Source organism: Rhinopithecus roxellana, chromosome 1, assembly GCF_007565055.1.
Source record: "Rhinopithecus roxellana isolate Shanxi Qingling chromosome 1, ASM756505v1, whole genome shotgun sequence".
Taxonomy (NCBI): domain Eukaryota; kingdom Metazoa; phylum Chordata; class Mammalia; order Primates; family Cercopithecidae; genus Rhinopithecus; species Rhinopithecus roxellana.
This window is the reverse complement of record NC_044549.1, coordinates 46,720,323-46,850,512: the sequence shown is the minus strand read 5'-3', so window position 1 is coordinate 46,850,512 and position 130,190 is coordinate 46,720,323. Positions and strand designations below refer to the sequence as shown.

Genomic DNA, 130,190 nt, shown 5'->3' with positions numbered 1-130,190 from the left:
TGACCTTCTCCCTTTAACCTTCACCTGCTTGCTTGGGTCTCTTCCAAGCATACCTTCCTTTCATTCCTGTTCTAAGACTTTTTAAATAAACTTCCATTCCTGCTCTGGAACTTGCCTCAGTCTCTTTTTCTGCTCTATGCCCCTCAGTTGAATTCTTTCTTGCAAAGAGGCAAGGACTGAAGTTGCTGTGGACCGGCAAAATTTGCTGCCAGTAACTCAGGGTAACTCAGATCTCTTTCACGGGTCACAAATGGACCCCTCCTCTTGACCAAGGACCTGAAATGAACCTGAAAAAGTAGTTCAGGCCATGATGGGAAGGAGGAGAGTTGGATGGATAATGAAGGAGGAGAGTTGTATAATGAAGGAGCCTCATTATACACCCCTCTGTTTGGATTCAGGCACAGCTGACCAACATTAACATCAACACAGAGACCTTCAGACTGACAGAGCAGACTCTTTGTAGCAATAAGATACCAACATGACAGATAGCAGGCTGTAAAATAAATCAAAGTATTTTACCCCCAAATGTATTTCTTTGACATATTTTGAAGTGGCCCTGCAAAGCTGTCTCTTGTGGGGAAAATCTACATTCTGTAGAGAATCCTCTTCCCTTTCCAGGTCTTTTTCCTGATCCAGGAGAAAATTAACTAAGAGTCTGACACCTTTTTAAGTCTGGTAAGAAACATTTACAATCTATTCTCTCTGAAGCCTGCTACCTGGAGGCTTCATCTGCATAAGAAAAACCTAGGCCTCCATAACCCCTATCTTCTTAACCTACACATTCCCTTCTGTTGATTCTAGGTCTTCAGATAAACTTTTTCAACCAATTGCCAGTCAGGACATCTTTGAATTCACCTGTGATCTGGAAGCCTCTCCACCCCAACCCCTCCTGACCACTTCAAGTTGTCCCTCCTTTCTGGACCTGACCAATGTAAATCTTACATGTGTTATCTTCTGTTTCCCTAAAATGTCTAAAACCAAGCTGTAGCCAGACCACCTTAGGCACACATTCTCAGGACCTCCTGAGGCTGTGTCATGAGCATGTCTTTAACCTTGGCAAAATAAGCTTCTGATTGAGACCTGTCTCAGATACTTTTTGGTCTACATTATAAACAGACAAAACCAGACAACTGTAAAATGGAATCTATCTTCTGGCCTTGACAAATGTATAGAGATCTGTGAGGCCAAGTTCAAATGTAGACTTCTTGGACTCCTTGGAGTTCCATGTGGCCCTGTGAGAAGAGACAGCAATGCCCCAACCTGCTTTTGTGGGCGTGTGCTGATCTGGGCACACATCCTAGAAGGGGGATTGGAGCCACTGGAGCTCTCAGGTCCTAGGCAGCTGGAGTACCATGCAAAGGCTCCCAGTGGACATGGCCCTTCACTCCATGACAAGCAGGGGATAAGGGCCGGAAGAGGGCATCTTTGTACCCGTTATTGAGTTGGAGAGTTTGACCTTGACCTAATTTTATCCCTCAAAATTGGCCCTTACAATCTCACATGCCCAACTTTTCCTCAATAGCCACTAGGCCTAGTGGGAGGGTGCTTCTATAGTTTTAGCAGCAGAGCATTTGCAGTGAAACAGGTCTGGGCCCAGTGGGATGCTAAACGAGGGACTCATCTCTGGTCTACAGAATACCATGATTTTGGTTTCCTTGGAAGTAAAACAAGAAGAGAGAAGTAACATTTATAGTTTGACAATTATAAGAGTAATTTGTGTGTCAGAACCGAAAAAGGAGCCTATTCAATTAGGGCACCAACTAAAAACATAAAGAAAAATTATAACCTGGTACTCTCAATAGGATTATTGTAGCCAAGAAATAATTCATGATTTAATCTACACTTTAAAAAACAAAAGTTAGGGTCAAAATCTACTACCAAGTGTTACATTTTTCCTTTAAAACCATTTTTTAGCTCCCTTCTTTTCTACTAAAGAGAAATTATAGTAAGACCAATTTCTGTGTAAAATAAGTTCTAGGCTTATTATACTTGTCCTGATTATTTGCATAAAATCCAGCAAAAATGGATTAGCCATATAGGCTCCTTTTAAGTTGGCTTTGCTGGAACTTTACCTAAAAATATACTATTTTAGTTAAATTCTTGGTAAATTAACCAGTGTCTCCAATTGTTCTGTTTTAAAAGACTTTTTATTGAACTTACACAAATAACTATATTGTCATAAAACCACAATCCGGATTTTGGAGAACCCAGAGAGAAAGGTACATTTGTTTAAAAACATACTTCACTCAAATAAAAAAAAGAGAAAAGATTTTCTTGACCTTCTTTAACTAGAGCAGCATCTTTCAAATGAGACATCTGTTTACCTTGGAAATACCATTCACAAGCCAAGCAGCTCATGAGAGCTGTCTATCAGGCACTGTGGAATCCAGCAACTCCCCCCAGAGTTAGAATTAGTCCTAGGAAAGGGCTCCCTGTTTATCAGTATCTCCTCCTTATATTTCCAGGTAGCAAGATTCTATGTAAACCATTTTTATTTTATTATGGAACTCTTTGGGGCATCACATTGTTTCCATTAACATAGGGATAGCTTCAATTAACATTCCAGATTAAGGCAATTCTCTAGTCATTGTCATTGGGAAGTACTCAGTCTTTTGCCATCAGCCCCAGTAAATGTTCCACAAAGGATATGAAGTGGAGAATTTGTCCTGACTAGTATTCCAGCTTCTACCCTATAGCATGTGGGTTTAGGCAACCTTACCAGTTCCCATTTAGTGTGTCCAATTTCTCAAAAGAGCAGATTTACATGCCCTTAGTTTTATAGTACTAGAAAGGGGAAACATCCCCCAGTCAAATGCAGTACCCATTTTCATAAGACATTTAGGTAAAAGGTGTTACAACTACCTTACATAAGGTTTGTTTAAACATTTTACATTTCATTATTTTATTAACCTATACGTTTATTTTATTAACCTGTATATTTAACCTGTCCTGGTCCCAGGAACCTTTTTCTATCCCCAGACCATAAGGTCTGGGTTCCTAGCGGCAAGTTGCATCTGCAAAACCCATGAGGGATAGCAAATTTGATAAGCCTTCTCAAGCAGTCGTTATGATTCTGTGGGAGGGGCATCCATGTAAAAGGGAGCCCCTCAACTCCTAAATTTACCATGACTTGGGTAATAGGCATATTTGGTGGGAGGATATACCAGTTATCCTAAATCCAGTTATATGGCTTGCATATGAAGCATATTAACTGCTTCATCTGAGGTGCTTGTTTCACTTGGTATCTTATACAGAGAGTTGGGCAGTCCCCTTCTCAGGGCAAACAGACATTATGGTGGCATTTATCTGGTCCACTAGACTAACTGTTCTCTCAGAAATGACCTCTTGTGCATTTGGATCATATATATTCATTAGTGATTGTTCAACAGTGAGCTGTGGGGTGCTGCATCAACCCAAACAAGCTCTTAATTTCTGTAGCATTTAAAATTAAGGATTTTTTCCTTAAAGTGGTTATTTTTACAATCCACTATAGTACAGTTTTTTTAACAAGCTGATGATACAAATCTACAAAATAAAACAATTTCTTTATATTATACCCTCTGGTTTTAAATAGTTTTGTCCTTCCCCCACATTGACTATCTTTTTGGTACCCACAGGTCTGAGTTAACTTTTGTTGCTCTGGCTTAATTGTTCTATTTAGCTTTATCTATATATATATTTTTCTTCATTCTAAAGCAACTCTTAAGTAGTTTTTTTTAATTAGAGAAGAAAAACCTACTTTCCTTTTTTAGCAAAATCAACATCATTGTGTTTTACAAACTTCACCAAAAACGTATTTTATACTTCTATTTTAACTTTTAGTAACTCAAATTTTCCAGTGATAAAAACTGAGGTTTTAACATGACTTTAAGATTTTAAATTACTAGAGAGAGTTTTGAGATTAAATTTGCTAAATTAATTTTACCAAAGATTACCAAGATCATGTGAATTAACAGTCATCTGAGCTAGCATCTACCAATCTGATAAGCACTTACATTTTTAAAGTTACTAGGTTAGAGCTCTTTCATGTAGTTTGATAGTGAAGTATCACTTCCACATGACACATATAAAGATAAAGATATAACAGGCATGCAGAATTAAAAGGTCTACAAGATCTAATTTTATTGGCCTGTTTTCAAGAAAAGTTATCTCCCTTCAGATAATTTTGTTAATTATCCTATAACTATTATGAAGTTACAGGAACCAACAAAAGGTGAAGGAGAGATCTATTATCCAAGGTCTTTTCAAAAGAGAAAGAGCTGAACTTGTGAGATATCAATCTGCAGAATGTCAAAGAGACAGAGTTTATAAATTAAAAACATTACCTTAAAAAGAAGTCAATAGGCCGGGCGCGGTGGCTCAAGCCTGTAATCCCAGCACTTTGGGAGGCCGAGATGGGCGGATCACGAGGTCAGGAGATCGAGACCATCCTGGCTAATACGGTGAAACCCCGTCTCTACTAAAAAATACAAAAAACTAGCCGGGCGACGAGGCGGGCGCCTATAGTCCCAGCTACTGGGGAGGCTGAGACAGGAGAATGGCGTGAACCCGGGAGGCAGAGCTTGCAGTGAGCTGAGAGCCGGCCACTGCACTCCAGCCTGGGCGGCAGAGCAAGACTCTGTCTCAAAAAAAAAAAAAAAAAAAAAAAAAAAAGTCAATATTTGTAATAAAATATTGTTTTAGCCAATTATTTAGTTTTGTATTACTGTATTTTTTAAATATCAAAGACCCATCTCTAGAAGGACCACTATAATTTCTTCTTAATCATAGCCAACTGAATTATACAATTTTTTAAACAAATCCCTTTTTACTAACCTTCTTACAACTTATATAAACCATTCACAACATGCTTAAATTTTCTGTTCTGTCCTAAATATCTCTCTTTCTTGAACAACTTAGTCATTTTATTTTAGGACACAAATGCACTACACAAGATTCTTTCTTACATAAGATCACTTTCCTTTTTGCCTTCTTTACCAAAAATTACCTCTTTATGTCTTATCTTTCTCTACATCTCTTATTTCCTAGTTCCTTTTACCTTGTTTTATACATAACCTTTAAATAAACTAAATTAGAAAAAGATATCTACTGTTTAAAAAAAAGTTTTCCTGTAATTTTTAAATTGGAAATTGCCCAGATACTTAACATTTATTAATAACCTGAGGTCCTAAATTATATGACAAGTTTGTTTACAAACACTTATTCCATTACCATTACCTGATTAATTTATTTGTTTACCTGGATTATTAACAAAAACTGTGACAGTCATTATTTATTTCCCTGTTAACCATTTTTATAGCTGTGAATTTCAGGTGTTTACTTCAATAATGAACTTATGATTAAATATAACAGTATTTTTACCAATAACTCAAGATTTAGCTGTTTCCGTTAAACCAACAATATTCCATGCCTTATTTATCAAAAATTATACAAGCAAAGATCATTCTGTCTTGGGCTGGGTTTTACAGTTTCATAACCCTATGGCTAATCTTATACTATTCTGAAGGAATAAGCATGAAGCCACTTGATCAATAAATGCAAACAAAAATACTAACAATTCTTAGAACATTTCTGATTTTTTTACCAATGATTTTAAAGACAGCTTATTTATTAAGTATTTTACTTGTCATGTGAACTTAAAAGCATTTGATTAGCATTTTTTGATAAAGTGTTTAAGTGCTTTTGTTTTTACTTAAACTAATTAGAGCTCTTTTCCATATTTTTAGTAGTGAAACATTGTGTACACAACACATAAACACATAGCATATTAGGCATGGCAATAGAAGTACATCTTATACATTTGTAAGACCTCTTTTTTCCTTAGACTTTTTTTTTTGTTTTTAATTTTTTTTTTTTTTTTTAAAGACAGAGTCTCAGTCTGTCGCCCAGGCTGGAGTGCAGTGGCATAATCTCGGCTCACTGCAAGCTCCGTCTCCTGGGTTCATGCCATTCTCTTGGCTCAGCCTCCCAAGTAGCTGGGACTACTGGTGCCCGCCACCTCACCCGGCTAATTTTTTGTATCTTTAGTAGAGATGGGGTTTCACCGTGTTAGCCAGGATGATCTCCATCTCCTAAGCTTGTGATCCGCCCGCCTTGGCCTCCCAAAGTGTTGGGATTACAGGTGTGAGCTACCGCACCCAGCTTTCCTGAGACTTTTAAATTCGTGATAGCCTGTTTCATCACCCTATGCAGTTGTCAGCTAAATAGTCCTACATTTGCATATTAAAGGAAAGAACTGTTAGGTGAAAAACAGATAGCAAAATTTGCATCTCAAAGTACCAAGAGACAGTCTGGTGTGCTGGAGGGAAATTAAAATGGATTTAATCTGCCAATTAAACAAAATTATAGAAGTCTATTATAAAATCCTTTTAAATACACACACACACACACACACACACACACACACACACACCCTATAGCTTTTACTTCAGAACTTTAGCCATGAGATAAATACAAATTCACCAGCTTGCAAAAAAAAAAAGAAAAAAAGAAAAAAACGTTAGCTCCAAACAGTGGTTTTTATCTCAGTAGAAAAGTAAAAGCAGATTTAAAGCAGGCAGAAAATATAGAGAAGAGTACTTAGGAACTCTATGGTGTACAGGTCAACCTTAGGGCTCTTTTCCTTAACGTAAATGTGCACAAGGATCATTTTATTTCCATTTTACATAATCTCTGGCAAGTAGAGGCACCATAAAACCAACAGAGTGCCCAAAATGGGGTCATTCTCCTTGTTTTCTCCTCATTCTTAGATTACTTGTTTCCCACTTTTTTTTTTTTTTCTTAAAAGTAGGAACTGAGCTGTGGCCTAAGGTTTTTGTGTAGTGGATCAATGTGTGCTGCTTGTTGGTAGGACTCCACTGTGTGTCACCACTGAGTCGTTTCCACCCTTTTACATGTCTCAGTTTCTCTCTCCAGAGGTGTATTACCTTTGAGAGGGCTCAAAATGACGAGTGATCAGTCCTTATATGCATTCCTGGACAAACTATTTTTAAAATTAATTTTTGTTGGGGATTTCCCCGTAGGGCTGCTGCATGTCACAGGATGTCAACCCCCCAGACACTCCCACAAGGTTCCCAGTCACCCAGGAGCACCTTTTGACTGGGTGAAGCAAATGCCTTTTCTCTTCCGAGCTTAGAAAACTCAGTCTCTCATTTACCTATGAAAACAACAGTTCAATTTGTCACACAAATGGGCAGACAAGCCGAATCAAGATTAATTTTGGGAGAAAAAGCAATAAAGAAAACCCTTTAGAATGCGTCTCTGAACTAGAATTAGAATCTGTAAACAACTTCCTAGGAGAAAAACCAGCTCACACTAAATCAAGGACTGTCAAACAAAGAGAGATCTGGGGCTCAGGAGGACTTACCAGTTCCAGTGGGGGAGAAGCTAGAAGTCTGGGAGGCTTCAATGGGCCCCACTGGTATCTTAGCTCCGAGTTCAGACAACTCCTTTGGGGTCCTGAGTCTTCTCTGAGGCCCCACGTTGGGTGCCAAATTATTGTTGATGAAAAGAGTCAAACTCTGTAAAATATTGAAGAGATTTATTGTAAGCCAAATATGAGTGACCATAGCCAGTGACACAGCCCTCAGGAGGTCCTGAGAACATGTGCTCAAGGACGTCGGGGTGCAGCTTGGTTTAATACATTTTAAGGAGGCACGAGACTTCAAGTAAAGTTCATTTAAGAAATAAATTTGTTTGATCCAGAAAGGCAGAAAAACTCAAAGAGAGGGAGGGTGGTTCTAGGCTATAGGTCAATTTAAACATTTTCTGGTTGACAATTGGTTGAGTTTGTCCAAAGACCTGGAATTAAAGAATGTCTTGGTTAAGAGGTTGTGGAGACCAATGTTTTATAATGCAGATGAACCATCTGGATATGGTAGCAGGCTTCAGAGATAAGACTGTAAAATGTTTCTTATCAGACGTAAAGTCTGTGTTGATGTTAATGCAGGAGAAGGATAATGAGGCATGTTTGGCCTCTACTTCCCCTTATGGCCTGAACCAGTCTTTCAGGTTAAAAGCCCTGGCTGAGGAGGAAGTCCATTTGGATGATTTGGTCACTGGGGGCGGGGGGTGCCTTAGAATTATTTTTTGGTTTACCAAGTCTTGTGAACTATCAAGCCTCCCTCAGGCCTGGACTGGGAATTGCCAATTTTGTTAGGTGTGGTGGTAATACTATGGGAACATTTAAAAAATAGGCCTTATTGTTAAACATACTCGAGTATTTAAAGGAGAATTTATCTACTGGGATGCTTTAAAATTACTCTGGAAAAAAGAAAAACGAAAGGCACAGGTGGGACGAAGCACAGACTTTTTGTTGTTGTGTGTCCAGAATTGGTGGGTTCTTGGTCTCCCTGACTTCAAGAATGACGCTGCGGACCCTCGCAGCGAGTGTTACAGTTCTTAAAGATGGTGTTGCCAGAGTTTGTTCCTTCTTCCCGGTGGGTTCGTGGTCTCGCTGGCTTCAGGAGTGAAGCTGCAGACCTTCACAGTGCGTGTTACAACTCATAAACGCAGCATGGACTCAGAGCATAAGCAGCAGCAAAACTTATTGCAAAGAGCTAAAGAATAAACCTTCCACAGTGTGGAAGGTAACCAGAGTAAGTTGGTGCTGGCTGGGGCAGCCTGCTTTTATTCCCTTATCTGACCCCACCCACATTCTGCTGATTGGTCCATTTTACAGAGAGCTGATTGGTCCCTTTTGACAGAGTGCTGATTGGTGCATTTGCAATCCTTGAGCTAGACACAGAGTGCTAGACAGAAAAGTTTTCCAAGTCCTCACTAGATTAGCTAGACACAGAGTTGGCTAGATACAGAGTACCGATTGGTGTATTTACAAACCTTGAGCTAGACAGAGTACTGATTGGTGTATTTACAAACTCTGAGCTAGACACAGAGTGCTGATTGGTGTATTTAGGATCCTCTAGGTAGACATAAAAGTTCTCCAAGTACCCACCAGATTAGCTAAATACAGAGTGCTAATTGGTGCACATACAATCCTCCAGCTAGATTTAAAAGTTCTCCAAGTCCCCACCAGACTCAGAAGCCCAGCCGGCTTCACCCAGTGGATCCCACACCAGGGCTGCAGGGGGAGCTGCCCATCAGTACCTAGCTGTCCACCCGCACTCCTCAACTCCTGAGCAGTAGACCGGACCGGGCGGCGCCCCCGGGGGCGGCTCGGGCAGCGGTGGAGCCCACTGCGCGGGGGGCAGTTTCGGGCATGGCGGGCCGCAGGTCCCGAGCCATGCCCCGCGGGGAGGCAGCTAAACCAGGCGAGAATTTGAGTGCAGCGCCGAGGGGCCGGCACTGCTGGGGGAGCCGGCGCAACCTCCGGAGCTGCTGGCCCGGGTGCAAAGCCCCTCACTGCCCTGGGCCAGAGGCGCCGGCCAGCCACTCCGTGTGCTGAGCCTGCCGAGCCCGCAAGCGCCGCGCGCAACCCTGGTTCCAGCCTGCGCCTCTTCCTCCACACCTCCCCGTAAGCAGAGGGAGGCAGCTCCGGCCTCAGCCAGCCCAGAGAGGGGCTCCTACGGTGCCGTGGCGGGCTGAAGGGCTCCTCAAGCGCCGCCAGAGTGGACGCCGAGGCCGAGGAGGTGCTGAGAGGGCTGTTAGCACACTGTCACCTCTCAGCTGTTGTTTTAAAGCAAAAGGCGGGTCCCAAGGGTGGGTTCCCGTTCTCTGTACCCTTTCTACCTTGACAGCTCCATAATAAAACCTGCAGCCGCATAGGCGCCTCTCCCGTAGCGCTCCCGCGGGGGCGGCCGGTGGGGCCCCAACTGCGAGGAGGGCCCGGGCTCGCGAGCCTCGGTCCCCTACTTCCAGCCCCCCCAGGCCCCCGGCGGGGCTCTGCGCTGCCGGGGCTGGGGCGTCTGGTGCAGTCCCCGAGCACCAGGTCATCCAAGGTCCTGCCGCCCGGCCGGGGCGGAGCCAGGGACGCCCGGCCTTCCTGCTTCCTGCGTCCTCGGCCCGCCTCTTTCCCGCCGCCGCCTGGATGGGACGCGGTAAGCGCGGCCCCGTTCCGGGCGGAGTTGGGGCGGAAGGTGGGGTCAGCTGGGGCTCAAGGGGGGTCGGGGAGGCGCGCGGGAAAAGGCGCCCGGGAGGGGGTGCGCGGGAGGCGGGTGAGCCGGGCGCCGGGCCCTGGGGGCCCGGGCGGGAGGAGGAGCCAGGGGGGTCGGGGTTCGGGGGACGCGGGGAGGGAAAGGAGCGCGGGAGATGAGGTAAACCCAAGGGGTCGGAGGGGCGGCCTGGGACGGGGTGAGGCCACGCCTGGGGTAGGCCACGCCTGGGGGAGGCCGGGAAAGGACCCAGGCGCTGGGGGTCGCGGGGGAGCGGGACGGTCCTACCCTTAGGTGTCTGAGGCCGTTCCCCTCACCGCCGCGGTGTGCTTTCAGCGGCCCCGTCTCCTTCCTGGCCTGCTCAGGGCGCTGCTCCTGGTTGGATGTCACACGCGTGACTCCTGCAGCGTCCGTGCGCAGGCAAACCCACCCTGCCTCAACCAGACCTCCCGCCAGCCTCCGCCACAGGCTCAGCGCACTGCCCTGGGTGGGCTTGGTGCAAAACTCTGGTGAAGAAAACCTCCTGGGGTGCCCAGCCGGGAGTCTCTCTCAGAGTCCCACACTCTCTCCATCCAGGAGAGCCGGTGGGATAGGTCTCTTTGAAATTCCTTCCTTCCTTCCTTTCCTTCCTTTCCCTTCCTTCCCTTCCCTTCCCTTCCCTTCCCTTCCTTCCCTTCCTTCCCTTCCTTTTCTTTTCTTTCTTTTCTTTTTTCTTCTTTTTTCCAGTTTTTTTCCATGTAACTAGTGATCAAATCCCACTTTTTTTAGAAGGCTTTTACACCAGTAGTTTTCAAACTGTGGTCCCAGGACCAGCAGCATTGCCTTCCCTGAGATCTGCTAGAAATGCGGGTTCCCCAGCCCCACCCTGACCTTCTAAATCCTAAACCTTGCGGGTGGGTCCCCATACTTGTCTTTAGCAGGTCCTCCTGGTGGTTCTGACCATTGATCTGAAACCTTAGGGCTTTGAGGAGTATGAACTGAGGGTGAAGATGGGCCAGGTGCCCTGTGATGATAATGCATGACTCCATTTAATCTTCATAGCTCTACACAGTAGGTAATATTACCCCATTTCGCAGATTAGGCAACAGAGGTACAGAAAGTTTAATTTTTCCAAGGTCACAGACCTAGAAAGGGGAGGAGCTGGGATTCCAACCTTGGGTTATGGCTCCAGAACATTCCCACTGAGGCGAGGTCCCCTGTGAAGGTGGGGAGGGGTGAAGCCCAGAGGCCGTGGCGGCCTCCCTGCCAGGCAGAAACCATTAGTTCCAGAATCATGACCAGCCAGGTGTGCAGAAACCATTAGTTCCAGAATCATGACCAGCCAGTAGCCCTGCCTGCCTGCCTTTGGGTGAGCCCTGGTCTGTGTAAGCTGCTGGGACCAGGCCCCAGGGCAGGATGTGTTCACACTGGGGTGCTGACCGGGCGCCCAGAGTCCTGGGTCCAAGGCCAGCCTCACAGGGTGACGCAGGGATGCTTCTGAGTAATAGAGTATCCTTTTCCTCTTCAGTCTGATGGGGGCGGACACCTCCCAACCCCATGCTGGCAGCTGGGAGGGTGGGCAGCCTCAGACTCAGGTGTGGCTCTGAACTGTGGCCCCAGGTGGGCCACTATCTGCCCTGCCCAGCCCCTTTCAAGGCACAAGGGTCTCTGACCACTGCCCCATAGCAGGGTTTCTTGGCCTCCACACTACTGACATTTGGGGTGGGGCAGTTCTTTGTTGTGGGGGGCTGTCCTGTATCACCCTCTCTGTCGGGACAACCAAAACCATGTGCAGACATTGCCCGATGTCCTCTGTGGGGACCTTGGAGGCGATGCCTCCACTGGCATCTTGGCTTCTCCCTGGGGCTCTGGGATGAGAGGTTTCCTGGTCCACAGCCTACTTTCCCACAGAAGCCTACTCCAGCCTGTGCTGGGTTGTTCATCCGCACAAGCTGGCAGTGACACAGGGACATTGGAGCATGTTCTCCTTGCAAACACTCCAACGTTCAGGTGGAGCTGAGGGGCCTTTGGCCATGTCCACAGCTGTGAGATATCCCACCCTGCAAGGGGCACAGAGCAGACGGGAATGACTGGTGCTGACACCAGCTGGGCCGTGCTCCTGGGTCACCCTGGCCAGGCCCTCCTCTGGCACCATGTGCAGGTGCAGTAAGGGTGGACCCAGGGCTGGGGCTCTCTAGGTCCCGCTGCATGCATGTTCCCAGCACAAATCACAGATCAGGGCTGCGCCAGCACCTGCCACTCTGGTGTTTGCTGTCACCAGGCACAGTGGCTATGCACTCTTGGGTTAACCTGCTCAGGCATGCGTGAGTGACTCCCCAGGACTGGGGCTGAGTGAGGATGTGTGGCCTGGTCACTGCCCAGTTGCCTCTGGTAGAGGCAGACCCAGAGCCCTGTGGCTGTGTTCCAGGCCCTTCTGCCCACCCCTTGCCCTAGTGGTAGCGAGGTGAGGTGCCTCACACCATTCATTTATTTATATTTAAAAATTTTTATTGACACCTAATAGATGTACATATTTTTGAGGTGTCTGTGATAATTTAACACATTCACGTAACTTGTAAAGATCAAATCAGTGCAATGTAGACATCCATCATTTTAGAGATTGGTCTTCCAGAAACATTTGAATTATAGCTATTTTGAAATATAAAATAGATTATTGTAAACTGTAGTCACCCTATTGATTCATCAAACACTATTTCTTATTTCTTCCATCAAACCGTGTATTTCTAGCCATTAACCACCCTCCCTTCTTCCCCCTCTCCCCCGACAGGCTTTGGTAAGCAGTGAACCCTCTACCTCCTTGAGATCCCCTCCTTCAGCTCCTGCATATGAGTGAGGCCATGTGAAGTTTGTCTTTCTGTCCACAGCTTATTTCACTGAATGTAATGACCTCCAGTTCCATCCATGTTGTTGCAAATGACAGGATCTCATTCTTTATGGCTGAATAGTACTCCATTGTGTATATGTACCACATCTTCTTTATCCTTTCATCTGGTATGGAAACTTAGGTTGATCCATATCTTAGCTATTGTGAATAGTGCTGCAAGAAACATGGGATACAGATATCTCTTCAATATCCTGGTTTCCTTTCTTTTGGATATGTACCCATTAGTGGGATTGCTGGATCATATGGTAGTTCTGTTGTTAGGTTTTGTTTTTTGTTTTGTTTTTTTTCAGAGATGGAGTCTCGCTCTGTTGCCCAGGCTGGAGTGCAGTGGCACAATCTCAGCTCACTACAACCTCCACCTCCTGGGTTCAAGTGATTCTCATGCCTCAGCCTCCCAAGGTAGCTGGAACTACAGGCATGTGTCACCACACCCAGCTAATTGTATTTTAGTAGAGATGGGATTTCAGCATGTTGGCCAGACTGGTCTCAAACTCCTGGCTTCAAGTGATCCTCCCACCTCGGCCTCCCAAAGTGCTGGGATTACAGGTGTGAGCCACTGCATCTGGCTTGCTTTTAGTTTTTAAAGGAACGTCCATACTGTTCTCCATAGTGGCTGAACTAGTTTACATTCCCACTAACAGTGTACAAGGAACACTTTCTCCACATCCTTGCCAGTGTCCATTATTCCCTGTCTTTTTTACAAAAGCCATTTAAAATGGGGTGGGATGATATCTCATTGTGGTTTTGACTTGCATTTCTTTCATGATTAATGATGTTGAGTACTTTTTGCATATATGTGAGCCATTTTTGTCATCTTTTGAGAAATGTCTATTCAGATCTTTTGGCCATATTTTAATAGGATTTTTTTTTCTTTTTTCCTTTTTGCTATTGAGTTGTTTGAATTCCTGGTACTATATATTCTGGTTATTAATCCCTTGTCAGATGAGTGGTTTCAGATATTTTCTCCCATTCTGTGTGTTGTTTTTTCGCTTTGTTGATTGTTTCCTTTGCTGTGCAGAAACTTTTTTAGCTTGATGTAATCCCATTTGTCTATTTTTGCTTTGGTTGCCTGTGCTTTTGAGGTCTTACACAAAAAGTCTTTGCCCAGACCAATGTCCTGCAAAATTTCCCCAATATTTTCTACTAGTAGTTTAATGGTTTTAAATCATATAAGCGTTTAATCCATTTTGATGCGATTTTTTAATATAGTGAGAAAGTCCAGTTTCGTTCTTCCGCGTATGGATATCCAGTTTTCCCAGTCCATCTGTTGAAGAGACTGTCCTTTCCCCAGAGTATGTTTCTTGTGCATTTGTCAAAAATGAGTTGGCTGTGTGTGGATTTATATCTAGGTTCTCTCTTCTGTCCATTGGCTTATGTGTCTGCCAGTACCATGCTGATTTGGTTACTATAGCTTTGTAGTCTATTTTGAAGTTGCTATGATGCCTCCAGCTTTATTCTTTTTGCTCAGGATTGCTTTGGCTATTTGGGGTCTATTGTAGTTACATGTAAATTTTAGAATTGTTTTTTTCTATTTCTGTGAAGAATGACATTGGTATTTTGGTAGTGATTGTGCGATTCTGTAAATTGCTTTGGGTGAAATTGTCACTTTCATTGAAATTCTTCCATTCCTCAGGCATAATGTATCTTTCCATCGGCTTTCATTTTTATTTCCCTAACACCTTCTCAGGTGGCTGTCTAGGCTTCCTTTGTGTTTCTCCAGCTGAGCTCTTGTTTCCATCCTGTGTCAGTTTCTCCATGATTTCATCTGTAGGAGTTCTTCATTCTTTTTTGTGCACTTATCCTTTGTCTCTTGTATTGGGTCCAACAATTTTCTCCTAGGCTTTTGCTTGCTTTAAAATTTTATTTAGAAGTTTTGTCCTACAGAATATTTAAACTTTGATGTAGCTAAAGTAATCATTTTTTCCCTCTGGTTTTTGCTTTCAGTTGTGTGTGTGTGTGTGTCCCTTACCCTTAAGGAATTTAAATCCCTGATTGTGTGTGTGTGTGTGTGTTTCCCTTACCTTAAGGAGTTTAAATCCCTGATTTAGGTTCAAAATTTTTTCCGACTGTCCACCTCCCTGGTTCCTCAGGACATCCAAGCCCTGCCTTTCTGGCAGAGGGAGCCGGGAAAAGTTAACCTCCCTTTGTTCCTGTCCGTAAGCCTTGGGTGTCTGGGTGCCCGTAGCATTGCTCAGGTGACCGCTGGCCTTGGCAAGAACAGTTTGCATCAGAAGAGGAGGGGAGGTGAGCACACACTGTGGGCATGATTCTTTGTATAATTTTTTTTGCCATGAAGAGAAGGAGGGGAATGAAGTGATAGCTAGTTTGAGGTCAAGGCTGGGTTTATAGAGGCAGATCCTAGAGCAAGTTTCTGTTCTCATCAGATGATCCCACAGAGGTAGAGGGGAGAAACTGAGGAGGTGGGAGAGAGGGGTTCCTTGTAGGTGCGACCCCTTGAGAGGACTCCAGTAGGGGTCTCTTTTAATCCTCTGTTTCCTCTTCTGTGTAAAGTGGTCAATAATAAGCTAACCTTCCCACGGTCCCGTGAGTATTAAAGGAGGTAAAGCCATACTGCACAGGTCATCGGTAGCTGTGTCTGTTATTTTTGGAAAAGATTAGGGATCTGGCACTGCAGGGACCCCATGATTCCTACCCTGTTCTGCCAAGCATGCGTCCTTCTCATGGTTCTGGGGCTGCCACCCTGAGAAGCAGAGTGGGGCCTGGAGAGCCAGCCGATAGCTCAGCTCTGTGTGGTACGGGTTCCTCCCAGTGTGGGCAGGGTCCAAGTCCTCCTCCTCTCCTTTCCTTTCCACTAGCTGTCTCTCCATGATGGCCAGGCTTCCAGTGTGGGCCTGGCTCAGTTTTACCAGCATTGCTACAGAGATGTGATGGGAGTTTAAAGAAAATGGCTGGTCTGGCCTGAGGGGTCAGGCTGGAAGGTTGACGACGAGAATGTCATGAGGAAGGTAGAATGGGTTCTGCTGTTAGGACCTAAGGGATGCAGCAGTGGCCTTGCCTAGCCAGGAGGGTGGCCATTCTTGCCTGTGGGAGTGGGGCGGAGAGTTGGAGGGGCCTGATGTGGTGAGAGGGAGGCATTTTCTGTCTCTGGCATTGGGCCCCTGCAGGTCCTTCAGGGAGGTGGGAGGCAGGTGGGAGTAGGCAGTTCCCATCTCTGTTTATTGCCTCTTGGAGCCACACTGGTGCTGCCTGGGCCCAGGTTCTCTGGGCTGGATGAGAGGCACCATTCCTACCGCCGAGAGTGCCACTGACTCGAGAGGCCTCCCTGTGCCCTGTCCCCACTGCATGTCATGATCGCCCAGGCTGGCTGCTCCTTTGCTAACTCACCACCTGCTCCATTCAGGCCCCTGAGAAGGAAGCACTGAGGATGCAGGAGGTGCCATGACCCTCCGCTTCTCCCTGCTGCAAGGCACAGCGCAGGGCACACATCCCTGTTCAGTTCTTCCATCAGCTCCTCCTGAATCCATAAATTACGTGGGAAAATGTTTTACCAGCAGTTGGGTGGCGTAAGCCTCCCACCTCATTCCTTGCCTGAAACTGTGATTGACAAGCAAGGATGACAATCAGGCAGGCAGACATCTTACTGAACAGGGGCCAGAGATGTATACGTTCTATCAAATTTAAAAAATCCAGGATCTAGAACATGGATTAAAAAAAAAACACAGTGAGTGTGTGGACCTGTGTCTGTGTGTAAACATTGGAAAGATATACACTAGACTTGCACTGATTATTTTAGAATAGTGAAATTGTCAGTGATTTTTAAACTGCATTATATTATTATTTATTTATTTTTGAGACAGAGTCTCACTCTGTCCCCTAGGCTGGAGTGCAGTGGTGTGACCTCGGCTCACTGCAGCTTCCGCCTCCCCGGTTCAAGTGATTCTCCTGCCTCAGCCTCCCGAGTAACTGGGACTACAGGTGTGCATCACCACACCTGGCTAATTTTTTGTATTTTTTGATAGAGATGGGGTCTCACCATGTTGGCCAAGCTGGTCTCAAACTCCTAGCCTCAAGTGATCCACGGGCCTCGGCCTCCCAAAGTGCTGGGATTACAGGCGTGAGCCACCATGCCCAGCCTCATTATATTATTTTGTATTGTCTAAATTATATTTTTTATTAACGCATGTCACTTTTGTAATTAGAAAAAAAATCCCGTTATTTTCATTTTGGAAAGGAAAGGTGGCTGAGGTGGTTTATTGATTGTAGAATAGATGAAGAGATTGTGGGGCAGTCATACAGTTCAGTTTTCTACAGCAATAAAATAGATTCAGCAGCATGGCTGAATCTCAGAAACCTAATATCAAGTGAAAGAAACTGGACATGAAAAGAATCTGTGGAGTGTTACTTTGTTGATCGAAATTGCAAAGTAGGCAAAACTCAGCTGTAACACTTAGGGCTGCACACATTGTAAAACTAGAGGAAAAATAAAACAGACCGAGGAATGGTCATCCCCAGAGTGAGGCTAGTGTCACCTCTGGTAGGGAGGGATGAGTTGTTATCAGAGAGGGGCTCAGAGTGGAGAGGCTGGTCATGCTTTGCTTCTTAAACTTAGTGGGAGTGTAAGGGTTCTTGCTCTAATAATATCTCATAAATGATTCATAATTTTTTATTGTGATATAAATTTCATACCATAAAATTCACCCCTTTTAAATGTACAGTTCAGTCGAACAGAAAACTCGTATTCACACAAAGACTTGCACATGAATAATGGGAGTATTATTTGTAGTAGCCCCAAAGTGGAAATAACCCAAGTGTCTGTCACTCATTAGTGGGTAAGCAAAATAGGATATGTCCATACAATGGAATATTACCCATCTGTAAAAAGGAATGAAGTACTGATTCATGCAACAACATGGATGAACCTTGACAACATTATGTTAGGTGGTATCTTAGTGTAGTTTTGATTTGCATTTTTTTAACGATGAAGCTGAGCACTTTTAATGTTAAGTGACACCATCATTTCATGTGCTTATTGGCTGTTGTACATCTTTGGAGAAATGTCTGTTCAATTCCTTTGTCATTTAAATTGGTGTGTCTTTTTGTTGTTGAATTGTAAGTATTCTTTATGTATTTGGGATACTAAACCCTCATTAATATAATGGCAAATACTTGCACATTTTGTGGATTGTCTTTACTTTCTTGAGAGTGTTCTTTGAAATGCAGCTTTCAAATTTTTATGAAACCCAATTTGTCAATTTTTTCTTTGGTTGCTTGTACTTCAGATATCACATCAAAGAAACTGTTGCCTAATCCAAAGTCCCTGAGATTTACACCTGTATTTCATTCTAAGTGTTTTAGGTAGTTTTAGCTCTTATGTTTAATTCTTTAATCCATTTTGAGTTAGTTTTTGTAGGCGGTTTGAGGTAGGGGTTCAAATTCATTCTTTTGCATGTGAATATTCAGTTGTCCAGCACCATTCGTTGAAGAGACTACTCTTTCCCCAGTGAATGGTTTTTATACCTTTGTCAGAAATCCATTGGCCATAGATGCATGAATTTATTTATAGACTCTCAGTTCTGTTCTATTAATCTATATTTCTATTCTTTGCTAATACCGTTTTACAATAAGTTTTGAAATTAGGAAGTCTGTGTTCTCCAACTTCATTCTTCTTTTTCAGAATTGTTTAGGATTTTCTGTTCCCTTGCACTTCCATTTGCATTTTAGAATCACCTTGTCATTTTCTCCAAAAAAGAAGAAAGAAAAAGAAAAAACAAAAACAGACTATTGGAATTTGAATAGGGATTGTATTAAACCTGGAGATCAATGTTTTGTAGTTTTCAGGGTACAAGTTTTGCACTTCTTTTGTTAAATTTGTTCTGAAGTTTTCTTCATTTCTTGCATTTCTATTGCAAATGCAATTGTTTATTTACTTTTAGATTATTCATTATTAGAGTATAAAAATAAAACTGGATGTGTACAGTGGCTCACAGCTATAATCCCAGCACTTTGGGAGGCTGAGGCAGGAGGATCACTTGAGCCTAGGAATTTGAGACCAGCCTGAGCAGCATAGCAAGACCTCGTTTCTTTTTTTTAAAAAAAAAAAAGCTGAGCATGATAGCATATACCTGTAGTCCCAGCTGCTCAGGAGGCTGAGGTGGGAGGATCACTTGAGCTCAGGAATTTGAGACCAGCCTGGGCAATGTAGCAAGACCCTGTCTACAAAAAATTTAAAAAATTAGCCAAGCATGGTGGCACATGCCTGTAGTCCCAGCTACTCAGGAGGCTGAGGTGGGAGGATTACTTGAGCCTAGGAAGTTGAAGGTGCAGTGAGCTGTGATCGTGCCACTCCACTCCAGCCTGGGTGACAGAGTGAGAACCTGTCTCAAAACAACAACAAAAACAACCAAACAACCCAAAAACCCAAACAACAACAAAACAAACAAACTGACTTTCGTGTGTTGACCTGTGTCCTCCAGTCCTACACTTTGCTGAACTTGTTTACTGGCTGTAATAGTTTGTGTGTATGTGGATTCCTTATGATTTTTTATGTATAAGATTATGTCATCTGTAAACAGGGGTAGTTTTACTTCTTCCTTTTCAAGCTGGATACCTCTTATTTCTTTTTCTTGCTGAACTCTGCTGGCTAGAACCTCAAGTACAGTGTTTAATAGATTGGCAAAAACAGGGATTCTTGTCTTGTTCCTAATCTTATTGGGAAAGCTTTCAGACTCTCGCTAAGTATAGTTAGCTTTGGATTTCTCACAGATGCCTTTAATCAGGATGAGGACATTCCCTTCTATTCCTCTTATCATTATCAAATATCTTTCTTTGTCTGTGGTAAGAATTCTCATCTTAATGTCTAGGAATAGAAGGGAGTGTCCTCATCCTGACTAAGGGCATCTATGAGAAACCCAAAGCTAACTTTTTAAAGTGTTTTTATCATGAAAGAGTGTTGGATGTTGCCAAATGCTTTTTCTGTGTCTGTTGAACTGTTTTCTCTCCATTATTATATTAATTTGGTGTATTACATTGATTTTCATATGTTGAACCAACTTTGCATTCCTGAAATAAATCCCACTTGGTTATATTGTAAGTCTTTGTATGTACTAGTGGCTTGAGTTTATTAGCATTTTGCTGAGGATTTTGTGTCTGTATTCATAACACTCATTGGTCTGTAGCTTTCTTGGGTTGTCTTTATACTGGTCTCTTATAAGCAGTTGGGAAGTGTTCCCTTCTCCAATTTGTTGTTGAGAGTTTATGAAGGATTGCTGTTAATTTTTTTTTTTAAATGCTTTGTAGACTTCTCTAGTGAAGCCATCCAGTCTTAAGCTTCTCTTTGTGGGAAATTTTTTGATTACTAATTCGATCTCTTTTAACTGTAGATCTATTAATATTTTGTATTCATGAGTCAGTCTTACTAGTTTGTGTGTTTCTAGGAATTTGTACATTTCATCTAGGTTTTCTACTTTTTTTAGCTTTATTTATTTTTTAACTTTTATTTTAGGTTCAGGGGTATATGTCCATGTTTGTTATAAATTAGGTGTCATGGGGGTTTGGTGTACAGATTATCTTGTCACCCAGGTAATAACATAGTACCTAATAAGTAGTTTTTTGGGTTTTTTTTTTTGAGACAGGGTCTTGCTCTGCTACCCAGGCCGGAGTGCAGTGGTGCAATCTCGGCTCACTGCAACCTCTGCCTCCCATGCTCAAGCGATCCTCCTGCCTCAGCCTTCCAAGTAGCTGGGACTACAGTTATACTCCACCATGATTGACTGATTTTTGTATTTTTTATAGTGGTGGGGTTTCACCATCTTGCCTAAGCTGGTCTTCAACTCCTAAGCTCAAGCAATCTGCTTGCTTCAGCCTCCCAAAGTGCTGGGATTATAGGCATGAGCCACGGCAACTGGCCAGATAGGTAGTTTTTTGATCCTCTTTCTCCTCTCACCCTCCATTCTCAAGTAGGCCATGGTGTCTCTTGTTCCCTTCTTTATATGCATGTGTACCCAATGTGTGGCTCTCACTTATAAGTGGAACATGTGGTATTTGGTTTCTGTTTCTGCATTAGGTTGCTTAGGATTATGGCCTCCAGTTCCATCCATGTTGCTGCAGAGGACATGATCTCGTTTTTTCATGGCTGCATAGCATTCCCTGGACATATGTACTACGTATTCTTTATTCAGTCTTCTGTTGATAGGCATTAGGCTGATTTTATGTCTCTGCTATTATGAATAGCGCTGTGATGAACATATCTGTGCATGTGTCTTTATGGTAGTATGATTTATATTTCTTTGGGTATATACCCAATAATGGGATTGCTGGGTTGAGTGGTACTTCTGTTTTAAGCTCTTTGAGGAATCACCCCCACTGCTTTCCACAATGGCTGACCTAATTTACATTCCCACAAGCAGTGTATAAGCATTCCCTTTTGTCCACAACCTCACCGGCATCTGCTATTTTTTGACTTTTTAATAATAGCCACTCTGACTGGTGGCTTTTCCAATTTGTTGGCTTATAATTAATCATATATTCTCTTATAGTTATGTTTAGTTTTGGTCATGATGTTTCCTCTTTCATTCCTAATTTAACTATTTGAGCCTTCTCTCTTTTTTTCTTCATCAGTCTCTCTAAAGGATTGTCACTTTTGTCGATCTCTTCAAGGACCCAACTTTGGGTTTTGCTGGGTTTTTTTTGTTTTGTTTTACAATTCTCTTTCATTTATTACCAATTTAATCTGTATAATTCTTGCCTTCTCCTTTTTTTGGGTTTAGTTTGCTCCTCTTTTTCATCTGAAGGTGGAAGATTGATTTATTAATTTGTTCATTTCTTTTTAAAGAAATGGATATTTATAGCTATAAACTTCCCTCTAAGCACTGCATTAACACATGCCATAATTTTTTGGTATGTTGTATTTTCATTTTCATTCATCTCAAAGAAATCTCTAATTTCTTTTGTGATTTTTGTCATTGACCCATTAGTTATTTAAGAGTATGGGCTGGGCTTGGTGGCTTATGCCTATAATCCTAGCACTTTGGAAGACCGAGGTGAGCAGATCACTTGAGATCAGGAGTTCGAGACCAGCTTGAGCACCACAGTGATATCCCATCTCTACAAAAATTTTAAAAATTAGCTGGTTGTGGTGGCGCACACCTGTAGTCCCAGCTACTTGGAGGGCTGAGATGGGAGGATTGCATGAGCCCCAGAGGTCTAAGCTGCAGTGAGCTGTGATCACGCCACTGCACTCCAGCCTGGGTGCCAGAATGAGACTCTGTCTCCAAAAAAAAAAAAAAAAGAGAGAGAGAGAGTATGTTGTTTAATTTCCACATATTTATGAATTTCCCAAATTTCCTTCTGTTACTGATTTCTAATTTTATTTTGTTGTGGTTGGAAAACATATTTTGTATGATTTCAGTCTTAAATTATTGAAGTTATTGTTCCTAAGATACATCAAGCCTGCAAAATGTTCCATATGCACTTGATAAGATTAAGTATTCTGCTATTGTTGCACGGAGTGTTTGTATAGGTGTGTTTGATCTAATTGGTCTATAATGTTGTTGAAGCCCTCTTTCTGTTGTTGGTACTCTATCAAATTGCTTTATCAATTATTGGAAGTGAGGTACGTCCAACTATTACTATTGAATTGTCTTTTTCTTCCTTCAATTCTGCCACTTTTACTTTGTGTATTTTGGGGCTTTGTTGTTAGGCATATGTGTGTTTGTAATTGTTATAGCTTCTTGATAGATTGACCCTTTTATCATTATCAAATATCCTTCTTTGTCTGTAGTAAGAATTCTTGTCTTTATGTCTGTTTTGCCTGGTACTATTAATAGTATTAAAGCCACTCCAGTTATCTTTTGATTACTGTTTGCATGGTATATTTATTTAAATCCTTTTACTTCCAACCTATCCATATATACTTAATGTAATAATTGATAAGATGGGATTTGTGTCTGCCATTTTGCCATTTGTTTTCTATATGTCTAATGTCTTTTTTCCCTGTTTCCCCATTACTGCATTGTTTTGTATGAAGTAGATCTTCCCTAGTGTATCACTTTTATTCACTTGTTATTTCTTTTACATTTTTTTTTTCTTAGTGGTTGCCCTGAGGATTACAATCAGCACCTTGGTTTATAATAATCTTGTTTGGATCAACAACAACTGAATTCCAACTTGATTTACATAGTTGTCTTTAAATTGGATAAGAGTAAAAAGAGTTACTAACAAAAATGTGTTTATACTTTAAAAAAAATCTGTCTAGGTGGTTACCTTTACCGATGCTCTTCCTTTCTCTGTGTGGATTCAAGCCTAGGTCTTGGATTCAAGCTTTAGTCTAGGATGCTAATTTGGCCTGAAAGACTCCCTTTAGTGTTTCCTTTAGGGCAGGTATGCTGGGGACGAATGCTCTATGTCTGTTTATCCGAAAATCTCTTAATTTCTTCTTTACTTTGAAAAGATAATTTTGCTAGTTAAGAATTCTTAGGTGACAGCTTTTGTTCTTTGAGCACTTTGATGCCATCCTGTTGCCTTCTGGCTTCTATTTCTGATCAAAAATGAGCTGTTGATCTTATAGAGCAGTGGTCCCCAACCTTTTTGCCACCAGAGACTGGTTTTGTGGAAGACAATTTTTCGATGGACTGGGGCGGAGGGGAGGCGCTGCTTTGGGGATGAAACTGTTCCACCTCTTCATCAGGCATTAGATCCTCATAAGGAGCACACAACCTACATTCCCTGCTTGCGCAGTTCACAGTACAGTTTGAGCTCCTATGAGGATCTGATGCTGCCGCTGATCTCACAGGAGAGGGAAGCTGATCAGGCAGTGCTGCTCGCCAGGAGCCGCTCACCTTCTGCTGTGTGGCCCAGTTCCCAACAGGGGTTGGGGACCCCTGCTCTAGAGGATCCCTTGTACATGATGAGTTGCTGCTCTCTTCCTGCTTCTAAGATTCTTGGCAGGTCTTGGTGTGCTCTCTTGGAGTTCATTCTACTTGGAATTTGTGGAGCTCTTTGGATGTGGAAATTAATGTTTTATGAAGTCAGGAAAGTTTTTGCCCTTTGTTTTTCAAATATTCTTTCTGCCTTCCCCCTTTTCAACATTTATATTGTTATGCTTGATATTATTCCATAGTTCTCGGAGGTCCTGTTTCTTTTTCTTTATTCCTTTTCATTTCCGTTCTTCATACTGAATAATCTCTCTTAATTTATCTTTCAGTTCAGCGATTCTTTATATTCCCCCTGCTCAGATCAGCCATTAGCTCTTCTTGGGAATTTTACATTCCAGCTCTTGTACTTTAAAACTAGTGCATTTCTATTTGGTTATTTTTAAAAATAATTTTTATCTCTGTATTGGCATTCTGTATTTGAGTAGATATCATTCTGAAGCTTTCCTTTGCTTCTTCCAGTATGGTTTCTTAAGTTCTTGGAACATATTTAAAACAGCCAATTCAAAGTTTTGGCCTCCTTCAGGGACAGTTACTATTAATTTTTTTTAATGGGCCATACTTTGTTATTTCTTGGCACGTCTCATTTTTGTTTTTGAAAGCTAGACCTTTAACAGTATATAACATGACAGGTGTGGAAATGAGATTCCCCCCTCCCCTGGATTTGCTGTTGCTGCTTGTTGTTTGTTGTTTGCATAGTGATTTTTCTGGACCAATCCTGTAAACATCCTCCATTCTCTGTTGTATGTGGCCATGGAAATCTCTGCTCAGTGCCAGCTGTTGACCAGTTACAGATTTCCTTGAACTCCGTGCCTGGAACTGTGTGCCAGGAATGAGTGTGCCTCCCAGTCTTTACTCAGGGGCTCTGTGTGCACACTGGGCACATCCAGTCCAGTGCTCACCAGAGCCTCCCCAGCCTTTACCTGCTGCTTGTGCAAAGTGTCCAGGAGGTGCAAACTTGGGGTCCTTCCTAGGAATTTCCTGAGTGTGTTCCTAGCCACCAGTGTGGCACTGTGTATTGGTGGCCTGCTGTCAGGTTGGTGTGAAAGTAATTGCAGTTTTTGCCGTCAGAAGTAATAACAAAACTTGCAATTACTTTTGCACCCACCTAATAGATTCCCAGAGTGTGCAGGAATTTTTCAAAACCCCTGTTGACATCCCCTTCCTCAGCTTTTCCTTTAAATGTTTTCATTATTCTGTTGTTCACCCCAGCTAGTAGCCACTGTGCTTGTAATTGTTTTCTACTATTTTCTCCCAGGGTAAAAGGTTTTGCACCAGGTGAACTCCAAGTGGGGTTAAATACAGACAGTCCTCTAAATGGGGTCTTCTAGGCATCTCCAGATAGGTCAAAAAATAATTCTTTGGGCATGGGGACTTGAAAGAACTCCAGCCTTGTCATACCCTCCAGGCTGCTGGCTCTCATTGCAATTGTGGGCTGTCCATTTTCAAGGCTAGGGCAGAGCTGGGGAGGGTAGTGGGACCAGGCAAGTTAGAATGTCACCAGCATCTTGAATGTTACAAAGTGATCTTTCTTGCTGAGAGTCAGCAGTTTTTCTTGAATAGGTACTCCTGGATGCCTTGAGCCTTTGGTATCAGTAAGAGTTCTGAAAAAAATGATTTTGACAGTTTTTGCTGTTTTTTAAAATTGCTTTTACGGAAGAGAGAATTTTCAGAGGCCCTTTTTTGCTGACTTCAGCCCATATACGTTTGTGCTCTTCTGTATGTTTTGTGCTCACACATGTGCATATTAAACAACAAACTATTGTAAATTGGGGTGCAGGAATATGGTGGAGCAGGTGCTGAGTGAGGGCTGCGGGTTGGATGGGACCGTACCAGCCTGGGGCTGGACAGGTGCCTGAGGCTCCTTGGGTGTTAGCGCCATGGGAGTCAGGAACTCGGCCCTGCAACTTTGTGTCTCCCACTGTAGGGCTGCCAGGCACCCAGCTGTGCCCAGATGGATGGGACAGAGACCCGGCAGCGGAGGCTGGACAGTTGTGGCAAGCCAGGGGAGCTGGGGCTTCCTCACTCCCTCAGCACAGGAGGACTCCCTGGAGCCTCAGAAGATGGAGCTCTCAGGACCCCTGAGAGCCAAAGTGTGACCCACAAGCCACTGGAGGCTGAGCCTAGCAGGGAGACCGCTTGGTCCATAGGCCTTCAGGTGACCGTGCCCTTCATGTTTGCGGGCCTGGGACTGTCCTGGGCCGGCATGCTTCTGGACTATTTCCAGGTAAGAGGGAACTAAATAGGGACAGGGAGGGGGACACTGCCAAACATCACCTATAGAGTAGGCAGCTGCATGTCAGGTTGAGCTTAAAGGTTGTTGGGCAATCCTCTCAAAAAGCCATTTTTTTTCCCTGTATATTGGGCAAGATTCTTTTAGTCTCTGGTGACAGAGACTAAATTTAACCCAAGTTAATCTTCAGTAGACAATTTATTAGCCCATATGATTGATGTAGAACAAAACGTACTTAATCATTTCCCTTCTGATGTACTTTGAAGTTTAACACAGTTGACTGACTGTGTCAGTCAACTACTGCTGCCATAACAAAGTCCCACACACTGGGGGGGCTTAACAACAGACATTTATTTTTGCACAGTTCTAGAGGCTGGAAGTCCAAGATCAAGGCGTTGGCAGCACTGGTTTCTCCTGCGGCCTCTCTCTTTGGCTTGCAGATGGCTGCCTCCTCTCCGTGTCTTCACGTGATCTTTCCCCTGTGCATGTCTCTGTCCTAATCCCTTTTCCTAAGAGGACACCCATCAGATTGGGTTAGGGACCCCCGTAATGACCTCATTTTAATTTAATTACCTCTTAAAGGCCGTGTCTCTAATTACAGTCTCATTCTGAGGTACTGGGTGCTAGGACTTCAACATTTGAATTTTTGCAGGGACATAATTTAGCCTATAACCACTTTAAAAAATGCTGCAGTGAATCATCTTGACATAAATCATTTTATACATCTCTGAATAAATTGATAGGATAACTTGTTGCGAGTAGAATTACTGGGCAAAGAGCATGTGCGTTTGTGGCTTTAATGGAGATCACCAAATCTTTTGCTTAGTGGTGCGCGGTTCCAACCCACAGACCCTGACCCAGCGACAGATGAGACACGTACATTAACACAGATATTTTGCCTGTCAGTTCAGCTAAGGGGCTCTGCTCTGAGTCTGCAGCATGGCCCCATAAGCCAGCAGAAGTTCGTATTTATTTACTACAGATTAAATGACAAAGGCTTTGAGTCATCACACCTGTGGGTAATTAATCTGGTCGCCCTCCACCAGAGAGAGCAGTCCTACAGATGATCAAAGGTTTGTCTTAGAACCACATGAGTAAACAAGCTATTTAGATAAACTCCCCCACATTCCCTTGTTATTTGCTCTTCTGCTATCAACTCAAAGAGGATTAGGCTGCCTTCAGCCAAATCTTTTACTGAAGCTATGCAACACCCCAGCCTTCCAAGAAAGTTTGTGACTATTTCCTATAACTATCTTTATAATTTTTCCCACCACCCTGACTGAACTCCCACATCGTGGTAGAATGTCGTACTTCCTCCACACCACAGGGAAATGCTTGTTCCCAACACTCACCAACACAGGTTTTTTCAGCCTTTCTGATCTTTAGTAATCTGCTAGCTGGAAATTGCATTTCATTGTATTTAATTTCTCTCGATGCCTAACAAGTTATCCCAAAACTCACGCATTATATTAAGTATGTGTGTATCCCAATAATACACACATGCTTCATATAATAGCATGTATTATCTCGTGGTTACTGTGGGTAAAGAATCCAGATGAAGTTTAGCTGGCTTTTCTGCTTCATGGTCTCTTCTGAGACTGGGGCAACAGCCCAGCTCACTTAGAGGGTGACATTCCTGGCAGATACTGGACTGCGAGCCTCAGTTCCTCACTGCTGTTGCCCACAGGCCCCCTGAGGTCCTCTCCATGTGGACGTCTCTAGCATGGTGCCCGCCTCATCAGGGTATAGTCCAAGACGGAAAAAGAGTCTGCTGGTGAGACAGACATCACTGTCCTCTGTAACCTAGTCATAGAAGTGGCATGACATTGCTTCTATTGGTGAGAATCAGGTCACCAGGTTCAGCCACATTCCAGGGGAAGCAACTGGCTAAGAGCATCAGTACCAGGAGGTGGTCGGGGGCCTTCCTCAAGGGCTGCTGCCTGCTGTGGTCATTATAGTGTGATCTGTGCTTCTTATTACAAGTGAGAGAGGTTGAGGATCTTGGTATTTCTATTTATATTCTTTGCTCATATTTCTATTGAGTATTTTCCTGTTCTCTCATTGACACCTAGGGGCTTTGTATATATTAAGGAAATTGGTTGTTTCATTGTGATGTGAATTATAAATGTTTCCTATTTTTTCCCCACGTATCTTTTGACTTTGCTTTTGGTGGCTTTTTGCTGAGCACTCATTTTTTAAAATGCAGTCTCAGTCATCTTTCTTCTAAGGCTCTGAGCCTATGCCCTCCTTAGAAACAGAAGCTGCTTTTTATACAGGTGCCCATCTGCCCACATGCGTGCACAGGGCAGCACATATTAGAGACTAGGTATGTGTTCCCATGAAGAAGAAAAACTCTCTGCTACAAGTGTGCCTTCTTTCCATTGCAAATATGAGAGGTTCAAAGTGGATGTACACAGCTGTCATACCGGTCTGCATTGGTTTGTTGGCTGGTTAGTGTTCAGTTCGGTGCAAACATTTCAAAACTGGAAGCTTTTCATTACAGTGCTTATATTCAGTTCCTCTATAAAACTCAGACGATTTGGCAACATGTGGTTTATGTGTCAGTTTTATATTGCTGTGTTCCAAATTACCACAAATTTAGCAGCTTAAAACTGCATGCATTGATTAGCTCATAGTTCTGTAAGGCAAAGTGCAGGCATGGTGTGGCTGGGATCTCTGCTCAGGGTCTCAACAGCTGAAATCCACATGTTGGCCAGGATGCGTTCTCTTCATGAGGCTCTGGGGGAACATGTACTTCTAAGCGTATTCTGTCTTCAGAACTCACCTCCTGGTGCTGTGTTCCTCCCTGAGGTTGAAGGACTGCAGATCCATTTCCTTGCTGGCTGTCAGCCAGGGGCTGCACTTCACTTCTCCAGGCCACTCCTGTGTCTTGCCATGTGGCCCTGCCATCTTCAAAGGCAGCAGTGGAGACACCTCCCTTGGGTGAAATCCCTCTCTGACTTCAGGAAGCACCTGTTCCCTTTAAAGGGTTTACCTGATGAGGCCAAGCTAATCCAAGTTAATCTTTCTGAAATTCCACCAGGACTCCTCACTGGAATGCGTGGAGCAGGCAGGAATGCCAGCAGTCTCCAGAAATTGATCCAGTCCTGGGCTCCGTGGGTGGGCTGGGATGAGCATTGTGTGCATGTGCTGGGAAGAACGGGGGTCTCCAGGCAGGCTGTGGCCTTACAGAGACACGGAGCAATCTAGAAAGGCCAGGAGGGCAAGAGGGCTGACTGGAGAGGCATTCCGTGTGGGCGTGTGGGCAGAGAGAGAAGACTGGGAGTGCAGGAGGAGATGAGGGCAGCCTGTTTTGATTGCCTCCTCTTTACTCTGCTGGTGAGGATGCGGGGGTCCTGTCCTAGGGTTATGGGGATGGTGGACACTCAACACCTGGCTCTGGACAGGTGGGGACCACGGCAATTTGTCAGTCCTCATGCCAATCACCCAGGCAGGAGGACGTCACACACCTTGTAGGGCCACTGGGAGCAGAGTGAGCCAGCAGGGGATGTAGGGGGCAAGATTTGTCATAACAAGAGAGTGGGAAACCCACCCTCCATTCCTGACTATTTGCGTTAATTCCACAGGGTGGCAGAAACTGACGCGAACTCCTCAGGGATGTGGAGGGACAGTTCCTGCCCTGAGATAAGGAGTCTCTTGGGCTGGGAACCTCGTCCATAGGAGCAGAGTCAGGAGGGGAACGCACTACTCACAGCGTCTTTGCTTTCTCCAGGTGTCGAGGCAGCACTTCGGAGTTTTAGGCCTTACCCCACCATTGACCCCTTGATGCCTTGGTGCCAGCTTAAGCCTTGATGGTGACTGAGACTTCCAGGGAATAGAAGAGCCTCTCCAGGAAGCAGCGTAGACCCTTGGCCAGGAGAGAGAGTGCCATGTGGTGCCCTTGAAAAGTGAAAAGTGTCTGCTTTGTGTCCAGGAAGGGGTTTGGTGGCCTGGGTATGGGGAGTATGTGTCCTTGGGGCGGGGGGGGGGGGTTGGATCCGGCTTAATCAGTGTCTGTGACAGTGGTGACACCCAGTGGAGGTCCCTTTGCCTCCTGTCACTTCATCAGAGTTCTTTGAGGGGCCCATGTGCCTCCTGCTAACCCTGGCTGCCTGTGGCCCACCCGGGAAGTAGGGGCTCCACTGGGTGCTTCCTACAGAGCTGGTGCTCTGTATTTCAAGAAGGAAATGAGGGCCTTGGCCACCGTTGCCATGCCTGAACCTTAGAGAGGATCAGGAGTGACTGTCTGAGGCCTTGTGTGTGGCTGTAGTGTATGTGTAGGCATTTGTTACCCTGTTCTTATTGTGTGTGTCAGTGAGGCAGAAAATTCCCAGAGCTCTCTACCCCCAAGTGGGGCAGCTTCGAGGCCCTGGGCCAAGAGCCTGTGCACAAGTGCAGAGGGAGCGCCAGCAGGTCAGGGTGCCCATGCTGTAGATTGCCTGATGCTTGGCCACTGTGCTGACCCTTGGAGGTTTGCTGCTTCTCAGGGACTTCCTGGTTAAGATAGGAAGCAGCAGCCTTCCCCTGAGCTCCCTCACATATTACATGGCAGCACCCTCCGTGAAGCCTATAGCTCCCACCATGAATGGCCAGCCCATCTCAAGGGCCTTGGGTAGTCAAGGGGCCTAGGGAGGGGTGACTCCTCTGGCACCATGGCATCTGGCAAAGGACTGAGGACAGGGGAGACCACCCCTCCTGCAGGTGGCATATGCCAGGGGGCCCAGGTTTGGCTCCATTCTATTTTTAAGGAGACCTCAGTAGCCGCACTGAGCTTGGGGGTGCCACATGTGAAGGCATAATGGGTAGTGGAAATGGAGGGTCACAGGCACAGCATCTGTGAGAACCTATGCTTCCAGGAGAGCCCAGCGTGTGTCCAGCAGCTGCTTCTCTGATGGTGCACAGTACAGGGTGGAGGAGAGCATTTCCCTGGATCCACAGCCCCTAGACAACTTATGGCCATCAGCCTCTAGACTCCAGGGCTTGAGGGGAAGTTGCTAATGCCCCTCTCTTCCATGAAGGCGTTTCTGGGGGCACTAATAGGAGTGACTGCTGATTTTAACTTGGGCAGATCCTAGAACCTTTTGTTGGAGTGGCCCGTTTGAGTTGGCTTGCTTTGCAGATGACAGCATAAATGGGCATAAGTAAAATTTGTAGATGAGAAATATGTTGCTTCCAGAACCCAAAAGGAAAGTGGCAAAGGGACCTCCACTGGGTGTCATCACTGTCACAGGCACCCAAAGGTCCGGAACGCAAAAGGAACTAAAAGATGTTAGAGACTTGTATTAATGTTGTGGATGCTGAGAGGGTTAATAGCTCTTTTGTTGCAGTGTTGGGGATGGAACGGCTCTCAGTTTACCAAATATTTTTCAGGCGTTTAACCAAGGTGCCAGGCCTCACACCACATGTGGGGTGATGGCCCCTGCTCTCGTTGTGAGTACCTTTGTGAGTTACTTGTATGCCTTAATTAGTGGGTCAAAGGAGCCTGGAGGAAGGCATCGTCAGTGTAATATAACTGTGTTCCTGAGAAAGGCAGATGCAGGGGAGACCTTGGCCACATGACTGTGTGTGATGGCAGAGCTGTGGAGGTCCCCATGGGGAGCCTGGAAAAGATATCTAGTGTCCCTTTAGAGGTGAAGGCCAACTGTGTCTGAGAGGCTGGTGAAATAGACACTGAACAGAATGTATTAACCAAGTCTATAGCAGCAAAGTACCAGTTGATTTGGATGGAGTCAGTGATTTCTGTAATATTCGGTGCTGGATGTGGGGTCTGAATGGACAGGGTCACGGCATTAAGGTGGTGGTAATCCACCAGGAGGCACCCTTTCGTTCTCTGCAGGTTTAGGAATGAGCCAAATTGCCCTGTGTAAAGGAGAGGCAGGGGGATTGACGTACCCTGTTTAAGTCTTGCATAATAAGTTTCCCTCCTTGAAGGTGCTGTTGTAATTTGCATTGGGTGGTATTAACTGTTTTAATGGGGAGCAGGGGAGGGTCTGTGGGGTCTCATCTTGTCAAGCCAATTTGTAAGTCAGACCAGGTGGCAGGAGTGCCAGGGAGCACACGCCAGACTCACACCAGCCTGTAGTCAGTTAATGGTAGTTCTCGTCATGGGGGCAAAAACAGCCCTTTAGGGTGGGAGGAGATGACAGAGCCCAAGAGAGATAGCAACTGGCAGTTGCATCCCAGCTGACTGTTAGGGCTTGTTAGCAAGCAAAGAGCAGGCAGGGAGAGCTGGCCAGGTGTCCTCAGTCACGGTGGGCCCATCTGTTCGTGAGCCAGTTATGGTCACCTCCTCTTCACCTCATTGGTGAGGGAGGGGGGTCTCACCCTTGGGTTAAGGGTATGGTGGACCCTTGACACCCAGCCCTGGGCAAGTGAGGGCCACAGCAGTTCGTTCATTCATTCATTCATTCATTCACTCATTCAGGCAGCATATACTATGTACCTGTGCCAGGCAGACAGTCCTGCCCTCATGCCGCTCACACAGCAGGTGCTGGGGTCAACGTTGATAGCAGTGAGGGCTGTGTGCTCCAGCAAATGGTGGGAGCGGCCCTGTGGAGGGAGGCCAAGAAGATCCCCTTTCCCCAGGGGGAGGTGTTGCAGGGGAGGCAAGAGAGGCTGCTTGGAGACAGTGCGTGAGCAGGCCAGCCTGGCAGGGGGTGGACAAGTCTTTCATCTCCACCTGTGGGTGGTTTCTGCCAGTCGAGATCAGAAGCAGAAAATAAAGAAGAACCTTAAGAGTTATTTAAAATTTAATTGACCTGATCTGTGAGATCTGAACAAGATGGGGGAAGAATTCATGCCTGTTAGAATGACCATCTGGCTGAGAACCTGCCGAGGGTCAGGGTGACCCTGAGAAATGAATTGGATGCTGCGTTGGAAACTGCTTCTGGTAAATGAGCAGTTCCTGCTGCAGCGTCAGAAATGTACTCCAGAGCCCCTGCCCACGCTGTGTGGACCCTCCCCTAAAAACACACGCCAGTAAGAACGAGGCGGTGGGCAGAGATCAGTGGTCCTCAGTGTTCTGATCCTGTGGTCTTTGTGGGGTCTGGGCGGCCTGTTGCAGAAGCCCCTCAGGTGGTCCTGGTGCCCCTGATGGGTGAGCACCACTGATCTTGTGCCACTTGCTCATGCTGTGGGCTGTGGGGTGGACTGGAGGCCCAGAGGTCACACAGAAACCGCCGGACCCAGCTTCCACCTGGTGCTCCATGTAGCTGGAATCTATTTCAAGCTCTCAGATTTTTATGCTGTGCTACTGAGCTATTTTTAAAACCACACTCTTGATTTTCTGGATTATAACTCAGTGAGCTGTGTTGACATGTTTTGTTCTCAGGTTTTCACAGGAAAGTCATTTTTCTTATATAATTACATTATTTGCTTTTGATGACAGTTTTTCTTGATTTATAAAAGGAAATAATCACAATTGTCAGAATAGACAGAAAATTATAAAATAAAGATTACTTATGAACCCACCACCCAAAGGCAACTACTGTTAGCATTTTGGTATATATCCTTCTGAATGTTTCACAGTGCATGCACGTGTGTGTGTGTGTGTGTGTGTGTGTGTGTGTGTGTGTGTATCTTACTCAATTTTTTTTTTTTTTTTTTGAGACAGAGTTTCGCTTTTGTTTTCCAGGCTGGAGTGTAATGGCATGATCTCAGCTCACTGCAACCTCCGCCTCCTGGGTTCAAGCAATTCTGGTGCCTCAGCCTCCCGAGTTGCTGGGATTACAGGCGTGTGCCACCATGCCCAGCTAATTTTTGTATTACTAGTAGAGATGAGGTTTCTCCATGTTGGTCAAACTGGTCTCGAACTCCTGACCTCAGGTGATCTGCCTGCCTCGGCCTCCCAAAGTGCTGGGATTACAGGGGTGAGCCACTGCGCCTGGTCTCTCACTCAATTTTTAAACAGATTTGAGAAACATTTTTGTAATGTTTTGTAACTTACTTGATCAGACACCTCTTTCTAGATGAGAGTATGCAAATAGTTTATTTCTGCATCTCCTGTGCTGATGAGGATGGTTCCAGGATTCACTGTGTATGATTATAAGTTGTGCGATGATGTTCGACCATGTCCAAAACTATGACAACACTGAGAGGTACTGACACCTGAAGGAAGTGATCACCTGTCTGGGGTCTTCTCAGCTGTGTGCCTTGGGAACGTGCATCCCACAGCAGACCTTGAGCAGCCAGAGAAACTAGGCCAGCCTGGAGGACTCTGTCTTTAACCAGGTGATGCCTTTAAACCAGTAACCTTCTGCAACACTTCTCTCAGAGTCAGGCCATTTCTCTCTGCCTCCTGCCGGTTCAATCTCCTGTTTGAACAAACTGATCCTAACCATGGATGACGGACAGTGATGGGGTTGGCAGGCAGGAGTGGCAGCCCAGAAGCTGAGGGTCTTGGCCTGCCTTTGACACTAACTTGCTGTGTGATCTTGGGGAAACTGTTCATTTTCTTCGTTTGCAAAACAGAATGCTGTAGTTCCTGTGAACATCCCAGGGCTGTTGTGAAAATGATAGAATGTGAGAGAGCTCTGAGAATTACAGACTGCTGCACAAGGGAACAAACGGGCATTCCTTCATTCATTTGCAGTGACTGAGTGTTTGCATGTGGCCAAGTCTGCTCTGTGCCCTCGTTATGCCCTGGGTTTCCTTCAGAGCATTTGTCACAGATCATCATTTCTTTCTCTCTTCTTTTTTTTTGACTATCTGATAACCTGTGTTTGTTCTGCTCACAGTGTACCCTGGCATTTAGGGTGGAGGCTGGCAAATACTAATCCCTAAGTACTGATCTGTGGAGTGGAGCCATGGAGAATCCCCAAGATTGTAGCAGTGAGAAGGGCTCTGTTCTCAGGAAGGGTGCATGCCAGGGAGGGAGAGCAGATACACCTGCATTTCATGCTTCTGTTATGCGTAAGTGGGACCTGTCTTCAGAGAGGTTCAGAGAGTACATTGGGAATTCTGGGGAAATAACTGTTAGGCTCTGGCTGAGAGGAGGTGCCTCAGCTGGCCACAAGGCCTAGCAGATGTTTGGCCTGGGTGATGTGTCGGCCCACAGCAGAGGGGAGGAGCATGGGCATGGCCCCCATGAGGGTCGTGAGAAGTTCCCTCTGCTGCTGCAGCATATGACCGTGTACTAGAAAGGAGGAGGATCACGTGGATGTGTCTTTCCAGATTGCAAGGGGTCCAGATGCCCCTTTCTCAGGCTGTGTGTTGACTGCCATGGAGGATGTGCAAGCAAGCACCATCCTCATAGTGCCCCTGTGGGTTGTGCCTGTGAAGAGCACACACTGGTTTTGTGGGGAGATAGGTTAGAGGGACAAAGGGCTGTGGCGAAGGCAGCGTCTGTGGGCGGGAGTGGGGGACAACTGTGGGAGAGGTATGGGCACATGCAGAGTGAATGTGGGACTGAGGTGGTCGGGGCTCAGAGTGAGGCTTGCATTTCTGGCAGAACCTTTCCTTGAGGCAGGCCACTTGCGAGAGGCAGGCTTGGAAGTGGCAGTCCTGAGAGACTGGCAGAGTGAGACACGTGCTCATCCCTACCAGGGCTTAGGTATATGGTCTGAAAGCTCGGAGGAGAGGTCTGGGCTGTGAGAAGTTTGGGAGTTGCTACATCTGAAATAGCGAGATCACGGGAAGAGATTCCCCAAATGCAGTTAACTACGGCTGCATAACAAAGGACACCAAAGCTTAGCAGTTTGTTTAAAGCCAATTATTGTTTGATGCGGAATCCACAGGTTGGGCAGGGCCTGGTGAGAAGAACCTTCTGCTCTGCACTGTGGCTGTTGGGCCAGCCCAAGATGGCGCACTCGTGTGCAAGGCTGGGCTGTGGGCAAGACCCTGGCTTACGGCCTCTACCTGTGACCACGTGGTCTTCCTCACAGCAGAGTAACTGGGAGCATGAGCAGCCCAAGAGATAGGACATAGAAGTTGTCAGTTTCTTAAGATCCACACCCAGAAACTGCCACAGCGTCTCTTCCACTTTGTTCTCTCGGTTAAGCTGTGGGGACAGAGGGGAGAGGGGGCAGAAACTCTAGCTCTCAGTGGGAATTGTGCTGGATTTTAGGGCCCATTATGCATTGGTCCTACGATTGGGTTGAAAATATCTGTTGAATGAATGAGTAAATGAAGGGTGTGCACAAAGATTCAGTCCAAGGAATATTGGGGGCACGAGGGGAACAGGTGCTGGAGAAATTCATCTGGAGTTCGGTTGCAGGGACAGCCTTGGGGAGGCCGGTAGGATCCACACTGGGGAGGGCAGTGGACTCCAGGCTGGGGTCTGCACTTGAGCCTGGGATAGGCTGTCCAACGGGAGAACCAGATAAGGTGCCCACTAGGGTGACAGTTTAGGGATGGGAGTGGAAGTGAGGCCTAGACCTGACCACAGCCCTGGGTTCAGCCGATGTGAGTCTGACCCCCAGCTTCGGGCTTCTGCCTGCCCCAGCCTGCCCTCAGGCCTGAACATTCTGTTCCTGGTGCCTGTGGAATGCACAGAGGACACACCCAACAACAGAACCCCAGGAGTCAGAAGTGGCTTCCCAGCCCCTTCTTCTCTGGGTGAGGTGGGGTCAGCAGGGCCAGTCTCACCTTTGTAGCTGAAGAAAGTGAGGTCACTTTGGAAGCATTTTTATGAGTCTTCCATGCCATGGAGGGAGAACAGGGCTGCGTTTTTTTCTGTGAACACAGCTTCCTGTGGCCATGAACCCCCTGGCTGGACACAACTCGAGATGACCCAGGGTGTGGCTTTCTGCTTGGAGACCCACAGACTGTTGGCCTTGAGGAATAAAACTTGAGGTCTGTAGAGTTGGCCCGAGGAGGCAGTCCCTCTGTGCTGATATCTCCCCAGGCCCTCCTCTGCCAGGAGGGGAACAGCCCAGGACACTTGTACAGGGCGAGGTGGCAGCAGACCTCTGTGTGGGCACTCACCAAGGCCAGGCCCCACGTACGCTCCAGCTCTGTCCAGCCCAAGCCAGTATGGACTGGCCTGCTGGGCTGCTGATTGCTGGGCTGCTGATTGCTGTCAAGGCCGGTGTGGAGGGACCATGAGCCTCCATGGCAGGCCGGCAGAGGGAGGTCCAGGCGGACACACAGCCACTGTCTGAGGAGAGCCTGACCTTCAGGGAGGGACAGCAGAGTCTCCGTAATGAGGCCCTGAGTCACACTGGCCTTTGTTCCTCACTCATCTGTGCTGGCCCTCGGCCAAGGGGCCGTTGGGGAGCTTTCTGCAGGCGCACGGCACCTGGCGACTGAGAAGCTTCTGTTTGTGTGAACTTCTTGGGAACAGCGTCCTGGTGTGGGCCAGGAGGAGAGGACTGGAGCACCCCAGGCTCCGACTTCGTGCTCCTGGGATCGTGTTGCGTTGCCTGGCCATGGTGGTCACCCAGCTGAATCTGGAGTTTTGCTTTCGGGGCAAGAAGCTGCGAGGCTTCAGCTGTGAGCTCACCCGGTCCCCACATGGGGTCTTGCCTGAGTCTTTCTTCACCATCATGTGCCAGGTCGTGGTGCCCATTCTGCTGTCCGGCTTGTGCATGATGGCGGCCGGCCTGGTGATGAACACCGTTCAAGTGCGTACTGGGTGTCTGGGTGATCAGGGGTGGGAGACACACAGACCGGGTCTCCTGGCACCACAGACAGGGCAGGCTGGATTCATAAGGGGCCTCCAGAGTGGGACAGCAGCCCTGAACCTGCTCTTGCCGCTTGAGTGTCCCGGGTGTCAGTGAGACTGTCAGGAGGGACCTCCGACACTGAGACCTCAGCATTGGAGATTCACAGAATGATGGAGGTTTGTTAGAACCTTAGCCTACGTGTGCCTCCTCAGCCCAAGGAGCTCAAACCACCTTTCTCCCAGTGCATGTGGGCTCACGAGGCAGGGTCTGCCACTCACCAGTGGAGGGGATTTTTAGTCACACTGTTCTGCCTTGATTTCCCCATCTGTAAAATGGGGATAATGAAAGCCCCCACCTCACAGAATTGTGAGGACCAGATCACTGAGTCTGTGTGCTGTAGGGTAGGGGCATGACCGCTGCAGGCAGAGCTGCGGTGTGCCCAGCCCTCAGCATCCTGGTGTGGTCCCTGGTGAAAAAGGACAAGGTTTGGAGCCCGAGGGTGCAGGTGGGAGGGCAACGGCGGTCTCCCTGCAGTGGAGGCGTGTGCTGAGGGAGATTCGCTTATCACAATCTGTTTCTCCCCTAGCTTGGTTCAGGCAGCGTGTTGGAATCATTGAGAGGTTTGTGCTATCTGTCAGCTGAAGCATTTCGTAGAGTCAGTTTAGAAAAATTGGAAAATATACCCAAGCAATGGAGGAAGGCTGTCCCCTCATCTCTATCACCGCTGCTGTGGACCTTTCAAGACAATTTTCTATGTACATGTGAACATATACATATATGGTTTATACTATGCAGTTTTGCTTTTTTTTTTTTTTTTTTTTTTTTTTTTTTTTTTTTTTTTTGAGATGGAGTCTTGCCCTGTCGCCCAGGCTGGAATGTAATGACGCAATCTTGGCTCACTGCAACCTTTGCCTCCTAGGTTCAAATGATTCTCCTGCCTCAATTCCCAAGTAGCTGGGATTACAGGCACCCACCACCATGCCCAGCTAATTTTTTTTGGATTTTTAGTAGAGATGGGGTGTCACCATGTTGGCCAGGCTGGTCTCGAACTCCTGATCTTGTGATCCACCCACCTCAGTCTCCCAAAGTGCTGGGATTACAGGCGTGAGCCACCGTGCCTGGCCTGCAGTTTTGCTTTTTAATCTGTAAATGTAAATTTAAACTTTCAATCCACGAGGACACCCCAAATAGTGTTTCATGTTCCTGAGTGTACGCAGCACCTCCTTCCTAATGGCGACTCAGCGTCTGTCTGTGCCCCTGCTCCAAGTTGGAGAGGGACAGCCTGTACCCACCAGGCCACCCAGGCTCCTAATGTGAGCTCACGATACCTCCCAGGCAGCTTCTGCTTGCTCGTCTCAGTTGATGGGACACTCATCCTCTTTTGGGACTAGGGTGGCCTTTTGCCTCCTGGCCAGCCCCCCATTAGAAAGCCTGTGTTTCTGTGGGCTTGCAACCTGAATACCCACTTCTTCCCCCAGTAGCCTCACCCTAGAGCTGTGCTTATCGCTCCTTCCCTGAGACCACCCAGTTGATGCTGGGGAGAGAGACTGTCAGGCATTCCGGAGGGCTAGGCAGGGAGTGGAGGCCACAAGCAGGTCTTTGCCTTGAAGGAAGAGGGAGCAGTCATTCTTCTTAGAGGTCAGGGGATCTGCAGAGGAGCAGGACAATTTGATTTGGACTTTAAAGGTAATGTAGCAATTTCCAGGATGCCCTGAAAAGACGTGAATATTCCAAGCAGAGGGATTTATGTGCAAAGATATGGGCGAATGATAGTGTGCATTTGTGGAAAGTGAGGGACGGGGTGGCTGCTGTCATGGGGAAAGGGACACTGGGCAGGAATGAGGAGCTCTGTCTGCTATGCTCAGAGGGTGTGCTGTGCACTGAGTGTAGCAGGTATTTGCTTTATGTTAAAATGAGTGTCTTGCTGGTTTTATTGAAGGGTAGCATAGACACGTAGGAGAGGACACAATTTCTGTGTGCGTCTCCATGGACCACCTCAAGGTACAGGGGCCGTTGCAGCCCCACCTGGGGCATCCTCAGCAGAGCCCCAGCAGAGTCCTCTGTGCTCAGCTGTCTCAGCCCCACCTCTGACTCCAGCGCTGTGGGTTTGCATTGACTGTTCTTGTCATGTGCTTATGTGTCTTTGGGGTTCATAGGACTTATGCGTTAGGTATACTCAGGAGAGGAGTTGGCAGTGAAGGGTTGCAGGTGGCTGAGTGATGGGGTCATACTTGTGCCACAAAACTCACCCCAGGCAGTGGTGTCAAAGATGACCCCGAGGGTGAGGCTGGAGGAGCAGGGAAGAGCTGGGGGACTGTGGGCAGAGTTCAGAGCCCCTCAAGTGCAAGAATCATTATTTCTGATGATTTCAGCCTCCCCAGTGACTGATATAGGCATCTTTAAAGTGTTGCTGGAGAGGGCGGTGGCAGAATTTAAAACTTGTGATGACTTGAATGTCAGATTGGAGAAAAGAAGGCGTTGAGTCCTGGCTGGCAGAGCAGGAAGGACACGGGTGGCGAGGAGAAGTTTGGAGATTTGGGATTTGAGGTGCTTGTGGGGTGTTCAACCAGAGTTGGATGGGCAGATCTTATGCTCACAGAGGCTTCCGAGCTGTAGACATTGGGGGGCACCCACGCAAGCCCAGGGTGTCAGTCAGTGTATTTGCTGTTGGCTGCAGGTAACAGGAGAACTAACTCAAAGGGACTTTAAAAACAAAGACACTTATTATCTCTGTAAAGAAGTCTAGAGATAGGACAGAATTGTTAATTACTGGATTAACTGTGTCACCCAGCATTTTTTCACTTTACATTTGTATCAGTTTGCTAGGACTGCCATTAAAAAAAACCACAGAGCAGGTAGCTGAAACAACAGAAACTGATTTTTTTCCACAATTCCAGAGGCCAGAAGTCTGAGATGAAAGTGTTGGCAGGGTTGGTTTTTGAGCTTTGCAGATGGCCCTGTGTCTTCACATGGTCTCCCCTCTGTACATGTCTAGGTCCAGATTTCCTCCTCTAGTGAGGATGCCACTCATGCTGGGCTAGGACCCACCCTCATGACTGCATTTCAACTTAATTATCTCATTAAAGACAGTCTCTCCAAATACAGTCATGTTTTGGTACTAAGCATGAGGACTTCACCATATGAGTTTTGGGGGACACAGTTCAGCCAGTGTCCATAGACTTTGGTCCCATCATGGTTGTGTGATACCCAGTGTGACCAGACAGGACTTCTCAGATCTCACTTGACCAGAGTCATAGCAACCGCTGGCAAGGAGGATAGGACCACCATGCATCAGGATTCAGCTTCCACCCCGTCTCCCACCTAGGCTGCCTGCTGAAAGCCTCGGGAGCATGGAGCAGGTGGGGTGGCTGCTGGAAGATAGTGCTGGGTGGGCAGTGGAAGGGTACTCGAGCTGCCGAAGGGAGAGGGTGTGGGGAGAAAGGAGAACTGAAGAGAAAGCAGGAAGGAAGGTCAGTATTAACATGGTCAGGTGGAGGAAGAGGGGTCGAGACTGGGTGGATAGTGAGGTGGGCACAGGACTGGGGGCTGGAGGTTCAGAGGCCAGGGGAAAGGGTGCAGAGCTGTGCCTGTCAGCAGGTGCTTTATCCGTGCAGGGGCCGGGGGACAGTGCCACCTGCAGGGAGAGCAGCAGATGGGGCTTACTCATCAGGAGGCCACCAGGCAAGGTGTCCTCCCATGCCTCAAAGGTGTCGTCACTTCCTTTGGGGAGACAGTGAGAGCCATAGGGCTGTAGCACTGAGGGTGATGGGTGAGGACAGGCATTTGTCAAAGTAGTAGTGCTGGGAGAGCAGGAGGAAGGCTGCTGGGTGGGGCAGGCTGAAAGGAGGGGTTTGCTGTGACTTTGGGGTTGGTGGGTGCCGGGTCTTGGGTATAGGCAGAGAGAGTGCCCATGAGCACATTGGGCTCCACAGGAGGCTAGGAAGAGTGTGGGTGGTGGTGCCCGAAGGCCAGCTGGGAAGTACGTGATGGTCTTGGTTCCTCTGCTGAGGACAGAGGCCCACCCTATGGTGGGTGGAGGGGTGTGCAGGCTGAGAGGACAACTGCACAGAGCTGTGGCCAGATGCCACCAGGAGACTGTGAGGCATGGGAGGACACCTTGCCTGGTGGCGTTGTTTTCTTCTCAAGTTTTAAGAGAGGGCAAACTCAGGACTCCACCAGAGCTGGAACTGGATTCTGAATTCCACGGCCCGGTAGATAAGGTACAGGAAGAAACTAAACAGTGCTCATCTTCCTTGGTCTGAGAGCAGAAAGGAGTCTTAAAGGGCCTCTGGCCTGATCTCTTCACCTTCACGCCTGGTCAAGCCTGTTGCTGGGCAGCTTGTGGATGATGGTCCAAGTCCCTAGAGGCTGAGTGGGTTTGCACATCTTTACACAGCTCTTGCCTTGTAGGGGAGGGACAGGGCCTAGATCCCAGGCCACCTTTCTCCTTGATGACAAAGCAGGGATTTGTTTCCAGGTCTAGAATTCCAAAACCAGGAGAAGCTTCTAGTGTTAGGCGTCAAAGATCTCTGCAGCAGCCAGACAGGCAAAATAAATCAGTAGGATCAGATGGGGCATTAAAACTGATTTAGGGGAACATCTAATTGCACGTTAAACCGTTAAGAATTGTTTTCACCTCTACCAATAAGTGTTTTCCATTTTCCTTGAAGCATGAATCCCTTTCATCTGTCTTTGAAGTTATTGATTTTTCTACATTTAATGGGATAGAGGCATATTCTATGTTTTTAAAAACCCCGAGCCCCACAGGGTGCTCAGTGGCAGCTTGCACGCAGTCCCTGGACCTGGGGGCAGAGGGAGGCAGGGCCTGCATGGCCTGTGTGAAGATCCTGGATCCCCAATAGAGGCAGGGCCCTTCCTCAGTCTGGCCGTCTTGCAGGTGTTTGTAGGCCTCCCCATTCATGAGAAATTCCCCAACTTTCTCGTCCAGAACCCATGCATGCCTCTACAGAACACAGTGCAGAGCACATGCAGCATGGCTGCCACCCGCTGGCCTCCAGCCTGGCCCAGCCTGCAGAGTGCTTACGGCCACTGATGCTGATTCAGTGAACAGCACTAAAAAGGTTTTCACAGCTTCATTTATTTCTGTTTAGTTTAAAGTCATTTAAGAAACAACTTAGTCCTATGTGATCATTTTATAGGGAGTGAAAAGTGACTTGCTGAAGGTTCTCTCAAGAAATTTCCAGAGATTTGCTGATGTGTGTGTTTGGCTTATCTCCTTACTCTTTCCCTACCAGCACTGGCCTGTGTTTGTGGAGGTGAAAGACCTTTTGACGTTGGTGCCGCCCCTGGTGGGCTTGAAGGGGAACCTGGAGATGACACTGGCATCCAGACTCTCCACAGCTGTAAGTGGACATCTGGACATTTGAGGCGGCCACAACGTGGGGCAGACCACCTGGTCTCCCCTGGCTCGTGGGTGGTGGGTTGGATTTTCCAAAACAATGGATATTTCTGGGTTTTGTTACCTCATGATGCTGTCCCTGGTCCCTCTCCCAGCCCAACACCCTGGCTTTCCACTACCAAACTGGATGACTGAGGGATGTGCACAACCCTGCGTGCCCCCGTTCCTCCTTTGACCTAAATGTCAGTGTGTGCCATGTGCCCCGAGTCTGCACACCACTCTCCCACCCGCATCCACCTGGACCCTGAGCTCAGCCCCATCACACATTCACACAGAAGACACGACAAGCAATGCAGACCTGATGGAGGAGGGTTCCATGGAGGAGACAGGAAGGGTTTGTCACCCAGGTTAACCTTCCTCAGTGGCTTCTACTCCCCAGAATGGCTCCCTGAATGCTTGATCGCTGGAGGTGTCTTCTCTGGGCACTTGAACCAACACAGTTCCTAGCTTTGCCAGCTCTTCTCACACCTTCCCAGCTATCCCAGGAGACTGAAGCTTTTTCCCTTCTACTACACAGAATGGTTTCTCCCTTTCTCTGATGCCCATATGATATCCTGTAGGTGACAAAGACTGTGGCAAGAGGAGGCTGTGGTGTGTTCAAGGAACTGAGAGGACAGCAACATAGCTAGAGAGCAGAGGGCAGATGGGGTGGGGGCAGGGGGCTGCCGAACATGAGGCTGAAGAGATAGGTGAGGTGTGAGTGGCCCAACAGTGGCCCCGAAGATAACCAGGTCCTGGTCTTGGAACCTGTGGATGTTAACTTATAGGGGAGAGGCCTTTGCAGAAGTGACTAAGAGAAGCCCCTTGGGATGGGAGATTGTCATGGATTATCCAGATAGACCCAGTATAACCACAGGGGTCCTTATAGAGGGGAACAGAGAGACATTTCAGACAGGAAAAAAGGCCATGTGATGGAAGCAGCATAAAAGAGGAAAGATCATGTGCTCCTGGCTTTGATGATGGAGGAAGGGCCATGAGCCAAGGGATGGAGCTCTGTGTGCTGGGAAAGAGAAGGAGACAGATTCTCCCCTAGAGCTTCCAGAGAGAGTGAGGTTTTGATTTTGGCCCCGTAAGACTCATTTCAGACTCCTGTCCTCCAGAACTGTAAGAGGATGGATTTCTTTTGTTTTAAACCACTAAGTTTGTTGTAACAGCAAGAGGAAACTAACACATCATGTGGAGCCTTGTGGGATGTGGAAATGTCTGAGCAGCTGGTAACATGATGCAGCCACACACATGCACACACAACTCGTGTGTATACATGCATATATGTGTGCACAATTGTTTTGGTCAGTGTTTGGGAGGGAAAAAAATATTGGTAGTAATCTCTGCCATGGAGGCATTTCAGGTGTTTGTTTCGTAGTACTTAACTGCATTTTTTTTTTTTTTTTTTTTGAGACAGTTTTGCTGTGTCACTCAGGCTGGAGTCCAGTGGCATGATCTTGGCTCACTGCATCCCCTGCCTCCTGGGCTCAAGTGATTCTCATGCCTAAGCCTCCAGAGTAGCTGGATTACAGGTGTGTGCCAGCACACCCGGCCAATTTTTGTATTTTTAGCAGAGGCCTGGTTTCACCAAGTTGGTCGGGTTGGTCTTGAACTCCTGACCTCAAGTGACCTCCCAAACTGCTGGGATTATACGCATGAGCCACTGTGCCCAGCCCGTAACTACATTTTAAACACTTCTCTACAATGATCATATCTTAGTGTTTTAATTCTCTTAAAATATGTAAAACATGAGAGGAAAAAAGAACTATTAATGTAATTCTTGAACTCCTGACCTCATGATCCACCCGCCTCGGCCTCCCGAAGTGCTGGGATTACAGGCGTGAGCCACCGCACCTGGCCATATTAATGTAATTCATTACAACAGTCTCAAAGGAGAATAGACACATTATTATCACAGTAGAACCTTCAAAGGTTTTACTTCTTTTTTTTTTTTGAGATGGGGTCTTGCTCATCGCCCAGGCTGGAGTGCAGTGGCGCGATCTCGGCTCACTGCAAGCTCTGCCTCCTGGGTTCATGCCATTCTCCTGTCTCAGCCTCCCGAGTAGCTGGGACTACAGGCGCCTGCCACCACGCCTGGCTAATTTTTTATATTTTCAGTAGAGACGGGGTTTCACTGTGTTAGCCAGGATGGTCTCAATATCCTGACCTCGTGATCCGCCCGCCTCGGCCTCCCAAAGTGCTGGGATTACAGGTGTGAGCCACCGCACCCGGCCTCAAAGGTTTTACTTTGTTATTTTTTTCAAAAAAATCAGTCTTAAGGTATAAATTGATAACAATAAAAACAGAGGGTTTAAGTGTGCGGGTCAATGACTTTTGACGAATACATACACCTTTGTAGCTATGACACTAGTTGAGACACAGAACATCTCCATCTCCCTGGGAAGTTCTTGTCACTGTTGCAGCCCACTCCCCTACTCCATACCGGACCCTCTGATCTACCTTCGATCTCCATCTATTAATTTTTCCTTCAACTCCCATATGTGACTTACAAAGATACTCTTAATGCAACTTGAAACAGAAGAATATTTTATTTATGTTGTTCTGTGTATTCTGGCTAGTATAATAAACTAGGAAAAGAAAATAAGAGTCTTAAATATTGGAAAGGAAGACAAAAACTTATGTTGGAAGACAAAAACTTATGTTATTAGTGATATGCTTACCTTCTTGGAAAATCTGAGCAAATCACTTAGAAAACTGTAAAACAAACAGTAAAGTGGGCCAGTTTCAAAACATCTAAATGAAATAAAGTATATACATTAACATACATAAACTTGTCTCTATATACTCCTGTTCACACTGGAAATAGTCGTTTATAAAGTATAATTTAAAAAGAGATTCCCTTCAAACTATTAACCAGTTTTTAAATAGTTTCAGAATGATCCTCAAAACACAATGGGCAAAACCTACACAAATAAACTACAAAGCTTTATAAAGAGAAATAAAAATTTGGAGAGAGGTGAAGTTCCTGAATGTCAAAAGTCAATGTTGTAAAGTTATCAATTCTCTTTCTTTTAGCTTATAAAATTAATACAAATTTTTCTAATAACTAGTGATGGTGAGCATGAATGTGCTTATTGGCTGTTTGTACGTCTTCTTTGGAAAACTGTTCAAGTCCTTTACTCAGTTTTTAATTAGTTTTCTTGGTTGTTCTGTTGTTGAGTTGTAGTTCCTCATATTTCTGAATATTAATCTCTTATCAGTATATGCTTGGCAAATATTTTCTCCAGTTCTGTAGGATACCTTTTTGCCTTATGTCCTTTAATGCACAGAAGTTTTTAATTTTCATGTAGTTCATCTATTTTTGCTTTTGTCACCTGTGCTTTTGGTGTCATATCCAAGAAATCATTGCCAAGTCTAATGCCTTGAAACTTTTTGTGTATGTTTTCTTTTGATTACTTTTGTAGTTTGAATTCTTGTTTAGGTCTTTGATTCATTTCGAGTTTATTTTTGTACATGGTGTAACATAAGCATCCAACTTCATTCTTTTGCATGTGGATATTTGGTTTTCCCAGCTCCATTTTTTTGAAGACTGTCCTTTTCCCGTTGAATGTCCATGGCACCCTTGTCATTTGACCGTATATTCGAGGGTTTATTTCCAGGATATTTTATTCCATTGATCTCTATGCCTGTCTTTATACCACACCATTCAGATTACTGTAGTTTTGTAATAAGTTTTGAAGTCATGAAGTATGAGACCTCCAACCTTGTTCTTTCTTGAGATTGTTTGGGCTATTCAGGGTCCCTTAAATTCCATAGGAATTTATGAATGTATTTTTCTATTTCATCAAAATACAGCATTTAGTTCTTGTTTGTTTGCTTGTTTTGAGACAGGGTCACCCAGGCTGGGGTGCAATGGCATGAACATGGCTTACTGTACCCTCTGCCTCCCAGGCTCAGGTGATCTTCCTACCTCAGCCTCCTGAGTAGCTGGGACCACAGGCATGAACAACTGCACCCAGCTAATTTTTGTATTTTTTGTAGAGACAGGATTTCACCGTGTTGCCCAGGCTGGTCTCAAACTCCTGAGCTCAAGCTGTTTGCCCACTTTGGCCTCCCAAAGTGCTGGGATTACAGGCGTGAGTCACTGTGCTGGCCAGCATTTAGTTTTTTTGCTTAAATATTTTAATGTTTAGGTGTTGATGAGATTGTATTAAATTTGTAGACTCTTCAGCTAGTATTGACATCTTTCTTTTTCTTTCTTTCTTTTTTTTTTTTTTTTGAGATGGAGTTTCGCTCCATCGCCCAGGCTGGAGTACAGTCGCGCGATCTCAGCTCACTGCAACCTCCACCTCCCAGATTCAAACAATTCTCCTGCCTCAGCCTCCCAAGTAGCTGGGATTACAGGCACCTGCCACCATGCCTGGCTAATTTTTGTATTTGTAATAGAGTTGGGGTTTCACCATGTTGGCCAGGCTGGTCTTGAACTCCTGACCTCAAGTGATCCACCTGCCTCAACCTCCCAAAGTGCTGGGATTACAGGCATGAGCCACCATGCCCAGCCTAGTATTGACACCTTAACAATATTAAGTCTTCCAGTCCATGGACATGGCATGTCTTTTCATTTATTTGTGTCTTCTTGAATTTCTTCAGAAATACTTTGTGGTTTTTAATGTACTAGTCTTTTGCCTTCTTGGTTAAGTTAATTCATAAGTATTTTATTCCTTTTGATGCTATTATAAATGGTATTGTTTCTTCTTTTTTGAACTATTCATTGTTATTGTATAGAAACACAACTGATTTTTGTTTGTTGATTTTGTATCCTTCATCTTTACTGAATTCATTTATTATAAAAATTTGTGTGTGTGTGTGTGTGTGATCTTTAGAGTTTTCAACATACAAGATTACATTATCTGCAAACAGAGGTAATATTACTTCTTCTTTTCCAGTTTGTATACCTTTTACTTTTTTTTATTTCTTGCCTAATTTCTTTGGCCAGAACTTTTAGTAGTGTGTTAAATAGAAGCAGTGAAAGCAGGCATCCTTGTCCTGTTCCTGATCTTGGAGCAAAAGTTTGTCTGCCACCATTAAGAGTGATGTTTACTGTGGGATTTTCACATATAATCTTTATTATGTTGAGGTAGTTTCCTTTTATTTCTAGTTTTTTGGGTGTGTTTTTTTAATCATAGAAAGATGTTGAATTTCGTCAGATGCTTTGTTCATCATGTGGTTTTTCCCCCATTGATTCTGTTAACATGGATTGATTGATTTTTCTATGTGGAAATATCTTGTATTCCAGGAACAAACCCACTTGGTCATGGTGCATAATCCTTTTAATATACTGTTGTATTCAATTTATTAGTATTCTTTGAAGATTTTTGCATCAATATTCAGCAGATATTGGTCTGCGGATTTTTCTTCTAGTGTCTTTGTCTGGCTTTGGTATTAGGGTAACACTGTTCTCATAGGATGAATTTGAAAGTATTTCTCCCTCTTCAATTTTCTGGGACAGTTTATGGAGGATTGGTGTTAATTTTTCTTTAAATGTTTGGTAGAAGTCGCTAGTGAAGCCTTCTGGTCCTGGGTTTTCTTTGTTGGGAGGTCTTAATTACTGATTTAGTTTTCTTAGTTTTCAGTATATTCCGATTTTCTATTTCCCCATGATTCAGTCCTGGTAAATTGTGTTTCTCTAGGAATATATCATTTCAGTTAGGCTGCCTAGTGTGTTTGGATACAATTTCCTCACTTGTATTCCTTTTTATTTCTGTAGAATCAGTAGTTATGTCCCATTTTCATTTTTAATTATAGTTTTTTGAGACTTCTTTTTTTCTTAGTCAATTTAGCTAAAGGCTTTGAGTTTTTTTTTTTTTTTTTTTGAGGAACTAATCAATTCTTAGTTTCATTGATTTTTCTCTATTATCTTTCTATTCTCTAGTTTATTTATCCCTGCTGTAATCTTTATTATTTCCTTCTTTCTGTGAACTTTGGGTTTAGTTTGCTCTTTTTTTAGTTTCCTAAGGTATAAGTTCAGGTGGTTTATTTGAGGTCTTTTTTTTTAATGGAATTGTTTACAGCTATAAATTTCCCTTTAAAACTGCTTTCACTGCATCCTATAAATTATGATGTGTTGTATTTTCATTTTCATTTGTCTTGAGATATTTTCTAATTTACTTTGGAATTTTTTTTTTTTTTTTTTTTTTTTTGATCCACTGGTTGTTCACGTGTGTGTTGCTTGATTTCTACATTTTTGGAGATTCTTCAATCTGGAGATTGGAAAATATACTCTGTATGATTTTAATCTTCTCAAATATATTAAGACTGGTTTCATGGCCTAACATATGATCTGTCTTGGAGAATGTTTCATGTTCACATTTCATTGAGAAAAATCAAGTATTTGCAAAACAGCTGTCTCCCCAATCTTTGCAGACGGGCTCTGTGCAGGGAAGAATCTTCACCAATTAGTCTGGCATGAAGGCTTAAGGTCTTTTTAGGGGTTTTCTGGCATGCATCTCCCAGGGCCTGTGGATGTGCTTTTTCTCTCCAATTCCCCCATATACATGGCTGCTTTTAAACGTCTTAATATCTCTTGGAATGTCAACTCTGCCTCTTCTCAGGGCCTTGACATTCTATTGTGTTCCTCTGTCCATAATCTCTTTCCCCCAGGTACCCATGGGTCTACATTTCCTCCATGGCTCTAACATGTTGGGCACCTCTGTGGTCTTCATCCTAATGTCCAAACTGTGTCACCATTTCCATTTGCTCTCTCGAGAGAGAGACAGAAACCAGTTACTTGGGCAACTCCCAGGCAAGCCAGAGGATAGCCAGCAGGTTCTATTCCTTTCTTTCCTTCTTTCTTTCTAGGATTATGTGATTCCTCCCAACCGCACCTTGCTGTGTGGAAGAGGCGGTGGTGCAAGGGCAAGCAGAAACACCATGGAATTTCCTATTGGTTTGAGGGTGGCTTTTTCTTGGTTGGATTTTCTCTTGGTTGCTGCAGATCTTAACTGGTTTCTGGGCTGCCTCAAAGTATTTTGTCAGTCTGTGTTTCTTATTTGATGTGTCTGTGGGGAAACAAGGGCCTGGAGGTGCCTATTCACCATCTTGCTGGTGCCACTCTTTCTCAGCTGCCTTTTAAATTTATTTTTGCTTTGGTTGAGTACATCCTCTAGTAATTGTTTTAGATAAGATTTGTTGGAAGTAAACTTTGGACATTTGGAGTTGGAAAATGCTTTACTTTTTCCTTACCATTGAGTGCCAGCCTGGCTGGCTAGGGAATGAAATGTTCACAATTATTTTCCTGCAGTACTGAAGTTATACTTTTAGTACCTTATTGTGCCCAGTGTTGCTGATGGAAGCCTATGCCCTTTTGAGTCTGATTTCTTTTAGGTAATTTGTTTATCTATCTGGACTTTTTGGAGATTTTTTTCTTTTATCATCTGTGTTATGGAATTTCACCATGATGTTTCTGGCATAGACTTTTTCTCATTATCTTGCATGTATCTTGGAGTTTTTCAATCTAAAAACATCTGTCTTCAGCTCTATAGAAAACTTTTTGGTTTTTTTTGTATTTTTATATTCATTCCTATTCATTTCCCCCCCCCCCCGCCCCCCCCGGAACTCCTATTTTGGGTACATATTATAGTTTCTGAGTCTACCTTTTTGAGTTTCTTAACTCTCTTTTCATACTCCCTGCATTTCTGCTAGAATACTTCTGCTCCATTTAATTTTTCACTGATTCACTCATCACTCTCTCTTCAACCACTGTGCTATTGAAGCCATCTAATGAAAAGATATTTTGTTTTTTATTTTAAATTCAGAGATAGTGTACTTTCTAGAATGTCAAAAATTATCTTTTTATTTATGAAGGACCATTCTCTGACATCTCATTTAGTTAACTTATCCTAGATACTTATTCAGTTTCATCCTTTGATTCTGTTTCCCTAGATTTTGTACTTCCATTGGTTGACTTTGATGAGTTTCAAACACAGAGCCTTGTGACGTGCCTTTAGTGAATAGGTGCTTGTGCATCATTTTATTTTAGATGTACACTTACCTCCTAGATCTGTGAATACTGTCCTTAGTTAGAGGAAGCTGTCTCTCAGGATCGGAGGGAGGGCAGTCAGCATGTGTTGCCTAGACTATGTGCCAGTAACTCTTTTCATGGGTATGGGGGCTCTGTGTCCCTCTTGTCACGGCCACTTGGGGCACTGCCCCGCCTCTCTGACCTCAACACTCTCACTGCATCTGCTTGGAGCGAGGCCAGGTGGCCACATCTTATTCTTGGCACAAACCAAGCAGGCAGGGGAAAGGTCAACCCTCCTTGAAGCTCCTGCAGAGGTCTCTGCAGCAAATGCCCTTTCCGCTGCTCCAGGCTCCCTTCTGCTCCCATTATCCCCAGGACTACCGCTGCCTTTTGCAATAGGCCTTTCCTCTGTCATTTTCAGTTATGGATTCACTTGTCAACCCAATTTATCACTTTCCATTGTTCAGGGATTCCTTTTCATTTCTGTTACAGTATAAATACCTTTTCTTATTTTCCAGCACTCTAGTACATTTTAAAAACTATCTCCTCAGTGCTAGAATGAATCCTGTGATGCTGGATTAGGGTTGGAAATAAGCATGAACTCATGTCTATTGTAATATGTATGTAGAGAGATATTTATGGTATGTATAGATGCATGGATATTTACTTTATTCTTGAGGTTAAAAGCCTGTACTCATATTTATTCTGTTGCTGAAATGGTTCTAGCTCGGGTGGCTCCTGCTTCCTGACGTGCCCCACCCGCTCTTGGGCACTCCCTTACCTTTTGGCACTGTGAAATACTCCAGGTACACACGTTGTATTTTCCTTGCCCTGGCCCTAGAATGAGCCATTTTCCTAAGGAAGCTGGCTCTTTTATTGAAGAACTGAATTTAGCAAACGAGATCTGGGCAGTGGGTGTACTTGTTGCTCCTGGGATGCCACCACTTCCAGTTCCTCTCAGTGCACTGAATTAGGAAACGTATATATGTATGTGTGCTAACCTGTGTATGTACACATATCCACAGGTAAGATCCCTTAATACATTATTAGAGTGTGGGACTTTAAAGAGAAGAAGGATCTTTGCATAGCCTCAAAGCATCTCCTTTAAATATGTGTAGATTGCTCTGGTTGTTTTAACATATGTCCTCAAATCTTGGATATACTGTCTTAGAGGAGCTAAAGCTTAATTCCTTCCCCTTGAGTGTGGGCAAGACCTAATGACTCATTTCTAACTGAGAGTATAGGAAGCAAAAAAATAGTGTTTGCAGTGGAGAAACCTGGCAGATGCCACCTCAGCAGTGACCTGGGTCAGCAGCATTGGTGATGAGTCTTGCTATCACCTGTGACAGGGTGCACAGTGAATTCTCCTCACCTCACTGGTCTTCTACCTCAAAATCCACAACCTCAGTTTAATCATGAGCAAGCCTCAGACAAACCCAAATTGAGGGACATCCCACAAAATAGTTGACTTGTATTCTTCTACAATGAGACTCAGGAGCTGTGGCTAAATGCAGTGCGCGATCCTGATTTAATTCCTGGAACATAAGAAAAGGACATTAGTGAGAAAACTGGGAACATATGAATACATTCTATAGTTTAGTTACTAGTGTTGTACCAGTGTTCAATTTTTAGTTTAGTGACTATGTTAATCCATTTGTGTTGCTCTAAAGGAATACCTGAGACTTGATAATTTATAAAGAAAAGAGGTTTATTTGGCTTATAGTGCTGCAGGCTGTACAGGAAGCATGGTACCAGCATCTGCTTCTGGTGAGGGCTTCAGGAAGCTTCCAATTATGGTGGAAGCTGAAGGGGAGCCAATGTGTTACATGATGAGAGACGGAGCAAGAGAGAGGGAAGGAGGAGGTGCTAGACTCTTAATCAGCTCTCATGTGAACTCAGAGCAAGAACTCACTCATTACCATGAGGAGGGCACCCAGCCATTCATGAAGGATCCACCCCCATGACCCAAACACCTCCCACCAGGCCCCACCTCCAACACTGGGGATCACATTTCAACATGAGAATTGAAAGGGATAAATATCCAAACCAGATCATTCTTCCCCTGGCCCCCCCAAATATCTCATTCTCACATTACAAAATGCAATCATCCCTTTCCAGTAGTCCCCAAAAGTCTTAACTCATTCCAACATCAACTCAATCAAAAGTCCAATGTCTCATCTGAAACCCAACACACATTTCTTCCACTTTTGAGTGATTTACTCCCATCCCAAGATGCAATGGTGGTACAGGCTTTAGGTAAACATTCTCATTCCAAAAGGCAGAAATCAGCTGAAAGAAACAAACAACAGGCCCCATGCAAGTCTGAAGCCCAGCAGACAGGCATTACATTTTAAAGCTTCATAATGATCTCCCTTGACTCCATGTCCTGCGTTCAGGGCACACTGGTGCAAACAGGAGGCTCCCAAGGCCTCTGGACTTTTCTACCCCTGTGACTGCTCTCATGGTGGGAGTTGAGTGCCTGCGGCTTTTCCGGGCACACAGTACAAGCTGGCTAGTGGCTCTACTATTCTAGGGTATGGAGGGTGGTGGTCTCCTTTCCAAGCTCCACTAGGCATTAGCCCAGTGGGGGCTTTAGGTGGCCTCTAACCCCACATTTCCACTTGGCACTGCCCTACTAGGGTTTCTCTGTGGGGGTTCTGCCCCAGTGGCAGGCTTCTATCTGGGCATCCGGGCTTTCACATACATACTTTAAAATCTAGGTAAAAGCAGCCAAACCTCTTTCACTCTTGCATTCCATGCGCTGACAGACTTTACACCACTTGGAAGCCACCAAGGTATGAGGCTTCCATCCTCCACTCATGGTGGAGGCAAAGGAGAGCAGGCATCACATGGCAAGAAAGGGAGGAGAGAGGAAGGAGGTGCCAGACTCTTAAACAATTAGCTGTCATGTGAACTGAGTGAAAACTCACTCATTACCACAAGAAGGGCACCAAGCTATTCATGAGGGATCTGCCCCAATGACCCAGACACCTCCCACCGGATCCTACCTCCAACACTGGGGATCACACTTCCACATGAGATTTGGAGGGAACACACATCCAAACCATATGCGTGACTATCTCAGGTTATGTAAGTATTATCAGGAGAGGTTGGGTGCAGGGTATGTAGGAGCTTTCTCTGTTGACCTTGAAACTTTTCCGAAGTCTAAAATTATTCCCAAATAAAATGTTAAAAGATTGTCTTACCCCAATCTGGAAAGGAGGATAGCAAAACAGATGTTCCATCTTCCTTTTTAATCCAGTAAGTGTATTTTGTTATTAGAAAAAAAATACAGAGAGTAGTGAGGATAGCAAAACAGATGTTCCATCTTTCGTCTTAATCTAGTAAGTGTATTTTGTTATTAGAAAAAAATACAGAAAGTAATGACAAATTACATGAGCGGGCTAAACGTCCTTCCGAAGGGATGAGTCATTGGATAGGTCAGGATCCTGGTAGGAGAGAGAGGACATACAAGTGGGCAGTGAGCAGAGTTTCTGGAAGGGTTCATTCAGGAAACCAAGAAGAGGCAGCAAAGCACCCCAGGACTCACACCCACAGGGAGTGAGTATCACTCCAGTTCTCAAGGGGCAGAGGGAGGAAAGGCCGTTTCCAGATCTTGGTGGGTGGGGTTGGAGCTGTGCGTGTAGCTGTAGGTGAAGGCTAACCCACTGGAGCTGTGGGTTTGGGTGGAAGATCACAGCCCCTGTTCCATAGGAAGGGTGCAGCGGTCACACACCCCAATCTCACTCACTGTTGGGCCTCCAGTGTTCTTCCAATGGCTCCCCATTGGCCCGAACCAACCACAAGTGAAAGGGCAAGGGGGGCTGTGTTGAGCTTGTTGATGCCATCCTCACAGGGCAGCCTCACAGGCCCAGAGCTGGTGGAGGGGAGAGCAGGCCCGAGGCATGCATGGAGAATACCCGGCGCTGGCACCCCAATTTGGTGAAAGCAGGCTGTTTTACGTAGACAGTAAGGAAAGGCTTAGAAAATCTAGAACAGAGACAGGATCCTGTGGGATTTTTTGTAGAATCCTGGAATTGTCAGATTCAAAGAAGTTTTTAAAAAAATCAATGAAATCTAAATGCACATTGAGGAAGGGCCTCTGTGAAACCCTTCTGTTGAGAAAACTCTGGGTTGCTCTCCGTAGATGCTCCTGCCTCCCACTGGTTTTCTCTTTGAACTCTTCATCCCTATTCAGACTGGCCCCAGGCCTGCAGCTATTTCCCCTGATATCTCTAGGACCTCCAAGCCTCCAAGTTTTTGGACGGCTCAGCTCTGGTGAGTGCCACCTTCAGTCCACTTCAGGCACCCTGGCCCTGAAATACTCTAGACACTCTGAAATCTTAATCCCTTTACACTCTACATCTTGCCATACTTCTTCCCCTCCCATGTCTCTCCCACCTCTGTGGATGTCTGAGCTCCTCATCCTCCTGCCCTCACTGTTTTACCTCTTGGTCTCACTTGCTGCTTTGTGCAGCCTTCGCTCAGTGATGTGCTCCTGGACACCAGGGATGGACTCAGGCTCACATGCATAGCAAGGGCCAGGCTGCCGTGTGGGCTGTACAGGCTGTAGATGTTTTATAGATGATAAATATTTTGAGAAAGTATCTTTTCTGACTCATACTCAGAAATCATATGGGCCAGCACAACTCCCTTATCTGATAAGATCAGCACCCAGGTTGGAGCTGGATGATTAATAGAAAACATGAGTTGAAGCAGCAGACAGGCACACTTAGGTCCCAGTGAACACACGGTGCAGCTGCAGAGCAGAAGAGGGGGTGAGTCATTGGCTATGCGTGCTCATCACGCCCTGGGCTCTGCTGCGTCTCTGCCCTGCCTCCTTCCCTTACTGTTCAAACAGGGACACCTGCAGTGGGTGTCACATCTACTCAACAAGAGTGGACTAAGGCCTACCCACAGTCAGGTGCCATGTCCCAGACGTCAGTCATGCTGAAGACAAAAAGGTTCCCCTTCTCTGTGAAAAGAAAATGAATTATCAAGTGTGTTAGCAGTAGATGCATTATTATATTTTTCTCCTTGGAGTTCAGGAACTTAATGAACTGAGTTTAAGGAATCTAGGAAAATATATTTGCTTTGAAAACTTTTCTTATTTATGTCTTGAATTTTGTTGGTAATTGTTATGCTGTTAGGAGCCAAAAACCATTTTTAAAGGAGAAAGTCATATTTATGATCTCTCTTTTTTATCCTAAGATAAGAGAGACTTTTATGTGTTCCTTAAATGGGATGATTTTGCTGAGGTGACATTGAGGGGATTGGTGGTCATTGGAGATAAGGCTAGCTTCGGGGTAGAGGAGGGTGTTGTAGGTGGCAGGGGGACCTGGCCACAGACTAGGCTTCACAGTAGGAGGCCTTGACTGAGGTCTGCACATGAGTTTGAGAGCTAGAAATGGCCTTGAAATTGCTAACATGCATGCCTGTGTGTGTGCATGCATGTGTGCCTCTACGCATTGTGCGTGGCTATGTGTGCCTGTGTGTACCGCTGTGTGTGTGCAGTCATGTACTTGCATGGTCATGGAGGACTGGTCCATGACCCCCATCCAGTTCTCAAAGGGGTCTGTGCCCTAACGTTTCTCCCCAGTCCCCATATTAGAAGGCCAGTTCGCTGTTTGGAAAACTGAGCAGAGTAATTTTTCTGACGCTGATGAAATGGTATTCATTGATTTCTCCCCGGAGAGACTGCCTTTTCCAGCAAGGGTTGACCTGGCTTTGGGCCTACCAGTCCTACCTTTGTCCTTTTCTCTTCATTCTAGGCCAACACTGGACAAATTGATGACCCCCAGGAGCAGCACAGAGTCATCAGCAGCAACCTGGCCCTCATCCAGGTGAGTCTCCACCTTGTCCGACCTCCCTTCTGAATCTGCAGCCAGGCTTGCCCAGGTGGGAAGGGTGAAACCTAGTGAGCTCTTGACTCTGCACTCTGGCCTGAACTTTGAGAACAGGTAGCTACCTGTCCCTCCCATATCCAACAGACCGCATTCACGCAGCTTCTGGAGGCTCAGCCCACCTGAAGCAGACCCAGGGTCCCTCCAGCTTCCCCACTCCCTCCTTTCCAAGCCCCACTTCTTGAAAGACTCACCTGTACTTGCTCCTTCTCTGTCTCATGGCCTGCACAGTACTAACAGGCTTCTCTTTCCTCCAATTGTGCTTCTCAGGCCACAGGTGTTCCCCTAACTGAGGCAGCCTGTGATTGCCTCTTACATGTGATCTTACTTTTTCTGGGCATCTGTGGATCCTTCCTGCCTGGAAATCCTCCCTTGGCTCTGCTCCTGCCTCTCTGCCTGGTCCTTCTCAGCCTGCAAGAGACATCTTAACCCCTTAGCTGCTTCATGCTCCTCTCACTCACACATCCTTCTCCCAGATCCCAGTTCTGCTAAGCTTTTTTCCTGGGACCTTGCCACAGAGTGTCACTAAGTTAAGAGGCCCAAGGCAGGGGAAGATGAGGAAGAGATTGGCTGAGAGGCAAGAGGAGAGGCTGGGCCTGGACATAGACTGGAGGTAGCTTTATCCTAGAACCTTCTGGGCATCTCTGGGTGGGGGCGGTCTGTGGCAGCACTGAGAATATGGACCCTGAGATCAGACAGCCCATCGTCTATCCACTGGATAGCCTTGATCAGGGCTGACTCCCCCTATCCATCACATTAGGATGATACCTACTTTATCCCTCACCTGGGTTCCAGAACCAGTACATCTAACTCTACGGGGCATCTCCATCTGCCTGTCCCCGAGGCACCCCCAAAACAGCCAAGTCTGGCCTCATTATCTTCTCTGCCCATACTCACCTCTGCTAAAGTCCCCAACTCAGTCTAGTCTGATGGTTGAAAGCTCACTTTGGGAATCAGCCCATTGAGGGGTCTCAGGCAAGTCATTTCACCTTACCTGTGCAGGGGTGTTGTGAAGTTGTCGCCATGTCGGAGTGTGGCATCTGGCTGGCACCTGGACATGACCCTGTCCTGTCAGGGTGTGCCTTGTGGATGGTCCTTCCCAGTAACCACACCAGAAACCAAGTCGCCCCAGCTGCTTCTCAGCATGCAGTCCCTTTGAGACTTCTGCCTCTGAGTTGTGCATGAATCCCCCTCCTCCCCCTCCTCCTCCTCTTCCTCTTCCTCCTCCTCCTCCTCCTCCCCTCCTCCCCCCCTCCACCCGATGATGGCAGACCTGCGCACTGCTCTAGCTACTCCCAGGCCAGGAATCCTCCAGCTCCTCCTGGCCACCCTCATGGCCTCTCTAAAACCCAAAGTCAGTTATGCCTCCTCTCCTTCACTGGCTCCCCTCGTCCAACTGTGGGCCTGACCACGCTGTCTCACCAGCTTCCTGTCCAGCCCCCACCCCTTTGCACCTCCCTGCCATGTACCTTCAGCATCTCTCCTGGGAAGGGCCTTTCTCCTCTAGTTCAGCTGCCCTTAAAGTTCTTTAAAGGCTCCACTCAGGTGTAAGTTCCTACCTGACACCAGGTGTATCTCTCTCTGCCTTTTACGTCTTTGGTGCCTTATGCGTGCTGCTGCAGCTGCCCTGGTTGTAGTTGTGTGTTTAAATGTCTGCTGTCTGCAGCTGAGCCGAGTCTCACAGGCTAGCACCATGTCCTGTGGCCAAGGAACTGCAGAGTTGAATGAGATGCTGGGGATGCCTCTAACACAAGGTCTAGCAAGGGGCAGGTAATAAATGCCTCGACTACAAGTCACACTGGTTGTACTTTGCTGTTTTCCATAAAATCTTTGTCCATATGGATGCACATTTCCACATAATTGATTCTCAGCATATGTTTATGAAGCCCGGCTCAGGGCCAGGCACTGGCTTGGCATATAGTCCCAATCCTAGCATGAATGTAATTTTGTTTCCTCCATTTTGAAAAAGCTAAATTAACTCTGAATCATCAGCAGTGCAATAAGTTTTATTCATTGGACTTTTTAAGAACTTCAACATATTCTGTCATATAAATGTGGGGAGGCAGCAGTGACCAAAGGGGAGCCACTAAGAGCTAGTCCCCTGGGAGTCCACTCAGCACCAGCCCTGCCCACTTCCCTGAACCCTGCCACTGAGCGGGGCCTTGAGGTCTTCCTAGCCTTTGACTTACTTGAAAGATTATACTGCAGTGTAAGTATCTTTGTGCATGAAATTCTTAAGATAACTTCCCACAAGTTCAAAGGGTGTGAACAGTTCAAAGCTCTGGATTTCCCTCCAAAATGACTAAAAACTATTTTATTTCTTAGTATTACATAATTAGCCCTACCATTAATATTTGAGCAATTTCATTAGCATTGAAAATATTCTTCTAAACTACTTTTTGAATTCACCCTATATATGTGTGTGCCCACAGATAATATATATGGTTTTCTGTATTGTTTAAGCATAAAAAGTGTTATACACATAATTCTGTGACTTGTACTTTTCTCTTAATAATGACTTACTGAATAAAAACTACCTTGAGCATGGCAGATATCACTCAGTAAATATCAGCTGTGAATGCTTTGTACACATACGCAAATGTTTCTTTGGAGAAAATGCTGATTCATAAGGTATATAGATAAATTATAGCCAAAGTTTCCCCCAAAATTCCTGTACCAATATTGACCCCCTTCAATGTATAAGAGAACCATTTTCTCACATACTTGTCAATATGTATTTTATATTATCAACCTTTTAAATTTTAATCTTACCTAATCTGATAAATAAACAAAGTATATCTTGTGCATCCATCCATCCATCAACCCAGCCACTCACTCACCCACCAACCTACCTGTCTACTCATCCATTTGTCCATCTGTTCATTGGTCCATCCATCTACCCATTCACCCACCTACCTATTCACCCACACATCTGTCCATTCATCCATCTTTCCACTGAGCCTGTATAAGTACCTGCAGAGTGCCAGGCTCTGTGCTCAGAACGGGAGACCCCAGTAGAAAATAAGACAGCACTTACCTTTTAAAAGAGGAAGAAGAGCATCAGCTGCTAATGAATAAGATACCTTCAAATGGAGATTTTATTTAGAATTTTCCTAACTACTAGAGAAGTTGATCTTTATGCACGTCTGTTATCCGTTTGTATTTTCTTTTCTGTGAGTTGCCTATCCATAACCCTTGTACATTTTTCTAGTTAGTATCTAGAATAATGAAGTCCAGTGTATAATCGGACTTGTGTGTATATGTATAATATATAATTATATATTATATATCATATATATCCTATAAGTTATAAAGTTTTATATATAACCTAATATATATTGTTTAAGCATAAAAAGGTTTATACTATACATATATTGAGATTTTATTTAGAATTTTCCTAAAATATAACATATATAATATACAATATATTATAATTATATATTCTGTATAATATATATTACATTTATATATAATATATATATTATATATGTAATATATAATACAGTTTTTCTTACTCTGTTTAATATTTACCCATTCCATCCTGATTTGCAATGCCACCTTTATGATACTATATATTCATGATTACATTCTTATATATTAAATATTCATATATTCATGGTTCCATTCTTGGACTGTTCTGTCCTGCTGATCTGTTTGTTTCTGTCAGTACCACACTGGTTTCATTCCTTCAGCTTTAAAATACAAATTGATCATGAATATGCCACAACTCCCTCTTCGACCTTTCTCAAAGCTGGCTTGGCTATTTTTGCACAGTTACTCATTTTTGTGAAATTTAAAATGAGTTGTGAGGTACCGTGAAAGATCTTGTTGGGACTTTGACTGGAATTACATAGATTAACTTGGGGAGCATTTTTTAGCTTTAAAAAACTAGCTATTTGTATTAGTTCATTTTGCATTGCTATAAAGAAATATCTGAGACTGGGTAATTTATAAAGAAAAGAAGTTTAATTGGCTTATAGTTCCACAGGCTGTACAGGGAGCATGACACTTGGATCTGCTTGGCTTCTGAGGAGTCCTCAGGAAACTTAAAATTATGGTGGGAGACAGAAGGGAAGCCAGCTCTTCATGTGGCCAGAGAATGAGCAAGAGAGTGGTGGTGGGGGAATGCCACATACTTTTAAAGGACCACATCTCAGCAGAACTCACTCATTGTAGATGACAGCACCAAGGGGTCACCATGAGAAACCACCCCCATGATCTAGTCACCTCCCATCTGGCTCCACCTCCAACATTGGGGATTATAATTTGACATGAGATTTGGTGGGGAAACAAATACAAACTATATAATTTCACCCCTGGCCCCCTAAAGATCATACCTTTCTCACACTGCAAAATACAATCATGGTTTCCTAATAGTCACCCAAAGTCTTAATTCATTCCAGCATTAACTCAAAAGTCCAAAGTCTCATCTGAGACAAGGCAAGTGCCTTCTAACTATGAGCCTGTAATATCAAAGACAAATTAATTACTTTCAAGATACAATGGGGGATACAGGTATTGGGTAAATACTCCCATTTCAAAGGGGAGAAATCAGCCAAAGGAAGGGGTTACAGGCCTCATGCGGCTTTGAAACTTAGTGGGGCAGTCATTAAATTTTAAAACTCCCAAATAACCTCCTTTGACTCCATGTCTCACATCTAGGGCACATTGGTGCAAGGAGTGGGCTCCCAAGGCCTTGGGCAGCTCTGCCTCTGGGGCTTTGCAGGGTTCAGCCCTGTCTGCTACTCTCATGGGCTGGTGTTCAGTGCCTGCAGCTTTTCCAGGCTGATGGTGGCAAGATGCTGGTGGAGCTACCATTCTGAAGTCTGGACGATGGTGACCCTCTTCTCCCAGCTTCACTAGGCAGTGCCCCAGTGAGAACTGTGTGGGGGGCTCCAACCCCACATTTCCCCCCACACTGCCCTAGTAGAGGTTCTCCATGAGGGCTCTGCCCCTGCAGCAGGCTTCTGCCTGGATATCCAGGCTTTTCCATACATCCTCTGAAATCTAGGCGGAGGCTCCAAAGCCTCAACTTTGCACTCTGTGCAACCACAGGCATAACACCATGTGGATGCCACCAATGCTTATGGGTTGCATCCTCTGAAACAGCAGCCTGAACTGTATCTGGGCCCCTTTGAGCCATGACTGGAGCTTGAGCAGCTGGAATGTGGGACAGAGTGTCCTGAGGCTGCACAAGGCCGCAGGGGCCCTGGGTCTGGCCCATGAAACCATTATGTCCTCCTAGGCCTCTGGGCCTGTGAGGGGAGGGGCTGCCAATAAGGTCTCTGAGATGTCTTCCAGGCCTTTTCCCATGGTCTTGGCTATTAGCACTTGGCTCCTTTTTATTTATGTAAATTGCTGCAATCTGCTTGAATTTCTTCCCTGAAAATGGGTTTGCCTTTTCTACCACATGGCCAGGCTGCAAATTTTTCAAACTTTTACTCTTTGCTTCCCCTTTTAATATAAATTCCAGTTTTACATCATTATATCATTTCTTTGCTCATGGATATGAACATAGGTTATTAGAAACAGCCAGTTCACATCTTGAATGTTTTGCTGCTTCAAAATTTCTTCCACCAGATACCATAAGTCATCATTCTCAAGTTCAAAGTTATGCAGATCCCTAGGGCAGGGGTATAATGCAGCCAAGTTATTTGCTAAAGTATAATAAAAGGAACCTTTGCTTCAGTTTCCGAAAAGATCCTCATCTCCATCTGAGACCTCGTCAGCCTGGCCTTCACTGTCCATATCATTACCAGAATTTTGGTCACAAATAATTAACAAGTCTCGAGGAAGTTCCAAACATTCCCTTATCTTCCAGTCTTCTTCTGAGCCCTCCAAACTCTTCCACCCTCTGCTCATTACCTAGCTCCAAGGTTGCTTCCACATTTCAGGTGTCTTTATAACAGTGCCCCACTCCTCAGTACCACGTTTCTGTGTTAGTCTGTTCTCACAGTGCTATAAAGAAATATCTGAGACTGGGTAATTTATAAACAAAAGAGGTTTAATTGGCTTACAGTTCCACAGGCTGTACAGCATGGAAGCATGATGCTGGCTTCTGCTTAGCTTGTGGAAAAGCCCCAGGAAACTTCCAAGGATGGGGAGAATGCAAAGGGGAGCAGCACTTCGTATGGTCAAAGAAGGAGCAAGAGAGAGGAGCGAGGTGCCACACACTTTTAAACAACTGGAACTCATAAGAACTCACTATCACTGATGACTTCACCAAGGGGCGGGGGACAGGAGGGGCAGTGATGTTAAACCATGAGAAACTGCCCCTATGATCCAATTACCTCCTGCTAGGCTCCGTCTCCAACATTGGGGATTACAATTCAACATGTGGCTTGGTGGGGATACAGAGCCAAACCATATCACTCTTCTCCTCTCTGTACATGGTGGAGCTCTTTGTTTCTGTGTCCTTCTGTAATAACATTTCCAGGTCAGCATTTTGGATTAGAGGTGCCAGTGTTGATGTCCAGATCAGGGCAGCTCCTGGCACAGGCTGTAGTGTGTGCTCGGCAGGACGGAGACAGGAACAGAGTCTGGAAGGGGAGGGTGTAAGCAGGATGCCAAGGGAGAGACCAAAAGTGTGTGAAGTCCTCCCATGTGGCTGCTCTGTGCTGTGGGGTGCACCACATGGCAAGTGAGGTGTGTTGTCTGCGCTGCTGGGAGTTGCAGAGCACCTCTGCTCAGACCAGTGAGAGTGGAGTTGCCAGCAAGAGACCAGGTGGCCCCTGACCAAAGCCTGAGCAGAAGGTGGAAAAATAGATTCTGCTGTTGAAGGTGGCACCCAGCAAGGGAGCAGAGGTGACCAGCATGATTTCAGGGGAGTTGGGTTCAAGGCAGGTGTGAGGTGTGGTTGTAATTTTTCCTGGGGTGAGGGCCTGTGAGATTTTAGGGTAAGGGAAAGGAGACAGTAGCGTGTGGCACCTGGCCCCTTGCAGTGAGTGAGGTGTGAAGGGCAGGGAGTGTGGCTGTAGCCCCAGGGGCCCCCGCTCATGCTTCTGATTTCTGTCCAACAGGTGCAGGCCACTGTCGTGGGGCTCTTGGCTGCTGTGGCTGCACTGCTGTTGGGCGCGGTGTCTCGAGAGGAAGTGGATGTTGCCAAGGTGGAGTTGCTGTGTGCCAGCAGTGTCCTCACTGCCTTCCTTGCAGCCTTTGCCCTGGGTGAGCCATGCCCCAGCTGTGAGCTCCCACCTGCCCCCTGCTCCTCTGAGGTCCCGCCTCAAGGCTCATTGTGTTTTCAGTTTCTGGGGTGTGAGTCCCACTGCTAATGGGACTGATGGTGGGCTCAGGGGTCTCACTGGCGGGGTGGGCAGAGCCAGCTGAGTCTTCATGGCCCGCCTTGTGCCAGGCAGGGGTGTGTGCCACTCCTGCCACCACTCGCCTCTGCTCTCTGCTGTGTAAAGATCTGTCCCTGCTCTGCAGATCTCTTCAGCTGTTGATACTCCCCTGCCAAGGCCTGACATCTGCACACAGCAGGCTTGTTCATCTGTGCAGTCCAACTGTTGGTTTTTAAACACTTATTGAGCATGACCTTACACACAGGCCTGTGATGGGCTCTGGTGGCTGCAGGTGTCCTGAGGGCAAGGCACCATCACCTTGTGGGTGAGGATTTCAACATGTGGGTTGGGGGGATAGCAGTGTTGAGTGCACAGCACCACCCTCCCACATGTACCCACCTCCTGTCTCCCCTTCCCGTGTGACCCGGCTCTGCTTGTGTAGCTCAGATTGTCTTGTTGTATCATCTTTCTGCCTCATCTCCCTGCTAAAATGTCAACTCCTCAAGAGTGGGGACCCAGTAGTTTCTACCTGCTGCTGTCTGCTGCTCCTTTCTCATGTCAGACATAGCTGGTGCTTAACATGTATCTGCAGCACATGTGAGACAGAAACGCGGGCAGACATACCCCCTTCCTTGGGGCTCACACATGTGCAGGGAAAGCAGTCGCCTCACATTGGCCACGCTGCATTTGTTGTCCATTGGTGATTAATTGTTGCTGGGTGTCTGCTGTGTGCCTGGCACCGTGTAGTGCTGGGGATATACTGTCAACAAAATGTGTTTTGATTTTATATTCCAGCTCAGGGGCAGACAATAAGCTTGTGAATATACAGGACACTAAAGTGAGTGCCACATGTCACTTTTGTCCTGAGGCCTCCTCTGACGAACACTAAAGTGACCTTCGTTCCAGCCGTGCTTTACGTTAGTGTCCTGTTTTACTCACCTCACCTCAAATGATGTGTTCATACACTTGTGTACTGTCTCTTCCCGCACCCGACAGGCATTTCCACTGATGGGAACAGAGCCTTTTGGTTATTGTCATCACTTAAACCAGGGCCAGGCTTATAACCAGCTTGCAGATGTTAGCTGAATGAATGGACTCTCCTCCAGCTCTCTCTTGGGTCATGTATCTGTGTGAATCTTGCAGACCACATGTCTTGCTTTGGTGCAATGAAAGAAAGAAAAGTTGATAACTTCATAATTGAACCTGTGTTTATACATCCATTCCCCCACCTACTTGCTCAGTCAGTACCCTCTGGGCTCAGCTCGCTGTAGGTTACCCATGTGGACTATTTGAGGTTTCTCGTTCCTGCCTACCAGGTAGCTGATCAGCCCCATTCCTGTGCCAGTGCATGGAGCCAGCGTGGAGGGTGTAGGCCAGAAGAGGACTGTGCTGAAGCCCGGCTGCAGGTTTACGGACCACATGTCCCTACTCAGGATGTTGGCTGAGGCTGGCTCCTAGTCACAGCCTGCACAGGCATGGACAGATGGTGGATGCCATGACCCAGCCTGGTCCACAGATAGGGCAGGATGAATGTGCTAGACTTTCCAGAGAAGAGGAGTCCAGGAGACCCTCAGCATAAAGTCTCCTGAAAACAACACAATCTAACAGTCCAGAAGGGCAGCCCTGTCTTTGCAGGGGCTTATAGAGAATACCATTCCCAGCTCCCCATTTTACAGAAGGGGAAACTGGGGCCCCGGAGATGGAATGAAGCTTAGCAACATAAGCAAAATCTGTATTGTCCATGACTGTTCAGAAGCATTGCGGTTACCTCACCAGGCAATGTTGAAGAGGCTGTCACACAAGCCTCAGGATAGTGGTTTTCAATAGGCGTCTCCAAACCACTGGTGTTCTTTTAAATGGTCCCTGCAAGATTGTCCCCAGCTTGCTGACTCAGCATGCAAACTCGGATTCACTTATATCTGGCATTCAGAAGGAGACACAGGGCTGTGACTTGTTCACAAGATCAGGCCAGGCACAAACCGGCTTGTAGTGGCAGCTTGAGGATGGCATCAGGTGTTGATTGTAATTGTTTTTAGAGTTACAAGATCCTGGGTAAAGTGTTAAAATGCCAGTAGCCACAACACAGAGTATCTTCTTAGAGAGCCAAGTGAGAGTCTGTTGAGTCAAGTCCTAGGCTGTGGATGGGGACTAGGAGATCATGTGTGATAGTCCCCTTCCGAGCACAGTCTGAACAGGAAGGAGGACTTCGGAGGCATGGTGGCCACGGAAATGTGAGCCTCACCTCTTCAGTACTGCCCCCCAAAATCCGCCACCACCGCATGTGCTTCCCAGTGCACCACGGACAGCACCGCCAAGCTCCCAGCACAGGACTGTTCCTGGGAGACACAGGGCCCTCCGAGTGTGCCTCTGACAGCCTGGCTGAGTGCACCTAGAAACGCAGTGCAGTCTCAGATGTACCCCACCTTCCCTGCCCCCCTCCCCTGCGCCCTGCCTGTGTCGATGTCCGTCAGTGCTCCCAGCTCCCTCCCACCCTCCCCGTCTTCCCTCACAGGCCTAGTCCCTAATGAACCTCTTACCCAGCTGATTCCATCTTGGTGTCTGCTTCTCAGAGGATGCCAGTAAACACAGGAGGCCATGAGCTCACCCCCGGGGGACCTGTTGCTCCAAGCATCTTTGGAGCAGCCTCCATGCAGCATGGGGCTGTGGGCTGCCTGTCTCTGGTTCCTGGTGATTTGGGAGCTCGGGAGCCACAGGTCACTCCTTAGCATCATGTGCACAGGTCACAAAGTGGAGTCCAGCTCTCCCTGCCTTCTCAGGCCTCCAGTGTAGTGGGAAGCTCTGAAAGTCAAGGCAGCCTGGCTTCACGTCAAGGCCTTGGTGGAGGGAGGCAAGTTAATGGGCAGCCTCCCTGCCATCTGCCAGTCCCGACTCAGTGTCCCCATCCTGTGCTGCTGTGCCTGCTCAGAGCCATCTGGCTCCCTGGGATTTGAGTTTGCTCTTTCTTCTCTCTCTCTGTAGGGGTGCTGATGATCTGTATAGTGATTGGTGCTCGAAAGCTTGGGGTCAACCCAGACAACATTGCCACGCCCATTGCAGCCAGCCTGGGAGACCTCATCACACTGTCCATTCTGGCTTTGGTTAGCAGCTTCTTCTACAGACACAAAGGTAAGGAGTGTCTTCTTCTGTAGACACAAAGGCTCCGTGGAGGAGGGGCCCTGGAACAGGTTATCACTGAGGCTGAAGGGTACTTTTGCATCCAGCCCATGTGTTGTTGCTTGAATGTGTCCCCCACATTTCATGTGTTGGAAACTTAACCCCTAACTTGGCAGTAGTGAAAGGTGGGGCCTTCAAAAGGTGATTGGATTAATGGATTGATGGATTAATGAGTTGTCATGGGAGTGGGACTGGTGGCTTTATAAAAAGAGGAGGTGAGACCTGAGCTGCACGCTTGGTTCCCTCACCATGTGATGCCCTGCACCACCTCCGGACTGCAGAGCCCCCTCCAGCAGGAAGGCCCTCACCAGATGCAGCCCCTCGACCTTGGGTTCTTCAGCCTCCACAACCACAAGAAATTTCCTTATGAATTATCCAATTTCTGGTATTCCCTATAAGCAAGTAGACTAAAGCAAAAAATTAATACTGAGAAGTAGGGTGTTACTGATGTCAACCTTAAATAACAATATCCAGAGAATATTGTTACCAGCGGTGAGTCTAGCTATCTGGAGAAACTCCAGAATGACAACTTTGCAGCAATTTCAGTTCTTTGTCTTCTGGAGGGAAAGATTTCAAACACAGGCAAGGTTTAAAGCAGGAGAGAGAATTTATTTTAAGCAAAGCAAGAGTTTATTAGAGAGAGTACGCTTGAAAGAGAGTTGTGGGCGACTTGAAAAATCAAGTGTGTTGTTTGCTTCAGTCACACCCCCCACATCCATACCGGGGCAATTGTTTAAAGGCATTTTGTTCCTAACTGCCTCCCCCATTATCTTCATGTACCTGGAATTTGTGTTACAATGAACAATAATATAGCCAATCCATAGCTTATGTTATTTTAATGTAAATTGTTGGTAAACAACTTAGGAACAGCCTCTTCCTTTATCCTTAAAATCCCACTTGTAGCTGCTACTAATTGAAGTATATATCCAGAGCACTTGAATCTATGCTCCCACTGAGCTGTTCTTAAGTTTTGGGCTCAGGTAAACTCTAAAGTTAGTCATAGAATGGGTGGTTAGACATGAGCAAGGCAGGAGAGAGGGCACCCAAGAGTGTTGGGCAGTTGTCAAGCTATGGTAAGGGAATTATAAATCTGTCCCCCTGAAATAATGAGCAGGACAAGGGAGGAACCCCAGAGCTGTCTGGTACTCATTGAGTAACAGAAGACACCTGGAGTTAGCAAGCCATAATCCCCGATAGGGTTTCAAGCATGTGCAGTGAAAGGGCAAGATGGTGAAATTTAACTGGTATATGACCTTCCTCTGGAGCGCTGGACCTGTGAGAGCTGCCCCTACTGAGCATGTGCACCACTTCAGTAAACACACTGCACATGCAGCTCTCCCAAGTGCTGGCAGGGCCACTGCACATGCCATAGATAAAGGCCCGCCCAGGGGAAGAACAAAAGGAAGACACAGAAAGCCCAGGAAAAGATAGGGGGTATAAAAACTCTAAACAAAGAAGCAAACAACACACTTGATTTTGACAATTGGTTGAGTTTATCTAAAGACCTGAGATCAACAGAAAGAAATGTCTGTGTTAAGAAAAAGGATTGTGGAGACAGAGTTCTTATTTGCAGAGGAAGCCTTCAGGTAGCTTCAGAGAGAAGAGATTATAAAATGCTTCTTATCAGACTTAAAGTCTGTGTTGATGTAAATGCCAGAGAGGGATAATGAGGCATGTCTGACCCCCACTACCCGTCATGGCCTGAACCAGTCTTTCAGGTTACATTTTAAGAGTGCCCTGGCTGAGGAGGAAGTTCATTCAGATAGTTGGGATGGAGCTTAGAATTTTATTTTTGGTTTACCTGGTGAACTCCTAGAGAAAAGGGAAACGGCAGAAAAATTTGAAAATTTTTAGCCTGGCCATGTGGTAGAGAATGAAAGTTTCCAGGAGAGGAATCCAAGGGTGTGACTGAGCCACCAGTTCCTAAGGAGATTAGCATGGCTGAAAGGGAGCCCGGAGCTGATAGTCAAGACAAGGGGGAAACGGCCCAAAAGCATTTCAGAGATTTTTCTTGGCTCCCCCTCCCATCACAAGCCCAGAAACCTAGAAGGACGGAATAGTTTCAGGCGACAGGCCCAGAGCATGAGCTTGCTGCCCAGGGCCACCTAGGGACTCTGTTCCCTGTATCCCAGTGCAGTGCTCCTTAGCCATCCCAGCCATGGTTCACATGGCTCGGGTGCAGCTCATGCTGCCGCTCCAGAAGGTACAAGTCATAAACCTAGGTCCATGTGGTGCTAATTGTCCAGACTTGCAGAGGGCAAGGGCCTTGGAAGCTTAGTAGCCACTACCAAGTTTTGGAAGTATTTTGTCCGAAGCCTGGGGGCCCAGACAAAGACTTGTTTCAGGGCTGGAGCCACTGCAGAGCTCCCCTACTAGAGCAGTGCCAAGCAGAAATGTGGGATTAGAGCTGCTCCAGAGAGTTCCACCAGGACAATACCTGGTGGAGCCATGGAAGCAGGACTCCCACCAAGACCCCAGAACTGCAGAGCTGTTAGTATGCGACTTCAGCCTGGGAGAGCTGGGTGGACTGAGCACAGCACAGCTATGGTTGGAGGTAGGGGGCTGTCAGAGGCCTGGGAGCCTCAACCCCCACACCAGCGTGTAGAAGATGCCTGGCATGGAGTCAGAGGAGAAAGCTCTGGAGTCATAAGCCCTAATGTCTGCTCTCTCAGGTTTTGGCCTATTGGTCTTTTTGTCCATTTCTTCCTTTTGGATGGGAATGTCTGCCTTATACCCATACCACCATTGTATCTTAGAAGCAGATAGCTTGTTTTGATTTCATAGGCTCACATGTGAGACCCTGCACTTTGGGCTTTTGAGTTAATGCTGGCATAATTTAAGACTTTGGCTATGAGAATGGAATGAATGTATTTTGCATGTGAGAATGCCATGAATTTGGGGGATCAGGGGTGGAATGCTGTGGTTTGAATGAGTTCCCTCAATTTCACGTGTTGATCCCCACTGTGGCGGTATTGAAAAGTGGGGCCTTTAAGAGGTGATTGGGTCATAAGGGCTCTGCCCTCATGAATGAATTAATCCAGTCATGGATTAATAGATTAATGGATTAATGGACTGCAGAGTCCGCGCCAGCAAGAAGGCCCTCACCAGAGGCAGCCTCTCGACCTTGGACTTCTCAGCCGGTATAACTGTAAGAGCAAATTCCTTTTCTTTAGAGATTACCCAGTTTCGAGTGTTCTGTTATAAGCAACAAAACTGACTAAGACACTGTGACCTTCAAATCAGCCATTATTCCCACAGGAAGGACCCTGCTGTATTACAGTCAAAAATTGTTTTACAGATGGAAAGAAAGCCTGAGGTCATTCCACAAGTTCAAGGAGTGCTCAGGAAAGTGCTTCAAGCTCTCCAAACCATGTTAGGAAGGATGAGCAACTGAAGCCTGCATTTATATGGGTTGTTAACTTCTACCTTTAGGGCAGAGGTGTACTAGGAAGTTGAGTGGGGCCTGAGGCTGGTCGGCCACACTGATGTGTCCTCACAGGATTGGAGGGCAGTGGGCACGCAGTGACAGTTGTTGAAGAAGTGCCCAAAGGGAAGAACCTCAGCAAAGCTACAATTTATCACTCCCATGGGAATGTGGGCCCAGGGATTTGGGAAAGCATACCATCTTTACCTGTTGGCAACTGAAGCAGACAAATAAACAGCCGTGATTTAGAGGGTATTGGCACTGGGACCCTTTCTGTCCCAGCTTTGGGACCGTCTCCTTGCCATCCTGGTGTTGCCTGCCAGCAGTCATGTTTAATCACCAGGAAGATTCGCCAAGTTTAGTTAAGAGGTAATGGAGATCTGTAAGAAATAAGATGACCTAATTTTAAGCTAAACTGAACTTAAAACAAGAAAGTTTGTGTGGGTTATTTGAGTTGGATTTGCAAAATAAGTGAGAGTTCAGGCATCACATGAACCTTTTCCTCTGCCCCATGCTGTACTGTATGCTCATTTCCACACGACTTATGATTTAGACACAGAATCACTGTTAGAGCATCCCTCTCTCCTGTGAGACTGTGACCTTCTCTCTGCTACATTCAGGAGTCACTGGGACTGGTCTGTATTAGATAAATCTTGACCCACTGAGGTGTAAGCAGCTGACTATGGCACCTGCTGGGTGTAGTTGGGAATTGGCATTGCACACTGGGGAGGTGTGCTGGGAGAGCATGAGGCAGGCCCTGGGGGTGCTTGTGAGTAGCTAACTGAAAACTCAGACTGGATTCAAAAGCATCCTATAAGGTGATGCTTCTGCAGGCCGCTGTTTCCCAGAGGGCAGGAGACCTGGTTAGAGCTGGGCCTGACTTATATCTCCTGCAGAAGCCACGCCCTCCTACCATTAAGTACCTTGTCTGTAGCCAGTCTGGGGCACCTGAGGCAGATGAATGGGCCATGACCCTTTAGTGCAGAGAAGGAAGGAGAGGATATTCCTGATAACACCACCAGAGAGGGAGTGCATGAGACACAGACCCATGCCTGGGCACCCCTGAATGTTGGGCCCCCTTAGCAGGTGAGCCTGCCCTCCAGAGGGTGGGGCTGAGTGTGAGAGGACCACTCTAGAGAACGCCGGTGTCTTGTTCTGTCAATTGTGGAAGGGGACCCTCACACGGAGCACAACACAGAAAGGGAGGAATGAATGCATGAGGAGCCCGAGTGTGTCAGGCTCATCCTGGGCCCCTGCAGCAGTGACTGCTCCAGCACCTGGCCAGTCTTCACTGACCTCTTGCCAGTGGAGAATATGAGACGGAGACACGAGTAGCTACCTAGCTGGTGACCTGTGTAGTTGCCTGGGACTGGCCTCAGCCAGGACCACAGGTGGCATCCCATAGCCAGCCCTGGCATTCCACAGACCCAGGCCATACGTAGCCCTTACAGGGCTGCTTGCTGTCTAGGCAGCCACCCTTTTTTGCATGTCTGCTTCCTCCTGCTACCTGTCGAGAAGGTGAGATGAGATTGTGCACACGAAGTACTGAGCATAGTGCTGGCTCATGGTGCGTTCCATACATTGTACTTCTATTTATTTATGACAGTAGCATCAGGGTGGGAGGAGGCAGAACAGGGTACTTTATGTGGCGAAAATAGCAAGTTTGCCAGAGAAGTGGAGTTGAATGTGGCAGGAATGGAGGACAGAGAGGAACTTTTCCAGTTACTTCTTGGGATGGTGAAAGTTCTTTGAAAAGTATGGCAAGGCAGTTCCCCCTCAACTAATGAGGACAGGAGCGTCCTCACCCACCTCTTGTGAAACCCAGGCCCAGCCTGTGCGTGCTGGCCTTAGCCATACAAGCCGCGTGTGTCCCTGTTCTCCTTTCAGATAATCGGTATCTGACACCACTGGTCTGCCTCAGCTTTGCAGCTCTGACCCCAGTGTGGGTCCTCATTGCCAAGCAGAGCCCACCCATCGTGAAGATCCTGAAGTTTGGCTGGTTCCCAATCATCCTGGCCATGGTCATCAGCAGGTGAGCAGGAGCCAGGGCCATGGCCCCCTCTTCCTTCTCTCAGCCATGAAGGCCTCTAGAGCCAGTGTGACACTCACTGCCTTGGGGGTCCGGGATGGAGTGAAATGTAGCTGTGGGCTCTTTCAGTAACTCCCATTGCTGACTGAATCATACCTTTTTACTTTCTTCTCTCCCTTTCACTGAGAACCCTGGGCCTTGCCGGTTCTAAGAGAGGCTGCCCTGTTTACATTTGCCAGAGCACCAGGGACCCAGGAAGAGCCAAAGCCAGGGCCACCCCATGAGTGCATTGGAGCCCCAGGGGAGACAGTGGCTTTCAGGCCATGGCCGCCAGAGCTTTGCTGGCCCAGACCCCTGCTTAGGTGGCAGGTCCCCCACCTCTGCATCAAGGCCACATCTACTGACTTATTCATCCTCCTGGTCACTGGCCACGCATGGCTACTGGTGGGAGCTAGACAGCTGTGGGGTTAGCTCCCCTCCAGAGCCTTAGAACCTTTAGCTGAGCCCAGGTCCACCACCCTCCAGCTCCCTCTCAAGGCCCATTTCCTGGGAGTCGACCTTGATGGGGGCCACCGCAGTCCATTCTGATGGGTTTTTCCAACTTTGAGTCTTGGGGAGAAGAGGTGATGGAGTAGGTATCCTTGCTTCCAGGAGGCTCCTGGGCTCCTTTTACAGATTGACCTAGCTTCTCCAGGGGTCTAAGAAGTTCCAAGGGGTGGGAAAGCTTTTGCTAAATTACAGTGGCCAGTGGGAGCAATTTCTGGCTGCAACATTTTCTGAGAACACGGGGCGGGCATGAGGTGATCCTCCTGCAGTTTCTGTTTTCTGCTGAAGAGTATCTCAGCCGTGGTTCCAGAGTCTTGGGACAGCCCAGCCAGCTGTGTGCCCTTGAAAAGGCATTTGTTTGTTTTGCAATAAGTGGGTGTTCTTGGATGGCCTTCTGCAATGGTTGAGATTCAAAGTGGAGATGGAAAAGCATGAGGAGGGTGCAGAGGATGCTGGGGAGACCAGCTTGGCTGCAGCAGATATTTTGTGTAGGGGAGAGGAGAGTGTCTGCCAAGGGTGGGAAGCCAGGCTGAGAGGGTGATTTGTGTGGAGGGTTGCAGGACCATTTTAAGTGTAAACTCTGATAACTTGACTGCTGTCTGCTATTTCCCCAGTTTTGGAGGACTCATCTTGAGCAAAACCATTTCTAAACAGCAGTACAAAGGCATGGCGGTATTTACCCCCGTCGTATGTGGTAGGTATTTGAGGGATTCCCATGTGGTCCCTGGGCTGGGTTGGCCCCCAGGATTGGGTCGGACCTGAACAGCAGACCTCAGAGGGACAGCACCAGCCCCGCACAGGCAGTGGGGCAGCTGAGCCGTGGACAGACTGCTGCCTTACAGGGATGCCGGAACAGGTCTTAGATGGAAGAAGCCTGGGAAGGAAGCCCCACACACTGCTCGCAGCAGCTCAGACTCGGCTCCTCATAGGCAGCCCCCAAACATGAGCTCTCCTGACAGAACCAAATTCCAGGCTTTGCCAGCACTGAGTCAAACTCCGGCCTCGATGGCACCTGCTGATGGAGCATGGCTTTCAGAACCAGGGCGCTGGCTCTTGTGACTTTTTTTTTCTTTTTTTTTTTCTTTGGATTCATTGCTGACATCAGAACTCAGATATTTACACTTAAAAATCTAGATTTCTTCTTAAAAAGTTAAGACTGTAACAAATACCAGGCCTACACTCTGGGCACTGCAGCAGTCCCTGAGACAGATCCAGGACTGTGCTTCCCAGCTGCCTTGATCCCCGCTTCCCTGTTGTCTGACACCTGGCTCTCTGCACATACTTACCTCCTAGGCCTACATCCTGTGGGGTTTGTGTGGATGACCCCTCTTTTAACCAAAGCTTAGTTTGGTGTCTGGTGTCTGATAAGTTTCTGTAAATGGAAGTGATCAGTTAGGAGAAGAACAAAACATAATTTGTCCAATTTAGCCCCCAGGTCCCGGCCTGCGGGGACTGAAGAAACAGCCTTCAGAGGCTCTTACGCAGCCCCTGCGTGTCCAGTGTCCCTCCTCCCTTGCTCCCTTAGGGGACCATGTCTTTGTTCCTTGCATGTCAGTGAGCCACTCAGCATGTCGTCACCCCAACAGTGCCAAAGTGCCTTCACATTGTGAGTAAGGACAGCAACAGAAGGCTTATTACGTTGGAGTGATTTTTGGAATGAGTCACTAACTGGGATGCCTTTAGTGGCCACTCAAATAATCTGCATGAATTATGCAGGCCCAGCAGCTAGACAGTGAGGAATAGCGGGGACAAGCTGCAGAATGCATTTCTCATATGAACAGCATGGTGCCTGTCCAGCTCCAGCCAGTAGTTGCCTCGGGAGAGTGTAGATCCAGACTTGCCAGAGTTGACTTGGGAAGAGAAGCTGGGAATCTGTATTAAGGGCCTAGTAAACAGTACCAATTAATTTGAGATTTTTTTTCTTTTTAAAATTATATATGGGCCAAGCAGACTAGATCGCAGCAGTCCTGTACCTGAAGACAATTGTTTGCATCCTCTAGAGCAGCCTACATGGTTGGCCTCTGCCCCAGAGGTCACCCACTGGTGCACACCTGGCCCGGCTAGGGATAGTGCGCCATGGCACTGAGGAAGTAGGACGGGGGAATCCCCACCTTCCGTCAGCCCATCCCCACATCTGCCCCCACAGAAGGAGTGCTCAGCATGGCCTTTGTCACCTGGGCCATCTGGCCCTGGCTAAGCCTGAAACCTTTTTCATACCCCGTGGGATCCCGGAACCTCAGCAGGAAGCCCTGGTGTTCCCAGAGACCGCATGTGCTCATGGTTTTCTGGGCATCATGACTCTGCCTCTAGGGTTCTGTGTTCTATGCCCTGTCAATCTACACATGACCTCGCTCATCCTGTTTCCCCTAAAGCCACTTGCTCTGGGCATACACCCAAAGCTTCTGTGAATGTGGGAGTCTGCACTAACAACTGAGCTCCCACAGAGAGGCTCACGTAGCACCACAAATTGAAATCATGCAACAGACGTCTTTTCTTCAAAGCTGTCAGGCCACACAGCCATGAGAGGTGTCCCAGGCACGTCTCCTGCCGCATGCTTGCTTTGCCACCTGTGATCATCTCTCTCCTCCCCTCACCTTCCCTCTTACTCTTTTTTTTTTTTTTTTTTTTTGAGACGGAGTCTCATTCTGTCACCCAGGCTGGAGTGCAGTGGTGCAATCTTGGTTCAATGCAACCTCTGACTCCCAGGTTCAAGTGATTCTTCTGCCTCAGCCTCCTGAGTAGCTAGGATTACAGGTGTGCACCACCACACCCAGCTATTTTTTTATATTTTTTAGTAGAGACAGAGTTTCACCATGTTGGTCAGGCTGTTCTTGAACTCCAGACCTCAAATGATACGCCCACCTCAGCCTCCAAAAGCTAGGATTATAGGTGTGAGCCACCGCGACTGGCCCCCTCTCATTCTTATCTGCTGTTTTCATTCCTCTCCTCTCCTCTCCTTCCCACCTTGAGTGAAAAAAAAAAAAGTCACTTTCATTTTCTCAGATATTCCAGCCTGTAGTTTGGTTCCTGTCAATGCCTGTGGCCTTGAAGTCTGACTTATCCAGACTGCCTTATCATGCCGTGCTCAGACCTTTCTGTCCACTCTCCCCTCATTCTCACTTTGTCCCTGGATCCCCTCCCCATCCTCACTCCAGCCAACAAATATTTATGGAGAACCTGCTTTACAGCCACACTCCCTTCACCTTGAGAGATGCCAGCAGTCAAGGTGATGCAGTTACTCCCTGGATACCTCGCTCACAAGCTCTGGGCCACCCTGATGTGCTACCAAACAAGATCTGTGGTCAAGTGGGAGGAAATGAAACGATAATGAAATACTGAATTAACCAAAGAAGGCTTCCTGGAGGGAGGGAACTTAAAATAAGGGATACAACTTAGAGACTGGTGTAAAGAAAGGGAAAACAGATTCCTTTTCTCCTCATAGGTGTTGGTGGCAATCTGGTGGCCATTCAGACCAGCCGAATCTCAACCTACTTGCACATGTGGAGCACACCTGGCGTCCTGCCTCTCCAGATGAAGAAATTTTGGCCCAACCCGTGTTCTACTTTCTGCACATCAGGTGGGTGTCGTGTCTTTCAGAGGCCATCATAGCCATTTCTTTAAACAAGAAAACATCTGTGTCATTGGAATCTGGTGTTTGTAGCAATGGATGCCTGAAGCCAGGGCTGATCTCGGCACACATCACCTTCAGGACCCCAGAAATGAGACTCCCTGGCCCTACCTTTCCTTCATTCCTTCATTCAATTATTTATTGAATGTCTACTGGGCACTAGGTGTCAGGTTAGTGGTGAAACAGGGAGAGCTGATTTCTTGCTCTTGGAGTACACAGTATAGAAGAGCAGATAAACACAAGTGAGCTCATAATTACAAACTATGGTGGGTACTGAGCAGCAAAAGTGCAGACTGCAGTGAAAAAGAATTAGAAGAGATACATTTGGGATAGGGAAGCTCTTCCCTGAGGACAAGTGGGTGTTGTTGGGAGGAGGAGGGCCAGAGAAGAAGGGGCTTTCAGGGCAGTGGGTGCAGTCTAGCAAAGGCCCAAAGGCAGGGAAGAATATGGCAAGCCTGAAGAACTGAAAGGCCAATGTGGCCTGAGCTGAATGAACAGGAGGGTATGAAGGGTGCTGAGGCCAGAGAGGCCAGAAGGAGGTGATCAGACAGGGCCTTGAGGACGGAGCCTGGATTCTACTCAGAACCACTGGAAGCTTTTGGAGATGTTGTATCTTTTTGTTGGCTTTGAAAAACTAGATTTTTTTTCCTGTTACATTGTTTTGGATTTCCTTTCTGTTTTAAGAACTACCTTTAGCTGTCTTTTGGGTTGGCTGCTGGCACGTTTCTGAAGGATATTTTCACTGGTTATAAAATTTGGTGTTGATAGTTTTTTTCAAACACTTGAAAATGTGTCGCTTCCTTCTGATTCCATGACTTATGATGAGAAATCTGCCATTTCCATGTGTTTTGCTGTATAGGTATGGTGCCATTTCTCTCTTGCATATTTCAAGACCTTGTCCTTAGTTTCTAGGAGCTGGATTATGATATGTATTGGTATGGACTTCTTGGGGTTTATCCTATTTGGGGTTTGCTAGGCTCCTTGAACACATGGATTTATATCGTTTGTCAAATCAGAAAATTTAAGCCATCACTTTTCAGCTGCACTCTCCTTCTTTTTGATATTCTAATGATATGAATGTTAGATCCTCTGTTACAGCCCCCCAAGTCCCTGAGACTCTGTTTGGTTTTTGCAAAGTCTATTACTCTCCTTGTTTAGATTGGCTCATTTCTATCACTTTTTTCTCCAAATTGACTGATCTTTTTTCTCCTGCCCTGTCCATTCTGCTGTTGAGCCTATTCACTGAGTTGTTTGGGACTTTTGGGGGTATTGTATGTGTTTAGTTTTTTTTTTTTTTTTTTTTTTTTGAGACAGAGTCTCGCTCTGTCACCCAGACTGGAGTGTGGTGGCGAGATATCAGCTCACTGCAAGCTCTGCCTCCCAGGTTCACACCATTCTCCTGCCTCAGCCTCCTGAGCAGCTGGGACTACAGGTGCTCAGCACCACGCCCGGCTAATTTTTTGTATTTTTAGTAGAGACAGGGTTTCACCGTGTTAGCCAGGATGGTCTCGATCTCCTGACCTCGTGATCCACCCGTCTAGGCCTCCCAAAGCGCTGGGATTACAGGCGTGAGCCACCGCACCCGGCCATGTTTAGTTTTAACATTTCCATTTGGTTCTTCTTTCTATCTTCTTTTTCTTTTCTGAGACTTTCTATTTCTTTGCTTATACTTTCTATTTTTTTTTTTGTTTCAGGTGTGTTTGTGATTGCATGATGAAGCATTGTTGTAGTGGCTTCATTAGAACGGCTTTCATGTGATGCTGACATCTGTGTCATCTCACTCTGCTGTCTGTTGGTTGTCTTTTCTCATCCAGGTTGAGATTTTTCTGGCTCTTGGCAAGATGACTGATTTTCACTTGAATCCGCACATTTTGCGTATTATGTGACAAAACTTTGGATCATATTTGAATCTGTACTTAGCTGGCCTCCTTTGACACTGCACCACTGGGGAGAAGGGATGGACTGCTGCCCAGGTGGGGATGGAAGCCTGGGTTCCCCACTCAGCCTCTATTGCTATCCTGGGAGAAGAGGAGCACCTTGTTATTGCTGGGCACAGTGCAATCTAGGTTCCTCACTAGGCCTCCTCTGAGATCGCCCTGGCTGGGGCGGGGAGAGATGCCTTGTTGTTGCTCCCCACATGGCTTCACTGACAAGATGGGGGCCCCATTAGCACTGGGTAGAGATGCAAGTTCTGAATCTCACCCTGCCAGCCACAGGAGATGATGGTGGTCCCACCAGGCCTTTCCTGACGAGGTCGGGGCTGCAGTTTTTCCCATGGTGTCTGTTGGAGTAGAGTAATTACTATCTGAAACTTGTTTGTTTTGCTGGGCTTCTCCTTTCCTGGCCTTTGGCAAAAAAGCTCAGACTTCTGTGGAGTCTGTTTTTTTTGAGACAAGGTCTCACTCTGTCACCCAGGCTGGAGTGCAGTGGCACAATCTTGGCTCACTGCAACCTCCACCTCCCTGGTTCAAGTGATTTCTCCTGCCTCAGCCTCCCAAGTAGCTGAGATTATAGGCGTACACCACCATACCCAACTAATTTTGTATTTTTAGTAGAGAGAGGGTTTCACCATGTTGGCCAGGCTGGTCGTGAACTCCTGACCTCAAGTGATTGCCTGCCTTGACCTCCCAAAGTGTTGGGATTACTGGCGTGAGCCACCACACCCAGCCTATGGAGTTTTGTGTTTTTTTTTGTCTATTTGTATCTGCATTTCTTGATGGCTGAGGCCAGGACTCAGTCTTGGATATGTGAGACAAATAAAGAAAGAGAAAAAGGACAATTTAGGGGACTCACGACCATGTTGTTCATTGCAGCCTAAGGTCCCCAGCCAGCCTTTCAGAATCTGCTTACGTTTGTTTTATATACAGTGTTCAGGGCTTTCAGTTGTACTTAATGGGAGAAACAGGATGAAGTATGTCTTCCCTATTTGTTCAGAAGTCAAACTCCCTGTTATATTTTCTAACTTGTCATTTGAATATAGAAAAGCTGTTATTTTCTGTGTTATTTGTGCACCTAAACATTTTATTGAATTCTTATTGTTTACATGGTTTTCCTATAGATTTTCTTGAGTTCTCATACCAACTTCCAGTAGTAGCTTCTTCCAATCCTTTTGCTGCTTCTTTTTGACATTTTGTTAAATAATACTTTTATTCCTTGTCTGATTTCTCATCATGAATAGATGTTATTGCTCCTCTGCACTAGCTTTGAGCTGCATGTGACCTTTTTTCTCCTTTTCTTTATTATTTTGGTGAAATACATATATTAACTCAGAGGCAAATGGAGACCTACTTTTCATTAGAACTCTATTTTCATTTGAGAAATCAATCATATTCATGTTAGAATTTTTTAAAGTGTTTGTGGTAGGGCCAGGGTCAATCACACTTATTGTAAAGTCTCGCACTCAGAGCATGGGAATCTAAAGGAAACCCGGGGCTCACTGGCACATTGCAGGTGTGCTGACAGGGCCACAGAGGCTGCTGTGAAGAAGGAGCTGCCCGAGGTCCCCTTTTGAGCCGACTGCCCTCCCCAGATCACCAGCACTGCATTGAGTGGAGCAGCGCACCCAAAGCTCTTTTCCTCAAGCCCCTTGCATGTTCGCTCTTGTCTGCTCAAACTCCTCTCCCCCAAATTCAAATCCCAGCTGAAATATCTGCACTAGCTCATCCCCACTGATACACACTTCCTGCTTTTTGCCCTTCTTTTTACCCTTATTTTCTTCAAAGTACTTGTCAGAATTTGAAGTAGCCTTTCTTGCTCCTTTTTATTTCTGCTTACTTGATTCTTGTTTCTCTTCTCTAAAATATCAGATCCACGAGGGAAGGGGACAGATTGTATCCCCATCTGCCAGAACATGCTTGCCACAGAGTAGGTGTGCACTGAACACTTGGGAATAAATGGATGAGTGAGTGTGGATGCCTCACTAAGGACTGTCACATGCCAAAGTGGCCTCACTTCAGGTCACATAACCTCCTTGGTTCTGTTTCTTTCAGAAATCAATTCCATGTCAGCTCGAGTCCTGCTCTTGCTGGTGGTCCCAGGCCATCTGATTTTCTTCTACATCATCTACCTGGTGCAGGGTCAGTCAGTCATAAACAGCCAGACCTTTGTGGTGCTCTACCTGCTGGCAGGCCTGATCCAGGTAAGCCTGACTGCAGCAGCAGAGGTGCACAGCTGGGTAGTCAACCAGCAGCCTTGATCTCCTGTCTGAGTGAGAGGCTGAAGGAGGCGGGTGGGGGTAGCTGGACATGTGGGGCACAGTCCCTATCTTCCAGGAGTCGAGTCAACTTGTCAGATACAGAGGCCACTCCACACGGCACACCACACGCTGCGTGCCACACACTCCACAATACACAGCGCATTGCACACATTCCACACCACACCACAAACTCACCACACACTCCATACCACACAGCACATCCCATACACTCCATACCACACACTGTACCCCACACGATCCACACCACACATTCCACACCACACACTCCACACCACACATTCCACACCACACACTCCACACCACACACTTCACACCACACACTCCACACCACACAGTGCATCCCACACATTCCACACCACACCACAAACTCACCACACACTCCACACCACACACTGTACCCCACACGATCCACACCACACATTCCACACCACACACTCCACACCACACATTCCACACCACACACTCCACACCACACATTCCACACCACACACTTCACACCACACACTTCACACCACACAGCCCACACCACATACTCCACACCACACTCTACACCACACACTCCACACCACACAGCGCATCCCACACATTCCACACCACACCACAAACTCCACACCACACACTAAATATCAAACAGCACATCCCATACACTCCACACCACACACTGTACCCCACACGCTCCACACCACACACTTTACACCACACACTCTACACCACACACTCCACACCACACTCCACCCCACACACTTCACATCACAGTGCATCCCACACATTCCACACCACACACTCCACACCACACTTCACACCACACACTCCACACCACACACTCCACACACTTCACACCACACACTCCACACCACACACCCCACACCACACACTCCACACCACACACTCCACCTCACACACACTCCACACCACACACTTGACATCACACACTCCACACCACACACTCCACATCACAGTCCACATCACACAGCCCACACCACACAACCCACACCACACAACGCACACCACACACTCCACACCACACACTCCACACCACACACTCCACATCACACAGCCCACACCACACAACCCACACCACACAGCGCACACCACACACTCCACACCACACACTCCACACCACACAACCCACACCACACACTCGACATCACACATTCCACACCACACACTCCACACCCCACACCACACACTCCACACCACACAGCGCATCCCACACACTTCACACACCCCACACCACACACTCCGCACCACACAGCACATTCCACACACTTCACACCACACACCCCACACTACAGACTCCACACCACACACCCCACACTACACACCCACACCACACACCCCACACCACACTCCGCACCACACACTCCACACCACATACTTCACACTACACACCTTACACCACCCAGCACATCTCACACACCCCACACCACACACTCCACACAGTGCACGCCACACACACTACATGCTGCATGTCACAGTGAATGCCACAGAGTGCATGCTGCATGCTACACGCTATACATCTTGCGCTACGTACTACACTGCATAGTACACATTTCATCCTGCACATCACCCCTCACATTATATGCTGCATGCTAGACACGGCACACCACATGCCACACACTGCATGCAGCACATTCATTATCACAGGATAAGAGGAGCAGCCCTGAGGATGAAGCATGTTCCCATGGAACAGGCTGATGAGTGGTCCAGCCATCCACTGCCTCCCCAATGGTGGGTGGGTACCAGGCCCCTGCAGGGGGTGCTGCTGCAAGGCATGCATAGACATTGATCAGGCCTGGACAGCAGTGAGCACGGTGGTGAAAGAGATTAAGCTGGTGCCTGTGTTGGGCAGGTATTCAGCACACTGTCTGCCTACACTGCAGCGGGCTGATGGTCCCCAGTGGGCCTGGGGCCTTTGCAGGGAGCACTGTGGGCACTGGAGGGCAATTCTGTGGGTGTGATGTTGGTACTGGCACTTTCTCATCTTCCCGAGTTTATGGCATTTGTAACTGTGGTATGTTCCTGACCCTAAAGAGTAGGATTAGGGAAATCCAAGAAGTTGTCCTGAGCAGCAGCAGCAGCTTATGACTCCAGCTGGGGAGAAGGAAGGAGCTGGGGTCAGCCTGGACAAGGGACTAAGGAGCCATGAGACCTGAGCAGGCTTGTGTGGACTACCCCATGGCACCTTCAGGAAGGGCTGACTGTCCTAACCTCCAGGGGAGAAGGGCTCAGGCAAACCCAAATGAACATCTCAGCAAAGTCCCATGAGTGGAGCCTATCGCAGCAGAGAGAGCCCCAGCTGGTGAGTGGCAGTGGGTCTGACTGGCCCTTCAGGGTGCCAGAAGCAGGGCCCACCAGAGGGCGTCTAGGAATGTGCAGACGAGGATCACCTCTCTAGCCACTGCTTGAGCTCAGAGCTGGGCTTCAGAACCCAAGAGAAGCTGGAGGTAGGAGGCTGGCTGGGGTTGACATGTCCACCTTGGTGTCTCTCCTTGGGCCTCAGCTAGTGCTTCCTGCCTGTACTTGGCTTTCTGACTTGGTCTTTTGTGTCTCTTCGCCCTTCTGACAGGTGACAATCCTGCTGTACCTGGCAGAAGTGATGGTTCGGCTGACTTGGCACCAGGCCCTGGATCCTGACAACCACTGCATCCCCTACCTTACAGGGCTGGGGGACCTGCTCGGTACTAGCCTCCTGGCACTCTGCTTTTTCACTGACTGGCTACTGAAGAGCAAAGCAGAGCTGGGTGACATCTCAGAACTGGCATCTGGACCTCCCTAACTGGGCCCTGCTGGTCCCATTTGCTCATTAGAATTTCCTCTCCCATCAGTGGGGTACAGAATTCAGTTTCTCCCTTCCCAGGTCCTTGGGATGGTTGACCCCTGCCTCTGCAGTAGCCTTTTGTGAGTCTGCTAAGGTAGCTCTCACACACTTCGGCTCTGGGGTTGATACCTGAGCCCGCAATAGAGCCCTGAAATCGAAGAGCACAGCTTGAGTGTGTGAATATGATGTGTGCACATGCTTAATGACCGTGTGAGTGTGCACACGTTTGTGGAAAGGAGGATATTCTGGCCTGAGAAGCTAAAGAAGAGGCATGTCCAGTATGCTTTGCAGGATGTATTTGCTCCTTTCCATTCCCATGCAGCCCAGATTGGGGTGGAGCAGGAAGGAGCTCCTTTCTGTTCCCAAGCCTCAGGACTCTTGAGCTGTGGCTTACTTGCTGGTTCAAGCTCCGTGGGCCACACTGCTGCTGTGTCAAGAAGGTGTACAGCCTCCCCAGGATGGGGCCTTGTACAACCCTTCATCCGTGCTCAACATTTAATCGTGTCCTAGCTGTCTTTTTATTTTCCTTTTTGTTAGTAAAAACCTCTATTTAGATTTCAGTAATCAGAGAAGTGTAAAATAAAACAGATTATATTGTACTTGACTTTTTATGTCTTTAAAGATAGTTAATGCAACCCTGAGGCTTGGGGGTCTATAAATAACAAAAGCATCTGGAATTTCTCTAGTTCAGTTTTTCTCAAAGTGGTCTTCAGCCTAGAAACATCAATGTCACCACAAAACTTGTTAGAAGTGCAAATTATTATCCCTCACCCCCAGGCCTGACCAGCCAAATCAGCATCTCTTGGGAGTAGAGCCAGCTATATGGGTTCCACAAGTCCTCCAGGTTTCTCATGCACACCCATGTTTGAGAACTACTACTTGAGAACATCATCTTTAAAAAATGTATGATTGTTTCCTGTCTCTTAGTCGCTCATCAGGACAATTGTAGCCGTGCTTGGGCCTGAGGATTATTATCTTCATGTGGTAAAACAGACATCTCTTCATTTATTCAACAAATGTTGACATAGAACCTCTTGTTATCAATGGAAGGAAAAGACATGGTGCATTAACTGGAATAATTGAGGAGAGTTTAAGGAAGTCACAGTTTATAGGTGCATGGGGACCAGAAGAAGGGGTGAAGCATCCTGGGGCCAGGCACTACCAGACATTCACCTGTCCTGGAGAACAGTTGGGATTGTGGTTGCCTGAGATGCATGGGGATCTCTAATAAAGAGACACAGCTACATTAGCTTGTGGCCTGGCAGAGAAAGCCAGGGAAATAAATACCCCAATCTCATTCTCTGTCCACCCTATTATCTCCTGCCAGTGTTTCCCATTGGCCATACCCAACCAGAAGTTCAATGACTGGGGAGCCATCTGACAATCCACAGAGGTTTCAGCCTCCTGGGGCACAGAGCCAGGGAGGCTGGGGATAGATCTGGAGAGGCAACTGGAGAATATTCAGCTCAACTATGTGCCAAGCTCCAGGCTAGATAATGGGGACACACTTGTGGGCAAAGAACTCATCATCCCTGGTTCAAGTCCCTACTGGGAGAGACAGTCATCAATATCACACAAGTATTGAAAGTCCAGCTCTGATAAGTCCTGCAAAAGACAAGCATGTGATGCTATTGAAGCATGTAATGACAGCTAAGATCTATCAAGCACCTTCTGTGTGTCTGGTTGTGTTCTAAGCATTTGACGTGTAAACTCTGATAACCTCACAATAACTGATGCAGTACGTACCACTCCCATTTGTAGATGACTGCAGCATTGTAAAGCTTCTTAACGTTACCAAGGCCCTATGGCTAGTGAGTAGTGGACTGAGGATTTGAACAGACATTTGAGCTCAGACCCAAGCAATGTGTGTGCTAAAGAGGTTTGACCAACACAGTGTTACAAGATACTTGAGGTGTTGCTTTTCCAGCCAGAAACCTCTGTGGCCAGTGGTGCCTTTGCCTGAGTTTTGCTCAGGCCCGCTGGGCTTGTTCTATCCACTCGGCCTGGCAGGCTGCACTCAGCTCACACTACCAGCCTGGGATCCCACACCTGCCAGGGGTAAGCCAGGCATGGAGTAATGAGGGGTATGTGAGTGAGTGAGCATGAGGTCCAACCACTGCACACAGCCAGGCATTCCAGCTGCTGTGGTGGGGCAGGCAGCTCCAGGCACTGGCACAGGCGCTGGCTCCATGCAAGGCTGCAGCTGGATCAGATGTACCACAAGCAGCTTCCACTGCAGTCACCCACATCTGGTGGGTGAACAAGGGGAACATGGTGGTGCCCAGAAGCTTGGAGACACCAGGAACCGCAGAGCCCCAAAGAGGGTGTCACAGCTCTGGCTTGGGGAGCTCCAAGGTCTGGGCTCCCAGAAGGGCTGTAGCTCTTCTCTCCTTCTCATCGCCTGCAACATGGCAAGCAGGGGACATGTTTCGGCCCTGTTATAGCTCTTTCAGTCTCGCCATTCAGTGTGTCCCGAGTTCTTGTCCTGCCTTCAGGAGGAATGAGGTATGCAGACAACTGAAGGGTGAGCAAGACAGAGGGGAGCTTCACCAAGTGACAGTACAGCTCTCAGGAGACCCGGAGTGGGTAGCTGTTTTCCACAGGCAGGTCGTCCCAACAAGTGTGAGTCTGGCTGAGTCGAGGGTTTTTAATGGGCACAGAAGGGAGGAAATGCATGCTGATTGGTACATGCGTGGCCACGGGTGGGGCTGGAAAAAGCACCATAAGTTTTCACTCCAGGCTGCGAACTCCACCCTGAACTGGCACCTGGCCCCCAGGCTTCAGGCCATTCCTGGATCGAAGTGGGGGTTTCAAAGGGCCCCGCCCCTTTCTGCCCAGGAACCTGTCTGCCTCCTGCTACCGACATGCTGTCCATGGTGCCCAGGCTGTTTGTGTCAAAGGGCACCCGCAGGCCTGTGCCAAGCTGCCCCTAATCACCTCCCAGCCTCCCTCCCAAAGAAGGGGACCCAAAGTCGGCACCCAAAGTCCAGAAAGGGCTGAGGCAGTGGTGGGGCGGGCATGTCAGCACTGCCCTGAGTGCACACAAATTCAGCCAGGTCCCAACAGCATCTAGGCTTGGCTTCCATTTTATTCCAAAATTATAGTGGGTGCCAGGAGCAGTGAGAGGCCAGGGAGTGGGAGCAGGCAATTCTGAGCCTGCAGGGGCAGGGGGGCTTCTGGGGCCCTGAGAGCACAGGGATGCCTGGGTCTGCAGCCACGGCTGAGTGGCTGCAGTGGTGCCCAGAAGTGCAGGGCTCCTGCCCCACCAATTCAGTAGGGCATGGGGCCCTCGCCTGTTCCTGGCTCCTGCCAGCCCCATGGAGTGTGCAAACCCAGCCATGTCTCCCCCACTGCAGCTGGCATATTCACATCCACTGTTCCAGATGGGCCGCCTCTGCCATCAGTCCCCCTCTGAAGAGGTACATCTGCCATTAGGATAGGGATGATGACTGTTAACTGCTTCATGCTGACAAAGGGCACTGTTTTGGGAAAAGTCGCAGTCAGAGATTCTCTCAGAGGCCTATCTAGGGTCCCAGTTAAATGGAGCCATTGTCTGAGGCTCCCTTTGAATGACCATTTGGACTTTGATGGCCTGAAGGTGAGAAGAGACAAACCAGGTTATTAGAAGACATGGATCAAAATGAAACGAGGGACATTTCAAAGGTAGGGACAGCTCAGAAATCCTGAGGCTGCCAACATGCCCAGATAACTGGTGGCTATAATTGTGCCTGCTAAGATTTGGGTGCGTGGGGTATGACTCCAGTTAGCTCTTTTTGTCTTACTTTCCCCAAAAAAGAAACCTCTGGGTTATGGGCATCCCATTCACCCAGATGATGATCTGGCATGATTTGCAGGATAATTGCCCAGAATTAGAATATTGATCCAGATTTTTACATTACTCATCCCTTTTGTAGCTTCCGTGCTGCAGCCAGAGTTCAAGTTCAAAGTCATGAGAATATGGGCCTTACATGACAGGGATGTTAATTAGAATGAGAAGTAGATCTGTATTATTAGTGTCAAGGTGAAAACGAAAGTAAAATTCAAGCTCAGTTTCAAGGTCTAGGTCAAGTTAAAAGTTAAGATCAGTTCTAGGAAATTTCAAGCTTGAATTTCAGTCAGGAGCAATATGAAGGTTAAGGTAAAATTAAAGGCCAAGGTCTAAATCAAGTTCAAGTTCAAAATCAGAGCTACACTTGCTCTGCATGTAAAGTGGTCTAAGGGTTTACATCAAAATCAAGGAGAAATTTAAGGTACCAGTCAACTTCAAGTTTGCACATAAGGCTACATCTGGTAGATGATAGTAACAAAAGGATAGGAAGAAAGTCTTAACAGGTCAATAAAAGATAAAAATCAGTGCCAAAGTCAAAGTCAAGATTATTTTCAACTTCGCAATTAGTGCTGTATATGATTTGTTTATTGTCCAAAAACAGGGTGTTAGAACCACAGCAAAGCTCAAGGTCAAGATTAGTGTCAAAGATCAAGTTCAAAGTTTGTGCTAGACATGGCCTAGACATAAGGTGGGAAACAGGATTTTGTTTGAGTTGAGATGAAGTCAAGGTCAAGGTAAAATTTAAAGTCAGCATAAAAGGGAAGATCAACACCAATGTCATATAAAAATCAAAATTGAAATAAAAATCAAGGCCAAGTTCAAGTAAATGTGAAAGGAATGTCATCTAGATGGTGGAGAATGAGTGTGCAAAGAGTGTCAAGTACACAAAATTTGGTGTCACAGAAGTTAAAGGTAGATGAGAGAACAAATAAGCAAAAAGTGATTGCTGGATTACACAGTAAGTGTACATGAGTAGAGGTTCAATAGCACATAGTAAGTTTGACAGGATTTGTTGAATGACACAAAGTGCAAAGAGTAGAAGTTGTAAGGTGCCGAATGAGTTTAATTTATTATTATTATTATTATACTTTAAGTTCTAGGGTACATGTGCATAATGTGCAGGTTTGTTACATATGTATACATGTGCCATGTTGGTGTGCTGCACCCATTAACTCGTCATTTACATTAGGTATTTCTCCTAATGCTATACCTCCTCCTGTCCCCCACCCCATGACAGGCCCCCGTGTGTGATGTTCCCCACCCTGTGTTCAAGTGTTCTCATTGTTCAGTTCCCACCTATGAGTGAGAATATGCGGTGTTTGGTTTTCTGTCCTTGTGATAGTTGGCTGAGAATGATGGTTTCCAGCTTCATCCATGTCCCTGAAAAGGGGTGGTGGTGCATGCCTGTAGTCGCAGCTACTAGGGAGGCTAAGGTGGGAGAATCACTTGAGCCCAGGAGGTAGAGGCTGCAGTGAGCCATGAATGTGCCATGCACTCTAGCCTGGGTGACAGAGCAAGATCCTGCCTTAAAAATATATATAGTCATTGTGACTAGTGGGAGATAGTATCTCACAGTGGTTTTGATATGTATTTCTCTAATGATTAGTAATGTTAGGCATTTTTTCATATGCTTGTTGACCACATGTGTGTCTTCTGAGAAGTAGCTGTTCATGTCATTTGCTAATTTGTTTATTTAAATTCCTCATGGATTCCAGATATTAGACTTGTGGAATGTATACTTTGCAAATATTTTCTTCCATTCTGAACGTTCTGTTTACTCTGTTGATAGTTTGTTTTGCTGCGCAGAAACTCTTTAGTTTAATTAGGTCCCATTTGTCAATTGCTGTTTTTGTTGCAGTGGCTTTTGGCATCTTTGTCATAAAATCTTTGCCAGGTTGTATGCCCAGAATGGTATATCCTAGGTTATCTTCCAGTGTTTTATCGTTTTAGCTTCTACAGTTAAGTCTTCAACCCCCATTTCGAATTGATTTTTGTATATGGTGTAAGAAAAGGGTCCAGTTTCAATCTTCTGCATATGGCTAGCCAGTTGTACCAGCACCATTTATTAAATAGAGAGTCCTTTCCCCATTGCTTGTTCTTGTCAACATTGTCAAAGATCAGTTGGCAGATCCTGTCATTGTGATGTTAGCTGCTTATTTTGCAGACTTGTTTATGTGGTTGTTCTGTAGTATCATTGGTCTTTATACTTCACTGTGGTTTTGTAGTGGCTGATAATGGTCATTCCTTTCCATATTTAGTGCTTCCCTCAGGAGCTCTTGTAAGGTAGGTCTGGTGGTAACAAATTCTCTCAGGATTTGCTTGTCTGAAAAGGATCTTATTTCTCATTTGCTTATGAAGCTTAGTTTGGCTGAATATGAAATTCTGGGTTGAAATTTCTTTTCTATTATTATACTTTAAGTTCTGGGATACATGTGCAGAACTTGCAGGTTTGTTACATTGGTATACATGTGCGATGGTGGTTTGCTGCACCCATCAACTCGTCATCTACATTAGGTATTTCTCCTCATGCTATCCCTCCCCTAGCTCCCCTGACAGGCATCAGTGTGTGATATTCCCCTCCCTGTGTCCATGTGTTCTCATTGTTCAACTCTCACTTATGAGTGAGAACATGTGGTGTTTGGTTTTCTGTTCTTGTGTTAGTTTGCTGAGAATGATGGTTTCCAGCTTCATCCATATCCCTGCAAAGGACATGAACTCGTCCCTTTTTATGGCTGCACAGTATTCCATGGTGTACATGTGCCACATTTTCTTTATCCAGTCTATCACTGATAGGCATTTGGCTTGGTTCCAAGTCTTTGCTATTGTGAACAGTGCTGCAATAAACGTATGTGTGCATGTTGTCTTTATAGTGAAATGATTTATAATACTTTGGGTATATACCCAGTAATGATATTGCTGGGTCAAATGGTATTTCTGGTTCTAGATCCTTGAGGACTCACCACACTGTCTTCCACAAATGCAAAGGAATTTTGAACTAATTTACACTCCCACCAACAGTGTAAAAGTGTTCCTATTTCTCCACATCCTCTCCAGCATCTGTTGTTTCCTGACTTTTTAATGATCGCTATTCTAACTGGCGTGAGATGGTATCTCACTGTGGTTTTGGTTTGCATTACTCTAATGACCAGTGATGATGAGCTTTTTTTCATATGTTTGTTTGCCACATAAATGTCTTCTTTTGAGAAGTATCTGTTCATATCCTTTGCCCACTTTTTTATGGGGTTGGTTTTGTTTTGTTTTGTTCTGTTTTTGTAAATTTGTTTAAGTTCTTTGTAGATTCTGGATATTAGCCCTTTGTCAGATGGACAGATTGCAAAAATATTCTCCCATTCTGTAGGCTGCCTGTTGACTCTGATGATAGTTCCTTTTGCTGTGCAGAAGCTCTTTAGTTTAATTAGATCCCATTTGTCTATTTTGGCTTTTTTTGCCATTGCTTTTGGTGTTTTAGACATGAAGTCCTTGCCCACACATATGTCCTGAATGGTATTGCTTAGGTTTTCTGTTTTTATGGTTTTAGGTCTTAGGTTTAAGTATTTAATCCATCTTGAGTTAATTTTTGTTTAAGGTGTAAGGAAAGGGTCTAGTTTCAGTTTTCTGCATATGGCTAGCCAGTTTTCCCAACACCATTTATTAAATAGGGTATCCTTTCCCCATTGCTTTTGTCAGGGTTGTCAAAGATCAGATGGTTGTAGATGTGTGGCATTATTTCTGAGGCCTCTGTTCTGTTCCATTGGTCTATATACCTGTTTTAGTACCAGTACCATGTTGTTTTGGTTACTGTAGCCTTGTAGTATAGTTTGTAGTCAGGTAGCATGATGCCTCCAGATTTGTTCTTTTTGCTTAGGATTGTCTTGGCTATACGGGCTGTTTTTTAGTTCCATATGAAATTTAAAGAAGTTTTTTTCTAATTCTGTGAAAAAAGTCAATGGTTGCTTGATGAGGACAGCATTAAATTTATAAATTACTTTGGGCAGTGTGGCCATTTGCACAATTTTGATTCTTCCTATCCATGAGCATGGAATGTTCTTCCATTTGTGTCCTCTCTTATTTCCTTGAGCAGTGGTCTGTAGTTCTCCTTGAAAAAGCCCTTCACAGCCCTTGTATGTTGTATTCCTAGGTATTTTATTCCCTTTGTAGCAGCTGTGAATGGGAGTTCACTCATGATTTGGCTCTCCGTTTGTCTGTTTTTGGTGTATAGGAATGCTTGTGGGTTTTGCACATTGATTTTGTATCCTGAGACTTTGCTGAAGTTGCTTATCAGCTTAAGGAGATTTTGGGCTGAGACGATGGGGTTTTCTAAATATATAATCATGTCATCTGCAAACTTCCTCTCTTTCTGTTTGAATACACTTCATTTCTTTCTCTTCCCTGATTGCCCTGGCCAGAACTTCCAATACTATGTTGAAAAGGAGTGGTGAGAGAGGGCATCCTTGTCTTGTGCCAGTTTTCAAAGGGAATGCTTCCAGCTTTTGCCTATTCAGTATGATATTGGCTGTGGGTTTGTCATAAATAGGTCTTATTATTTTGAGATACGTTCCCCATCAATACCTAGTTTATTGAGAGTTTTTAGCATGACGTGGTGTTGAATTTTATCAAAAGACTTTTCTGCATCTAATGAGATAATCATGTGGTTTTTGTCATTGGTTCTTTTATGTGATGGATTACATTTATTGATTTGCATATGTTGAACCATCCTTGCATCCCAAGGATGAAGCCAACTTGATAGTAGTGTATACGTTTTTTGATGTGCTGCTGGATTCAGTTTACCAGTATTTTACTGAGGATTTTCACAGTGATATTCATCAGGGATATTGGCCTGAAATTTTCTTTTTTTGTTGTGTCTCTGCCAGGTTTTGGTGTCAGGATGATGCTGGCCTTATGAGTTAGGGAGGAGTCCCTCTTTTTCTATTATTTGGAATAGTTTCAGGAGAAACGGTGCCAGCTCCTCTTTGTGCCTCTGGTAGAATTCAGCTGTGAATCCGTCTGATCCTGGCTTTTTTTTTTTTTTTTTTGGTTGGTTTTGGCTATTAATTACTGCCTCAATTTTAGAACTTGTTATTGGTCTATTCAGGGATTCGACTTCTTCCTGGTTTAGCCTTGGGAGGGTGTATGTGTCCAGGAATTTATCCATTTCCTCTAGACTTTCTAGTTTGTTTGCATAGAGGTGTTTATAATATTCTCTGATGGTAGTTTGTATTTCTGTGGGATCAGTGGTGATATCCCCTTTATCATTTCTTATTGTGTCTGTTTGATTCTTCCCTCTTTTCTTCTTTATTGGTTGGCTAGTGGTCTATTTTGTTGATCTTTTCAAAAAAACCAGCTCCTGGATTCATTTTTTAAAGGGTTTTTTGTCTATCTCCTTCAATTCTGCTCTGATCTTAGTTATTTCTTGTCTTCTGCTAGCTTTTGAATTTGTTTACTCTTGTTCCTCTAGTTCTTTTAATTGTGATGTTAGGGTGTTGATTTTAGATCTTTCCTGCTTTCTCCTGTGGGCATTTAGTGCTACAAATTTCTCTCTAAACACTGCTTTAGCTGTGTCCCAGAGATTTTGGTATGTTGTGACTTTGTTCTCAGTGGTTTCAAATAACTTTTTTATTTCTGCCTTAATTTCATTATTTCCTAGTAGTCAGTCATTCAGGGGCAGGTTGTTCAGTTTCCATGTAGTTGTGTGATTTTGAGTGAGTTTCTTAATCCTGAGTTCTAATTTGATTGTACTGTGGTCTGAGAGACTCTTTGTTATGATTTCCATTCCTTTGCATTTGCTGGGGAGTGTTTTACTTCCAATTATGTGGTCAATTTTAGAATTAGTGTGATGAGGTGCTGAAAAGAATGTATATTCTGTTGACTTGGGATGGAGAGTTCTGTATATGTCTATTAGGTCTGCTTGGTCCAGCGCTGAGTTCAAGTCCTGAATATCCTTGTTAATTTTCTGTCTCATCTGTCTAATATTGACAGTGGGGTGTTAAAGTCTCCCACTATTATTGTGTGGGAGTCTAAGTCCCTTTGTAGGTCTCTAAGAACTTGCTTTATGAATCTGGGTGCTCCTGTATTGGGTGCATATATATTGAGGATAGTTAGCTCTTCTTGTTGCACTGATCCCTTTATCATTATGTAATGCCCTTCTTTGTCTTTTTTGATCTTTGTTGGTTTAAAGTCTGTTTTATCAGAGACTATGATTGCCACCCCTGCTTTTTTTTTTTTTTTCTTTCCATTTGCTTGGTAAATATTCCTCCATCCCTTTATTTTGAGCCTATGTGTGTCTTTGCACGTGAGATGGGTCTCCCGAATACAACATACCAATAGGTCTTGACTGTTTTTCCAATTGCCAGTCTTTGTCTTTTAACTGGGGTATTTAGCCCATTTACATTTAAAGTTAATATTTTTATGTGTGAATTTGATCCTGTCATTATGTGCTAGCTGGTTATTTTGGTCATTAGTTGATGCAGTTCCTTCATAGTGTTGATGGTCTTTACAATTTGGTATGTTTTTGCAGTGGCTGGTACATGTTGTTTCTTACCATGTTTAGTGCTTCCTTCAGGAGCTCTTGTAGGGCACGCCTGGTGGTGACAAAAATTCTTAGCATTTGCTTGTCTGTAAAGGATTTTATTTCTCCTTCATTTATGAAGCTTCGTTTGGCTGAATATGAAATTCTGGGTTGAAAATTCTTTAAGAATGTTGAATACTGGCCCCCACTCTCTTCTGGCTTATAGGGTTCCCGCAGAGAGATCTGCTGTTAGTCCGATGGGCTTCCCTTTGTGGGTAACCCGACCTTTCTCTCTGGCTGCCCTTAACATTTTTTTCCTTCATTTCAACCTTGGTGAATCTGACAATTATGTGTCTTGGGGCTGCTCTTCTCAAGGAGTATCTTTGTGGTGTTCTCTGTATTTCCTGAAATTGAATGTTGGCCTGTCTTGCTAGGTGGGGAAGTTCTCCTGGATAATATCCTGAAGAGTGTTTTCCAACTCGATTCCATTCTCCCCATCACTTTCAGGTACATCAATCAAACGTAGATTTGGTCTTTTCACATAGTCCCATATTTCTTGGAGGCTTTGTTTGTTCCTTTTTATTCTTTTTTCTCTAATCTTGTCTTCTTGCTTTATTTTATTAAGTTGATCTCAATCTCTTGATATTCTTTCTTCTGCTTGATCGATTCGGCTACTGATACTTGTGTATGCTTCAAGAAGTTCTCGTGCTGTGTTTTTCAGCTCCATCAGGTCACTTATGTTCTTCTCTAAACTAGTTATTCTAGTTAGCAATTCGTCTAACCCTTTTTCAAGGTTCTTAGCTTCCTTGCATTGGGTTAGAACATGGTCCTTTAGCTTGGAGAGTTTGTTATTACCCATCTTCTGAAGCCTACTTCTGTCAGTTCGTCAAACTCAATTCTCCATCCAGTTTTGTTCCCTTGCTGGTGAGGAGTTGTGATCCTTTGGAGGAGAAGAGGCGTTCTGGTTTTTGGTATTTTCAGCCTTTTTGCACTGGTTTCTTCCCATCTTTGTGGATTTATCTACCTTTGGTCTTGATGTTGTGACCTTTAGATGGGGTCACTGAGTGGATGTGCTCTTCTTTTTTGTTTATTAGTTTTCCTTCTAACAGGCCTCTCTGCTGCAAGTCTGCCGGAGATTGCTGGAGGTCCACTCCAGACCCTGTTTGCCTGGGTATCAGTGGAGGCTGCAGAACAGCAAATATTGCTGCCCGTTCTTTCCTCTGGAATCTTCATCCCAGAGAGGCACCTGCCAGATGCCAGCCAGAGCTTTCCTGTATGAGGTGTCTGTCAGCCCCTACTGGGAGGTATCTCCCAGTCAGGATACACGGGGGTCAGGGACCCACTTGAGGAGGCAGTATGACTCTTAACAGAGCTCAAACGCTGTGCTGGGAGATCCACTGCTCTCTTCAGAGCCATCAGGCAAAAACATTTAAGTTGGCTGAAGCTGCGCCCATAGCCACCCCTTTCTCCAGGTGCTCTGCCCCAGAGAGATGGGAGTTTTATCTAAAAGTCCCTGACTGGGGCTGCTGTCTTTTTTCAGAGATGCCCTGCCCAGAGAGGACAAATCTGGCAGTCTGGTCACAGCAGCCTTGCTCAGCTGCAGTGGGCTCCGCCCAGTTCAAACTTCCCAGTGGCTTTGTTTACACTGTGAGGGTAAAACCACCTACTCAAGCCTCAGCAATGGCAAATGCCTCTTCCCCCACCAAGTTCGAGTGTCCCAGGTGGATCTCTGACTGCTGCTGGGCTGGCAGCAAGAATTTCAAGCCAGTGGATCTTAGTTTGCTGGGCTCCGTGAGGATGGGACTGCTGAGCCAGACCACTTGGCTCCCTGGCTTCAGCCCCCTTTCCAGGGGAGTGAATGGTTGTCTCACTGGCATTCCAGGCACCACTGGGGTATGGAAAAAAAAAAAAAACCTCATGCAGCTATTTTGGTGTCCGCCCAAACAGCCACCCAGTTTTGTGCTTGAAACCCAGGGCCCTGGTGGGGTAGGCACTGGAGGGAATCTCCTGGTCTGCAGGTTGCAAAGACCGTTAGGAAAGGTGCAGTATCTGGGCCACAGTGCACGGTTCCTCAGGTTCAGTCCCTCACAGCTTCCCTTGGGTAGGGGAGAAAATTCCCCGACCCCTGGCGCTTCCAGGGTGAGGCAACACCCCACCCTGCTTTGGCTTACCCTCTATGGGTAAGGGACATGGGCTGCACCCACTGTCCAACCAGTCCCAGTGAGATGAACCGGGTACCTCAGTTGGAAATGCAGACATCACCCACCTTCTGCATCAATCTCGCTGGGAGCTGCAGACTCGAGCAGTTCCTGTTCAGCCATCTTGCCAGCAATCTGATATGATTTTTTTCTTTTATTCATCTTCTCAAACTGAAACTCTGTACCCATCAAACAATACCTTTCCATCCCCTCTTCCCCCCGACCCTAGCAACTACCGTCCTAGCTTCTATGAATTGGACTACTCTAGAAACTTTATGTAACTGGAATCATACAATATTTGTCCTTTTGTAACTGGCTTATTTCCCTTAGCATAATGTCTTCAAGCTTCATCTATATTGTAGCATGTGTCAAAATGTTTCTTCCTCTTTGAAGCCAAATAACATTCCATTGTATGTATGTACCATATTTTTCACTGTTTTAATGTGACATATCCTAAAAATCCACAATTATAATTTAATTCATATATTAAGTTTATTTTATGTACAATGTCAAGCAAACAACAAATATATTTGTTCCTTAAGGTGAACAATTTAAGGTGAAAAGGAAATTGAGATACTATTTTATACCAGAAGTAACTGCTACACTAAGTTCAGACTATATTAATCCCCTAAACATGTTCTGTAGTCCCAAATTATTTGAAACATACAAATTAATTTGAGATACAGAACACAGTTCTTAACTCTGGTTCCTTTTGTGTACATTATTTAGAATGCCTGATTAGACCAGCAAATGAAAACTCTACCCTTTCTCTTTATCTACATCTCATTGTCTTAATCTTTCTTTTCAGACTTACATAGCACTGTTGTTTTCTTAATTTTTTTTTTTTAAAGTGACATAATGGATTACCTTTTGTGTAGAAAAACAGAAAAAAATAGGCATTTGCTTTTACCTGCATCCAATATCTTGGGAGTCACACCAGAAACAGTTAATCATGGTTGCCTCTGAGGAGAGAAACTGAGTATCTGGGGGCAGAGCAAGAAGGGACACTTCCATGGTATACTATTTTATATCTTAATAACTTTATATCAGATAAATATAATCTCTATTCATAGAGATTTTAAATAGACATGAGTTAAAGTCCCTGATTCCCCCCTAGTTCCACCCTCCAGATATAGTCACTGTTGGCAGTTTCATTTATAATTTCTCTTGACATATTTATATATTTCATCTCAAGATAGCTTTGAGCAGTAACTACCAAACTTTCTGGAGTTATATGGCATTCTGTTATATGCTTGAATATGTGCTCCATCCTTCTAAGAATGTCACTGAGAATACATTTTCTAAAAATTGGGTTGGTAAGAGTTATACTTCTTGAGATAACTTAGAATATGATGGAGGGTCATGAAGCCAGCAGTGAGAACCAATAATGTAGGAAATAAGACCTTATGTAACATCACTCCACTGGTCTCTGCATCACACTGTCAGGGTCTTTCCCTTTGGTATATCTATGTCGATGTCCTGGCTGGAATTATAATACAAAATCCAAGCCATGACACTATAATACTACAACCTAGATTGAGTCCAAAAACAACTACCACTATTATTCTTTCCAAAAAAAAAATTTGTTTTTTGAGACGGAGTTTCGCTCTTTTTTTTTGCCCAGGCTGGAGTGCAATGGTGAGATCTCAGCTCACTGCAACCTCCACCTCCCGGATTCAAGCAATTCTCCTGCCTCAGCCTCCCGAGTAGCTGGGATTACAGGCAGGCACCACCACGCCTGGCTAATTTTGTATTTTTTAGTAGAGACAGGATGTCTCCATGTTGGCCAGGCTGGTTTTGAACTTCTGACCTCAGGTGATCTGCCTGCCTCGACTTCCCAAAGTTGCTGGGATTACAGGCATGAGCCACTGCGCCCGGCCAAAAAAAAAAAAAAAATGTTTAAGTACATGTCTGAGGTACATGTCTGACATAACTGTAAAATTATATATGACGTTTCTCCAAAAAATATACACAAGGCTATATTATAGAAAATCTGGTAAAGAAAATTACCCATGATAAAAGCACCTTGAAACAGTAGCTATCATATCGGAACAATTCCTTTCCTTTTTTTTTTTTTTTTTTTTTTTTTGTAGTTTCCACTACGAAATAATAGTACAAAGAAGTCTTGTATATGCTTCACTCAGATTCTGTGACCCTTGGCATTTTCCATTTTCCATGCTCTCTCTCAATATATCTCAAAGCATTACTTTTTGCATGAACCATTAGAGTTAAGTTGCAGATATAATACTCCTTTTACTCCTAAATATTTCCTAAAAACAAGGCCATTCTCTAATATAATCACAGTATAATTATCAAAACCAGGAAATTAACATTGATACAGAATTATGACCTAATGTTTAGACCTTATTTGCATGTTGCCAATTATCCCAATACTGTCCTTTGCAAAAAAAAAAAAAATCCCTCTGGTTCACGCCAAATCCAAGATCATATGTTGCATTAAATTGTCATAGCTCTTTAGTCTCCTTTAATCTATAACAGTTCCTCAGGCTGTCATTCATTGTCTGCTATAACCTTGACATATTTAAAGAGGCTAGGCCAGTTATTTTGTACAATGTCCCTCTGGACATTTAGATTTGTCTGATGTTTACCTATTAGACACAGGTCATGCATTTTTGGCAGGAATCCACAAGAGATGTTATTCTCAATACAATAAATAGACACGTCAGTTTGTCGCATTACTGATGATGTAAACTTTATTACTTAAGATGGTGTCTGCCAGGTTTTTTATTGTAAAGTTTCTACTCTTATCTTTGTAATTGTTAAGCATTTTGTGAAGAGATACTTTGAGATTATATAGATATCCCCATCATCAAACTGTCACCCCATAGTTTTAGCAACCATTGATGATTCTTGGCTGAATCGTTTGACAAATAGTGATTTTCTAACTACGTAATTCCTTCTACATTTATTAGTGGGCATTCAACTTTAGGGAAGCACTTTTTCTTTCTTCCGTGTTAGTGGGGACTCACTGATTCCTGTTTTCTTCAGTGGGTTATGATCCCCTATTATCACTTTATTTTGATGCTCAAATTGTCTCAGATTTGGTCACTGGGAGCCCCCTGAGGTTGACTCCTGTATCATTTTAACATGCCCCCATCACTTTTTGAGCTGTTCCTTACTTTCTACAACAAGGTGCTCCCAGGTCATCTTTTTATTTTTTTTTTATAATTGCCACAAGGGTATTTAAAATGAGATCCACCTTCTTAACAAAATGTAATATTAACTATAGACATGATATTGTACAGCAGATCTCAAGAATTTCTTCATCTCACATAAATGTAACTTTATACTCGCTGAATAGCAACGCCATCTCTGGCTTCTAATGGCCACTGGCAACCACCATTCTATTCTGTTTCTATGAGTTTAAACTATTTTAGATACTTTATATAAGTAAAATCATGCAGTATTTGTCCTTCTGTGACTAGCTTATTTCACTTTGTATAATGTCTTCAAGGTTCATGTCTGTTATTGCATATGACAGCTATTTCCTTCTTTTTAAAAGCTGAATAATAGTCCATTGTATGTATATACCATATTTTATCTATTCATCTATAGATAGACATTTGCATTGTTCCCCCATCTTGGCTATTGTGAATAGTGCTGCAATGAACACGAGAGTGCAAATATCTCTTCTATATACTGATTTCAATTCTTTGGGATAAATTCCCAGAAGTAGAATTGCTGGGTGATATAGTTCTATTTTTAATTTGGTGAGGAATCTCCATATTGTTTTCCAAAGCGGCTATAGCATTTTACATTCCCATTGACAGTGTACAAGGATTCCAATTCTTCCAAATCCTTGCCAATACTTGTTTTTGTTTTTTTAATAAGTCATCCTAACAGGTGTTAGGTGATAGCTCATTGTGGTTTTAATTTGCATTTCCTTGATGATTAGTGATGTTGAGCATCTTTTCATATACCTGTTGGTCATCTGCACATCTTCTTTGGAGAAATGTCTATTCAAATCCTTTTTTCATTTTTTAACCAGGTCATCTGTTGTTCTGCTTTTGAATTATAGAAATTCCTTATATGTATTTTGGATATTATTTATCAGATACATGGCTTGAAAATATTTTCTCCCATTCTGTAGATTGCCTTTTCACTCCATCAATCATTTCCTGTGCTGTGCAGAAGCTTTTTAGTTTGGTTTATCCACGCTCTTCTTATAATACCCCTGCTCAGCCCTGGGGTTGGTCAGTTCTCCAAGACACCATGACTCCTTGGTGGACAGTGGTACTTGGAAACCAAGATCTAGGTACTAGATGTGTTCTTTGCTATCGGGGCTTCCAATCTTTTTTCATATGCATTTTTTACTTAGTCATACTAACTACATATTTGCAATTTTGAATCTTGTGTTTTCCACTTTTAAATCTTTTTCATATTAATACTCAAAAATTTTTAGTGGTTGTATAATATTTCTTTTAGTGGAAGTAATATAATATGGTCTTGGTTTGCTTCATATTTTTCATAATTTAAAAAACCTGGAATAAGCCTTTCTATCTCTTGAAAATAGCCTTTTCATATTTAGGATTAAAAGGAAAATTATTTGGTGAAAGGTTATTGGCAATTTAATACAAACTGCAAAGCTGCTCTCCAAAAGAAGTGTCCTAATCACAATACAGGAGAATCAGTTTACTTTATTTTACACTTACTTCTACTGAGTTATTATCATTAAACTTTTAATTTTGCTATTTGAGAAACATACAAGCATTTCTTAGTAGTCGTATCTCCTACCAACAAGTACAAGATAAAACTGCCTTTGTAGAATGACTTAGAGTGTGCTAAGGTCTTTCATTTCCACTTAATCCATACCCTGTGAGTTATCATTATTTCTGTGAGGTGGGAACCTAAATTTCAGCTAAGGAATAGGAAGTTCCGAGAAGTAAAGCGTAGTGGAATCTCAATCTGCAAGTAACTGAAGCTAGGAGAGCTTAAGTCACTCGACCCAACGGCGAACGATGGAACTCGAACCCGGGTCTGATCCCAAAGCCGGCGCTCTAGAGGGCTACGACTATTTAAACAGAAACACATCTAGAGACCGAGCGGCTGTGTTACGACGGGAAGATCAGGTGTTCCCCGCACCTCTGTCCCAGCACTTAAATGTCGCCGCATGGTCTCTTTTTTCGAGCAGAGTTTTACAAGTCCCTGGCCCGAAAACCCCTCTGTCCCTCTCCATCCCCACAGTGGACTCCTCAGGTCCTCAGGTCCTCAGCCCTCACCTGGCCCGGTCGAGATCCGGACCTGACCATCTCTCGCAGCCGCAGAGAAGACAAGACCGAAGGAAGTGAAGCCTCACGGTAAAAAGAATTAACAGCAGTGGGCTCCCGGACCTTCTTGAAGCGTCCCCCGAGCTTCCGCTTCCGGAAAGGATCCAGCCCAAAGCCGCGCTTCCGTCTCCGAGGCGCCTCCACTCTCTTACTCCTGCTCCAGGCCCAGCGCCTTGGGCGTGCACAATAGATCCCTCCCGACTTCCCGGCTCGTCACCCACTGGCAGCAGGTGGGAGAAGCCAATAGACGGCGAACGGGGCGGGGCCGAGGCATGGCTGGGGCGGGGCCGGGGCGGAGACGGGTCAGAACCGCCAAGAAAAGGGTTAAGCTGTGCGGTTCCAGGGCATGCTGTGGGGGAAACAGGGACAAGGACCCTCCAGCACCAGAGGAAGGGACAGGGGTAGGAGGCGGATAGGTTTCAGAAGGAATTGCGTGCAACTTTTTGGGTTTTCGCTCTTTATTTTTAATTTGGCATCTTGTGTGCCTTTTTGGATGATTTTGTTCTTTATCTATAAAAATAAGACCTCCGGGTTGTCATCTTTGCGTAAGTGTGATGGCAATTTCAGAATTAATCCCTGTGGCCACTGATCTCAGATGTTCGTTAGTTGGGATTTGGGGTTTACTTCCATGCGTACTTGTCTCCTCTTGTGTTGAGGTAATTACTTTTGATGAAGAATGACACAGCATTCTTAATATTGGCATGTGCACTCAGTTTAATGAGGATTTTAGATATTGATTTTTAATGCATTGGGTTTTGGGTTAATAATTTCAATCAAGTTGAAGAGAGATAATTCAGTTTATTCCATTTCAACTGTCGCCCAGGCTGAAGTGCAGTGGTGCCATCTCTGCTCACTGCAACCTTCGCCTCCCGGGTTCCAGCGATTCTCCTGCCTCAGCCTCCTGAGTAGCTGGGATTACAGATGTGCGCCACCACACACAGCTAATTTTTGTGTATTCAGTACAGATGAGGTTTCACCATGTTGGCCAGGCTGGTCTTGAACTCCTGACCTCAGGTGATCCGCCAGCCTTGGCCTCCCAAAGTGCTGGGATTACAGGCGTGAGCCACCAGGCCCAGCCTCGTTGCTTTTTAATGGAGAAAAGAGCTACCCTTTAAAAGCCTGTTACAATTAATGTCAAAGCCCAGGAACTAAAATATGTCCACCAAAATATCACACACTTAAATCCTGAGTGATTTTAGGAAACTTGAGTACTTCACAGATTTAGTTTTGAATTAGATCAAACTGTGAAAATGCCTTTCCTTCCCCAGCCCTCTCATAACTTTCTAACATATTCACCTGAAATTAAGGTTTTTTTTTAGGTAAGTTGATTTTTAAAAACTCATGTTGATTTTTCTTAATACATGTTTATTTTAGAAAATATAAATAAACAAAAAGGAAAGATCACCCATAACCCCATTGCCCATGAGTTATCACTCTGAACAGCTTGGTGCATTCCCTTCAAGATTTTTTCCACCTACGTATATATTTATAAATGTATTACAACAATATGAAATAATAGGTATTACTGTAACTTGAGTGTTTTAATATCTCATCAACATTGTTTCTCATTAATCTACAGTTATAAAATGGCTGCCTGGTGTTCCATGATTCATTTCCCTAGTGTTGGGAATGTTATGCCCCCACCCCCTTTTTCATTTTGTTATTTGCTATTATAAATAATGTTGCAGTGAACTGAGATCTGCAAATGAACTAGATAGAGAGTGGAGAGCAGAATATTCTAAAGATGTGGAGACAGCATGATGTTGAGAAAGAGAAACCCAGAGAGGCTCTTGCTGCTGAAGTGTGGATGGAAGTGTATGTAGGGCCAGACTATGCAGTCCTCATAGGCTACACGATTTAGCTTATTATCCTAAGGCCATTGGGAATATGTAAAAGTTCAGGCAGGGGGCACAGTGAACTGACTGGGGTTTTACAAAGACCCGTGGCTGTAGTGTAGAGCAGGAATCCAAAATCTACAGTCCCTGGCTAAATTCAGTCTGCCATTCTTGGATACAGCCTGAGAACAGTTTTTACATTTTCAAGTAGTTTTTTTTTTTTAAGTCAAAAGAATAATATTTTGTGATGTGAAAAGTTACCTGAAAATCATCTGTTATAAAGTTTTATTGGAACACAGTCACACTAATGTGTTTACACATTATCTGTGCTACAACTGCCAAAGTAGAGTATTTGTGATAGAGACCGTCTAGCCTGCCAAGCCTAAAATATTTACTAGCTGGGCCTTTACAGAAGTTTGCTGATTCCTAGCATAGAGAGAGTGCTTGGGGGAAAGGCAAGCATGGGTGTGAGCAAATTCTCTCCTCCTGCATCCACTCTCTGCCCTTCTCCGTGCCCCAGGGACTGACATCACTCAGACATGCCCTCCAGCTTCAGGTTCTGTTTAGTCAATAGAAGAGGGAGAGAATAGGATATTCCTCCTATCTCAGCACCATATGGCTGATGCACTGGCCCTCTGCATCATCAGGGGAGCCCCTGCAGCTCCAGTCCTCTCACACTGTAATAAAACATGTCCTTCCCTTTGTCCCTTCAGTCTTAGGGGTGATAATGGTTTGCTAGTCCCTGGGTGCCTCAACCCCCTTGTTGTTTTCCTTCTCCATTCTTTAAACCTTTTAATTATCTTCAAAACTCTAGATTGTCTTCTATTTCCTCTGAGGACCAGATTGATAGGAAGTCCAGATGAAATATATTGGTAGCTGGGAGGGGATGAGGGAACCTAAGGCAGGTGGTGGTGAGGGAAGGTGAAGAGGACATATTTGAGAGATGCATAGGAGGTAAAATGGAGAGCACTTGCTGACAGAGTTGGAAAGTAAGGCAGTGGGGAGGTATTTGTTGACCCTGGTTTCTGGGTTTTGTATCTTGGCGGGTGGTGGGAGAGATCCACATTTAGGAAGGAAGCTTATGAACTCATTTCTCTCCAACATTTTATTATGAAAAAAATGCAAACCAGGAAAATCATTTTTGGATTTGTTAGAGAGTACTTTGGAGTCATCCAAGAAAGATGTCAAGTTAGCTACTGAATAGTTGAGTCTGGAGCTTGGCAAAGACATGTGGGCTGCAGATACACCTTTCTGAGTTGCCTGTGGCTTCCGAACTTGCTCTCAAATTACTTCCTCACGAAAGCCTGTCTATCCTGCCCCTGCACACTAGCTGTGTGCCCCGTGCTACTCTGTAGTAGCATCGTTTCTCACAATTATAAACTTGTGTTTGGTTATGTAATGTCTGTCTTCCTAAGTAGAATTTAATCTCTATAAAAGCAGGGACCTCATCTTGTTCAGAGCAGTATCCCCAATACCATTGTTGCACTGCCAGTTGCTCATCTTTTGAGCCACCACTTGGTGTGCACCATCTTCCTCCTCTCCTGCCCTGGTTCACTGGGGCAATGCTTGCTCTAAGCTATTGATATTGCTATGCCACAGCTGCTCACTAGGGACACAGTACCTACAGCACATCTGCCAAATCAACCTGCTTCTGCAGTCACCCCAAGGATGGAAAACAGCTTTGTGCTTTGCCCTCTACCTGGGCTATGCTGTATTAACAATATTACAAATACTGTATTAATGATTACAAATATTGTATTAATGATAATAGCCAACATTTGTTAAGCACTTACCATGTGTAAGCCACTGTGTACGGTGCTTTATAAATTCTCAAATTTTTCCTTACAATATGACCTTATGAAGTCAGTGTCATTATCTCTGAGAAACAATCTTAGATAAATTAAGTTGTTCGATGTCACTGGTGAGAAAGAATTTGAATCCAGATCTGTCTGACTCCAAACCTATGATGCCTTGTATATATCCTCAGTGCCTGTCTAGGTATGGTTTTCAACTTTGGTCATTTCCTATAAACTGGAACATGGTCAAACCTGAACAGAGACTTTCACACTTCAGAGGTGAGCCAATTGGCAAAGTCATTGGTCCAATGTGCTGAATTATGAAAGACTGGACAGACAAGCAAAGTTGTGTATCCATGATACTAGAGGGACTAAACCTCCAGACCAAGCTCAAAGGGCTAATCCTGGATAATCCTGAGCCTTGGGCATTCTGGATTTCTCTAGTGGGTTCTATGACATCTGTGTATGGTTTCAGAAAAATCCGTTGACATTGACACTTTCTGGAATACTGTTAGTTCTTCTCAAGGCCATTTGCATGAAAGTGATTTATGTTCAGGTCTTAGTGTTAGACTGTGAGCTCCTTGAAGGCAGAATTTAGATGTTATTTGCATCTGCTCAGAAGCCAGCATACTTCCTGGAATGTTGCCAGGTTTAGCAAAAACCAAAACGGAACATTTGTTGTTTGTCTGAAATTCAAATTTAACTGGGTGTCCTGTGTTTTTTCTGGCAACCCTATACCTGGCACATAGCTAACCTCAATAAATATTGATGAGTGAGAGGATGAATGAATGACTAGCACAGTACCAACAAATGGAGAGATAAACTGGTAAAAACTTCAATTGACCATATAAAAGGCACTCATCTAAATTATGCCTAACAATCACAGAACAACAACACTGTGTCTGGTTAACGTACTACTTTTTAACGTCTGACAGTCTGGCTTTGATTGGAGATGCATTTTCTATCCATGCTTTGTCAGCCACTTTTACTCAGTGTCCACGTGGGAAGAATACTAATCTCCTGGTAATGAAGGTGTTTTGTTCCAACAATTTCACATCTTAATTCCACACATTTCTGATTTCACATGTTTAATTGTTTATTAATAGTGTGTACCAGTTGTACAAGAAAATTGATTTTGGGTGGTATATGGGTTTCAGTCATTCTGAAGTACAATCATCTCTGTATCTTCCTTTAAAATTGCCAAAATTGTGCTGTTACTCCAGCCGAACCCTGGGGTTTTGGGTAAAGTCATTCACCGTGATTAAACCATCAGGCCCAATTCTGTTTGGAAAAAGGTATATCTGCAGTTAGTTCACTGACAGTTAATTTAAGAAAGAAAATATACAAACAACTTTCTCATTTCACATTAATTCTGCTGTTGCTCCTTTTTCTCTTAACTTTGTTTTTCTGAGACAAGGTCTGGCTCTGTCGTCCACGCTGGAGTAAGTGATGCAATCTCAGCTCACTGCAACCTCAAGCCATCCTCCCAATTAACTGATACAGACACACACCACCATGCCCAGCTACTTTTTGTATTTTTAGTAAAGATGGGGTTTCACCATATTGCCCAGGCTGGTCTTGAACTCCTTAGTTCAAGCCATTCACCCACTCTAGGATTACAGGTGTGAGCCACCATGCCCGGCCCTCTTTTCCTCTTAACCCTTGACTCCCTCCTCTCCTCCTCCTCCTCCACTTCGGTTCCACTGGTCATAGCTATGTGTGAGTCAGAGTTACTGGGGGGCTTATAAAGACACAGATTCCTGGGCTCCACCCCTAGAGTTTATGATTCCATAGGTCCAGGGTATAGCCTGAGATTCTGCATTTCTAACATGTTCTCAGGTGCTGCTGCTGCCGCTACTGCTAGTCTCAGGACTCAAAGAATTGTTGTCCTATATCATTCTTTTCCTTCCTCTTCTCCTTCCCTTTCCCCTTTTCTTTCAGATCCATATTTCATGTCCTCACTTTTCTGTTCCCAGAGCAGCATAATACAATAATCTCCCTCTGTCTTGGCCCCATAGATTTGTTTTCCTGGTATTCTTTCACCTCCAATGGGTAAAAGTTAACTTACACTTCCTGTTCTATGTAGTTTAGCATCCTGCTGACATGTGATGCAGAGATCTCTCCATCCACTTCGGCAATATACGTGTAGAGAAACTGGAAGGTGCTGAACGGGATCCGGGGCAACCCACCATTATGGTCACGTGATAAGACCTCACACACTATCTTGAGAGTTTTGGTAATAGTCTATAAAAGTTAGATAAAATGAGGAGAAAGTTACTCTTCCAGGCAGTATTCCTGAGATCCGTTGAGATACAAGAAAGAAAACAAAAATATTCCTCTTATAAAATGAAGTGGGAACAATTTAAGATTCTAGAAAGCTTGAAATTTTTACATTCAAATGTCACTAATTCATTCTAAAAAATATTAAGTATTGGGTATCTTTATTTTTTTCTTTCTTTGTTGGAAGACTACTCAAGGAATTAAATTTATAAATTCCTAAATACTTTTAAGATATTTGTTACTTTAGTCTGAATAACCTCACTAAAGGGGGGAAGTTGATTTGCATTCTATATAATTAGAATTATTTCTTATTACCCTCCAATCATATCTCTAAAGGGCTGAGATAAATGGTCTAGCCTATATACTCCAGCAAGACACAGTAGAGAAGGTAAGAGAAGGGTAATTTCCCCAGGAAAATAGAGTCCCAAGAAGATACTGGAAAAATGGTTTTGAACATCAAGCTAAATGTTCCTCTAAAGCATCTGGGCCCATCTAAATAGAATCACCTAGTGCTTTATTTAATATTATGTAATACTAACCCTTATATTGCTGGGGAAATATTGGTTGACAATGAGTGCCAGGAATTTTAATAGAAGGGTTAGTACAGAAGCAAACCCTCCTTACAGTGAAGCTTGAACATTAAAGGAGCATGCTCAGAACTAATCTCATGTCGTTAAATAAACCCACCCTTTGAATAAATGATACAAGCGAAAGAGTTGTGAAATGAAGGTCAGCATACAGATCTTGGTGGTTTACTGAAACTGATGATGTACAGATCATCCTGACACACCCTTCCAGGGATCAGTGAAAGATCAGTCCTGAGTGGTGGCTTAGGGTGAGTGAAAAAGCAGCTGCTGTATCTTCCCACATGATTAGTAGCGGAGACTTGTCCTGCCTTAGCAGTTGATGTTTGCTGTTCTCCTCTCATCCTCTCCCAGAACAGAATGATTGCCTAGATGGGGCTTCTCTAACTGTGGTGTGTGTTACCCAGGAGTGTAATCTATGTCAGGAGGTACTAGGGTGTGTGTTATCCAGGAGTGTAATCTATGTCAGGAGGTACTGAGGTACTGAGGTTGTGAATAAACTCTTCCTTGAGTGATAGTTTGACTTGATGGCAAGTAATTTAAACATAATTTGTAATAATTATTAATTTTAATTGAGGTAATATTTAAAATTTGTTTCTTTACATTTAATAAGCATTGTTATTTTATGAAACAAAATTTTTGATAAACCACACGATGTCAAGAAAAATTGAGTTTGAGGCAGGCCACCTTCCTTTCCTCTCCCCTGCCTCTGGGGGTCCTCTCATGGAAATCGCTGTGAAACACTGCATCTTCTAGGCACTTCCACTTAATTCAGAGTGGGTGGGATGGCAGGCATGGGCTAACTAGTATACACGAGGCTGTCTGGGAGGATGGTAAGTCATGCATGTGAGTGGGAGAATGGTTTGGGGTAGATTTGCAAGCACACTCTGAACTTTATAATTTCCACCCACAGCTCATCCATTTCTGTAAAAAAACAAACAAACAAAAACAACCCTCTGCACCCCTAATGCTTTGTTCTGTTGCCCTCTCCCATGGGGTGCTGGTATGGGCTGAATTGTTCCCCCGAAAATTCATATGTCGAAGCCTTAACCCCAGAACTGGAGAATGCGATTGTATTTGAACATACGACCTTTAAAAAGATAAGTTAAAATGAAGTCAGTAGGGTGTCTTTATAAGAACAGGAGTTAGGACATAAAGAGAGAGTCAGCCATGTGGGCACCCTTCGAGAAGCTGGCCATTTTTAAGCCAAGGGGAAATGCCTCAGAAGAAAGCAATCCTGCTGAGAGCTTGTTCCCAGAACCTCTGCCCTCCAGAACTGAGAGACAACAAATTTCTGTTGTTCAAGCCACCAAGTCATGGCAGCCCTAACAAACTAACATAGGGGCTTTCAACCCTAAACATCATCTTTTATTGATTATTCAAACAACAAACCTTCAAATTCTATTACCTCGTAAGATTTTAAAATATTTTTAAAGATTTAATAAATGGATGAGTGGATAAATAACTCTTTGTACTAGAGCTATTTGGTAAACTGACATAAATCTAAAGTAAACAGATCTTCATTCTCTTGCACAATATTTTTTGGGGGATCCATTTCACAGAGGTAGTCTTTAAACATCTTGCAAGCTTCATTTTCAAAGTCAGAGGTGAAAGCCTTGAAATGTGAATTATTTGCTTTAAAAAAAGTCATTCTTTCCAGTGAACATGATTATTTTCTACATATGTGATCTCTTACTTTTTTAATAATCAGTTCAGTGGAACAGGAGGTGGCATAGGCCAGTCCAGAAGAAGGAGTGCTGAAGGGAGGAGGAATGCAGGTCTGAATGCCATCACATTCTGAATAATGTGTATTAGACACAGAGAGCTCAAGATAGAGTAAATGTACCCATTACCTACTGGAGTAAAAATTCCTGTTACTTGACTCTTCTACAAGGAACAAACTGGCTTTTCTGAATGGCATAGAGATCGTGTCTTGCTGTTGAATTGGCAAAGGAAAGAGAAATTCTGGGCTTGCCTCTGAGGATATATGAATTAACTAGGATGCAAGGTCTCCACCAGATGGTGACCCCTGACTTAGTCTCAGCTATAACAAAATACCTTAGACTGGGTAATTTATAAACAACATAAATTTATTGCTGACAGTTTTGGAGTCTGGGAAGTCCAAGACCAAGGGGTCAGCAGATTTTCTCTCTGGTGAGGGCCTGTTCCTCATGAATGATGCGTTCTATGTGTCCTCACTTGGTGGAGGGGGCAACTTTTATAAGGGCACTGATCCCATTCATGAGGGCTCCACCCTCGTGACCCAATCAACTCCCAGAGGCCCTACTTTTAAGGTCATCATCTTGGAAGTTGAGATTTCAATTTATGAATTTGGGGAGGACACAAGCATTCACACTGTATCACTGAACAGCCCCACATTTAAGATTCCAGAAACAGTCCAGCATGATAGAAATGAATATAAGGGTATTGATTGCTGGTTTCATAGGGTACCCCTTATTTACAGACTTAACCTCCAGGCTGACTTTACCTCTAGGGGCTCTTTGACATGGGGATGATGCGGAACAAAGTCAGATATGTCAAGGCCTCTTAGAATTGGAGGAGCTCACTGTTATTCAGAGATAGGCCTGAGAGTGTCTCAGAGGAAGCAGAGAAGTGGGGACAGAATCACAGGATGTCAGAGGTAGATGAACCTCATGGAACACTGAATCCCACCTCCTTGTTTTAGAAAGGAAGTAGAAAGATCCAGTTCACCTCATGGTTTCCCCTCTCCAGTTTGGGAGGCAGGTACATCAGAGGAAACTTAGCATCTACACAGTGGGCTAAGCAGAGGGAGGGTTGGAATTTGACTTTCCAAAGTCACTCTTTGTTACTCTGAGGTATGGGGATAAGGGAAGGGCTCAGACACATCACACACTGGTGAGGGGCTGTGAAGTAGACCACCAGAGCCAGGGAGCAGATAGGACATCCTGGCAAAGACTCAAAGAGGCCCTCAACCCCATTGAGAACTGAAATGAGTTGGTCAGGGAGGCATCGTTAGCCTTTCACCAGTCTGGGAGAGACGAGAGCAAAAACGTAAGCTGCAAGCAGCTAGCGACCAGACAGACAGGCATTGCCATGGAGACCAGAGATGCCAGAGAAGACTGAGGGATGTGGAAAATGACTGCTCTGTGGTCCTAGAGTCACCTCTTTCCATCTAAATTCAACTGCCATCTTGGAGAAGAGAGCGTGGTGAGAAAAACCTGAGATACTGGGAAATTTACCGTTAGGCTGTTTCAGTTACTGCATCAGACTAAAATTTCAGGATTGGATTGAATTTATTTATTATTTGACCCTTTGTGGGTGGGGTAGACCAACAAGATCATAATTAACTGCAGATAAAATTTTAAAGATACATTTTTCCCATATAAATGCTGTAATTTTCAAACTTGTGTGTATCTCAGGGATTCTTTCAAAAAACCATGTTTTTGATTCATTTTAAGTTATTTTAACAATGTTTAACAATGTAAGTCCACATATAAGATACCCAAGCTTTAGATATCTATACATATAAACTGATTTCAGCATCTTTGGCTTCAAAACAGTACAATTGCTTTTCCAATATCAAACAAGTCAAATTTGGAAAAGGCATAAATCTGTATGAACATCCTGCATCCCTGGAGGTGTCATGACTAAATTCAGAAATAGCCTCATCTCTCTCTCTCTCTCTCTCTTTTTTTTTTTTTTTTTTTTTTTTTTTTTTTTTTTTTTTTTGCTTTCTTGTGTCTGAGTTTTTCATCCAATTCTGTTTATTACATAGTTTTCTGTAAGATTGTACCCCCTTTAAAAAGTGTCTATTGATATATATTCTAGGTGTCTGGAAGTCTTTTTCTGCAGCCGGCTCTTGGCTGTCTCTGGGAATGTGAATGGAGGGAGTGGAGTGAAAATAAGTCTGAGGGCAATATTCATAAATAATCCAAGAACTACACTGTAGTCAGCTCTCCCCAGAGCCTGACGATGGTGTCTCCCTCTGCCCCTCCCAGCCCCTGCTTCTGCCTGACGAGCACAGAAAAGACTTTGCTTTAGAGAGGAGAAGGACAAGGCGAGAAGAGGCATGTTTATCATCAGCCCTGGAGAGTTGACCACGTGTATAGATCCACTGCCCTTCCAGGCCCGGAGGGAGATTGCCCCCTCAGGAACAAAAAACAGTCAAGCTAACTTACAACTCCCAGAGCGCTGCAAGCAAGGGCTAAAAACTTCAGCCACTCGATCTCCTCTGTGAAGCGACCCACATTCATCACACTATTAAACAGATCTGTTGGAAGATTCACCACTTTCCACATCTGGGCCAGCTCCTCTGCATGGACGATCAGTCTCCCAGCAACCTGCAGGGCAGGGGACAGACACAACACAGAGATGTGGGAGAAGTTGAGACAAGGCCCTGAGAAACAACCCGCTCCCAGGCCAGGTCCACATCTCCCAGCACATGGCAAGGGGCGGGAGGGGTGTTAGGAAGGTACAAGATGGCTCTGTGTGGCAGTTATCTTCGCAAATCCTAGTGAAGAGCATGCTGAAATATAATTTATTAATTGCTAAACTTTAGGTGTCAGAATTATGCAAAAGATATACATTTATATTACATTTTAATTTCTGGTGATGCTTTTATCTGCTATTGTATTCCTAAATTTTTGTGTTCCTTATATGACAGAACAGCCTGAAAACAAAACCAGGGGGTAGATGGCTTACCTCAGACCACTAATTAATGTTAAAATTAGAACAAGACATAGTTCTCTTTCTTCCGGATTACACTGAGTTCTTAGCTCTAGACCTCAAGTGCATCCCTCATGCTTTCCCTGAAATGATATGGAGTATGTGGTTGACCCATGGGGATTTGGTCTGGACACCTAATGTTGCTTGATCCCAGGTACTTTAGAGCTCTGTCACGTTCACTGCACAAGGTACTTGGTGGATAAAAGAAGGGAAGGTGACTGGTTGTTGGCCACCAATGCAACAAGAGCACAGATGCCCCTGATGAAGTGCTCCACCACCTTTCCTGACCCTCTGATTCTAGTGAAATGCTAAGCCTCTGGGACCAAGGTAGTTAGCCACACCAGTCCTAAATCACCCCTAACCTCTCTGTCCTGGATCATAAAGCAGGGTATGGTGGTGCTCAACCGTATTTCCTGGGAATTGGCCAAACCACAAACTTTCTCAAGCTGGACCCTCCTCATGCATCCATTCACCAGGCAGCTGCCAGGATGATGTGGCTGTGAAGAGGCTCACAGCCTCTCCCTAAAAGCTAAAAGCTATGTCTGGACCTGGGATAGCTGGGGAGCTGAAATATGCCCTTCCCCAAACTGTGATTGGCATCATATTATGGTCTTGATCAGTAAGGGAGACACTGTCGAGTGACTGAAGGCCTGCACTTTTCTGGAGAGATGAGATTAGCATTGCATTGAACCCCTGTACATTCTGCCAGCTTCAAGGAAACCTGGGATGACCCCACCAATGACTCAGCCTACAGCCTATTTCAAAATTATTCCCATTTCCCCAAGGGAAGGTTTACTTTCAGTCCACGGTTTAGTGTATTTTAGGGTGGTGCTAAGTGGTCAGCTGACTGGCAGGAGAAGAGAGGGCTTTCATCTGTACCCACCCAGCCTCAACACTGTGCTACATTCCCCTCAATGCTGCAGCAGGGCCCTTACCTGAGAATGCAGGACCTTTAACAGCTCAGGTGTTAGCTCTGTCCAGTTACACAAAGCAGCTTGCTCAGACTGCTCTCTCACCGGAGGCGTCTCTCCACGGGACAGGGCCTCAAAATAACTACAAGAAAAAAAGTCAAGAGAGTAGGAGGAGCATCCTATATCCAGTGGCCTCCGGCTGTTCTAGCAGTCCTTCCCCCTTTTTCTGAGGGAAGTAGGTAGAGAAAGGAATCTTTGTTAAGTGGCTTTTATGTGTCATTGTGTTTAGTTCACTTACATATGGGAAAAGCCTGAATGTGTTGCTCTCCACTTAGGGCGCAGAGAATGCTTAGAGAATACAAAGCTTGGCCGGGCGCGGTGGCTCAAGCCTGTCATCCCAGCACTTTGGGAGGCCGAGACGGGCGGATCACGAGGTCAGGAGATCGAGACCATCCTGGCTAACACGGTGAAACCCCGTCTCTACTAAAAATACAAAAACTAGCTGGGCGAGGTGGCGGGCGCCTGTAGTCCCAGCTACTCGGGAGGCTGAGGCAGGAGAATGGCGTAAACCCGGGAGGCGGAGCTTGCAGTGAGCTGAGATCTGGCCACTGCACTCCAGTCCGGGCGACAGAGTGAGACTCCGCCTCAAAAAAAAAAAAAAAAAAAAAAAAGAATACAAAGCTTTGTTCTTCTCTAAGGATGAGGAAGAACCAAGAAAAATTTGGGTATGCAATTCCCTGGAGCATATCGGGTTCAGGTTTTTTTTTTCATCTCTGAATGTTTTATACATGCAGATATATATTACATAGGTATATATAATCTTGTATACATATGTATTATGTGCATATATGTATTACATATGTATATATAATCTTGGGAAGAGAATTTGGAAGAGAACTAAAAAGTAATGTATGTAAAAAAGGGGAAGACAGCACAGGAATGGTGACTAGGGCCTGTAATCCGGCGACTCCAGAGCTAAGGCTGGAAGAGCACTTGAGCCCAGGAGTTTGAGGCTGCAGTGAACTATAATTGTGCCACCACACTCCAGACTGGGTGACAGAGTGAGACCCCCATCTCTGAAGAAACAAAAAAGGAGGGAAGGGGAAGAGATGGAAGTATCCTAGGGGTGAATCAGGAAGGGTTTCTGGCCGGAGGTAGTGAGGCTTGGGGCTTTAAGAGAGAAGGGAGAGAGGGTTGTCAGGGCACCGTGCAAGGCTCAGTAGAGAAGACAAGCCAAAGAAGGTTTGAGATAATCTGAAGTTATATGGTGACTTTGAAATAAAACTTTCTCCATCTTCCCTCAAAATTTTTAGTAAAGTCTGCCTGCTCCTCAATATTTTGTGGAGTGGACTTTGTTTTGGGGCATTGTGGAACAAGTACTGAGTTCTGTTTCAGGATTGGTATAAGATGAAAAGAGGCTGCCTGCAGCAGGGAACGGACATGAGCCGCTGACATGTGGGTCACCAATGCTGTATGGTAGCGTCTGTCTCCATCAAAGGCTGGTTATTGACGATCCATGAGCCACAAATTTCTGTCCCTCCCTGCTTTTTTCCCTCCATTACTTCCTCCAGATCCAGGTAGTATGTAAATAAATATAGAGGGAATTTAGTAAAAGTCCATTTTAGGGTCAAGCCATACAATGATGGGCTAACCATTGCCTGTCTCTGAGCCACATAGCAAGGCAGAGCTAAAGCTACATGGACTAAAGCAGTAACTGCCAGTCACCCCTTGGAGGTCATCAGCAGGAAGGGCAGAAGAAATACGTTAAGGCCACATTTAACAACGTGCATGAGAAATCTCTGCACACAGATCAGTGTTGGGGTGGGCGGGGTGTGGGTGCAATGTGACAACAGGAGCGGGGTGTGGCCTCAGGCTTTATAACTAGACTTGGGTGGTATAAATGGGAGGGACAGAGACACACAGCACCTCATTCTACAGAAGTGCTGCCCAGGTAGAGTAACACTCAGCACCAACATCTCTGGACTTCTCGTGGAATTGGTTAGACAACATGGAAATAAAGCTGTAATCATGGATTTCGTTCTTTGGGTTATTGAGCTTCATTTGCAAGTGATCAGGTCCATGGTTATACACATAGATTGCAAATTTGTGTTGTAACACATGCCTACCAGAGGACAAATAAGTATATGTCCTGCCGATGCCTGGTAAGAGGTTTCTTCGTTGACAACATATATGTAGGGAAATTCTTACTTGCAATGGATTAAATATGTATTTTGTCTTGGAAATACTTCGTAGAGTTTTATTCTCTAAAATGGTACAGGTTTTAAGTAAGTCACATACAACCATCTGAGCGGTGCTTTTCACGTCTGGATAGAAAGGAGGGGGCTCTTAGGTCATACCCTCCTTTTTCATTGTGGTTAAACTATAAACTAAGTTTTCATGGATGTCTAAAAAATTATAGTACGTGATACAATATGAGAGCGAGCAGGCTACAATAGTGAATGCCTTCTTCCATAAATGTCGGGGACAATACTAAGCAATGTCATTTTGCTTATAAAACAGCAGCACAAGGACAATAAAATGGGTTTGAAACTAACGTATAAGATAAAGTCTGTCTATCTGACTATGCCAAAATAAATTAGTCTTCTGATGCTAAAGTTCAATCTTAGAGGCAATATATAAAATTTAGAGTGGAAAACTAAACAGGGCTCATTACTAGGCAAAGCAACTGCCATTTATGTTTCTTTTTATGAGCACCCCTGGCCTATTTTCCTTCCAGTTGTAAAAGCTGCATCCTAATCCAGCCTGGGAGCACAGCACTGGCCCAGAGAATCCGAAAGGCCCCTCTTAGATGACATTTTGTGTCTTCTCAAAGGTGTCCACACTCTCCACACCATCTGCGCAGTACACCCACTCACAACCTCAGGCTGAGGACATCTTCCCTTCCCCAACTCACTGGCTTTCTCTCAACGGTCTCTCTCACTCTCCCCTTCCTACTGAAACCCTCCTAAGCAGGGAATCATAAAACAGTAAAAATAGCCTGAAAATGTTCCGAGAGGTCTAGTTATCTTCCAGCTCCTGTCTCAAGTCCTGGTTCCCCAGTTTCAAGCAGGTAAGTTTGTCTAAGGAGTAATTTCATAGCTGAGAGGCTTTCTGTGCAAAGCTGCTTCAGTCCAGGCCCGCAGCGATTGTTGTGTAAGCTCCATCTACTGAGCAGCCTCTGGAGGTCTCTCCTGAAAGAAGGCCCGCGTGTTTGAGGCACACTGTTTTCAGCCATGCCTGAAGACCCCATCACTCTGCTTGGCCTTTCTCCAGAATGCAATGGGTACTGTGCAGACATCTTTATGTTGGCAGAACAAATCAGTTCAGAGAAACACTAAAGAAAATAACAATAATTTCCTCAAAGACAAGATACAAAGCGTCTTTGGTTGGGTCCAAGTAAGAGTTTTAACACAGGGGAGGAAGTGTCTCCTTAAAGGGATGAACTAGCTGGACTGGTCCCACCCCATCCACCTAGGGCTGCCGCGTACCTCCCCCGGCTGCACTGCTGCCATCTAGTGGTGAGACAGGAGAACGAAAAAAGGCAGATGAGGCTTCGGAGATTCCCAGCCCTTCTTTCCACCCAGACTGGGAAAAGGAGTGCAGGGAGGAGGTGGGTGTGCATACGCTGGTGTGACGCGGTCACTTAACTCTTGCTGCTTGCCCTAGGACACGGTCTATTGACCTGGCGTCCTACTGCTCAATCTGGCTCGCTTAGGGGAGGCATTCCATCCTCGCCCGACTAGATGTAATATTTATGTGTGGATTTTAAAGCATCAAAGCAATGCAAGAGCTAAAACAAAGACGATGCCAGTTAGTCCCGACCGCCTGACTGCAGCCATGACAACCTCTGCGGTTTTCCAGGACCCTCTCTCCCCGCCCGTCCTCCAAGAGGTGAAGGCGATAAAGGAGCACATACTCGGTCCCCCACTGGATGAGGTCCTGCGGCTGCGCCCGAATGGCGGCTTTGGCAAACTCCTTCAGCATCTTCGGCAGCTCCGGCGGGATGCATGTTGGCTTATCTGTCTGAGCCATTGATTGGTTGGCCTATTCTCAGGAGAAAAAAATACATAAGATGAAAACTTGGACTCATAAGATGAGAGCAATCCTGGACAGGAGGTCACCCAGCCTCTGTTTGACACTCTCAATTTTGGAGACTCCGCAAGACAAATGCATTCTATGGTTACACAACGCCAAGGTTAGAAAGCCATCTGCTAACCCCTACTTTTTGTTGTAAATAGTTATGTCCTTTACATAAAAATTACACAGCCCTGGCCGGGCGCGGTGGCTCAAGCCTGTAATCCCAGCACTTTGGGAGGCCGAGACGGGCGGATCACGAGGTCAGGAGATCGAGATCATCCTGGCTAACATGGTGAAACCCCGTCTCTACTAAAAAATACAAAAAAACTAGCCGGGCGAGGTGGCGGGCGCCTGTAGTCCCAGCTACTTGGGAGGCTGAGGCAGGAGAATGGCATAAACCTGGGAGGCAGAGCTTGCAGTGAGCTGAGATCCGGCCACTGCACTCCAGCCTGGGCGACAGAGCGAGACTCCGTCTCAAAAAAAAAAAAAAAAATTACACAGCCCTGTTTATTTAAAAAGTGGAGGTCAGCAAAAAATTCCCTAATGATATCACCCCAAAATATTAGATGTCTCCTTCCAGAATTTGTCAGTATAAATATATATGTTTGTAAAATTTTAAAATGAGATTATACAAAACAGTTTATTTACTCAAAAGTAGATCATGAACATCTTTGCATGTCGTCCAGCTCTTATTAGCTGGGTAAGAATTGCAGCAAAATTTACTCTGAACCCTCTATGAATTAACATTAGGTTAATTCATTAAACAGCCATTTGATGAGAGTCTCTATAGCTGCATGTTCTTTTCCACTCTAATTGTCAGGTGGAAAACTAGTACATTTTCTCTCAAAAAGTTCCAGGACAAATTGAAACAAACATGAAAATCCATAAAGTGTATACAATTCCATCCACAAATAAACAGATCAAAAGATTTTTGTCTGCTTTTAGTAGAGAAAGGGACAGACTAGATATGCTAAAAAGCTGTCCCTCTTCAAAACACCTAGAGGCCAGACAAATCTCAGTACAAGCCTTTCACATTGCCTTGCTGGGCTTGCAGTGAAGTGAGAAAAATCTTCCAGTGGCCAATGAGGTGAGCAAAGTGGAACCCGCAGTGCTGGGCAAATGAAGATACTAGGGCTCATCTGGGCAAATGTAGATGGCAGGAACTTGAAGCTTTGAGATAAATGGCCAGGCAGAGTGGGTAGAGACCAAGGATTGGGCTCACGAAAGGCAAATGTCTGGACTAAAGGACTCCCCTTCTGACCTAAACTTGAGACCCACCCAGGGACTCCACCCTCAGCATGAGAAGGTGTGGCTGAAAATATCTGCCTACAGGCGGGGGTAAGCAACAAAGAAACCTGTCTCCATTGCTGCTTCTAGTCAGGAGAGAAACCGTCCCCCAGGAGTTTGTAGCCACGGACTAGTTCTAAGTTTTCAATGTACACCAGCACCAGCATGGCTGGGAAATTCCAAGACAAGAAACTAAAGTGGTCTTAGGTTGGTGGGACTTCATGACCTTTTACTTTATTTATATTCTTTTATTTGGAGGAAAAGGATGATAAAATAATGATTGGTTTTAGACTTAGAAAAGTATTAGAAAAGTTTTAACAGTAATATAACCACTAAATCTGTAGAGAGGAAAAAAGGAATTTTTTAAAAACACAAAAAAGCAAACAAAACATGCCTCCCAATGTGAAATGGCAGCCCAACATATACCTGCCAAGTGCTGAAGAATATTGGTCTTAACATAGACTATAGTCTTGTTTCTGGAATCTGTCATTTGGTTTTATTGGTATGGGCTAAACAGGGCTTCCGTTTCATAAATGAAAGTCTCCAGTTACATGAATGAAAGGCTCCAGGTCAGAATCTCAGAGGGTTTCTGTGAGCAGCTTGGAACCAAGCACAGGCAACTGCACATCCCTGTTTGGGTTTGGAATTGGAGGTGGTGGGTTTGGGATGTGGTTACTCTTGTTTGGAATGCATTCTCCGCCTCTTAACAGGTTAATTCTTCCTTTGGAGGTCTGCTCAACCTTCCCTGACCACCCTGTCAGTTCCATTGCACGTACCCTTTGAGAGCATCACTTACCTATCGTTGCTGTGATTCTTTGAGTAACGTGTGCCTCTCCCAGTAAACTCCACGGCAGGACTGGTCAGTTTTTGCTCACCACACCATCCCAGTGCCTAGCCCAGTGCCTGGAACTTAGTGTTCAATTGATACTAGTGAAAATGAACGCATGATAGCAGTCCATGAGGTGCTAGGTATAAAAGAAAGCGTGATAGTCTGTGAAGTGCTACGTATGCCCATTGGTCCACCTGACAATTCTCCCAAAGTTATTTTTATATCCCTGTTGCTGATGAAAAAGCAGAGGTGTGGCTCCTCCGTGGAGGGCTCTGATTCCAGACTCTTGAGTCTCCCTATCACTGTCCTCAGGGTAAGAAACCGTATAATAGTATTCTGGGTACAAAATACGCACACAAATTGGCCAGAAAGCCATAATCCCCAACAGTCACGTTCTCTTGAAGATCTTGCCTTCCCCTTGCTCTGTGAACAAGGAGAGGCTCAGAAACCAGGTGGCGTCCTGCAGGGCTCCTTGCTCAGACCAGTGCAGCCCTCGGGGCGCTCAGAGACCTGCCCTCCCTCCACTTCCCCTCGGGGTGGCTACCTCAGGCTACCTCAGGCTCGCTCCCAAACCGGCTGTCTGGCCTCAGGCGAGAGGTGTGGGGAGAGACACAGTGCCTCACACCCTTCTCAAGAAGAGCAGTAGAACCTCGGCGGGGAGGGCAGCAGCGGCCAGGGGTGACAGCAGCGGTGGGGCACGACTGCCGTTAGCGTTAGACGTTAGCGCTCCGCCTTCGCCTGGCAAACCCTGCGCGGGCTCCGCTGCCAGGTCACCCGGGGTAGGGCCGGGTGCGACGTCACAGAGCCGCCCTGCCCCTCCTGCAGCGGCGGGTTCCCAGGGTCCCGCTAGGGCGCTGCTGGGGGAAGCTGAAAGCTGCTTTTGGCTTTGCTGTTGGTGGAAGGACCAGATGGCCTGGAGGGTTAAGGACAGGGCTGGGGGCCTTAGGAAACCCGGGCTGGGGGCGTTGGGGGTGGGGCGGAATGTGTAGCCATTGACCGTGCGCTTTTGTAGGGGAGAGAGCGGAAGTGGAACTTGATCTTTCGGCTTGTGGAAAGTGGACAGGTGAGAAGTCCTGGGGAATCATAGTAACACCACTTCTTACAGTGCGTTTTTTGGTGCCAGGAATTGTTCTAAGTGCATTACACACGTACTCATTTCATCCTTACTGTCACCCCATGAGGCAAGTACTGTTGTTATCCCCATTTTTACAGATGAGAGAACAGCCCAGAGAGGTTAAACTTGTCCAAGATGTCAGCAAGTGATAGAGTCAGGATTTGAACCTGGGTTGCATGGTCCCAGATACCTCACTCTTGACCTTATGATGCTAAGAAAGGGGGATGGAGTGGATAGGAACAGAGCCTGAGATGCCTGGGGACCACAGGGAAAGATAGACAATGTTTACTGGGTAGAATGTGGTCACTGTGCCAGGGCACTTTTACAAACATGATGACATCAAAGTCTCACAGTAAACTCTGAAGGTGGGTACTACCTTCGCTTTGGAAATAAAAAACAGGCTCAAGGCTTCGAGTAATTTTGCTTGTGATCAAACAGGTGGCAGTAGGGCCCAGCGCCCAGCCTGACTCCAGGTCTTCTGATTTCAAGACTGTTGTTTTTGTTTTGTTTTGTTTTGCTTTGCTTTGTTTTGAGACAGGGTCTCTCTCTGTTGCCCAGGCTGGAGTGCAATGGGGTGATCATGACTCACTGCAGCCTTAATCTCCTAGGTCTAAGCAATCCTCCCACCTCAGCCTCCCAAGTAGCTAAGACTACAGGTGTGTGCCACCACACTAGGGTAATTTTTATATTTTTATAAACAGAGTTTTGCCATGTTGCCCAGGCTGGTCTTGAACCCCTGGGCTCAAGTGATCCACCCTCCTTGGTCTCCTAAAGCATTGGGATTACAGGTGTGAGCCATCACACCTGGCCTCAAGACTGTTCTTTTTAAGCACCCAAGGAGGCAAGAAAAGCCCCATCTTTCTCTGCTACACCCCGTGTCACTTCACACCCATTTTAAAAGTGCCCATTGCATCATCTAATCCTTCAGTCCATTTATACTACAGTGTGTATTAGTCTAAATAGATTAGTTCACCCAGGGCCTTCAAAGCTTTCTCTGGTTGTGAGATGAAAGCCTTTGTCTCTCCTTAAAGCAATTTTAAGCATCAGTGAACAAGTAGGAGAACTAGATTTTTGGCTTATGCATGCAGAAAGCTTTTTGCAGTCTGTTGTCATCCATTTGTAAAGAGGCCACTGTGCTGGCATTTGTCAAAATCCTGCAGGTCCTTGCACACCTGGAGAAACCTGGATGATCTGGGAATGGCCACTGCCCACAGGGCAAGATCTGAGGATGAAAGAAACCCAGTCACTGGCTATCACCTGCCTTTCTGAGGCCTCTGTGGAGGGGCTGCCAGGCTGGCATCTGACCAACAGGGTGTGTCTTAGGATGGAAGGGGGAGGCTGAAGGCTTGAGGGCTACAGGTGCGTCATCCAGGATAACAAGAATGCTCTGGCCACTGGGGTTTGTTCTGTATATGCACATGGGACAAAGGTGTGCCAATCTCTTCCTGCTTTCATGCTGAGTAAATAATGCTGACAGGAATGAATAATAATGATCTTTGTGCAGAAGAAGGGGTTTTTCAGACAAAGCAGTAGCAGCTGGAGATGGAAGATGAAATAAAATAGAATTTTAGTGTAGCAGGTTAAACACAAGGGAGGAATTTCATGGCACTGTCTGACTGAGGTGGTTTGATGTCTGTCCGTAGGAGGCCAGGTTGAGAGCATAGGTTAGATTATCCTTGATCTATCAGTCAATAAATATAACAGGATACAGTCAGGAGAATATAATTTTACAGGGAAATGATAATAACACAATTCAGGAAAGTTGCTTTCTTCTAAAACAGAGGTAAGATTAGAGAGGGAGGAGCACACAGATGTTACTGGTAGTGGTCTAGCTCTTGGGGTGGATGGTGGGTTCATGGGTGTTTATTATGTTTCAGTAAAAATATATGTCTTAAATATTACAATAAAATCCTTTATTACATAAATTATTTTATCAAGTAGGTTATGTTGTTCTCTGCTATTTTCTTGTACAAATGAATATTGACTACATCCTTTCTCATCATTTCCCTTCTCTACTAGATAATTCCCATCAATATACAAACATGCTCTAATTTCTCCCATCATTTTCCTCTTCAGCTTTCACCCATTTCTCTGCTTCCCTTTATTGCCAAGTTCTTTAAAAGAGTTGCCCATACCTGCCACCTCTAATTTCTCTCTTCTAAATTTCTTTTGAATCTTCTTGAACCAGGCTTTCATCCCCATCACTCCACTGAAATGACTTGTGTCAAGGTCCCCAATGACATGCTGTTAAATCCAACATCATCTGTCAGCCTCGGCTCAACCTATCAGCAGGGTTTGACCCTGTTGATCACTTTCACATGCTTGAAACACTTTCTTTCCTTGGATTCCGGACATCACACTCTTGGTTTTTCTCTTTCCTCATTGGCTGTTCTTTCTCAGTCTCTTTTGCTTGTTCTTCCTCCTCTCCCTGACACTTTAATCTTGGAGTGCCCCAGGATTTACACTTGAACTTCTCTATCTACATGCACTCTCCTTTTGATCTCATCCAGTTTCATGTTTTGGATATTACATTTATGTCTTCAGCCCTAATCCTTCCCTAAATACCACATTAGAACATCCAACTATCTACTCTGCACCACTGGATGTCTAATAGGCTTCTCAGACTTAATACACCCCAACTGCACTCCAAGATTCCTCTCTAAACCAGTTCCTCCAGGCTTCCTTATAGGAGAAAATAGTAACGGTAAATTCCAGTTGCTCAGGTTAAAAACCTTGGCATTATCCTTGGCTGCTTTTTCTCTCACACCTTAAATCCAATCAGAGCAAATGCTATTGGCTGGATCTCCAAGTCATTCAGAATTGGAGCAGTTCTCTCCACTTCCATCACGTTGGTCCAAGCAAACCTCATCTCTTACCCGGACCACTACAATGGCTTCCTAACCCATCTCCCTGTTTCCGCCCTTCCCTTCCCGTGGTCTGTTCTCATCACAGCTGCCTGATCAAATTACTGAAAACCTAAGACTGATCATGTCATTCCTCTGTTTAGAACTCTCAGTGGCTCCCACCTTGTGCAAGTAAAAGTCGAAGTAACCCACAGGCCCTTAAACTCTCTGAACCCATCATTTTCTCTTTTCTCCTTCCTCACTTCCCTCCAGCCACGCTGGCCATCTTATTATCCCTCAGAAAGTCCAGACCCTCTCCTGCCTCAAGACTTGTGCACTTGCATTTCGTCTGCCTGGAACCTGATTTCCTCAGGTATCCACATGGTTCACTCCTTAGCACCTTCGGTTTTGTATCTAAATGTGACCTTCTAAGGGAGTCTTATCTGACTCTTTTAAGTTGAACACCAATATCCCTTCTAACTTCTCCTTTGCTTTACAATCAGTACATACTATGTATTTTTAAATTTTTGTTTTATTGATTTCTCTATATTTTTCCACTGGGATTGATTTCTCTATATATTTTTTTGCATGGGATACTGTTTTTTTTTTTTAGTTACTGTTGTATTTCAGGAGCCTAGAACAGAACTGTGCACATAATGGGCACCATAAATATTTGTTTACTGAATTAAATTCTCCTTTTTTTTCCCTCTCCTTCCACCTTGCTTCCCCTTCCTTTCTTCTTCTAAGAGGCCCTTCTGAAAAATGATACTTCAGTGTCCTTCGGCTTTGCATGTTCAGAATCTTGGGGACTAAAGTTCTATTTGGCCAAGTAACCACAGGTCTGGCACCAGAGAGTGGAATCCTGACTGCCTTCTCTACCATCTCAGCCTTATAACAAATATCAGCTGTCTCATACTAGCTATGAGCTCAGAAAGTCAGTTCTCCCTATCCTGTGTGGCTTATATTGTGGCTCACTTTCCTCAGATCTTAAGTGTGCCATTTCGTAGGAGGAAACGAGAGTGATCCTGTCCCACCTGCTGCTTGGATCATGGTGAGGCTGGGGCTGAGCAGTGATGATGGGTACACCATACTCGGGACCTTGGCTCAGGTTCAGCACAATTCTGGGATTTAGCTGTGGGGTGTGGTTGTTAGACTCCCTGTGGAGCTAATCTACCCTGTGTACATAAACTCCTTTCACATATACATTTGTTTTCTTTTGCTGCATTGCAAATTACCACATACTTAGCAGCTTAAAACAACACAGATTTATGATCTGTTTCCACAGGGCAGGAGTCTGGGTAGATTAACTTGGTCCTCTGCTAAGGGTTTTGCCCAGCTAAAATCCAAGTGTTGGCTAGGGCTGTGCTCTCACATGAGCCTTAGGGTCCTCTTCCATATTCATTGGTTGTTGACAATATTCAGTTCCTTGGGGATGTAGGACTGAAGTCCCTGTTTTCTTGCTGGCTTTTGGCCAGGGATTGCTCTCAGCTCCTAGAAGCCACTCTCAGGTCATAATTCCATGGTCCTGGAATGTCAGTTTACAACACTGATGTTTGCTTTCTTCCAGGCCAGCAGAGGCATCTGTTGTTGTTTCTTTTGTCCATTTTTTAATGCTCACCTGATTAGGTCAGATCCACCCAGGATAATCTCCCTTTTGACTAACTCACAGTCAACTGATCAGGGACCTTAATTACATCTGAAAGTTCTCTTTTGCCACATAATATTAATCACGGGAATGATATCTCCTCATATTCACCAGTCTCACCCACACTTACAGGGATGATGAGATTATGCAGGGCACATATACCAGGGGGTGGAAATGTTGGAGGCTATCTTAGAATCCTGCCTACCACAATATGCCTTTTTGTGAGAGAAAATGATGAGAAGGTCCGTCATCTCTCTTCAGAGTTGGAACCATTGAGACGACAGGCACAGCTACTCATTGTGGTTCTGGATCCTCTCCTCTTCCTGCTATCTCTGTGTGTAGTCTTTTTCCAGAACCTAGGAGAGCAACACCTCCTATAACCCCTCAGTTATGAGAAACAAACCACAAAATTCCACATAAATGAAAATGTCTACCTAACCAGTCTACTTCTTTAAGGACTTGAGTGATTGGGGGGAAAAAAGGAGAATTTTTACCACTGGAAGGTGGAGTGAGCCGTGTGGACAAGGTTCCTCCCTTCTTGACACCTGTGTCTTCTGTGGCTGCCCTGATTCTCCTTAGGACTGCCCTAGCCTCAGTGGCACATTTGCATACATTAGAAGGGGCAGACATAGCCCCTTGGGCATATGGCCTGACTAGTAGATTAGGAGCTGAACTTTAGCCCACTCTTACACCTCAGAAAACTGCCTGGTTTTCCTGCCTCCAGAGCCTATTTCTGTCCCACATTACTCATCTTCTAAATATCCACAACACTGCCTTGCTCCTCATCATCACCAAAAACAACAACAACAAAAACACTTTAGTACTTGGTTTTCTATCTTTCCTTCATGAGAACTCCTGTCCTCCTATGGATACAAGTTTGCCAGCTAGTTCTCTGCCTGGATGACTCCAATTTACACCTACATTCTCAGCCTCCCTGCTCAACTCAATCCCTTGTCCAAATGTCCTGGACCTCATTCAAACAAGTTCACAAAGAGCACATCATCTTCCCCAAGGCCAGCCTCAGACATTCATAGTGCTGTCAGTAGAGATATCCTTCTCCCTCTTATCCCACTACAAACCCAAGAATCACCCTTAGCCACTCTCCTCTGCCTCTCCTCACACAGCCCATAAGCTTCTCACCTACAGGCCCTGTGCCTTTGTCCATTTCTTGCCAGTCTCACTGATCCACGTTGATCTAAGCCCTTAGCATCTTACATTCACCCTGTGTTTCAATGGTTTTCTGATCATGATCTCCTCCGTTTTCTCTCCCAGTGGTTCTCAGCTTGGGGGTAGTTTTGCATCTCTAGGGTATATTTGGCAATGTGCGATGACATTTTTGGTTATCACAACTGGGAGTGGGCTGTTGTTAGCATATAGAGGGTAGGGGCCAGGGCTGCTGCTAAACATCCTACAAAGGAGAGGACAGTCCCCCAAACAAATAATTATCCTACCCCAAATGTCAGTTGTGCTGGGATAAAGAAACTCTGACCTATGTCAATTCCTCTAAGTTTCCTGAATGTTCTTAAGAAAATTGCCTCCTCACTGGAAAAAAATTATTTCCCATGTCTACTTCTGCTTAAGTTGATCTTCCCCTTCCTTTTCTATGCCAATATATCTTCCCTTTCTCTTAAGGCCTTGCTGAATAGCAAGCCCTCCGGCCTGTGTGCTGGGCTAGCCTCCATTTGTCCCACTAGGTCCACTCTGTAGTCTTCTCTAACCTAGTGCCTGCACCAGAATTGTATCTCCTCGGCTTCCTTGCTGTCTAGTAGCTGGTTGGATTTGGCCTATTGGAGGTATCAGCAGGTGATCAGACATTGGGTACTTATTTCCCAGCTCCCAAACTGAGCTTCTTGCCTTGCCTCCATAGCCTCAGCTACTGTCTAGCACCCCATCTTCCATGGAACCAGTTCTCATTGGCTCCAATAACATCATTTCCTGCCTTGCCCTTTCAGGTCTAGGGGTGGTGATGGCTTCCACAATTGCTAGTCCCTAAGTTCACTACTGTGATTGATTTGCTCAACTCTGCCCATTCCTCAGTAAATGTTTCCTTAGTTAAACTCTCTCGAGTATGCCATCTGCTTCCTGCTGGATCCTCAATGATGCTCAGTCACTTGAGGATTTTCTCTTCTGTTGGCTCTCATACAAAACTTATGGTTGGGAACACTCCTCTGTCATTCAGCATGTACGCCTTGATATTGCTGTGATCCACTTACATCTAGTATTTTCATGGTTTCTAACCATGTTGCAAACTCCTGTGGGTCAGGGCTATTTAATACAACATTCCCACTCTCTTCACATAGTGTTGTGCTCAATCAATGTTTACCAGTGAAAATTATAATAAAATGCTGGATAAGGGACTCTAAGTAAAACTGGGGATTTCTCTACTGGCTTCCTTCCTTGAAACCTATATTCCCTCCCTTCAAAGCCCCTTACCGCATTATGCTATGCCTGGTCTGCAGGGAGCAAATATTCTATGTGCTCCCTACGTCTAAAGCCTGCTGCTGCATCGTGCCCAGACATGTGCTTCATAAATGCCTTTCTGTCCCACGATTCACTTCAGTGAGTTTTTAAATATTTAATGATGTAAAAAATGGTGTAAGTGCCCCCTTAGGGAATCCTGGTAAAGTACAGGGATGTAATCAAATGGTTTGCAAATTGTACTTATTTATTTACAACTCTAATTTTTTTGTTATAAAAAATAGTGCCACAGCACTTTTTATTTTCTTTAATCAGAAAAATAAGCCCTGCGCTTCTGGGATGGAGGCCCCATGTGAGCACCAGAGGAAGGGGCCTGGGTGGGCAGGGAGTGAGGGGAGGGTCCCAGGGCCCAGAGCAGATGCTGCACCAGAGCCTGATCAGGCCCCGGGAGGGGCTGAGGGAGTGGGTTCCTCATGAGCAAGTGCTGGGGCTGAAGGTCAGCAGCTACCTGGCCTGGAAGAAGCCAGGGACACCCACTTCCTGACACCTGTGGCAGCCCAGCTGGGCGAGACCAGGCCTGCATGGCCAGGGCCTCCTATCACGGCGCAGGGGTTCAGGTGGCCAAAGCTGATCTCTGGAAGGCCGCTGGCTACAGCCCGCCCAGTTTCCCTGAGGTCTGGAGAAAGTCAGAGCACCCCCACAAAACACCCCCTCCCTTTTGGGCCAGTGGCATGCCTTGGACTCCAGAAGACTCGAGTGGGGCTCCCTCCAGACCAGGGCCTGAGGGGGTGGCAACCTCTGACCACAGATGGGGGCTGTGGAAGGAGCAGGGATGGGCCCAGGGACAGCCTTGTAGTGTGAGGTCTACCTGACTGCATGTGGGTCAACAGCCAGACAGGACGCTGCAGGGGACTGTGGGGAAGCCAGGAGAAGGGGTTGACCATCCTGCAGGCTCCCCCTCGCCTGCAGACCCTGTGGGCAACCCTTCAGTGTGTGCCCACGGAGGTGGTGGAGGCAGAGTCCTGAGAGTAATGTGGGAGCCTCCGGGCCCCCTGCAGCTCCTGACCCACCAGATGGGTCTGTGTTCCTCCTGTAGCTTGGGGGCCCTGGAGGTGGACACCAGTACCACTTGACTGCCAGGGGGAGGGGCTGGACTGAAACCCACACCTTCACCACTTGCCACTGGGCGATTCTGCCTGAAGGCAGGAATTGCATCTTGGCCAAAGGGGTGGGGCCCATGAAGAGTAAGGCCTGCAGCAACCACCCCCACAGATCCTTCATGCCCAGCACACCACTCACTCTCACACCCACTCCTGCACGCACGCATGCATGCATGCACAGCGTGCACACACCACGCTCACGTGCTCCACAAAGGTGGCAAAGCTGGGACAATCGTGCATGGAGACTCAGAGATGCAAGGACAGTACTGGCAATTTAGAGGCACAGAAAGACGCTGAGGGGCACCTAGCAAGCTCCTGGCCCTCAGGGGCTGTGTTGCCCTCCCAGGGCATGCACACCACAGGCAGCACACGTGGGTGGGGGGCACTGTGACACCAGTGGGAGGGGACATGGTGGGGTGGCAGGAAGATGCCGGGTTCATCTCTCCTTCTGGCGTGGAGGGCCTCTGCCAGATCACTGCATTGCAGGGGCTCCTGCCTCAGGCTGAGCCTCAATTTCCAACCGCAAACAGCTTGGCCCTGTCTGGAGAAGGCCTCGAGCTCCTCCGGCAAAGCATCTCTGGCCTGAAGGGTAAGGCAGCCTTGGCCTTCGGGGCCCTGCCAAGGTGCAGCTCACACTGGGGTGGCCTGGAAAACGCATCGGAGGAGAGGTCCGCAGGCATCACACTCCAGGGCTCAAAGATGGGGCCTGACGGGCCACCCCAGGGGCACAGGATCAGGTTCAGGGGCCAGCAGGGATGGCCCAGGGCCAGGAGTGAGAGCCAGGGCTGATGGGGCTGGCACCAGATCCAACAGACACTGC

The 130,190-nt window shown here is 45.5% G+C and overlaps 2 protein-coding genes across 6 annotated transcripts; one reads left to right on the top strand and one right to left on the bottom strand.

Moving 5' to 3' along the window:
• The first annotated feature begins 9,802 nt into the window (after positions 1–9,802).
• Positions 9,803–84,668, top strand: SLC41A3 (solute carrier family 41 member 3). Of its 3 annotated transcripts, none has more exons than XM_030942421.1 (11): positions 9,803–9,995; positions 25,750–26,049; positions 42,914–43,021; positions 56,815–56,886; positions 63,966–64,110; positions 67,206–67,352; positions 72,712–72,856; positions 74,014–74,093; positions 76,842–76,976; positions 81,017–81,165; positions 83,813–84,668. In XM_030942421.1, the coding sequence occupies exons 2-11, from the start codon at positions 25,777–25,779 to the stop codon at positions 84,020–84,022; spliced, it is 1,464 nt and encodes a 487-aa protein (XP_030798281.1). In that variant the 5' UTR covers positions 9,803–9,995; positions 25,750–25,776; the 3' UTR covers positions 84,023–84,668. The 3 variants fall into 3 exon arrangements, with proteins under 3 accessions (XP_030798281.1, XP_030798285.1, XP_030798289.1); XM_030942425.1 differs by lacking the exon at positions 9,803–9,995 and adding an exon at positions 9,997–10,034; XM_030942429.1 differs by lacking the exons at positions 9,803–9,995; positions 25,750–26,049 and adding an exon at positions 34,111–34,284.
• Positions 84,669–106,586: 21,918 nt separating this feature from the next.
• LOC104675904 (ropporin-1) lies at positions 106,587–120,965 on the bottom strand. 3 transcript variants are annotated; one of them, XM_010380562.2, is made up of 6 exons: positions 120,745–120,965; positions 117,914–118,041; positions 114,022–114,139; positions 112,540–112,701; positions 107,584–107,759; positions 106,587–106,796 (listed from the first exon to the last, which is right to left on the bottom strand). In XM_010380562.2, the coding sequence occupies exons 2-6, from the start codon at positions 118,027–118,029 to the stop codon at positions 106,730–106,732; spliced, it is 639 nt and encodes a 212-aa protein (XP_010378864.1). In that variant the 5' UTR covers positions 118,030–118,041; positions 120,745–120,965; the 3' UTR covers positions 106,587–106,729. The 3 variants fall into 3 exon arrangements, with proteins under 3 accessions (XP_010378864.1, XP_030798246.1, XP_030798242.1); XM_030942386.1 differs by lacking the exon at positions 117,914–118,041; XM_030942382.1 differs by lacking the exon at positions 120,745–120,965 and having other exon boundaries at positions 117,914–118,126.
• Between the last annotated feature and the right edge of the window lie 9,225 nt (positions 120,966–130,190).

Excerpts from the sequence above, each read along its gene's own strand:
- SLC41A3 (XM_030942421.1), top strand. The coding sequence starts at position 25,777 with ATGGATGGGACAGAGACCCGGCAGCGGAGGCTGGACAGTTGTGGCAAG. Across the intron at positions 43,022-56,814 it reads CATCCAGACTCTCCACAGCT|GCCAACACTGGACAAATTGA; the intron begins GTAAGTGGACAT and ends TCTTCATTCTAG. Across the intron at positions 64,111-67,205 it reads CCTTGCAGCCTTTGCCCTGG|GGGTGCTGATGATCTGTATA; the intron begins GTGAGCCATGCC and ends CTCTCTCTGTAG.
- LOC104675904 (XM_010380562.2), bottom strand. The coding sequence starts at position 118,029 with ATGGCTCAGACAGATAAGCCAACATGCATCCCGCCGGAGCTGCCGAAG. Across the intron at positions 107,760-112,539 it reads CTTGCAGCGCTCTGGGAGTT|ACTATTACCAAAACTCTCAA; the intron begins GTAAGTTAGCTT and ends TAACTTTTATAG. Across the intron at positions 106,797-107,583 it reads AACTACATAGAACAGGAAGT|AATTGGGCCTGATGGTTTAA; the intron begins GTAAGTTAACTT and ends TTTTCCAAACAG.